Below are 144,179 nucleotides of genomic sequence, written 5' to 3'. Positions count from 1 at the left end.
AATCCATTCACATAGAAAGGCTGGCCATTCACCACAAATTGGTTCCCTCTCTTCTGCACCATCGTCCAATCACCATCTTCCATCTCTCCTCTACATTGAAAAATGCAAATCAAGATTAGAGAAACAAACAATTCTTGCAACATAACAAGAAAATGAGAAATTTTCTTGAATACCCATATTCTGTACTAGAATATGCTAACCGATTCTCAGCTTCATCGAACTGAACACAATTTGCATACTTTATAAGTACTAAAAGTAGAAAACTAGTAGCCACAAAAAGGAACTTAGAGCTAAAATTCTGCTCCTGGTTGACCATATTGGGAAGTGAATGGACAAGTTGGGTTAACTTGAACAACATAGTGTATATATAAAGATGTACAACAGGACGTGTTCGAGGTTTTTCTGCGCAAGCAACAAGCTTATGATAATGGACAGAAGTGTTCTTGAGGAAATGATTAAAGCTACCTTGAAAGCAAAGATTCATTGTCCCTTCTTGTCTCTGCAACTAGTGACGGTATATGCATATTTCCTTTCTTTTCTAAAACAATTAAGATAATTATGGATATGCATTTCTCCTTGGGAGAAAATTGATCAGATAAATAACCTGGATCATAAGGAATAAACCAAAATATTAACTTGTGATAGATGGCTTTCAAATTTGGCTCAAATGTCTTTATCACATAGAAAACTTTGTGAAAAAATAAAATCAGACCCCTCCTTAATGATAACATGCTAACAGTCAGATGAAGAGTGGTCCTTGGCTTCAAAGCAATAGAGAAAGAACAGTAGTATAGAAGTCTACAAACAAAAAATCAAAAATTTTGCACAACTTATTGAGATTTAGACTATATTACCAGTTCCTTTAGAGATTATCAGACCAAGATATAATAAATCAAGTAAGAAGGGGCAAGGTTTTATTAAAACATAAAACGCAAAAAACTACTGCTACCTCTATTTCAATTTATGTGTTTAATTTTTCTTTTTAATCTGTTTCAATAAGAATTCCATTTTATATATTTAGTAAAAAAAAATCAGCCCATTGTACAAAGCATCCTGTATTAGCAGGGTCCGAAAGAGCCATAGTCTTGTGATGTAGACACTCTAACTTTTAAATTTCAAAATCCCACATAGTATGTTTAAGACTATAAGATTCAAAAAGCGTATTGATACATTATACACATCTTTAATTTAAGATCACAAAATTTAAAAGCCTTACTTACTTTACTTTCTTAGACTTTATATCCAATCAAAATAAAAAACATAAAATGGAATAAAGGGAGTATATGACTTGACCGAAATGACCACCGCGCACAAGATTCAAAACTTAAAACTTCTTACTTTTTTGTAGTATCTTGTTTCCTTTATCAGCACTCTTTCATTTGCCACGTACTCCCCCTCCGTCTTAAAAAAATTATCCTTTTTTTTTAATCTGTCCCAAAAAAATTATTTCTTTTTTATATTTAGAAATAATTTAATTTTATGAGATGATTTATAGCCACACAAATATCTTATGCTTATTTTAGATCACACATTTCAAAAATCTTTCTTTATTTTTTAAATTTTATCCTAAGTCAAAATAGAATAATCTTTTTGAGACGGGAAAGTATATAGTAAGAAGTTAAAGTGAAAAGTAAGAATCACTAAAGAAAGCACCAAAGTGGAAATCTACTTCAACAGAAAGCCCTATGTGATGACCTTCCAAGTCATCTTGCTACATAAGCACATATTTTAGACATGTGGATGCTTACATGGCAAAGATGTTAACATTTATGGGAAGATTCTAGAGCCATGGAGAGTTTTCTTGGAGAGTCTCTAGATCCTTATAAAATATTTAGGAAGATTTTCTTGAAAAACCTTAGAATATTCTAGACATGTAGAGAATTCTAGAGAGGGGGCATACTTGTAAATATAGAGGGACTTGTGTAGCAATTATTATTTATCCATTAGTCCCTAGGTGAGTAGTATAAATAGAGAGGCATACATTTGTAAAATCCATCAAGCAAAACAATTCAAGTTCTCTCTAATAAAAAGCTTCCTTCTAGCAAGTTTCTCTTGTCTTTCTCAATTACTATTCCCTTAGCGATCTTGAGTGTAGTAATCTATGCTGACTTGGCATAGCAAGATTGTGAGCAAGTTGTGCAAGAACGTGAGCGAGTTGTCAAGTGCCGCACGTGCGCTTAGTTGAAGACTAAGGACGTGACAACGTGGTATCAGAGCGAAGGTTACGACTGAGGGAATGGCAAACGACGTAGAAATCAACGCTGCTAAAACCCAAGCCAACATCATCCAGGATGCTGCTGGCAAGAAGGGCCATGACAAAAAGAGGAATGACACCAACAAGAGCCAGGAGGTGCTGCCAGAAGTTGCGCCAAATGAAGGGCTTACATCCCAAGAACCATCTACCACTGAGGCGAGCGAGGATGACGTGGAGGTCCTGTCCGAGGACATCTCGCTCGGTAAAGAGTGGGTTATGAAGGTTAATGTGGGGATGGATGCCATCGACATATTTGGCCAACGTTTAGGCAAGGTGGAGGGCACTCTTAGCGTTCTTGAGGGGCATACTCTTGAAGAGATTGAAAGCATCCGAAATGACTTGGAAGGGCACATGCAGGCTGAGATTGAGGTAAAGCAAACCATCACTGCCTTAGAGTGCAGACTCATGGAGGCGTTGAGTACTATAGATGCCATGAAGGCAAAGATAGTGGCACTCGAAGAGCAGGTCAACGTTGGTGTGACCGAGGCAGCCAACAATGTTGTCGCGACGAGGGAGGCTAAGATCGAGGCTCCCAAACCACCAGTGTTCAAAGGGGTTCGTGATGCACAAGAGGTGGAGAACTTTCTTTAGCACTTGGAGAATTATTTCAGGCATGGAAAAGTGAGGGACGATGAGGCCAAGATCAACACCGCTGTGTTGTACCTAACAGAGACGGCCATGTTATGGTGGAGAAGAAAGGTCGCCGATGCTGACAGAGGTCTATGCACAATCAACACGTGGGATCAGTTCAAGCATGAGTTCAAGCGACAGTTCTTCCCAAATAATGTCTTGTATGAGGCAAGACGTAAACTTAGAGAGTTGAAGCAGACAGGGAGCATTCGCGACTATGTCAAGGAGTTCACCACCCTTATGCTTCAAATTCCCAACCTCACTAGTGATGACTTGTTATTTCACTTTATGGACGGGTTACAGAACTGGGCTAAGCAAGAGTTGCAACGCCGACAAGTCAGTGATATAGACCAAGCCATAGTGGAGGCCGAGTCTTTGATGGATTTCAAGCATGACAAACGCGACAAAGGCAAAGGTCATGAGTCAAGGGGTGGCAATACCACAGGTGGGGGAGACCGTGGTAAGAATAAGGAGTCTCAACAATACTACTCCAGGACTCAAAATGCCAACAAGTTCGATGGCAAAAAGTCAAATGGTCGTCAGGGTTATGCTGAGAAGAAGGCGCAGGTCGAGAAAAAGGGATGCTACATATGTGGAGGACCACACGGCTTCAGAAATTACCCCGACTTGAAGAGCCTCAATGCGGTTCGTGATCGAAAGGAGCAGACACAAGGAGAGAGTTCAGACACCGCACAGTTAGGTATGATAGACATATGTGGCGCTGTCAAGGAGCAACCCATCCAACCCGACGAGAATAGAAATCAATACGTGGATCTCACTATAAACAACAAGCTCGCTCGGGCATTGGTGGACACTGGAGCAACTCACAATTTTGTGACCGAGGCTGCAGCGAAGAGACTAGAGTTGAAGCTCGCTCCAATTAACGCCCTCGTTAAGATTGTGAATGCTAAGCCAGAAAATGCTCGTGGTGTAGCTAATGGCGTTGGTGTCAAATTGGACGATTGGAAAGGTACGACAAATTTTACCGCCACTACTATGGATATCTTTGACATTGTTCTGGGACAAGAGTTCTTTAGGCATTTCCACGCGATGATCGACCCCTACCTCAAACGTCTCTTGGTCTTGGAGCGAGAAGGAGCTTGCATGGTGCCTACAGTGACTATACCGCATGCAAAGGGACAAACACAACTTTCAGCTATGCAGCTAATCAAAGGTCTCAAGAAAGGAGAGCCAACATTCATGGCAACCATTGCAAGTTTGGAAGGATACAAGGGTCCCCAGAACACACTGCCTCCTTGCATAGAGAAGTTGCTCGAGGAGAACAAAGACGTCATGCCCGATGAGCTACCTAAGCACCTGCCTCCTAGACGTGAGGTGGATCATAAGATTGAGTTGGAGCCAGGGGCTAAGCCACCCGCATTTGCCCCTTATCGCATGGCACCGCCTGAGTTGGAGGAGCTTAGGAAACAACTAAAGGAGTTACTAGATGCCGGCCACATTCGCCCATCGAAGGCACCCTTTGGTGCACCGGTGTTGTTTCAAAAGAAGAAGGATGGATCGTTGCACCTGTGTATAGACTATCGGGCACTTAATAAGGTCACAGTGAAGAACAAGTACCCGATCCCGCTCATTGCCGACTTATTTGATAGACTTGGACAAGCCAAGTACTTTACCAAGGTGGATCTTCGCAAAGGTTACTACCAGGTTCGGATTGCAGAAGGGGACGAACTAAAGACAACCTGTGTGACAAGGTACAGAGCCTTCGAGTGGTTGGTGATGCCCTTCGGGTTAACCAACGCACCCGCTACATTTTGCACTCTCATGAATGAGATCTTTCATCCCTACCTGGATCAGTTCGTGGTAGTATACTTGGATGATATAGTCATCTATAGCAACACCTTGGGAGAGCACGTGGAACACCTACGAAAGGTTTTCCAAGTTTTGCGAGAGAACGAGCTATACATCAAGAGGGAAAAGTGCGAGTTTGCACAATCAAAGGTGCACTTCTTGGGCCACGTCATTAGCAATGGCGAGCTACGCATGGATGATGCTAAGGTACGAGCTATCCAAGAGTGGGAGGCACCTACAAAGGTAACCGAGTTGAGATCCTTCCTTGGCCTTGCTAATTACTATCGGCGTTTTATCAATGGCTATTCAGGTAAGGCAGCACCCTTGACCGAGTTGTTAAAGAAGAACAAATCATGGGGGTGGACGGAGCACTGCCAAAAGGCGTTTGAAGACCTTAAGGAAGCCGTGACAGAGGAGCCAGTACTAGCGCTGCCCGACTTTAGCAAAATGTTCGAAGTGCATACAGATGCTTCTAAATTTGCCATTGGGGGTGTCCTGATGCAAGATAGGCATCCCATAGCGTTCGAGAGCTGCAAGTTGAACGATACGGAGCGGCGTTACACGGTGCAAGAGAAGGAGATGACTGCCATTGTGCATTGTCTTCGCATATGGAGACATTATTTGTTGGGGTCGAAGTTCGTGGTCAAGACTGATAATGTGGCCACTAGCTACTTCCAAACACAGAAGAAGCTCACACCAAAACAGGCTAGGTGGCAAGATTTCTTGGCTGAGTTCGACTATGTGTTGGAGTATAAGCCGGGCAAGGGTAACGTTGTAGCCGATGCCTTGAGTAGAAAGGCCGAGCTTGCTGCAATTACTTCAGCAAGTTGGGATATACGGGAGGCTATAAAGGAAGGCATGCAACATGATCCTACAGCTAAGAAGCTTATGGAGTTAGCCACCCAGGGGAAGACGAGGCGCTTTTGGGTAGAAGACGGTATATTGCTCACCACAGGTCGGAGAGTCTACGTGCCGAAGTTTGGAGATATTAGGCGGCGTATTATGAAGGAGAGCCACGACACCTTATGGGCTGGTCACCCAGGTCAACGCCGCACTAGAGCCTTAGTTGAGTCGGTCTATTATTGGCCGCGCATGCGTGAGGACATAGAGTGTTATATGCAGACTTGTCTTGTGTGCCAACAAGACAAGGTTGAGCAAAGGCAGCCCGGAGGACTTTTGGAGCCACTACCAATAGCGGAGCGTCCATGGGAGAGCATGACTATGGACTTTATCACCTGTCTACCGAAGTCCGGCGGTTATGGAACTATCCTGGTGGTCGTGGATAGATTTTCGAAGTATGCCACTTTCATGCCCGCTTCACCAGAATGTACAGCTAAGGAAGCCGCCAAACTATTCTTCAAGAATGTGGTGAAATATTGGGGCTTACCAAGGCATATCATCAGTGATCGAGACCCCCTCTTCACTGGGAACTTTTGGAGGGATTTGTTCGACATACTTGGAACGGAGCTACACTTTTCCACTAGTTTCCACCCGCAAACGGATGGACAAACAGAACGGGTCAATGCCTTATTGGAGTGCTATTTGAGGCACTATGTGAGTGCACACCAGAAGGATTGGGCAAGGATCTTAGACCTAGCCCAGTTCTCCTATAACCTGCAACGGAGTGAGTCCACAGGACGAACACCATTTGAGCTAGCCACAGGCCAACAACCACAAACTCCACATTCACTACCGGCAGCGTTCGAGGGGAAGAGTTTGGGGGCTTACCATATGGCCAAGGGGTTCGAGGAGCAGCTTGACACTGCTAAGTCCTACTTGGATAAGGCAGCAAAGAAGATGAAGAAGTTTGCTGACCGCAAGCGTCGTCCCACAGATTATAAGGTTGGGGACATGGTTTTGGTGAAGTTTAATCCGAGGCAGTTTAAGACACTACGGGACGTGCACCAGAACTTGGTACGGAAGTATGAGGGGCCGTTTAGGATCATGGCCAAGGTGGGTAAGATCTCATATAAGTTAGAGTTACCGCCTCATCTTAAGATTCACCCCGTCTTCCACGCTAGCGTGCTTAAGCCATACCATGAAGACAAGGATGATCCCAGCCGAGGTCAGTCGAGTCGGGCGCCGATTATCATCACCGTCTCTCATGATCGGGAAATTGAGGCTATCATTGATTACCAGGCTAGGCGAAAACAAGGGCAGAAAGCCACCGCCATGTTCCTCGTCCATTGGAAGGGGCAACTACCGGAAGAGGCCACATGAGAGCGTTATGAAGACTTGTGGCAATTTAAAGACAAGATTCAAGAGTTTATGTTGCAGCAATGCGCCGCGGTCGTCGCAACATCAGGTGGGGGAGAATGTGATGACCATCCAAGTCATCTTGCTACATAAGCACATATTTTAGACATGTGGATGCTTACATGGCAAAGATGTTAACATTTATGGGAAGATTCTAGAGCCATGGAGAGTTTTCTTGGAGAGTCTCTAGATCCTTATAAAATATTTAGGAAGACTTTCTTGAAAAACCTTAGAATATTCTAGACATGTAGAGAATTCTAGAGAGGGGGCATACTTGTAAATATAGAGGGACTTGTGTAGCAATTATTATTTATCCATTAGTCCCTAGGTGAGTAGTATAAATAGAGAGGCATACATTTGTAAAATCCATCAAGCAAAACAATTTAAGTTCTCTCTAATAAAAAGCTTCCTTCTAGCAAGTTTCTCTTGTCTTTCTCAATTACTATTCCCTTAGCGATCTTGAGTGTAGTAATCTAGGCTGACTTGGCATAGCAAGATTGTGAGCAAGTTGTGCAAGAACGTGAGCGAGTTGTCAAGTGCCGCACGTGCGCTTAGTTGAAGACTAAGGACGTGACACCTCGCTATAATTTCATTGGAATTTGAAATCATCAAACACAGAATAGAGAATAATTCGAGAAGTAGTTAGAATTTTGAGTTTATAGGTTCTAGAATATTTTAAAAAAGAAAGTTAGTGATTTTTGCCAAAATATTTATACATATTAAGTGAATCTTTTAACACAAATATAGAATTTACCCTAAATTTACTGGGTTTTGCCGAACCTGTAATCAAAATGCTAGCTACAACAACTTGTATTCTCATTATGATACTAGATTACTAGAAACGGAAAAGGGCCAAATATACCCCTGAACTATTGAAAAAGGGCTAAATATACCCCTCGTTATACTTTGAGGCCAAATATACCCTTACCGTTATACTTTGGGCACAAATATACCCTTCATTTTAACGGAAGACACGTGTCATCATATTATTGGCCTATTTTAACTATTTTCATATTAATTAAAAATTGAGACAAGCTCCATCAATGACGCCGCCGTAGCCACCTTCTGCTGCCGCCGCCATTGCCGGCGCTAGTAAAAAACATATTCACCACCACCACGCCACCCTCCTCCCCCGCCAACTTCCGCCACCGCAAGAAAAAACACTCAATTTTGTTCAAGAAGTAAAAAAAGACCGATCCTTCTAGTGCTGTTCAGTTATGGTAAGGGACCTTACTAGAACGAACTAAATGGAATATGACAAAAACAAAGAGCACTGTAAAGAGCAATTGAGAATTCTACCAAACATTCCTTGTGGAATATAACCCCCACAGGTAAGGTTGGATAAAGTTATCCAGAAACTAACTGTAAAAAAAAACCCGTGACGGGAATTCCTATATAATAATTTGAGCTGCTTATAAAACATAGAATAAGAAACTTCCAATTGTGCATTCCATTTGCCAATCAATGCATTCCTTCTTGAACAAAATTGAGTTTTTTTTCTTGAGGCGGCGGAAGGTGGCGGCAGAGGAGGGTGGCGTGGTGGTGGTGAATATGTTTTTGACTAGCGCCGGCAATGGCAGCTGCGGCAGAAGGTGGCTACGGCGGCGTCATTGATGGAGCTTGTCTCAATTTTTAATTAATATGAAAATAGTTAAAATAGGCCAATAATACGATGACACGTGTCCTCCGTTAAAATGAAGGGTATATTTGTGCCCAAAGTATAACGGTAAGGGTATATTTGGCCCCAAAGTATAACGAGGGGTATATTTAGCCCTTTTTCAATAATTCAGGAGTATATTTGGCCCTTTTCCGTACTAGAAATCTAGGAAAGTTTATTGTTGTGTTTTATAAACCATCAAGTTACCTAAATAATTACTACACATAATCGTCAATGGAAGTAAGATTAATAGTCTCAAAAATCAACACAGATTATCAGCTACAACACATTAAAATATACTAGTAATATAATTTTTTATGAGAATTGGTCCATATAAGTTACTAAATCTTAAAAAGAAACCAAATGAAAATGAATTTATGTACCTTAAAATTTTACAAAAGAGCACATGTAGTACTTTCTTGCAGAGAAGCAAAAGCCCATCCCACCACCAACAGTTTGTTACTAGTTTTGAATGTCCACTCCGATCCCCACTCATTGTGTATTCTTAAAAGTAGTAAAAATCTCAACTGTCTCAAAATCTTTTGACTATCAACAATTGAATAAGAAGAAATGTAGAACCTTTTAACTCTTCATGTTTCTTCCTATAGAGTACGAGAAACAAAGTGTGCCGACATGCTGCTACTTCCTTATTTGAATTCTTTTTCTCCTCTTAATAGAAACCAACTCACTCTTATTTTTGTCTTTTCTTGGAGTATTTAATTCTCGCAAAATAGTTTTTTTCCTTTTTGGGTTTTATCTTATGAGTGCTGATGATTTCAATTGTATCAAAGTAATTATACACTTGTTACTTGCACGAATCTTATCGAATCATACATAGATTCGCCTAGTAAATCTCGGATAATTATAGTAAGTGATGTTTTGCGAGTGTAAAATGAAGATGAAAGTTTGAAACATAAGGTAAAGCTTTAAAATAACTATAATTCCAGACCCAAAAACAGTAGTAAAAGTTAATGACTAGATGGAACCACTTGTTGTCCGATTAAAAACTTATTTGTACTTGGTGTTTATAAAATTTTAATAGAAATAATGACATATGCCTTCACATACATTCTCTTCACTCAGTTATAATAGTTGATTAATACATCCTTTTTACCTTAAATTATAATTTAATCATGATAAATTAATATCATTTAATATATATATCAATTATGAATATGTTTTTTCTCTTGCATACAAGTGAAGAAACTTCTTCCAAAACTCGATTTCTGGCAGATTATTTCTGATGTGTATCTTGTTTTGTTTCCGTTAATAGGACAATTCGTCACATAATCTATTAAAGTAGTTAGTTCACATTCCCATTTTATTACTCCCACTTCAAAAAAATTAGGAAAAAGGTCAAAACTATTCTTCTACAAGTTTATCCCTTATACTTTCCGTATAAAAATATTTTGCCGTATATACCCCTTCTCCGTTAGAGCTGTCTAAGGTTACGTGACACTAATATTTTAATAAGATGAATGCCACATGACATGTCACCTCATCGCGTAACCCATTTTACCTCCTCCACTTTGTTTCTTCTTACACTTATCTTTATGTTAAAGAGATAGTGTAGGTGACAAGACTAATGACGATTCGAGAATTTTACTCTTCTAATTCACTCACATAAAAAAATATCTAACCACAATATCTATACTCATCTCAGCATGAGCAGTGAGCACCAGTAATAAATTAGGAGTCCTTTTCAAAATCAGGTTATCCCGAGGTTATAACTTTCTATATGGATAGATAATTCCATGATTGTGATATAAAATTTATTCTGAATTTAACTAATATACTTAATCAAATATCAAATAAATTTAATCCCAAATTTTATATCGGAATATCGAATACAACAACAACAAACCAAAAGATAGTACGTGATCCACAAGGCGATGAAAAAACGGTAACTTTCTCTCTCAACCAACTGAGTCAACTGTAGCACACGCGCGGCTCCATGGAGCCTCACGGCGGCCCTATGGCGGCGCGTCCGATGGGGGAAAACGTCTCTAACAAGGAGACGACAACACCCACTGAAACAATTCCACAAAAACCCTCGTATGCAAGCACAATTTTTATTCCTGCTCCTAACCCACCACCGGACAACCGATTTGGATGTCCATCTGTGTCAACAAGGAGGACATGTCACAATGGAGTTCCTGCAGTCATTTTCAAATCCAAAGATTACTATAGAGTTATGGCGAAAGAGTGTAAACACACTTTAATTGGAAAATTTCTAAAAGGGCGACCCAAAATTGATATGGTTCGGTCATTTTTTTTGGAGAAAATCAATTTGAAAGAAGATCCAGTAATAGGGGCATACGACCACAGCTCGGTGTTCATAGATTTCAAGAATGAAGAGGATTGCAAAAGAACTTACTTTCGAAGATCAATTGAAATCAATGGAGAACAAATGTGGCTTCAAATGTGGCACCCAGATTTCAAGCCCGAAGAAGACTCTCCTATGGTTCCTATATGGGTACTCCTCCCTAAACTTCCTTTTCATTGTCATGCATGGCATTATGTAAGGCAAATTCTAGCCCCCATAGGAATCCCTCTTATTTTGGATGCTGCTACTAGCAGAAGGACACGGCCAAGTATGGCCAAGGTTCGAGTTGAGGTTGATCTTACTAAGCCCCTCCCAGATAAGATATGGGTAGGCTTAGAGGATGAATCTCATCCTCTTAAAGGCTTTTACCAAAAGATTGAATATGAGAGTGTTCCTAAGTTCTGCACCTATTGCAAAAAATTAGGACACACTTTAATCCAGTGCAGATTTGCTAAGAAAAAGACTGATGATGACAATAAGGATAGAACCCAGGTAATTATTGACCAAGCTGAATCTAGTAAGAATAATGACAAAGAGGGGAAAGAAATTACAGGAAAAAAAAGGGATAATAGGCAAGTTGAGGAAAAAGCTGTTGAAGTTCATGCTAGTAAGACCAAAGGGGAAAAACAAAGAGAGAAGAGAAAGCAAAGAAGAAGAAGGAATGCCCTGAAAATTGTGAGAAATAAAGGCAAAGAAGGCAATAAAAAGAAGGAAATGAACCAGGGAGAGAAAGGAGAAAAGGAGGATTACAACATGGGCAAGAATGATAATACTGATCCAGGATGCAGGCAACCCCTTGGGAAAGATACTGCCACTGATGAAGAAGTGGAGTACCAAGAAAGTCACAACAATCAGGAGAAAAACTATCTAGGGGAAGAAGTGCATCATGAGGGCCCTAGAGAAAACCAAACTCACAAGACTGTGGTGGTCATCACCACTAGTGACAATGAGGAAAGTAATACACATCAGCTAAGTGTGCCAATCAATCCCCCCATTAAGACTCACAATGTCTTTGAGAAAATAGCTGATGACACTGGACAGCCTGAAGATGAGGAATGTAGCATTGAGAATACCTTATCTGAAGATATTGTCCCTGGAGAAAGCCAAAGGAAGATAATGCAGAAAATGAGCACTGCTACAGCCAACGAATACCAGGAGAAAATAGAAACAGGTTCAAGTGTCAACTTGCACATTTTGGACCTCAAAGGAGATGAAAAAAGACATCAGAATCAGGCTGACAACTTCTCTGATGAAGAAGTTGCAGATAGTCTGATCAATGCTTTTGCCCCAGAACCTGGTATATCAACAGAAGTGAAGGAACAGATCAAGGAAACTGTGGAAAAAGGGAACTTATCCCCCAGAGGAACTGAAATTATCAAAAGAAAAAATAACAAAAAGGCTAGTACCTCAACCCCTGCCATGGTCACCAGAGGCAAGGACAGAGGATCAAAGAAACAATTTTGAAATGTTCCTTATGATTAATACAATCATATGGAACATAAGAGGGATAGGCTCCAAAGGAGCCTTTGATAGACTCAAAAAACTCATTCAAATTCACAAAGCCACCTTTGTGGCCTTACAGGAGCCTTTTGTGCACAATGCTGCTATTAATAGGAACAAAGTCCAAAGATACAGGAGAAAGCTGGGTTTTGACAAGGCTGCTACTAATAGAAATGGTAAAATTTGGTGTTTTTGGGAAGCTGAGTTCACATGCAAGGTGATTAGTGACCACAACCAACAGCTTACTATGGAAGTTCAGCACAGCAGCAGCACTGAAATCTTCTTTGTCACTATAGTCTATGCCAAGACTACTGCCAGAGGAAAAGACTATGGGATAATTTGAGAACCTTGAATAGTCATATTAATAAACCTTGGACTATAATGGGAGATTTCAACAGTATCATGGAAGCTGATGAGAAACAAGGGGGAAGACAGCATAGACTAAGTAGAAGTATAGATTTTGTTGGATGCATGGAGGATTGCAATATGATGGACTCAGGGTTTTCTGGGGACAAATTCACCTGGACTAATGCTAGAAGGCTCAGGGGAAGGATCCTTATGAGGCTTGATAGAGTCATGTATAATGATCTATGGTCTCAGAGCTTCTCTATTGTTAATATCAGACATCTCCCAAGGACTGGGTCTGACCATAGGGTCCTTCTCATGAGGTGTGGTGACAAGGATCCTCCTAAGACAAAGTATTTCAAGTTCCTGAATTTATGGATGGATCAAGATGACTTCATGAATGTAGTAAGTAATTCTTGGCAAACAGAAGTAAGGGGCAACCCCATGTGGATCATGCAGCAGAAATTAAAGAGGCTTAGCAATTGTCTTAGCATGTGGTCTAAGAACCATATTGGCAACATTTTTGATAAGGTGAAGGATCTTGAAGACCAGGTAGTAAAGGGAGAGAATATCTACACCAATCAGAACACTGATCAAAACAGAAGTCTTCTACATTCTAAATATGCTGAGCAGATACAATGGATGAATAAAGAGGCTTCTATGCTTAGACAGAAGGCCAGGATCAAATGGCAAGAAGAAGGGGACAGTAACACTAGGTATTTTCATAGTGTTATAAGGCTTAAGAGGAAGAAAGCCCAGATATACAGGATCAAAAATGAGCTTGATGATTGGATCCAAGGGGATGACAAGATTGCGGATGCTGCCATTAGGCACTTTCATAGTTTGTTCTCTCAACCTGATCAGATTAGGGATTTCAAGATTTTGGAGAATATTGATAATCTAGTGACTAGTGAGGAAAATGAGAACCTAGTTGTTGTTCCAAACATGGAGGAAACCTACCAAGCCATTACTCTCATGGATCCTGATAGTGCCCCTGGGCCAGATGGATTTAATGGTAGATTCTACCAAGCTACCTGGGATATTATCAAGGAGGATGTCCATAATATGGTTAAAGATTTCTTTAGAGGGGGGAAACTGACCAAGTTCTTTACCCACACCTGCCTCATTCTTTTACCTAAGGTAGATTCCCCTAGCAAGTTCTCTCAGATGAAGCCCATTAGTTTGAGTAATTTCTCTAATAAGATTATCTCCAAGATCATCTCCAACAGATTGGCCAACATTCTCCCTAAGTTGATCTCTCAGAATCAGACTGGGTTTATTAAAGGCAGACTGATCACAGAAAATGTCTTGCTAACTCAAGAATTGGTCCAGGACATCAATAAGAATAACAAATATGGAAACATTGTGATGAAACTTGATATGGCTAAGGCCTATGACAAAGTCTCTTGGCTTTTTCTTAAATCTGCTCTCAAACAGATGGGTTTTTCTGAAGTTTTCATAGACATCATTCATAGGCTCAGCTCTGAGGTTTGGTACTCAGTCATGATCAATGGTATGAGGTATGGTTTCTTCCACTCTACCAGGGGTCTTAAACAGGGTGACCCTCTATCCCCTGGTCTCTTTGTATTGGCTGCTGAAACTTTATCTAAGGCCCTAAATCAGCTTCACAACAAACAAAGGTATATAGGATACATTATGCAACAAAAGGGGCCTCTGATAAATCACTTATGTTATGCTGATGACATTGTCATCTTCACATCTGGGAACAAGAGAAGCATCAAAATGATCACCAAGATATTGAAACAATATGAGAAGGAATCCGGTCAAGAAATCAACATAGACAAGAGTGTGTTTTTGACTGCTACTAACTCTCCTGAATCTAGAAGGAGAATGATTGGCAGAACTACTGGTTACAAACATCAATATTTTCCTATGAAATATCTAGGTTGTCCTATCTTCCCTGGGAGGAAAAGACTCTCATACTTTGCGTCAATTGCTAAAACTGTAATGAACAAGGCACAAGGATGGCAAGGTAATATTTTATCACCTGGGGGAAGAGCAATTATCATTAAGCATGTCCTACAGTCTCAAACTCTTCACACACTAGCTGCAATGTCACCCCCTAGAGGAATCATAAAACAGCTTGAAAAATACTTTGCTGATTTTTTCTGGGGGATGACTGACAACAAAAAGAGATACCATTGGAGTTCTTAGGCAAACATGTGTTACCCTCAAGTGGAAGGGGGCCTTGGATTCAAAAGCACTAGTGACATTTGTAATGTTTTTTCCTCCAAAAGATGGTGGAGACTGAGAGTAGAAAACAACATATGGGCTCAGTTTATGATGGCAAAATACTGTCAAAGAGGTCATGTGGTGGCAAGAAATGTACAAGGTTATCAATCTTTCATCTGGAAAGAACTTTTGAGGATTAAGGCTGAGGCTGAACCTCACATCTTATGGAGGATAAATGAAGCTAAAATGTCCTTCTGGTGGGACAATTGGACAGGTCTGGGCCCACTAGCTGTTCATTTATCTAGGAACAATCCTGGTTCTCTCATGGTGGCAGACTGTCTAATAGAAGATAGCTGGGATTTGGAGTTCATTGAAAAACTTGTTCCATCTGATATTTGCTCTATCATTCAGAAGGTGGACATAGGGAAAAGAGATAAAGTTGATCAAGCCATCTGGATCAATAATCCATCAGGAAAATTCACATGTGCCAGTGCCTTTCAGATCCTAAGAAAGAAGCAGCCTGAATCTCCTATATGGAAATGCATATGGCATAAAGGAAACCTCTTTAAAATGGCCTTTATCAGCTGGAGAATTATCAAGAAAAAGTTACCAATGTATGATAGAACCAAGAACTTCACTAATGAATCTGATCCTATGTGTATTTGCTACAATGATCCTAAAGAGGAAACTATGCTACATGTCTTCATGGAAGGGGATTTAGCTAAGCAGGTATGGCAATTTTTTGGAAACTCCCTGGGTATAAATATCCAGAACCAGACTATTCAAGCGAGGTTTTTAACATGGTGGAATCTCCCTGGGTATAAAGGCATCATGAACAAGAAAGGCTACAGCATTTAGTCAAGAGACAACTGGAGTAAAATATGCTGTAGCATGGAAGCTTATAAAGCAGTGTTATCTAGCTTCCCTGTTGTTTGGAGCAAACCACCAGTTAATATCATCAAGATAAACACTGATGGAAGCAGTATGGTACTTCGCAGCAAAGCAGGAATTGGTGGAATTGCTAGGGACTCTAGAGGGGACATTATTATGGCTTTTGCTAAGGCAGTGCATTTCTGTTCTAATAATAGTGCTGAAATCCAGGCTGCAAGTTTTGGTATAAACTGGTTGGACCATAATGATATTAACAATGGTATTATAGAGGTGAATTCAATCCTAGTGGTGAAGTGGCTAGATGGAGAATATAGCTCTCCTTGGGAATTCCTGAAGGAAATAGAAGACATGAGGAGGATTATAGACAAAAGAAGAATCAAAGTGCAGCACTGTTTCAGGGAAGCAAACACAGCAGCTGACTCTTTAGCTAAATTTGGCAGCTACATACAGTTTAATTTCATAGCTAACTTGTTTTATACGATGCAGGAAATCCCAAGACAGGCTAGGGGAGCAGTGAGGATGGATAGAGCTCAACTAGCAAATTTCAGAATCAGAACAAGGAGAAGAACATGAAGTACATACAGAAGTGAAAGAGAAGAAGCAACAATCAGTTCAACATGGAAGATATCAATCCAATACATAGGACTGCAAGTGCTGCTTTTCGAGCTGTAGCTGATGCTGGGCTCAAGTCAATTAGCACCAAGCAAGAGAGGGCTGCAACTGATGTTTCTGGAAGTGCTACCCAAATGAAATCAGCAGTCATCATTCGAGCAGATGACCTACTGGCAAGAATAATGTTTCAGGATATTACCACTCTGATCATAAGGTCTTTAAAGACACTGTGGACATATGTGGTGGTGAAGTAAAGGAATGCTATGTATTGACACCAAGGAGTCGAATTTACGGAATACTGACTCGACCAGATCGACGAACGAGGAATGGGTACTGGAAATTTTTGAAATGTATAGATGACAAGATTCTTGGCTCAGATGGGGTTGGTGGAATGAAGCAGAAGTTTTTGTTCTTTGAAGGAAACCAATGCCTGGTTCATTGTCAGATGTCCAGCTCCACTTTTGTGGAGTACCATTCCCCTTGAATAGGTTGTGGCCAAGAGGATACTGATAACCAATTGTTGAAGCTGGAAGAAGATCAGGAAGATGCAAGGGGGACAAGCAGCAGTGAAGAGGAAATGATTAAAGCAGAAATGGAAAAGATGGGAAGCAAGGTACTGGAGCTGGAGAAGAGCTGATGAGAAGGGAAATTCAGAGAGGAGAAGAAAGAAGAAAAAAGGAAGAAGAGGCTCAAGATATAGTGCTAAAGATTGATATGCACTGTGAAGGCTGTGCTAGAAAAGTTGCTAGAGCCTTGAAAGGCTTTTTGATCTTCCATGAGAAGTGTATAAATTTTGTAAAGTAAGGTACTGGCCAAAATCTCAAATTTTAGGCATTTACCCCATCTCAAATGTAACTAGGTAGAATTAGTCTTTTTTCAGTTAAGTAGGGAATTATGGCTCTATTTCTACCTCAAATCAGATGTAATGGTGTTTTGAAGATGAATAAAAAAAAAAAAAAAGTGTACCCGAAAAAAAACAAAAAAAAAAAACAAACCCCATATGATTCCACAAGTTGGTCTGAAGAGGGTAGGAGGTACGTAGACCTTACTCCTACCTTTGTGGGGTAGGAAGGTTGTTTCCGGTAGATCCTCGGCTCAGAAAAGGTACCTGACACAGTAATGTTAGAAAAAAAAAAGTAAAATATCAGGATACAAAATAAGAAGATACAAACTACTAGTGATAATAGATGGTAATAAACATCAAGGATTAATTTGACATGTTTGTACTCTATACAAGTCCCTAAAATACTATTGTGATGATAAATGAATAAAGTATAAAATAGCTAGATAAACTAAAACTAATTTTCTAGATAAGTTGAAGCAGTAAAATTAGCAGAGAGATTAGCAAGAGGGATTAATTTGGTGGTAAGAGTGGTATTTCAAGAAATTTATTTTTATTTGTGTAAAATCTTTTGATAATTAGAGGGCAGAACCATAGTGATGATCTCGAAATTTAATACATTTGTCTATCTAATTTTCATTATTTTATCACGTAATTATTTTACTCTTATTAGTTGGTACTAGCCCCCAAATAAAGAAAAGGTTATTTTGCTATATCGTGTTATGAAATATTAGCGCACATGGTTAATTTCATAACTCTTAAAGAAGTAATTCCCATTAGTCTTTTCCATGATGTAGATAATTTTTCACTACTCCTTGTCATTGCGATTGTAACCCTCTCTGTATCATTTTTTTGCGCGGATTGCCCTTCTTTTGGGGTGGTCTTTAAATTTTGCCCCTCATATTTGTGGTCTTTAAATTATGTCCCTCATATTGCTGGTCTTTAATTTTTGCCCTTCGCATTGCAACACTGAGCGTTCACGCAGAAATCATGAGGTTCTGAGTTCGAACCCCCGCTCAAGCATAAATTAAAAAAGAAAACTGCAAGGCAAGGTTTGGGTCGCGTGTATGCCGGACCCGGCATAAACTTATGAAGGAATTACCAAAGTTATGCCGGACCCGGCATACTCATGCCTTATGGGCAGACTTGGCATAAGTATGCCGGGTCCGGCATAACTTTGGTAATTCCTTCATAAGTTTATGCCGGGTCCGGCATAACTTTGAGATCTCATGTCAATTTTTTACAGATTTTTAGTGACATCAAAATGCTCTATTAAAATTCAAGTGGTTTTTGTGTCAATGTGGCCTAAAGACTTTCTTTGCTACATTTCCTGTATTGGATATATTATAACTGCTCTTGTTAATATATTATGGGGTAGTGATAGAAAAAAGTAGTTGTCGTGATTTTGTTCCATTATATCTAAGCCTAGTTTTTCATGAGTATTAACACTATGATAATTGTTGACAGCATTTGCATGACGATGAGTGGAAGAGGCCACGCACAAAGTTTTTACCATGAAGCCTTTTAGTTCTGTAATAATATTGGAAGGAGCACAATGAAATTCTTCCTAGGTACACTCATCCGGTGGGGGCATACTTTTAATGGGCAAACTTTTATGCCGGACCAGGCATAAACTTGTGAAGGAATTACCAAAGTTATGCCGGACCCGGTATACTTATGCCAAGTCTGCCCATAAGGCATAAGTATGCCGGGACCGGCATAAGTTTGGTAATTCCTTAACAAGTTTATGCCGTTGGGGGCATACTTTTAATGGGCAAACTTTTATGCCGGATCCGGCATAAACTTGTGAAGGAATTACCAAAGTTATGCCGGACCCAACATACTTATGCCAAGTCTGCCCATAAGGCATAAATATGCCGGGTCCAGCATAACTTTGGTAATTCCTTCACAAGTGTATGCCGATGGGGGCATAGCGAATTTAAACTCTGCCTTGCAATTTTTTTTTAAAATTTTGACTGTGTGGGGGTTCAAACCTGGAACCCATGAGGTTTAGCCGAAGGGCAAAACTTAAAGATTTCAAATATGAGGGGCAAAATTTAAAGACCACCTCTCTGTATCAGTGGAAATGTAAATAAAGATATGAAATGTGATATTGTACATACTTAAAAAAGTATAGAAAATCTTTTTATTTACTTTGTCTAATTCTTGTTTTGCTCTCACCTTATAACATTTTCATTATATATAAGCGGCTTGGGGGACAAACACGGCTCTCCAAGCTTGTACCAACAACTTCATGAATTGTACCCGCATTAAATTCTTGTACCATGAGCTATATAATTTGTACACTTTATCAAACTATTTTATATTTCATGTAGACATGTGTCATAGTACTTAATATTTATTCCATTCTCATGTATAGACGTATGCACTTTAAATTTAATTCTCCGACACATTTATTTCCTCCGTGCGCTTTTACTTGTTCACTTTTGACTTTTCGTGTTCTAGCTGAATATTTATTCTCTTTTCATGTATAGACATATGCAATTCAATTTTAATTATCCTACACAAATTTATTTCCTCCATGCACTTTAATTTGTTCACTTTAGACTTTTCACATTCTTTGAGAATTAATAAATCCCACGTGCATATATGCCATAGTACTGAATATTTATTCTCTTATCATATATACACGTGTGCACTTCTATTTTAATTCTCCGACACATATTTATTTCCTCCGTGCACTTTTACTTGTCCATTTTGACTTTTCACGTTATTTAAGAATTAATAATGAAGTACTCCTCCCGTCCCATATTACTTGGCCACATTACTATACTTGACTTTTCACGTTCTTTAAGAATTAATAAAAATGACGTAGACATGTGTCATAATACTTAATATTTATTCCCTTCTCATGTATAGACGTATGCATTTCAAATTTAATTATTCGACACATTTATTTTCTCCGTGCACTTTTACTTGTTCACTTTTGATTTTTCGTGTTCTAGCTGAATATTTATTCTCTTCTCATGTATAGACATATGCAGTTCAATTTTAATTCTCCTACATAAATTTATTTCCTCCGTGCACTTTAATTTGTTCATTTTTGACTTTTCACATTCTTTGAGAATTAATAAATCCCACGTGGATATATGCCATAGTACTAAATATTTATTCTCTTCTCATGTATACACGTGTGCACTTCTATTTTAATTCTCCGACACATATTTATTTCCTCCATGCACTTTTACTTGTTCACTTTTGACTTTTCACATTATTTAAGAATTAATAAATGAAGTAATCCTTTCGTCTCATATTACTTGGCCACATCACTATACTTGACTTTTCACGTTCTTTAAGAATTAATAAAAATGAAGTACTCCCTTCGTCCATATTACTTGGCCACATTACTAAAAATATATGTCTATTTTTCTATTCTATATTTATCTTCTTTTCTATTTCTATTATCCCCGTTTTCCTTCTTTGTCAATACTTTAAACTTGAAGAGAGGACGAACAATAGCAATGCAAATTTGTACCAAAAGTTATTTTAATGCTCCTACACATAACTTGTTCACTTTTGACTTTGTACGTTCTTTGAAAATTAATAAATAAAGTATATATTTCATCATAATATCCATATTTATTGGTATATAGTCTCAATAGCCTCAGAAAATGATTTGAAAATGAATAATTAATTTGAAGGGTAAAATAAGAAGAAGAATTTTTTTTCTCCTTGATATGTTAACGTCGACAAGTAAAAGTAAAGGGAGGGAGTGACATTTATCCCCGTTTTCCTTCATTGTCACTACTTTAATTATTTACTCTCCTTTGCAGTCTTTGATTATTGTTTCTTTACATTTATAAAATGTATTACTTTGTATTTTCATTTCAGAATTAAAATTTGGTGATTAATGATATAACATATATCTTTCTAATTTTGATTTCTTTGTAACAATTGATATAAAAAATTATACTATATTTTATAATTAATTTAATAAAAATATTTTAATCCAATATATACACCAAAATGGTTCTTATGTTTGGATCTGAACAGTTACTTAATTGAAATGGATATCAACCTGTCGGTATACATTTAAAATATTAAAGAATTTAAAAGAAAGAATTTAGAATCAAAATATTAATTTTCCCTCATATTCTTACTAATTTTCTTTTACATCATTGATCAACTTTCATTGTCATGATAATGATAAAAAAGTCTGACTCTTTCTATCTCAAAGACTTTTAATTACAACTAAAGTGATGGTACATAAAATGCATTTTATATATATATATATATATATATATATATATATATATATATATATATTAGAATGTTTTTAAAAGTTATTTTCAAAATACAAATCTTAAAGACTGGCTAATTAAAGTGAATAGACATGTTCGGCCTGTGCATTGCACGGGCATGTATTGCTAGTATATCCCTTAATAATGTATGTGAGCATTTTCGAGAAGACACTTCACCTAAAGTATAAGAAAGAAAAATGTTTTTTTTTTTGGGGTAGGGAAAGAGAAATGTTTATCACGAAACCCTTTTCATTTGATATTAATAAAAGATAATACATAATACATTAATAATAACCTATTTCTACCTCTTTTAGAATGTGTGTTCGATACTAATGTTTTTTTTTTAAACAATTATCGGGCACACGTTCGCGCAAGTAAAGTGTTGGGGCTGCTCCGCTCTTAACCAAAAGTTTCAAATTCGAGCGGTTCATATCTGATAACGTCCAAATACACTCCTCAAAGAGAAAGTGTACACGGTCGTATGCAATATATTTACCCAACTATGAGTCGGGGTCGATCCCACAGGGAACAATATGCTAGGCGATTAAGAAAGTAAGGAACTTTCACCAACTACGCTAAAGCCAAACGATGGATAATATTTAGGTTTTTGAGAAATATTATAACTAATGCGGAAATGTAAACTAACCTAGAAAGCGAGTAAAATGATCAATGGCCACAAGTTTGGATACAAAGGAAATTACACTCAAGTAACGATCCAATGTATTTCACGATTTTACAACTAAGAACGGGTTTGTGTCAATAGATAATGATATCTAAAATCTCATTGAAAGTCTTCCAACCAAATCAATGAATTTCACTCTAAGCTTTTCCAAGCCTTAGAGTGTGATATTAGGCACAATCAATCTAACCTCAAGTAACTATCCTCTTCCGAGCTCAAGTTATTAGATGAGTTTAATGACCCAAATTCTTGTTAATTAATCTTTCCCAACCTAGATTTCCTTTTCCAAGCTCAATCTAAGTAAATGGGTGAGTCCTAGGGTTAGCTAATCCCTTTGGAAACATTCAAGAACGAGATTAATTAAATCAACAAAGACCCACTTCAATAGCAATAAGAACCATTCAATACATAAGCACAACAAGAGTTTCAAACCAAACTTTAATCAAGAATACTTACATAAACGAGATTCAAGTTATGGAATAGAAAGCTACACACTTAGATATACAATACAAAGCAAGGAATTGAAGAAATGAATTAAAGGCTTAAGAAATACTCAACCAAATCTTCAAATCTTCAACCCCAAAGTGTGGTGTAAATACTAGTCTCCAAACTTGATGAAAAACTGCCAAAGATGAACTGAAAATTTGCCCTAGTTTTCTATTTATATGAACTGGAATGGAAGAAATCGGCGAATCCCAGGTTCTGGTCGAAAACGCTCATAATTCCTTCAGTGCGATCGCGCCACGAGACAGCGCGATCGCGTTCATGACGTCAGCGTCCCCTGTCCCTCAATCGCGATCGCGGTTTGAGTCGACGCGATCGCGTGTCATTTAAATAGCGCGTGGGCGCGGTCGCGTGAAGTCTCGGCGCGGTCGCGTGGAATTAATTTCGTGCTATGGCGCGATCGCGTGAGTACACGGCGCGATCGCGCAGAGTAATTTTCCGCGAAATTTTCCAGAACTTCCAGTTATCCCTAGTTTTGCAACTTTTTTGCTTGTTTTCCACACTTAGGCTCTAGGGACCTCATATAACCTGAAACATGACAAAAACCACGTAAAATAACACAGACTTGCTCAAAAACAAGTAAAACTTATAGTTAAAAAGCATCGATTATGGTGTAAATTCACGCCACATCAACACCCCCAACTTAAAGTATTTGCTTGTCCTCAAGCAAGCCATACAAAACCACGACTCAATCTAATACCTAGATATCATAAAATAACAATGTCTATATTGGTTTTGACTCTGAACTACCGGCATGCATTTTTTTCTTCCAAGGACCACCCCAATTTCTGTTTTAAAGCAACATAAACAACTCAAGAACACTACAACTAACCATGAAGCTTCAATAAATGACATCATATTATCGAACATATTATTGTGCACACAAACGCTACTTTAGGCGGTCACTCTATTTTGTTCAATTTTCATCCTTATGCCCTCACATAGACCAAAAAAATGTCCCAACACACATATATACGACAAGAATGGGACGAAGACGAAAGAGAAGAGAAAAACACTCACACTCACAAAGAAAATTCATATTTACACATGCAAATACCATAGGCTTGCCCTTATTTTCTATGTTCTCATCCTAGGATTGTTCGGTTGTGATCTCATTAGGACTTGTTTCGGCTTGTAATGTAGGTTTAGGGACGGGTCGGATACTTTTTGGATATTAGTGACTCACCCTCCTTGAACACTACAACATCTTGTCACCTTAGTTCGCCTCTTTTCTTTCCACCCCTTTATTTTCTTTCAGTTTTCAACCTCGATGTGGTTTTACTTCTAACCAACCTAGAATTCTTTTTGCGTTACAGTTTTCTGATTTTTTTTTTTTTTTTTTTTTTTTTTTTTTTTTTTGTATATACGCAACTACCACATCGAATCTTCACTAGTAAACTCCACCACCCCCAACTTATGTTTTGAACATGTACTTCACATTTACTTCACCTCCAACTTAGACATTTTGCCTCATCTAATTAATAGCATCAAGGAGGGAACGGGTGTGAAGATGGATTAATTTCACAAAGGGTAAGGTTTCATAATTAGCTAGCCAAGAAAAAGGTCAAAAAGGCTCAAAAAGGGAAACTAGGGGTATTTTCAGCTTTTGGAGAGGCTTATTTAGGCACAGTGACTTATTTACACAAAGAAAGCCTAAGAACATTTCACAACCAAACTCACTTTCGCATTTCAAACAAGACCAACCGGGCAAGTTCTAGATTATACATGCATAAACAGAATCAAACTAACACTTCACACACACATCAGCATAAGGACAATAATTTCCACACTTGTGACCTCCTAAGTAGTAATTCATCACACACAACACCCCAATAATCACAATGTCATATAAAGAATCAATCATGTCAGACAATAACTGTTCTAAGTATGCATTTTTCAAAATTTTTTTTTTTTCGAGGGGTCCAACAATTTGCACAAACACAATACATGCCATTAGTTATCAAGTCGTACCAAATAAAACAAAATTATTCTATTCAACCTAAGTAACATCATAAACATGCCAGTTTCAACAAAATAAACTCCCCTCGGGAAAAGAATTCTGGCAAAGAAAAACCGAGGAGGTTCCTACCCCTAACCAAAAAACTTGCAGTGTCCTCACTGCAGTACATCAACACACAAAAAAAACTTTTTTTTTTTTTTTTTTTATACCTGCTAGCACTGCGTGCTATGATCATCTCTGCTCACTCTCTGAACTGGAGCTGCTGGGCTCTGGCAGGACAAAATCGTCCTCATTTTCCTCCTCATCGTGCTGCGCTCCGCATACACTCCTCAGAATGCTCATCATTATTCCTCAATCGCGATCGCGCGAGGAACAGCCGCGATCGCGGCAATTTTGTTCATTTACTCAGCGCGATCGCGCCAGTACAAGCCGCGATCGCGCTGAATCGTTACAGATTCAGCTAAGCATTTTCACAAACAGGTTATGGGCATCAATTTTGTGCCTTCAATTCAACGATTTCAAGCTTGTGTTTTGCCCAATTTTTTTTTTTTTATATCAGCAACCAACACTCAACTCACATCACTCAACAACAAACAACAATTTATATCACAAGAATTTCAACAATTTCATCACCTTTTCAAGCTTAAATAAATGGAGGAAAAAATTTTAACTCACAATTTCTAACATGGAAAGATGATAAAAACAACCCTAGGAACAAGATAATGGAGGAATCACATACCTTGTGGTTGCAAGTTGATGAAATTTACCGGAATTTTGAAGTTGAGTTTGAGAGAAAAGTAAGATTTTTGGAGGAAAAGTGAAGGAAATGGGTTTTGAGCCGTTTTGCCTTCTTTTATCTGTTTAGTTACCTGGAATCGCGATGAATCGCGATCGCGTGGCCCTACGTCGCGATCGCGATGTGTAAGGTTCTTCTTTTTTTTTTTTTTTTTTTTTTTTACCGCGATCGCGTGACTTTGTGGCGCGATCGCCTAGAGTAAAATTCGGCAAACAACCAGCAGTTCAGAAAATAAGCAGAAACCAGCAACTACTGATTTGTGGCTATTCTGAAAACTCAACCTATTCAAAACAACTCCAAAAATTGTGAAATTTTGCAGATTAGTCACAAATCATAAACTAAACAATTTAAAAAAATCAAATTTCAAAAATGATAAAAAAAAAAAAAAAAAATTTAAAAACGATGGGTTGCCTCCCACCAAGCGCTTAAGTTAACGTCGCGGCACGACGGATACCAACTTTACCGCTTTTCTCGCCATTTGGAGCTTATGAATTGGGCACCTAACTTGGAATCAAGTTTGTGACCACGAGCAGCGGGGGGTGGTAAATTTCTGATCACGCCAAGTAAAATTTTGTTCATTCTATACTTCTTGGCCTTCAAGCGAGGAGTGTCATTTTGCCTTGTTGAATTTTCAAATTGCAGAATATAAGGCTCTTGAACTTTTTGAACTATGACATCCTCTTGTTCCCCCGGATTGGGGTCAACACCAACCATATTGTTTAGAACCATGGTTGACTCCCATTCATTTTTTTCTTTGGCATTCCCAATAAACTCATCTTCATGATTTACCCTTTTATCTTGAGCATTGGGTAGTTCATAATGATTTGCCCGCGGAGGATTTTCTTCGTCTTTCATCAAACCAAGTTGGAGACTAGTTTCCAAGTACTCTTCGAAGGCTTTTTGATTTTCATTACCCTCACCTAGCAAGCATTCCATCATGCGTTTGAACTCACCAATTTGGCCATGCTCACAATAAAAGTCATTACTAAACAAGTTTTCATGAAAAAATGCCATTTTTTTTTTTTTAAAATTTTTTTTTTTTTTATATAAAAATAAAATCAAGCAAAGAAAACAACTACACTAATATTTACGAGTTTGGACCAAAGCAAGCAAGCTTAAATCCCAAACTAACCTAAATACGCCAAATTGTTCCCCGGCAACGGCGCCATTTTTGATAACGTCCAAATACACTCCTCAAAGAGAAAGTGTACACGGTCGTATGCAATATATTTACCCAACTATGAGTCGGGGTCGATCCCACAGGGAACAATATGCTAGGCGATTAAGAAAGTAAGGAACTTTCACCAACTACGCTAAAGCCAAACGATGGATAATATTTAGGTTTTTGAGAAATATTATAACTAATGCGGAAATGTAAACTAACCTAGAAAGCGAGTAAAATGATCAATGGCCACAAGTTTGGATACAAAGGAAATTACACTCAAGTAACGATCCAATGTATTTCACGATTTTACAACTAAGAACGGGTTTGTGTCAATAGATAATGATATCTAAAATCTCATTGAAAGTCTTCCAACCAAATCAATGAATTTCACTCTAAGCTTTTCCAAGCCTTAGAGTGTGATATTAGGCACAATCAATCTAACCTCAAGTAACTATCCTCTTCCGAGCTCAAGTTATTAGATGAGTTTAATGACCCAAATTCTTGTTAATTAATCTTTCCCAACCTAGATTTCCTTTTCCAAGCTCAATCTAAGTAAATGGGTGAGTCCTAGGGTTAGCTAATCCCTTTGGAAACATTCAAGAACGAGATTAATTAAATCAACAAAGACCCACTTCAATAGCAATAAGAACCATTCAATACATAAGCACAACAAGAGTTTCAAACCAAACTTTAATCAAGAATACTTACATAAACGAGATTCAAGTTATGGAATAGAAAGCTACACACTTAGATATACAATACAAAGCAAGGAATTGAAGAAATGAATTAAAGGCTTAAGAAATACTCAACCAAATCTTCAAATCTTCAACCCCAAAGTGTGGTGTAAATACTAGTCTCCAAACTTGATGAAAAACTGCCAAAGATGAACTGAAAATTTGCCCTAGTTTTCTATTTATATGAACTGGAATGGAAGAAATCGGCGAATCCCAGGTTCTGGTCGAAAACGCTCATAATTCCTTCAGTGCGATCGCGCCACGAGACAGCGCGATCGCGTTCATGACGTCAGCGTCCCCTGTCCCTCAATCGCGATCGCGGTTTGAGTCGACGCGATCGCGTGTCATTTAAATAGCGCGTGGGCGCGGTCGCGTGAAGTCTCGGCGCGGTCGCGTGGAATTAATTTCGTGCTATGGCGCGATCGCGTGAGTACACGGCGCGATCGCGCAGAGTAATTTTCCGCGAAATTTTCCAGAACTTCCAGTTATCCCTAGTTTTGCAACTTTTTTGCTTGTTTTCCACACTTAGGCTCTAGGGACCTCATATAACCTGAAACATGACAAAAACCACGTAAAATAACACAGACTTGCTCAAAAACAAGTAAAACTTATAGTTAAAAAGCATCGATTATGGTGTAAATTCACGCCACATCAATATCCTAATGTAATCAAATTCCAATGCGGATACCGGATTGAGCGTGAAAGAAAAAGGTTAATTTTACTACTATTTAGAAGCATGGGTTTGCCCCATGCTTCGTCGTCTGCTTCGTCAACATCAACCAACCAAAAAAAAAAAGTGTGGGCCCCACCTAAACATCAACCAACAAAAAAAAGTGTGGGCCCCACCTAAACATCAACCAATATTAAAGAAAAGTGTGGGCCCCAACTAAATCAAGCAACATTAAAAAAATGAATCCCATATTAAAAAAACAAACAATGTCAAAAAAAAAAAGTGCATCTCATATTAAAAACTCAAACAATATTTATGTAATTTCCAAAGTATCTCATTAAATCAATAATGATGGATTCATTGCCACATGCGTATCAATCCATTAGTGAAAGCAAATGAAATTATTGTACAACAACATACTTAAAATACTTATATATTAAAATAAGATAGAATTAATTACTTTTTCATTTTTATCCTTACTCTAATAAATGTGAAAAGATATTAATATCAAATGGAGATCAAATAATGAATAAAGTAAATTAGTCAAATTATAATTCTAATTCACGTGTCCTTAAAAAATCATGCAAAAGACAACATGACAAGTAAAATGAACTAAACCGAAAATATTTATCAAAAATTAAAAAATAGCAATTCTTCGTTTAAATAGAAAATTAATTTCTACATATACATAGATACACTATAATCTAAAGTGTTGGGCCCGTGCGCAGCACGAGCATAGACCACCCATGCTTCGTCGTCTGTTTCCACTGAAAAAAAAAGTGTGGGCCCCACCTAAACATCAACCAATAGTTTAAAAAAAGTGTGGGCCCCAACTAAATACCAACCAATATTAAAAAAAACAAAATAAAAGAAGAAAAAAAAGTGGAACCGGCATCTCCAAACTCACGGAAAAAAAAGTGGACCTCATATTAACAAAATCAAGCAATATTAAAAAAAATGAATCCCATATTAAAAAAAAAAAAAAAATGTCAAAAAAAAAAAGTTGTCCCATATTAAAAAACCAAACAATATTTATGTAATTTCTAAAGTATCTCATTAAATCAATAATGATGGATTAAAAAAGTGGATCCCATATTAACAAAATCACGCAATATTAAAAAAATGAATCCCATATTTAAAAAACAAACAATTAATTTCTAAAGTATCTCATTAAATCAATAATGATGGATTAAAAAAGTAGACCACATATTAACAAAATCAAGCAATATTAAAAAAATGAATCCCATATTAAAAAAACAAACAATGTCAAAAAAAAAAGTGCACCTCATATTAAAAAATGAGACAATATTTATGTAATTTCCAAAGTATCTCATTAAATCAATAATGATGAATTCATTGCCACATGCGTATCAATCCATTAGTAGGAACAAATGAAATTATTGTACAGCAACATACTTAAAATACTTATATATTAAAATAAGATAGAATTAATTATTTTTTTATTTTTTCCTTATTTTAATAAATGTGAAAAGAGATTAATGTCATAAAAGAAAAAATAATATTAAATGGAGGTCAAATAATTAATAAGGTAAATTAATGAAATTCTAATTCTAATTGACGTTTCCTTAAAAACCGTGCAAAAGAAAACATGACAAGTAAAATGAGTTAAGCCAAAAATATTTACCAAAAATTAAAATATAGTAGTTCTTCATTTAAATTGAAAATCAAATTTCTACTTTGTTTCATTTTAAACATGTAAAATTAATATAATAATTTGAATTAGAATTATTCAAATCAAAATTTGATAAAAAATAATAGGTATTGTTTAGGCCCAATCTACATACATTAACAATAGAATATTTTACACTTTTAAATTAATCGAATTAAAATTCAAAGTATCAACGGTTTCCTTTTGAATAAGTCTATTAGTAAATTTTTGCCAACTTTGTATTCGTAGCAAATACTAATATAATAAAGTTTTGGATACGAAACACAAACTATAATGTTATATTAATCGTGTTTTGAACAATATATATATTACTTTAGTATTATATAGAAGAGCCAGTTTATAAGCAAGATCGTCGTCCGTTCTTTGGTCCCACTTTTTTATTTAAGAGCAAAAAAATCCTTTGTGGTCCCACCCACTTTTTTATTTAAGGGCAAAAAAATGACATTTTATACTTTATATTACCAACTCTTTTAAAAAGTAGATATAAATACTTTATTATATTTCTATTTTTCTACTATATAGAAGCATCAGTTTACCTATGTTTTGTCGTCAGTCACTCTTAAAAAAAATGCTTCTATAAAAAAAGTGCTTCTATATAGTTAAAAATAAAAAATAAAAAAAATAAAAAAAGTGGACCCCACCCTCTCCAAACTCATTAAAAAAAAGATGGGAAAAGGTGCTAATATACCCCTCAACTTTGCGATTTAGAGCAGATATGCCCCTCGTTACAAAAGTGGTGCATATATACCCCTGCCGTTACAAAAATGGTGCAATATACCCCTGCAGTTACAAAATGGTGCAAATATACCCTTTTCACTAACGGATTTTTTTTTTAAAAATCATTTAATTTATTTTTTAATTAAAAAAAAAGTCTACCTATATTTTCTTTAGTAGACATAATTTTCTAAAGCCACATGGTAATTTTTTTTTCTGCTGTGTCGGGTCTGGTAAGTTTCAAAAATTATCTCCGTGACTTTAAAAAAATAAGTCTATCAATTTTTTTAAATATCTGAGAGAAATTAGAATCTTTCTATTAATGGGAAAAAAAACATCAAAAGATTGGCCCTTTATATTGTTTCTGTTAGTAAATGTGTTTAAAGGTTTCAGGATTTGGTAGTAGAAGTCAAATTAGGAAATGATTTTTTGCATTGAATGGACTTGTAGATTGAGAGTGCATATTCAAAATTAAAATGATTTTGGTAATTTGTTGAGCTTTTCTTTTGTACATTATCATAAAAAAAAGTCTACCTATATTTTCTTTAGTAGACATAATTTTTTAAAGTCACATAGTAATTTTTTTTCTGGTGTGTCGGGTCTGGTAAGTTTCAAAAAATATCTCCGTGACTTTAAAAAAATAAGTCTACCCATTTTTTTAAACTTACCAGACCCGACCCACCAGAAAAAAAAAAATTACCATGTGGCTTTAGAAAATTATGTCTACTAAAGAAAATATAGGTAGATTTTTTTTTAATTAAAAAATAAATTAAATGATTTTTTTAAAAAATTCCGTTAGTGAAAAGGGTATATTTGCACCATTTTGTAACTGCAGGAGTATATTTGCACCATTTTTGTAACGGCAGGGGTATATATGCACCACTTTTGTAACGAGAGACATATCTGTTCTAAATCGCAAAGTTGAGGGGTATATTTGCACCTTTTCCCAAAAAGAATTGATCCCACCCTCTCCAAACTCATAAAAAAAGTGAATCCCATATTAAAAAAAAAGCAATGTCAAAAAAAAATACGTGCACCCCATATATTAAAAAATCAAACAATATTCATGTAATTCCCAAAGCATCACCATCAAGTCATTAATAGTGGATTCATTGCTACATGCGTATTAACCCATTAGTGGGAGTAAATGAAATTATTGCACAACAAAAAACATGGACCCCATATTATTGCTTTTCTTTAAAAGGTTTAGTAGGCAAATGCATACAATTTTCTTTCTTTTCTTATATTAGCCTGAGATCTAATCTAGATATTTAATTGTTGTATTTGCTATTCCGCCATGTCATTTATTTGTTATGATCACTAAAATAAATATACTTAAAATATTTATATTTTAAAATAAGATAGAATTTAATTACTTTTTCATTTTTATTCTTACTCTAATAAATGTGAAAAAAGATTAATATCAAATGGAGATCAAATAATGAATAAGGTAAATTAGTCAAATAATAATTCGAATTCACGTTTCCTTAAAAAACCATGCAAAAGACAACATGACAAGTAAAATAAACTAAACCGAGAATATTTACCAAAAATTAAAAAATAACATTTCTTAGTTTAAATAGAAAATCAATTTCTACTTTGTTTCGTTTCAAACATGTACAATTAATTTAATAATTTGAATTAGAATTATCCAAATCAAAATTTGATAAAAAATAATAAGTATTTTACACCTTTAAATTAATCGAATTAAAATTGAAAGTATCAATTAATGCTTAAATATTGCTATTGTTTTATCTCAAAGAGAGGAAAATAGTTTTCTTTTAAACAAGTCTTCTCTTTTAAAAAGTATTAATAAATTTTCGTAGCAAACACAAATATAATAAAGTTTTACATATGGAGCACAAAACCCATGCTTCGTGTATATATATATATAGATATATTATCACTATCCAAATACAACTACATATACATAGATACACTATAATCTAAAGTATTGAGCCGGTGCATAGCATGGGCATAGACCATCTAGTCTAAGGAAGAACTAGAAGCACTAGAAATTTCTTTTGTTTGGCCTTAAGATAATTAGGCCAAAAGGGATGACAAAATACAAATAAAATAAAGCAAAGCATTTATAAAAGCGTGGTAGTTTTGGAACATAAAAGCCCAAAGGAAGCAAACCGTTCATATTATTCAAGAATTATCTTTTACACAAAAATCCATTAAAAGATACTATGCAAATGCAAACTCTTCACTTAGTATCCACTCACTGGTCAGTCTTTCCCAATATCTACACACACTTTTCTATCTTTTTTGTTTTAAATATTTGTTGTTCAAATATAACTTTCATGTTTTCTTTTTGATGTGTTGCAGGTCAAATATTGTTTCTCTTAATTGTTGCTGTTGTCAAGCTTCAAATCAGTTGCCATTTCCCAAGACTAAGTTGGGTTTTGTTAAAGGTAGTTTTCTTTTTTAAGTTATTTAGTTTTATTAGTGAAAATATGATTTTCTTGGCATTTCAAAGCAGTCAACTTTGGTGTAACTTGTTAATTTTGATGTTCCATTTTGTCAATTCTTGATTTGTAAGTTTTTGTCTTTGTGTGAAAAGCTTTAATGGGTGATAGGTGGTTAGTTATGGTTTATGCAAGATTATTGTGAAGCTTCATATTTAGGAAGTTGCTAAATTGTCAAGCCTATTTTGGGTTTTGTAACTTTTGTTAAAGGTAGCTCTTTTTCTAATTTATTTAGGTTCATTTGTGAAATATATGCTTTTCGTGAACATTTCAAAGGAATCAACTTTGGTGCAACTAGTTAATTTTAATGTTCCATTTTGTCTATTCTTGATTTGTAAGTCCCCATTTTTGTAAAAGCTTTAATGGCAAAGATGTGATTAGTGATGGTATATGCAAGATTATTGTGAAACTTCATATTTAGGAAGTTGCTAAATTGTCAAGCCTATTTTGGGTTTTGTGAAAGGTAGCTCTTTTTCTTAATTTTATTTAGTTTCGTTTGTGAAATATATATGCTTTTCTTGACATTTCAAAGCAGCCAACTTTGGTGCAACTAGTTAATTTTAATGTTCCATTTTGTCAATTCTTGATTTGTAAGTCTCCATTTTTATGTGGAACGCTTTGATGGGTAATAAGTGATTAGTTATGGTATATGCAACTTCATATTTAGGAAGTTGCTAAATTGTCAAGCCTAATTTGGGTTTCGTTAACGGTAGCTTTTTTTAGTTTATTTAGTTTCATTTGTGAAAATATGATTTTCTTGGCGGTTCAAAGCAGTCAACTTTGGTGCAACTAGTTAATTTTAATGTTCACTTTTGGAAATAAAGCCTGCTTCTTTTCCACTGTTCTATCATGGTTTTCGATGTTTCTTACTGTTTCCTCTCCAACTTGGTTCCTGAGTCCGAGATTCCGAGTCAAGACTTAATTCATCTCCTTCTGATTCTTCTGTCTAGTTGACATAGTAGGAACCTCATGGTGATTGACTTGCATAAAAATGAAATACAAGGAAACACCAATAACGAGCAGACAGCAAAGCCATAATGGTTATTTTAGTTATTGGATTTCAATAATTTGTCCCCTAATACAAAAGTTACATTTACTCTCACATTTGCAGTTAAGAGACAACCACAGGCTTCTAATTTGAAGGCTGGCTTCTGGGAATCCATCAGATCCGGGTACTTGAAATTGCTTAGCAAGCTTTCCATTTGACAAAAAGTGCACTAAAGCTTATATTTTGGGATGTTTGCTACTAACTTACTAGCTCCTTAAAGTTTATTTCTCGCTTTCCCATCAACCTCGCTAGAAATCATTATTGGAAATCCTGGCCAATGATATGGTTTTATCATTTTATTGTTAAACATCCCTGATGATAGAAAGGTGGAGCAATTTCTTCGATGGATATAAGATGTATATTTAGGAGGTTCTCTTTGTAATAGTTGACAGGTTGATAGGTTCTCTTATACATGAAGTAAATGCAATGTGGTGGGATAGGTTCACTTTCATAAGTACTTTCCAACGTCAAACTATTGATGACAATGCTTATATAGCTGTCTCCAGGATGTTTCATGTGGAGTGTGTATTAGTTTTCTTAATAACATTGAATAGATTGTCTTGGAGTTATAATAGAATATGTAGCTTAGACTTATAAAACTTAAATAAATAGCCTTGTGATGCTCCACGGTGCAGGTTTGTCAAGAATAACACAACACAGGTTATAGAAACACCATCCAGTGAAGAAGAAAAAGAAGAAGAGCCTTTGCCTGAGGAATTTGTTCTTGTTGAAAAGACTCAACCTGATGGAACAGTTGAACAGATTATATTCTCTTCTGGCGGAGATGTTGATGTGTATGATCTCCAAGCTTTATGCGATAAGGTGATTACATTTGTCAAAAACCATTTGCACTGGGGTGAAAATTTGGTGCTTTCTTTTCAGGGGTTTAGACAACATACGTTTCATGTGAAAAGCAGTGATGATTTGGTGCATATAGATATGAAGTTCCAATATGCAACTTGATATAATGCAAAATATTACTATTATGAAGTTCATCGTCTTCTGCTTCTTGTGTAGTCTTCACCCCTTCCAGGGGTTGACTTGAAAATTTTCATGCTGCTAGGAACAATAGCAACCGTGATTTTGTCCTTAGTGGAATGAAAGAAATGTGTGAGTACTTGTTACTTGTCTAGCAGACTGGCCAGAGGCGAGCCTTCAGGGCCTGCAAAAGGCTGATGAGCAGTCCAACAGGTGCAGAAAGAACGTAGGTCTGAAGGTGCTGTACAGAAATGCGCCTTTCACGGCTTTTTAAACTTCACTAGGAGGCGCCTCTTAAATAATGCCCCCTTTTCGATTTTTAAAAAGTTCACTGAAGGCAGTTTTCTTTTTCCTACACGCCTTCCTTTTAAATCGACTTAGCAGACTGGTAGTTCTTAGACGTCAAATAACAGTGAAGGTGTGCGACCCCAACGTGTTTTCACCATTTATGTCTAGTAAAAACTGACAACCCATTTATTGGAATGGCCTATCACAATGCTCCATTTCGAGAAAAAAATTGGATCATCTTAAGGTGATATGGGCACTTTCGGGACTTCAATTAAGAAAGAAGTTGAGTAGCTATGTTAAGGATAACAAAATGCAAATTAAAGTTCAAAAAGAGTAATCCTTCATTGTGGATGTTTAATTTGGTTGAAGCAATTTTTGTTTAGTAGGACCCAGCACTTCTTAAATTCTGAAAAGTTGTGTGTTTTCAAGTTCCTACTAATGCATCTGCAAATAATCTCTTCTTAGATGTTTGTAAAACTAAACTTATGTTGTTATAGTATGTGATGGGTTTGACAGGTTGGTTGGCCTCGAAGGCCACTGTCTAAGCTAGCTGCAGCTCTGAAAAATAGCTATATAGTTGCAACTTTGCATTCCAGGAAATTCTCATCAGGAGAAGGTATGTAGGTGGAACAACTTTATAGTGGGATTTATAATTTTTTCTTCTGTTATTATGCCCAATTATCTTAATATCTTTGCAAATGAGTTTTAAAAGTAAGTGATAAGAACCTTAGTCTACTTGGACAAGTTACTTGGCAGAGGGGAATGGAGAAAAGAAGCTGATAGGAATGGCTCGTGCAACATCAGATCATGCTTTCAATGCAACAATTTGGGATGTTCTTGTTGATCCTTCATATCAGGTATTTGTTCTATGCGCCTTAAATACATTTATTCGTGCTGTTGAGATATTTATGTACAGGCTACTGGTCATTAACGTGTACCAGTCAGGATAGTTACTTTTTTGAAACTTTTCATAGTAGTAACACAATTTTTTATTTTCTTAATGATGTGAGTGATTAGGAGGAGAAACAATTAAGATACATATTTTCGTATGCGCATAGTTACTAATTTCTGATTTTTTCACTGGTCTAAATTGTCAACCTTAAATCTTCATATTCCTACATCTGCAGTTCAACAACTATGCTCAATCCCAATCTTCACTGACCATGTTACTCCATTTAAACTCGTGTCAGTCCAATATTTGAAGATTTAAGTTCTCTAGCAATAGAAGTTCTCTTTAATTTCTACAAGCATACAAATCTCTAACAAGACTAAATGACAACTAGTTAGTATTGCCTATGTGGACATTTTTCTTCCATTGAGCCTTATTTTGCTCAAAGTCTGTATAAATTCCAAGAGATTATACGTCTTTCGAAACAACTTCTTTCTATGTGATTTTAGACCACTTACTTTTAACACCTTCATTACCATGGTTTTACACGTACAAACCGATGCATTTGGAGGTCGATATATGACATGCCAATACCATCTCAAATGACCTCCTCTCGTTTTATCATCTATGAATGCTTCTTGCACTCACTGTTGAACGTAGTCATTTTTACTCTTGTATGGTTTCATATCCATCTTATATTCACATCTGCCATGCTAATCTTGTGAATATGTTGGACCTTAGAGGTCCAAATTTGCTCCTATATAACATGGTTGGTCTTATCATTGTTCTATACGACTTGTTTTTCACTTTGATAAGTTACCTACTATTTCATAACATTCTAGTGGCACTTGTCCATTTCAATCATGCTATTTTGGCTCTATCTGTAAGTCTTTATCTATTATAACCATTTTCTGGAACATCAAGTTTAGGTATCTCAATTGCAATTTGCATGTACTTTGGTACAACACTTAAGTCTGATCTTGTCTTACTTCTCTCTTCTTATTCTGGCTAAGCTTGAGGGGCATATATTCAGTCTTCTACTTATCTTAAAACCCTTACTCTTTAGAATGCTTCTCTATAGTTCAAGCTTTTGATTGGAACCTTCGCTAGTTGCCAATTAACACAATTTGGTTTGCAGATAACATCATGGGACCTAATCATGTATATTGTTTGTTAGCCTAAAATAGCATATGTACTTGTCCCCGCTAAAGCCGGCTCCAACTCTCTTTTTTCTCTCTTAAACACATCAACTTGACAAAATGACAAAACTAATAAGCGCCTCTAATCGTTGGCCATGCTTATGTGGAGACAATATGTTTGATATGGCCAAAATGCGTGCCAATCACGCTCATAAGGTACATAGATATAGTGATTTTGATTTAAAGAGAACTAAAAAAGAAGATTTTGATTTAAAGAGAACTAAAAAAGAATATAACAGCAAAGAAAAAGACAACAACAACGACATACCCAGTGAAATTCCACAATGTGGGGTTTGGGGAGGGTAAATTGTACGCTGACCTTACCCCTACCTTGGAGTGTAGGAAGGCTATTTCCGAAAGATCCTCGACTCAAGAGAAAGCATGGCAAAAAAGGTCAGATAAGGACAAACAATTCAAAGCGCAAAAGCCACGATAAAGCAGTCTGAAAAAAGGAGCTACCACAGATAAATAAGATAATCGAAGTACAAGAAACAACAGATCGCAGCACAAATCAGAGGACAAGAAACTAAAGAGCAAAACTGTGACTACTAGTACAAGAGGATAAGTGGAACTACCTACTAACCTTCTACCCTAGTATGAGTCCTCCATAACCTCTTATCTAAGGTTACGTCCTCAGTAAGCTGGAACTGCGCCATGTACTGTCTGATCACCACTCTCCAATACTTCTTCGGCCTACCTCTACCTCTCTTGAAACCGTTCATAGCCAAACTTTCACACCTCCGCATTTGGGCATCGGTGTCTCTCCTCTTCACATGCCTAAACCATCTCAGTCTCGCTTCCCGCGTCTTGTCCTCCACCGAGGCCACTCCCACCTTGTCCCTGATATCTTCATTCCTAATCCTATCTCGCCTAGTGTGCGCACACATCCATTGCAGCTTCTCATTTCCGCAACTTTCATCTTCTGAACGTGAGAGTTCTTGACTGGCCAACACTCCGCCCCATACAACAAAGTCGGTCAAACCACCACTTTGTAGAACTTGCCTTTAAGTTTTGGTGGCACCTTCTTATCGCACAACACTCCAGAAATGAGCCTCCATTTCATCCACCCTGCACCAAAATAAAAAATATAACAGCAAAGAAAAAGAAAAAAAAAAGAGAAGCCTGGTCCTAATTCCACTAGGTGATAGGGTCCAACTGTTGAAACTGAAGGTATTCCCTCACTATGTCTGAGTTCTTTCCCTAGTTACCTTGGTCCTTTCCACCTTTGTGCAGGCATGTTAATGTTAAATGGTGGTTTCCAGGCTGGTGGGAGGGAAGGGAACGCGAGCAGTCAAAAATTAGGAAGAAGGAAAGGAGATGCATTTGGAATTTTTTTTTTCTAAAGAAAATAATGAAGATAAAAGATGAGAAGGGAATGTGGGCCAGTCAAAAAAATACGAAGAAACAACAATTCATTTACCTGTTACCATTCTCCAAAAAAAATAATAAATAAATAAATAAATGTTGTTGGGTGGGGGGGGGGGGGGGGGGGGGGGGTGGAGAAAGAAGGAAAGGAGATGCATTTGGATTTTTTTTTTTTGGTTTTAAAAGAAAATAGTGAAGATAAAAGATGACGTGTTGCGAGGATACTGAGGTGTTATCTGGCTAAGCGCAATTGAGTTACATTTGCATTTTGAACTAAAAAGGACTTCTCTGGAAATGCTTATATATGTTGAAGAGGAAAGGACTGTAATTCTACTTGATAACCAATATCCTCTTTTGTCTGTATATTAAATGCATCTTATTTCAAATTTATGTGGAACTATTAGTAATGGTTTTCTTGATATTCATCTTATTTTTTGATGATATTGTGAACTAACATAATTCATTTGATGGTTTTGTTGATATTCAAAGGGACAAGGACTTGGAAAAGTTCTTATTGAGAAACTGATAAAGACCCTTCTCCAAAGGGACATTGGAAATATTTCACTGTTTGCAGATAGTAAAGGTACCAAGACTAGACAGGGTCTCAGACCTGTAAAGATTTCTTTGATGTTGAAACATATTGACTAGTACTTGTTGAAAAGCTTGTTATTTCACCTTAAATAGGCTTCTGAAGTTTCACTTTTCTTCTCTTGCAGTTGTGGAATTCTATAGGAATCTAGGTTTTGAACCTGATCCAGAGGGTATTAAGGGAATGTTTTGGTACCCTATGTAGTAGGCATGTATTTTTGGACCATCAGTTTTGGCCTCTTGCTCTGTACAAATTCATCCGAGTGCAAGATTGTGGCTGTTGGATTCTGAAATGACATGTTCTTTTGAAGCTTATGAGCTTTTTGGCCATATTGTGATGTACATTATAATGACATATTTGCTAATATAGCTTGAGATTCATGCTATATTCTTGTTGGAGGATTACGGTATGCACAAGGACTAGGTCTCTGGTAATTTATTAGACATTTCTTCAGATTGAAATGTATCATTAATTTTTTATAAGAATCTTGTTCTCATTATAATTGCCTTCTCAATTATCTTGTAGTCTTCATCTTCAAACTCATTATTAGCCATCTTTTAAATGACCTTGCCAATTTTGGCCTTTTTTTTTTTTTTTTTTTTACAACAATTTCTTCGTCATATAACTGTGACATTCATTATTGTTGTACAGTACAACTTGTACTCAATGAAGTCAAGAGGGGGTGTATCCTTGGGCAACCTTGGCAAATATACATCTATATGCCTTGGCTGACTACTTTCAATAATTTGCTGCTCTCCATGGTTCTAAATTAGTCTTCTTACTTTCCTTCTTTATATCTTCGACTGACATGGTGTTAAATGATGTATGATAAAAAAAAAAAAAAAAAAGGCTCTTTGTCCTCAAATGCGCGCACAAATTCATCTGAAAATAATAAGCTGTATATCAGTATATGGCTTGTCTTTCTGCTTGAGGTGGTTTGCCGTGCATGTTCCATTCTGAGAAATCTTTCTAATTTAACAGTAATTATCATGGTTTTAGATTGAAAAGTTTCTAACAAGTTCTGTTTAAGTGTCCAATCAACAGGCAATGAGCTACCGTCCCCATTTATGTAATATAATTTGACTAGACACGGAGTTTAAGAAAGAAAGGAAGGTTTTTGAAAATTGTGATTTAAAATAAGTCATAAATATTTGTGTGGTAGTAAGTCATTTCATTAAGGATAATAAGAGAAATTTTTGAGTTGGATTATTTATAAATGTAGAAAAATATCATTCTTTTTTAGATAAACTAAAAAGGAAAGTGTATCACATTAATTGGGACATAGGAAGTAATAATTTAGATATCTAGGCTCATTGTTGGGGAGAAAGAAATGATAAATGAAGATGTTACACGTAATTAAAATAAAATGGTAGAAATAAAATCATACTACCGAAGTGTTCTAGAATACAAGAATGTACAGGGAAAGAAGTTTCATTCCCAATGTTGTACCAAGTCCCCTTGCGTAGTCATTCCTAGTCATTGTTTATTGTCTACGAAAGTGGATATTATATATATATATAGCAAATTGCCATACTATATAATCCCTATGCCCAATTACTTTTTTGTCAACGTATACTGACAATGTACCGTTACCAACTGTTAGTTAATTTTCGTTTTCCGATACATATAAAAAGAGGAAAACTTGACGAGTTCAAGTTTGCCATTGTCAAGTGTCAACTCTCAGCTTAGTTTCCTATCTACTACTACATGTTTAAAATGGCACTGCTATTTTCCTAACATTTATGCAGACATTCTCTATACATTGGTTCAGTACTCTTTAACTTCTCAATCTCTTTTGTGGTTTCTGGTAAGTGGTTTAGTAATCCATTTTTGGAAATTAATCTTGTTGTGAACTTATTGTAACTATGATATTAGTATTCAAGTTGATACAAAAAAGAGATAAATTACTGGTGGTTTAGGGATATTTGGAGATATATTATTACTGGTGGTTCAAAGAGGTAATTACGATATTCCTATTATTAACTTCATGATTGATTTACCTTTTCCAAAGAATTAACTTACCTTTTTGGTTTAAAGATATTTGGTGATGGGCAGAGGCAGAAATGAGAAGGCAGTAGTATTACTGATTCTGGCTCTTTCAACATGTTTCTCAGCTTATGGACAACACATGATCACTGATCCAAATGAAGGTATCCTGTTGTCCTGATTATGAATAAAAAAATTAAATATGTTGATGGAAGAAATTAATAGTTTAATATGTTTACATACTAATTAATGTACTTATTTATGAATAAAATATTTTGATGGAAGAAAAACAAAGTTTTGGCCCCAAAAAGAATATTTTGGAGCCAAATGATCATATAATTAGAAAAGAGTTCAGAACTTTCGTATGGGGAACTTGATAGTCTAAACTGACTTAATATGTTTGTTTCTGGAATATATTTTCGTCTGTTCCAAAAAGAACACACAATAATAAAAAATTAAATAATAGTCGTAGTTATAATTATTCAACTTAAAATTAGATTTTACGTGCGAAATTTTTCCATGCATTTACACAAAAGTAGACATACAATCAAAGACTTATTTTCTACATTACAGCATTATTTGATCAACTGTATATGTGTCTCTAAAGAGACCATCTCTTGGATGATAGTCGAATAAATCTTATTTTGTTTTATCTCTTCGAGTTATTTTGATTAAAGCTTCATTTGTTTGCACTTGATGAAAAAAAACTGTAGTGGAGTAATTAATTACTGGTGTGATCCTCAGTGAAGGCACTAGAGGCGATTCATGGAAGACTAGAAGATAGGGTGGGTTATCTGAGGAATTGGGAAAAGGAGAAAGACCCATGCACTTCATGGTCTTTTGTACACTGCATTCAAAACCAAACTGAAGGTTTTCAGCATGTCAAAGAATTGTACGTATCCCTACGAGGTTTCCTAGACTGTGCCTTTCTCTTCGTCGTTGATAGCATGTATGTTTGGCTGGGAAGTTAAAATTGCTTCTTTCAAAGAATTGAGGAGTTTGGCCAAACTTTTAGGAAAAAAATAAGTGTTTTTATTAGTAGCAGAAATTGTTTTTTAAAAGTTGAAAAAAAAAATTCCTCCCTCAGTGTCAATTTGTTTGTTTGGTTTTGACTTGACACGAAGTTTAAGAAAATAAATAAGACTTTTGAATTGTACTGTCTTAAACTAAAGATATATAAGATGTACTAAAGTGTCCTTTAATCTTTTGGTTTTAAATATGACATCTGTAAAGTTGAAATCACATACTGACCAAAAAAGGAAAGAGACATTCTTGTTTAAAACGGACTAAAAGGGAAAGTAGGACAACTAAATTGAAACGGAGGGAGTAATTTTTTGCAAGAAGCACTTTTGGAATCTTGGCCGAGCACAAATATTTGTTCGAATATTGACAAAACTGATTTTCAAATTGATTAGCAAAACACAAACAGTTACGGTCCAAAAGTACTTTTTTCAAAAAGCAATTCTAATAAAAGACACTTTTCAATCCCGAAAGCTTGGCCAAACAGGCCATGAGTAACTGAGTTCATAATCTATGCTGTAGCTTACAATTTGTTTTCTTTGTTTCATGTGGATATGCAGGCGTTTGATGAACTTGTCCCTATCTGGTACACTAGCTCCTGAGCTTGGCCAACTTAAACATATGGAAATTTTGTGAGTCCCTACAATTGTATAGCATCCATTTGATATTAATTCACATTTGTCAAGTGTTAATTAATTAATTAATTAATACCTTTATTCAGATATTTGGTGGTGACGATTTGATTTCCTTATAATTTTCCCCAGGAATTTCATGTGGAATAGCATTAGTGGCAGCATACCTAAGGAGATAGGCAGCATTACTGCTCTGAGGCTACTGTATGTTTCTCTTCAGAGCTCAATTAGGAAAGAAATTACTTCCACAATTTCATTCTTACTAGTTTTCGTTGCATGTGTATCCCATACTAATTAATACAAATATTTACTAAATGTGTGATGAGTTGCATAAAAATTAGAAGTGGAAAATGAAAACTCAAATTGATGAATAGTGAGCCTACTCGACCTATATTTATTGTCATTGCAAAGCATAATCATACTAATCATTGTTATGAAATGAATTTGAAAAATAATGTTCATACGACTTAAATTATGCAATTCTTATAATATATCAACTGTTCAACTTACAGTAATTCTTTTTATATGTTAACGACACATATTTAAATGTGAATTTGAGCGATATCGGGTATGGTTGTAAATGTTTCACAACTTTTTTTTTTTTTTTTTGTCTTACTTTTTAGAAATTGTAGCCTCCTTTTTTACATCCTCATGCTTATCAAGAAATTGTTATTGAATGAAAGTAATGTTTTGTAGAAGTTGTACAAAAATTCTATCAACGTGTGTTTTCCTTAGGTTGGGTAGATCGTTGTCAATTTCACGGTGTATGCCAACAAAAAAGCAATTGGTTGTCATCCTCATGTTATTTGTGATAACGCATAGTAATTGGTTAAATATTTAATTGATGTACAAAACTTAATTACTTGTACATGTAGCCATTGGCTGATTCAAAATTATGAATAATTTCATCTCTGAATTTAGCAAGAAAAAAAATGCAGTTAAATTACATGAAAGACCTTATTAAAAAACGGGGCATGTAGTTTGTTAGTATGAGTAATGTGAAATAGACTGGATTGCCCTAAGACTAGTATGACCAAAAATATTATAGAGGTTTTCAACCAATAATATATGTTTAAGCTTGGCAAGGATTTCGCTCATTATATATTGTTAGAATATGTGATACAGGCTGATCCAACATTTGTTATTCTTTTGTGTTCGTTTATTTTGTATCGGGCTCGGCCCAATTGTAATTATTTCCGGGTCACTACTTAAGAGTGAGCCCAAATCATTTTGTACACAGATTTTAGTTTCCTCTTTTCCAGAATGAATAAAAGACTCTCTCTCTTCCTCTTCTCTCTCACCGACCCTCAATCCTAACTTCTCATTGTCTCGATTCGTGATAGCTTTTGGTGATTTAACATATATAGTGTGTTGGAATTGTTGCTAATTATAACACAAATAAAAGGAGAGAAAATTGAAAAGTCTGCAATTCTTTTCACTTGTCTAACTTATCTAGATGAAATCATGAAATAAATAAGGAAGATTAAAAGTCTTTTAACTCATTGAGTAATAGAAAACTGAGAGGAAAATGTAAGAAAGTAGCTGAAAAGATTACATTGCATTTCTTGTGAGATGTCATATTCAAAGTAGCTATAATTTTCTCTAATTAATGCATACAAATAATGAATGATTTTTAGATAGATCAAAATGAACTGGGAATACCTTCGTTTTGCAACTCTTTAGATTATCCTTAAAGCATAATAAATTGGTTAATAAGTGGTTAACTTCTTAATTAATGTTTCATTTATTGGAAATTAAATTTACTATTTAGTACAAAAATATTATAAAAATAGTGGTTAGATGAGGGGCAATAATGTCATTCAACTTTTAATGTACATTTTGGTAATTCAACTTTGCACTTAGAGTCTCTCACTTTTAGAATAGTATGATTATTAGTAATTGAAAGGTAAAAATACTTTTTAGTCCCAAGAAAGTAGTGTTGAATTGAATGGCAAAATTGTCACTTAACTTTTGAAGGGTAATTATTAGAAATCTGGGAAGTAAACAAGCTGAACACACAATGCTTTTTGGGAGATAAAATACTTATCTTGATAACTGAAATAATAAACCAACCATTTATAAAGGCAATACACATCCTACATAATCTCACCCACTAATCCATAAGGGAAATTAAAACAAACCTACTTAGTCGACTAACTACACGATTCCAGTAGCTTGGAAATAGGCCACATACCCATAAAACTAGGAAAACAAAAACTAACCTAATTAATTAAAATATCTAACAAACCCTCCCTTAAACTGTTATGTCTATGACTTTCAGCTTAATAACACCATTAACAGTAGCTTTCCCTTAAGTGCAAACTCCAAGTAGCTTCCTAACTCTCTGAATGTTGATAGTTTGAGCGACTTAGTAAAGATATCAGCAACTTGATCCTCACTTCTACAGTAGACAAGATCAATAACTTTCTCCTTCGTGAGATCTCTCAGAAAGTGAAATTTGACATCTATGTGTTTGCTCCTCCCGTGCAATACCGAATTCTTTGAAAGCTTAATTGCTGAACCATTATCACAGTAATTCAGAATTGGTTCTTGTTGCTGAAAATGAAGCTCAGCCAATACCTTCTTCAACCAAATTGCTTGAGTAGCGCACACAGTTGAAGCTACAAACTCTACTTATGTGGTGGATAACGTGACAATTGGTTGCTTCTCTGAGCACCATGATACAGCTCCAGATCCAAGCATAAACACATAAACCGAAGTGCTTTTCCTGTCTTCTTTATCTCCAGCAAAATCACTATCCGTAAAGCCAATTGACTCTGACTTACCTTCTTTCTTCTATAAAATACCATAATCACTGGTCCGTTGCAAATACCTGAGAATTCTTTTAGCAGCGAACAAATGAGTCTCTTTTGAGTGCTCCATGTACCTGCTAACAAGACTAACACAATACATTATGTCAGGTCTGGTGACTGTTAGATACATCAAACATCCCACGATTTTCTTGAAAAAGGTGCTGTCAATCTGCTTTCCCGTAGGATTCTTTTCCAACTTCAGTCCCAACTCTGATGGTGTCGTGACAGAATTGCAACCTTGCATTCCAAACCTCTGTAAAGTTTCTTGGACATATTTATTTTGTGAAATAAAAATTTCACTAGCAGATTGCTTAACTTCAATGCCTAAAAAATAATGCATCAAGCCAAGATCGGACATATCAAACTCAGTCATCATAGATTGCTTAAATTTTTCAAGTGATGCAGGATCAGTTCCAGTATAAATCAAATCATCTACATATAAGCATACAATAACTAGCTTCCCATCTTCAATTTTTGAATAAAGTGTATGCTCATATGGACATTTTTTAAAGTTCTCTATATTGAAATAAGCATCAATGCGGCTATACCAAGCTCGGGGAGCTTGTTTTAGCTTATATAATGCCTTTTTCAATCTATAAAATTTACGCTCACTTCCATGCTTCACATAACCAGATGGTTGATCAACATATACCTGCTATTGCAACTCTCCATGTAGGAAGGCCGATTTTACATCCAGTTGATAAATTGGCCAGTTGTTTTGAGCTGCCAATGCCAACACCAATCTGATGGTATCAAGTCTGACTACTGGAGCAAAAACCTCCTTGTAATCAACACCATACTCTTGCTTGTATACTTTTACCACCAAGCACGCCTTGTACTTGTCAACTTCACCAGATTCATTGAGTTTGGTTTTATAAACCCATTTGACTCCAATCGCCTTTTGCCCTTTTGGAAGATCAGTAATCTCCAAGTACTGTTCTTTTCAATTGCTGCAATCTCAACATCCATTGCTTTCTGCCACTTCAAATCTTTAAATGCATCCTTAAATCTTACGGGATCACAACCAGAAAATAAAGCTAAATATATAAGTGAATCTTCATTTCCAGATTGATCATTTCCACTCACCTCATAATCTGCCATCCATGATGGTTGTTTTCGATTTCGTTGAGGTCGGGAACTAATGCCTTCTTGATGCACCAAGGTAGAAGCACCTACATCGGCTACTGGTTGCTCTCGCTCCTTGTATTTGTCATCAAGATCCAAAGGAAGTTGTTGGTTGTTTGGCTGTTCTTCCCATGGCAAAAAATTATCTTCGTCAAACACCACATCACGACTTATAATCACCTTCCTGCTGATGGGATTGTACAACTTGTAGGGTTTTGACTCCTTGCTAACACTAAGAAAAACACACTTGTTGGCTTTGTCATCGAGCTTTGTTCTTTTCTGATCCGGAACATGAGCAAATGCAATGCAACCAAATACTCTAAAGTGTTGAACATCTAGTTGTTGTCCACTCCAAGCTTCTTCTGGTGTCATGTTCTAAATAGCACGAGAAGGACTTCTATTCAAAACATACACGCTCCAGCAAACTACTTCAGGCCAAAAAACTTTTGGCACGTGGATCTTTTGCAAAAGACTCCACACAACATTCATGATTGTGCGATTTTTCCTCACATACTCCGTTTTGTTGAGAAGTATATGCTGATGTAAGTTGCCGACGTATCCCATGAGATTCACAAAAAATTATAAATTCTTGTGAAAGATACTCCCCTCCACGATCAGTACAAAGAATCTTTATGGAGCATCCTGTCTCCTTCTCAATAAGAGCTTTGAAGCTTTTAAAACTTATAAAAGCTTCAGATTTTTCCTGCAAAATATGAACCCATGTCTTTCGGCTAAAATCATCAATAAACATTATAAAATAACATTTTCCTCCGTTAGATATTGGGTTTATTGGTCCACAAATATCTGAGTGCACCAACTCCAGGGGCCTTTTAGCTCTCCATGCTTTACCCTTTGGAAAACTATCGCGGGGTTTCTTTCCAACGACACAATCTTCACAAATATCTGTAGGAATATCAAAATGAAGAAGATTAGAAACCGTCTTCTTTTGCTACAACATTTTTAGTCCTTCAAAATTCAAATGCCCATATCCGTAGTGCCAAAGCCATGCTTGACTATTCAACATTGTTGAAAACAAAAATTGGTAGAGCCAATATTTTTCATATCAAGTGGGAAAAGCTTATTTGCAGTCATCTTAGCTTCAGCAATCAAGCCACGATTAGAATCTTGAATTCTGCAAATTCCATGCTTAACAGACACATCGTAGCCGTTCTCGTGAAGCTGACCCACACTGATAAGATTTGTTTTCAAATCTGGTGCAAAGTAAACATCAGAGATAATTTGCATAGATGAAGACTTTGTTTGGAGTTTCACCTTCCCTTTTCCTTTGACAGTAATGCGGGAATTATCCCCAAACTTGACTGTTGTGCGAAAAGTTTCATCCAATTCAGAAAATGCAGATTTTTCACTAGACAGATGGTTGCTACAGCCCGTGTCTAAATACCATAAATTTGTACTGTATTCTTCTGAGGATTGACTTACCATCAACAAAGAGACCTCCTTCCCAATTACTTCTGCAAAATTAGAGTTTTCTCCCCGTACATTTTTCAGATTTGTCGGACATTCATAGCGATAATGGCCATACCTATGACACCTATAACACTCAATATGAGACTTATCTGCGAACCTCGTTGTTACACCCCGTAGGTTCGTACGTGAAAATTTATAAGTGTTAGACGTTCTAAGTATGGATACTGGAGTACCCTTCACGGATATATGATATTATACGAACTAATCCTATGGTCATGATGGTTTACGTTCCTATAATAAGCTATGGGAAACTCAGGGACCAAGCAAATCGAAGAAAATAAATTTGTCAAAAATTTGAAAAAAAAAAGTTGACAGAATTTTGGAGGGGTATATTTCCTAGTATATTAAGTGTTTTAAGGTGTTTCAAAAGCCTAAAATGAAGTTCGTCGAGTCTAGGTTCCAACGCAACAAACCGCTCGCCGATACGATATCAGACCAGATAATTATGGACGTCACAAGTTCAGCTGACAGAGTAGAAACGCGTACTACAGTAACTGCTACAACAACCGACTTGCTACAGTAACTGCTACAGTGACCCCGACCCGAATTTGAACCAATATAAAAGAGTCTTTCCCCTCTATTTTCAGCCAAAAATTTCTTCCAAACTACTCCAAAATTCTCTAGAAAGTGCCCCAACTCTCAAACCCAAATTTCAAGCATAAATCAACGATAATTCCCGAATTTTGGTTCAGGCAACGTATAGTTGCGAGTATAGAATCGTATAGCGACGCGTGTGGTTCAAGTTTAAGGTGAAAAAAGTGAAAATATAGCGATATTATCAGGAGTAAGGTATGAATCTCCTATTATTAATGTTAATTTTAGTTTATTTACAGAGATAAAACTGTCAAATAGCCGTATAATAGTTTTGTTGGTGGCAATATGGGATAAACCCCATATGGGATGTTTATGGAGTATTTTGGTGTTGAGAATATTATGATTAATGTTGGTATTCATGTTGTTGTTATTGGTTGCTGAATTACTATTTTGGGCTAGGCAGATAAACAGGGGAGATGCTACCAAAATTTTGGCAGATTCTAGAAAGATTTATTTGAAGGACTAAGACAAGCTGAGTAGTTAAAGTTAAAGCGACCAAAAAGTTATGTTAAGGCTAAAACCTTTCTATCTAAAGACATTCTTTTGTTATAAACCTTTGTACCATATCCAAAATATCTTTGCCTCCACAAATGCTAGAAGCCTATGAATCTCATGATCCTTACGATATTATTGAGATTATTCATGATCTTTGAGACTATTCTTTGTGATTGATCTTGCCTCATAATTCTTGTTCTTTCGAGGTGAGATATAGCGATGACGATTCTATTTCTAATGCTATATAAGTTCATGGCTCTCGATACTCTCATGATATTATCTATTTCATCTTACGGTGGTTGATCCTTCAAGGAATGATATAGTGGTAATGATAATGCTAATGATGATGTTGATTTCATTTATGCATTCTTATGTATATGTGTGTATGTATGCATTGCATCCCACTGATCAGTTGGGGATAACACCGAGTCTCGAAAGGGCCGGGTACGGATATGACAAATGTATGTATAGTAAGTGAATGTGAATGCATATGTATGTATGTTGTGTATGGATGTGTATGACGTGTTTTTCCTGTAGACGAGTAGTTTACATGACAGAGATCTTAAGAAGAGTACGAGGTGTAATTACGTACTTTATCTTATGTTATCTTCACTCTGATATCATACCACTATTCATGCCTTACATACTCAGTACATTTTTCGTACCGACGTCCCTTCTTGTGGACGCTGTGTTTATGGCCGTAGGTGCAAGTAGACGAGACAAGGATCTTCCGCAGTAGGCTACTTTCGGGTACTAGTTTTGATTGGTGAGCTTCATTTCTTCCTGGAGCACTGGCGAGTCTAGATATATATATATATATATGTATGATTTTGTCCAAGGTATGTCAGGGGTCCTGTCCCGACTTGTATACTTCAGTCATGTTCATAGAGGCTTTGTAGACAGTTCCTGTGTACAGCTTAGTCATAGTGTGACAATAGTAATATAGGCATCATGGGTTTATTGTACATTTACTTATGCATGATATTGTGTTCATATTTAGCCTCTTGATCTTATTGTTTCCATTTGAGACACGAAGGATGTAAGTTATAAGTTGGTTCTCTCGGTTCCTGTAAGGTGCCGGGTGCCAATCACGCCTTACCAAGGGTGGGGTGTGACAAAGTGGTATCAGAGCAGTTCTGTCCTAGGGTTGTCTGCAAGTCGTGTCTAGCAGAGTTTTATTTTTGGTGTGCAGTGCACCACACTTATAAACAGGAGGCTGTGGGACATTTAGGAATGATTGACCTTATTTCCTCATCTAGATCGTGCGATAGAGCAATGTTATCAGGATTCCCTTTTTCCTAATTGTGTGTTATGATTTCAGCAATTCCTATGAAGAGAAAAGCCAGAGCCGCCCAGAAAGGCAAGTCAGTAGTAGAAAGGAGCGCAGAACGAGATCCGCCTGCAGATATAGAGAAGGGTGAGTCTCAGCATGAGGTTTCGTCTCGGACCTCTTACGCTCCATCCATTTCAAAGGGGCATAAAGGAGCCTCAGCTCCAGCTCCAGCACCCCCAGTTCCTCCACCAGATGCTTTGGGCCAGTAGATGAGAGAGGCTATTAAGTTGTTAACTCAGATAGTTGCCGCTCAGGCCCAGCGGCAGGGTGCGGGCCAAGGTGACAGAGTGGTCAGTGCAAGAGCCCGGGATTTTATTAGTTTAGACCCTCTAGAGTTCTTTGGGTCGAAACCGGATGAGGACCGGCAGAGCTTTATAGATGAGATGTCAAGAACGTTACGACTAATGCATGCTTCTGATACTGAGTCAGTAGAATTGGCTTCTTATAGACTACGGGATGTAGCGGTCCATTGGTATACGGTTTGGATGTCCTCTAGAGGAGTTAATGCCCCTCCCCCAGTATGGCAAGAGTTTGTAGACGCTTTCTTTCGACATTATCTGCCGCCAGAGGTTTGGCGGGCCAGAGCCGATCAGTTTTTAAATCTCAGACAAGGGAATATGAGTGCCCGCGAGTATAGTCTCCGTTTTAATTCGTTGGCCAGGTATGCCCCAACCATGGTAACAGATATGGGAGACCGCGTACATCGATTTGTGGGCCATATTTGCTTAAGGAATGCTTGACGGCCTCACTTCAGGAAAGGATGGTCATTTCTTGTATTCAAGCACACGCTCAGAATTTAGAAGAGCAACGACAACTGCAAGAGGGTGAGCGCGATTATGATAGAGGTGACAGTAAGAGGGCCAGATCTTCAGGAACTATTAGTGAGTTTAGAGGAGGACAGGAGCTGCAGTATTCCAGGCAGCTAGGCCAGCCAACGACTAGTGCGCCTTCCCGATTTGTAAGTAAGAGATTTGATCGCCCTATCCATTTCGAACCGAGCTAGAGTTTCAAAAGCTTGGGTATACAGAATGAATGTGACTTTGGCCGGATGAGGCCACCTGCACCACGATGTACTCAGTGTGGTAGATTACATTGGGGACCATGCCGATTAGGTTTAGATGTTTGTTATGCTTGCGGCCGAACAGGCCATATTATGCGCCAGTGTCCATCCCGAGGTAGTAGGGATATGGCCCGGCCTACCGGATCAGTAATGGGTTCATCATTGTCGGTACACCCTCCGGGACAGGGGTCGCAGGTACCAGTAGGTCGTGGTAGAAGTAGAGGAAGATTGTCCAGTTCAAGCTGCCCTCGGAACCGTGATTATACATTAGCTGAGCAATATGATCATGAGCCTTTCTCTAATGCTGTTACAGGTATAACATCAATGTCTTCCCATGGTATATATATGTAGTGTTCGATTCAGATTCCATTTTGTTATATACATATACATATATATTATTTCTATATTTTCGATTGTATTGGGGTAAAGTGAAGCCTACGTTAAAGGTAGTTATTGATAGCATAAGATAATGGGCTTGGACTAGAGATATGGCTATAAGGAAAGCAAGACGAGTATACGAGGAGTAGACATACATGAGCATACGAGCAAGCTATGGTATTAGGAAGGGAAGTAAGAAATGAATGACAAGATGAACTTTGTAGGTATTTCATGATGAAGACAAGGATTGGCTAGATAAGGTAGTGGAGGAACTATAACACCCGACAATGGGCAATTAAAAGGTAATAGAGAGTTATGAAGAAAGATAATAAGGAAATGCAAGGATTAATTTGACTACTATAGAAAGCAAAGGATGCTACGATATGACTAGTTTGAGGATATCAAAATGGAAGGAATGAGAATAAATTAAACTCTAAGAAGATGAAGTTAGGGGATATGGGTGAGAATAAGAAATTCTAAATGAAAGTATGTATCACATAAAAGTGCAAACGGCAAAGGAAGAAAGATAACTTGCGCAATTCGAATAAGTTTTGTTTTAATTGAGCAAGTGAGCAAAATAATTACCAGTGAGTGCAGGTAAGAACATGGACATTTACCTCAGACCGAACACTACTTTAACATTCGAGGACGAATGTTTTGAAGGGGGGGAGAATGTTACACCCCGTAGGTTCGTACGTGAAAATTTATAAGTGTTGAAAGTTCTAAGTATGGATACTGGAGTACCCTTAAAGGATATATGATATTATACGAACTAATCCTATGGTCATGACGATTTACATTCATATAATAAGCTATGGGAAACTCAGGGACCTAGCAAATCGAAGAAAATAAATTTGTCGAAAATTTGAAAAAAAAAAACAGTTGACAGAATTTTGGAGGGGTATATCTCCTAGTATATTAAGAGTTTTAAGGTGTTTCAAATGCCTAAAATGAAGTTCGTCGAGTCTAGTTTCCAACGCAGTAAACCGCTCGTCGATACGATATCAGACCAGAGAATTATGGTCGTTACAAGTTCAGCTGACAGAGCAGAAACGCGTGCTACAGTAACTGCTACAGTACCCGACTTGCTACAGTACTGCTACAGTGACCCGACCTGAACCAATATAAAAGATGCTTGCCCCTCTATTTTCAACCAAAAATTTCTTCCAAACTACTCCAAAATTCTCTAGAAAGTGCCCCAACTCTCAAACCCAAATTTCAAGCATAAATCAACGATAATTCCTGAATTTCGGTTCAGGCAACGTATAGTTGCGAGTATAGAATCGTATAGCGACGCGTGTGGTTCAAGTTTAAGGTGAAAAAAGTGAAGATATAGCGATATTATCAGGAGTAAGGTATGAATATCCTATTATTAATGTTACTTTTAGTTTATTTACAGAGATAAAACTGTCAAATAGCCGTATAATAGTTTTGTTGGTGGCAATATGGGATAAATCCCATATGGGATGTTTATGGAGTATTTTGGTGTTGAGAATATTATGATTAATGTTGGTATTGATGTTGTTATTGTTGGTTGCTGAATTACTATTTTGGGCTAGGCAGATAAACAGGGGAGACGCTACCGAAATTTCGGCAGATTCTAGAAAGATTTATTTGAAGGACTAAGACAAGCATTGAGTAGTTAAAGTTAAAGCGACCAAAAAGTTATGTTAAGGTTAAACCCTTTCTTTCTAAAGACATCATTCTTTTGTTATAAACCTTTGTACCATATCCATAATATCCTTGCCTCCACAAATGCTAGAAGCCTATGAATCTCATGATCCTTACGATATTATTGAGCTTATTCATGATCTTTGAGACTATTCTTTGTGATTGATCTCGCCTCATAATTCTTGTTCTTTCGAGGTGAGATATAGCGATGACGATTCTATTTCTAATGCTATCTAAGTTCATGGCTCTCGATACTCTCATGATATTATCTATTTCATCTTACGGTGGTTGATCATTCAAGGAATGGTATAATGGTAATGATAATGCTAATGATGATGTTGATTTCATTTATGCATTTTTATGTATATGTGTGTATGTATGCATTGCTTCCCACTGATCAGTTGGGGATAACACCGAGTCCTGAAAGGGCTGGGTACGGATATGACATATATATGTATAGTAATTGAATGTGAATGCATATGTATGTATGTTGTGTATAGATGTGTATGACATGTTTTTCCTGTAGACGAGTAGTTTACATGACAGAGATCTTAAGAAGAGTACGAGGTATATGTCACGACCGAACCCCGTAGGCCGCGACTGCTGCCCGACCTGGACACCTATGCGTACCTATCAGATATAGTCACACTGAAACTACGACAATGCGGAAACTTATAAAGGAACTCCAAAGTTCGTAACGTCGTCATATATATATACTTCCAGATCAACTGTCTCCTGAGGAGTCACAACTAATCATATCATGAAATAACACGCAAGCCGACAAGGCTGCCATCACATATCAATATCATATGCAAGCCGACAAGGCTGCCACTATAAACGAACATCATACCACAACACACCGTATAGACAAAGCCGAATAGAATCCATACACAACCCACACATATGCCTACAGACCTCTAAGAGTACGAATAGCGAAATATGACGGGACAGGGCCCCGTCGTACCCACGGATAAACATACATACATATATATATATATATATATATATATATATATATATATATATATATATATATATATATATATATATATATATATATCATATGATCTGTACCAAAAGTCTAAACTCCGGAACAACGGAGCTCTGCAAGACAGCTGAGTAGAAGTCCTATGCTGAATGGTCACCAACTCGACTATCTGTACCTGCGGGCATGAAACGCAGCCCTCCGAAGAAAGGGGGTCAGTACGGAATATGTACTGAATATGTAAGGCATTACTGAATCATAAAACAAGGAAAAGCGCAACAGTAAGCAAGTTTAGAAAGCAACCCATGAGTAACCTGGAACAGCATTTTGAACCATGTCCTGTGGCCCTTACACAAATATTAGCATACACAATATAAATATAGAATATTCTACTCGTAGCCGCTTCCGGCTAATAACATAATAGTCCCTTCGGACGGCCGATTCCGGCATAATAACACAATAGTCCCTTCGGACGGCCGCTTCCGGCATAATAATGATGGCCCCTTCGGGCAGCCGCTTCCGGCTTAATAATGATGGCCCCTTCGGGCAGCCGCTTCCGGCTTAATATCACAACCATGTCAACACAACTTAATCCACAAATACCCACACAAACAGATGATGCTATGGAATGTAAACATAAATCGTGAATGAAATGAAATAGTAAAATCTCGCACCCCCTTCGGAGTGGTTTTGAAAATCAAACTTTATGTTTCCTTTAGTATAAAACTAATTTCCTCGAAATCATTAGTAAAACCATATACACAACTCAACTGGCACCTTATGGGTGTACCCTTCGGAACATAATAGGAGCTTATATATATCGACTATTATCCATCGTATAGGACACTGAAGAGGGGAGCTCAATCACTTAAGAGTTCTAACATCAAGAAGTGAATAAGAATCATGAAACGCACTCAAGACTTATGAATAGGATTACCCCAAAGCTCATATCATTCATCACTTAAATCTAAGACATGCCAAAAGAAAGAAGGGTTAGCTTTACATACTTTTAGCGCTTATTCGTGAATCCTTTTCGCCTCGTCGCTCTTTTAGCCTATTTATATAAAGTAACGTTGTCGTTAGTAACTACATTTTCTAGTTCACAAATATATAGCCCATTCCTTATAGAACTTATCCTTTAGTTCACATATTTTCGTTTTTGGGTTTTCTATTATCTAAGGACTTAACGAAAATCGGGCAGCACTTCCCCTATATATTCGCATATCTCGAATTTTCCAATTGCTCTCCTGTTGACACAGAAATACCAACAACAACATATGGACACAACCATATCTTCAATTCTTTTAATTCAACAAGAACAACAACAACATCAAAATAAATTTACCATCTTTAAGTTAGAACAACCCAAGAAACCAATATACATTCTAGCATGATTTGAGCTTTCATTTTTACAAATTTCACTTCCACCAAATTGAGCAAGGATCAAGGCATCACTAAACATGCAAGATGGAATTAATCTTTACCTTAATTTAATCGGAGCAAATTCTACACTCGCTTGCACCAATTGTTCCGCCTCTTCTTTCTTCAATTTAATCCTAACTTGCCGCTTCCTTTGGGACGTTTAAATCACCTTGGAGATTTAATCTAATTTTTTTTGACAAGGCTGGCCGTGAACAGTGGCGGCCGTGACCTTCTCTCTCTTTAAGTTTGAGAGCTTCTCTCTCTATCTCTAAGTTTCTCAAGTTTGAAAGATGATAAATGAGTTCCTTAGTCATCAATTTGACTTAAATATGATGCCTACTAGTTGGACACATGTCCCACTCATGGCTTGAGCCAATCAAATTTGGCCACATGTCTTGGTGGGCCCACACGGCCACTAGTGCCTAATTAGTGAATAATTAATTCTTAATCCCCACTTAATAATCTAATCATGGTTAATTAATCCCTAATCTCCATTAATATTTATACACTAAGTAAAATTTATAAACAATTTATGTAATAATTAAACTTGAAAATTAAAGGTTTATATTTCTTGTCCGAAAATAATTCCGCCTTTACCTTGAGTCGGTTTGCTTGCGAATAATCCGACGTATAAATATACGGGGTATAACAGTATAATTACGTACTTTATCTTATGTTATCTTCACTTTGATATCATACTACTATTCATGCCTTACATACTTAGTACATTGTTCGTACCGACGTCCCTTCTTGTGGACGCTGCGTTCATGCCCCAGGTGCAAGTAGACGAGACGAGGATCTTTCGCAGTAGGCTGCTTTTAGGTACCAGTTTTGATTGGTGAGCTCCATTTCTTCCTGGAGCACTGGCGAGTCTAGATATATATATATATATATATATATATATATATATATATATATATATATATATATATATATATATATATATATATATATATATATGTATGATTTTGTCCAAGGTATGTCAGGGGTCCTGTCCCGACTTGTATACTTCAGTCATGTTCATAGAGGCTTTGCAGACAGTTCATGTGTACAACTTAGTCATAGTGTGATAGTAGTAATATAGGCATCATGGGTCTATTGTACATTTACTTATGCATAATATTATGTTCATATTTAGCCTCTTGATCTTATTGTTTCCATTTGAGACACGAAGGATGTAAGTTATAAGTTGGTTCTCTCGGTTCCTGTAAGGTGCCGGGTGCCAATAATGCCTTACCAAGGGTGGGGTGTGACACTCGCCTTCCCATTGGACAAGTGTCGTTGATCACGACCATGCTGACCATTCTTTTTTTGATTTCCCTCTTCAGCTTTGTCTGAGTTTCTTCCCTTCCACTTGCTCTTTCTACGCCCAAAATCTTTGGAGGTAGTTGCTACTTGCAATGCTTGCTCTTCTGCATCCCGCTGAACAAGTTTCTGCTCATGAACCATCAAAGAATTTTTTAGTTCATCAAGTGAAAGAGTATCCAGATCTTTCGACTCTTCAATTGAGCAGATAACAAAATTAAATTTTGGCAACATGGACCGTAAGATCTTCTCAACAATGGTGACGTCTTCCAGCCTCTCTCCATGAATCCGCATCTTGTTCGCAATCGCCATAGTGCGTGAGAAGTACACCGACACCGACTCTCCCGGCTTCATACGCAAGGTCTCAAACTCACCTCATAGAGTTTGAAGTTGTGCTTGCTTTGCCCTTGCATTTCCCCGGTACTTCTTCTTCATGGAGTCCCAAATTTGCTTTGACGTATCCTTGCAAAGAATTGTTTCCAATATTGAACGATCAATGGCTTGGAAAAGATAATTCTTTGCCTTCAAGTCTTTCAACTTCTGTGCTTCAAGCTCTGTCTTTTGAGCATTTGTTAAACAGCATCAGCCGCAAGTTCTTGAAACCCACCACCAACGACTGTCCAAAACTCTTTGGACCTCAAAAAGTTTTCCATCAACATGCTCCAATGGTCATAATGACCATCAAAGCGGGGAATGTTAGGTTGAACAAAATTCTCTGAAGCCATCGCAAACTCACAATTGAAGCACGCTCACTGGCTCTTGATACCACTATTAGAAATCTGGGAAGTAAACAAGATGAACACACAAAGCTTTTTGGGAGGTAAAATACTTATCTTGATAACTGAAATAATAAAGCCAGCAATTTATAAAGGCAATACACATCCTACATAATCTCACCCACTAAGTCATAAGGGAAATTAAAACAAACCTACTTAGTCCACTAACTACACGATTCCAGTAGCTTGGAAATAGACCACATACCCATAAAACTAGGAAAACAAAAACTAACCTAATTAATTAAAATATCTAACAGTAATTTCGTAATCCAACTTTCAACTATGAGGCCTCCCACTTTTAGTATATTATTATTATTATTATTATTATTATAATAATAATAATAATAATAATAATAATAATAATAATAATAATAATAATAATACTTATGATTATGATTATGATTATGATTATGATTAGTGTTAAGAAACCCCCTTTTGTTTGATATAATGACTTGAAAATAAACAATAGTTTGGAAAAACCTTTGGCCTTTTGTAAACTCATTTTCGGTTACTTTCTATTGTATTGAATGTTGCTATGAGGAGGTCGTTGTGCTAGTGAAGATTTGCTTCCAGTGATCGGAAAATTAGAATGCAGAGAACATGAGATGACTGTGTTTGAGTGGACACAACGTTTGAAATGTTAATTTAACTCGTGTATATTATGTGTTTTAATTGAAGAAATATTAAAACAATGGTTAAAAATTTAGTTTGATAGAGAAAACGATGGAATATTATCAAACATTACACAAAGGCCCAGCATTTGAAGAGTGTCATAAATTGAACGAGGGAGTACTCTGCATTTGTGTAAAATAGGAGAGGCACCCCTAATTCTTTGGTAGTGAAAATAGAACTTTCCAATGGCTAGTCAATCTGTAGAAGGCAGACAAGTGATAGTACATTGTATTTGTTTACAAGTAAGGCAGATAGTGATGATACTCAGGCACTTCAGCTCCTGTCTGCATTGTAATCTTGGGAACAAAGTGATGGTTGGGAGTTGATGTTTTATTTACTGTCAGGAGTTTGTAGTGAAATATCTATAGAACTAAGTGTACCAAATACTTGAATTCATCTTTATTGAGAAATGAAGCTCTCTTATGGCCATTTTCCTTGTTAGAAGTCTTATGTTATCATGAGAAGTTACATATACATGTATTGGAATTTCACTTCTCCATATAAACTTCAATTAACATTTCCAAATCCCTGCTTCAGTTGAAGCCCGAATATGCATATGTCTCACAGTTTACAATAAGTACTATTGCTTACAGATATTTTAGCTGAAGATATCTAATAAATAACTTGCATATATGGATTGTGCACATTCATGAGAAGCTCCGCTCCAGCTACCATTCTTCTGTTCTTGCAGGCTTTTGAGTGGAAATCGAATATCAGGTCCTTTACCAGAAGAGCTTGGTTATCTTCCCAACTTAAATAAATTTCAGTTGGACTTAAATGATATATCAGGACCAATACCAAAATCGTTTGCAAACTTGCCAAAAGTTGGGCATTTGTGAGTTCTCCACTAGAACCCAAAGATCCTCTACTGGTTTGTGGTGGTATGGATACGTTTAGTTTCTGTATTAATCATTCTTGTTCTGGATGCAGCCATATGAATAACAATTCAATAAGCGGTCAAATTCCTCCAGAGCTGTCTGCTTTACCTCGGCTTCAACACTTGTAAGAATCACTTAACCTGCAATATATAACTATTAGGAGCAACGAAGTTTTGCTCTATGAGTTTCATGTTAGGATTTACTTGGATGTGCATTATTTCAGCCTTCTGGACAATAACAACTTGTCGGGTTACCTTCCACCAGAGCTTGCACTGATGCCGAGCTTAACGATTCTGTATTACCTGTCTTTGAACTCTTTAAGTTTTTGCTGTTTCAATGTGTCTACTTTCTCAACAATTTAATGTCATCTCTGCATTAATGAACAACCCCACTCCTTCTCCCCCCACAATAACAACTTTTGCAGTCAACTTGACAACAATAACTTTGAAGGCTCTGTGGTTCCGGCTTCTTACAGCAATATGTCCAAACTCTTGAAGTTGTAAGTTACAAATCTCTTGGGTGTTTTTTGTCCCCTTTCCTGTCTGATGATATATGTGCCCATTTGCACGAAGCAAGAATATAGAGTTCTAAAGTATGTTTACCATCACTCAAGGTTAAAGACCGTATTTATCCCAGACTTTGATCAGAAAACAAGTCCCATAGTGAATAATCAGAAATAAATAGTGTCCTCGTGATGTGACCTTTGTCAGGCGGTAGAATAATAAAAGAGGATTAACAAACCGTTTTCTCCATAATCATTTACTCCCAATAGGGGTTTCAGATGCCCCCTCCTTCAGCGGCGGACCCAGGATTTTGAGTTCGGGGTGCTGGACCCAGGAATTTTGAGTTCGGGGGTGCTCTATTAACTATTTATATCTGTTTCCTTTATATTTTCTATACAGCTATACACTCCGTGACTGAGTTTAATGGGTGCTGGAGCACCCAAAATTTGCACATGGGTCCGCCACTGCCCTCCTTATAAGAAATGAGAAAGGCTACAGCAGTATTTTCATTTTATTGATGAAAAAAGGTAAAGCTAGAGCAGTATTATCATTCTTAGGCCTTTTCGGCATAACATGGAGTAATAATCTAAAGAAAGTGGTAAAGATTGTCAGAGGAATTATATTATCATATGAAGCTTACAATGTGGTCATGCTATGATTGTATTCACCATTCTTTAATGAATATTATGTATGTTATTTCATCAAACCTGTAGGAGTCTTAGGAACTGCAACTTGCAAGGAACAGTTCCTGACCTGAGTACAATACCAGGCCTTCTTTACCTGTAAGTATACTTCGTTGAGAAATTCCTGTTTCAGGTTAAACGAGATTTTGAAGCTTATGTTCTTGTTGTTCTAACCTCTTGATAATGTTCATAAATTCTGCTTAATAATTCTTATATACCAGATGAAGTTGAACTCATCTGCCACTCAAATGTGCTGAAATATAAAGAGTTGTATTTACAACCAGTGGCAATTCATCTGATATAATTTCTCATGTCACAGAGACCTTAGCAGAAACCAACTCACGGGAAATATACCTTCCAATAAGCTGTCTGATAATATCACAACCATGTAAGTTTCTGGTTATGTATGAAGTTGCTCAGATCTTTCCTGGTTGATTCATCCATCTTTTAATCCCATTTGCATCCTCTTCTCACCTCCCCCTCCCCCTCCCCCACTCTCTATCGTATCTGTCGGTAGGTGGCGGTAATGGACATTAGTGTGTTACACACACACTTTTATTTTTGATGTTTGAGCAACTCAGTCTTGGTATCAGACTCTCAATAATGAACCTACTACCTTGACGATGATTGCAGCATTCTGTCAGGAAACATGCTTAATGGTTCTATCCCATTGAACTTTTCTGTCCTTCCAAATCTGCAGAGGCTGTAAGGACCTTCATTTGCTCAATCTTTGTTTCTTGATCCTGTTTCTGTTTTAAATTTCATTTCGATACTCTAATAAATGCAGTACTGACACTACCTTTCCTCAAATTATTTTTTTTGTAGGTCACTCAACAATAATAGGTTAAGTGGTTTTGTGCCCACTACCATTTGGGAGAATAAGACATTTTCCCCAGATGCAAAACTTAGATTGTAAGAGTCTCATTTGTTCATATTCCTCTTATCAGAACTTTATTTTTCATGTTTGTGTTGTCTACTGGAAACAACCTCTCTAACTCACAAAGGTATGACGTAAGATCTGCGTACATCCTACCCCTTCTCTGACCCCACTTGTGGGACTACATTGAGTGTGTTGTTATTTGTTGTTTGTGTTGTCTACTGCCCCCACAATCTATTGGCTAGCTAAGGTTATTAACTGTAAGATACAGACAAAAGCTTTTTGTAGAGAATCAAGTCAAATTGTGTGCCTATTTCATTTTGGTAGTTATTCCGTCCACATGTAGTTTGGTCCTTCTGGAAATACGAAGAAGGTATCCTGGAAAATGAAATACAGACAAGGAATTATGCATCCATTGGCAACAAGGGTTTTCTATCTGTATACAGTTAAATATAACAAGGAATATTATGTCTAGTGTTCCGTTTTGTTAGAGGTAATATAGCATGTATTCTTTCCTCTTACTAAACCATGCCATGTCTGACTAGAAAGACCCCCCAAATGTTAATATATTAGGTTGCCAGGCTGATCCAGTTGATCTCCTTTGTGCAGGAACCTTCAACGTAATTTACTCTCAGATATTTCGGGGATTCTTGACCCTCCTCCAAATGTTGATATAATGTAAGACCTTATTTCTGATAGTCTTGTAAATACATATTCCCTCCGGATCAAAAAAAGAGTTCACTTAGCCATTTGCACACCCCTTAAGAAAATACTAACTCTTAGATAAAAATAGGTAATTTGACTAAACTACCCCTAATTAAATAGACATTGGAATTTGATCATAAAACACTTAATAGGGGCAAATATGATAAAATAAGGTTAATTCTTTCTTAATTTTCTAAGTGGACTCTTTTTTAATCAAGAAAAAAAAAAAAAAAACTAAGTGGATTCTTTTTTTGATCCGGAGAGAGTATAACATATTTGTGTACTTACTTTCAGTTTTCAGCTTTTACAATTATATGAGGCAAATCAAGCTCCCCTAATTCAATTTGTATTTAACTATCATGGTCCTGTTTTCTTGAAGCTTTAAATTCTGACGCAATTCTGTGGAATCTATAGTTTCTATTTCTGTGATTAAACAGAGAACTAACGTGAAGAACTCTCAGGCAGACTTGCCGTAGAGTTTCCCCATGACAACATTTGTGTTAATTATAGCTAACTTATAGATATTAGGATTACACTAGCTATAAAATTTCTGTAAGACTACAAGTTTAGAAATGAGCGACGACAGGCTAGGGCTGTCGGTTTATTGTTACAGAAGTTCTCATAAGGAAAACTTCTCCTTACTATATAAGTGATGTGCAAAATCCCTTCTGGACCAAAAGCTAGTCTTATTTTTTATTGGGTTATGATAACCTTCATAACGTTCATCTTATACTTTTAACATTCATCTGAAACATACTCTAAGCTCAGTATGGAATTACCCATTAGGGTGAAACTCCAAAGTTGCAAGGTAGTCAAAGATTGTTATAGTGTGCATAACGGTGCCTTGGTTTGCTTTTTTTCCTGCTAAACTTATTCCATTGGTATAGTGACGTACTTCGAGTATTTAGTTGAAGGAGATAGAGTAGTGAACCAACACAGTTTCAGTTCCTTTTACTTTCTGTAGTTGTTTCAAAACTTTATTTCCGTGCTAGAAAATTGGGTGTTTTTCTGCAGGCAGTCCACTTTAACTAGAAACTCAAAAACAACGTGGTCAAGTTTATGTATCTATAGTAATTTCTATATGCCATTGCAATATGGGTCTGGTTGTGAAACAGTGCAAGGAATTGGAGAGAATAACCTGTGTATTATTCAATAGGTAAACATGTATAAAAACAATAGTGTTAGGAGCTAACTAAGGGAAGAAATAAATTATACATCCTAAATATCTGCTACCTATCTATGACAGTGTACAATACTAGGAAAGAATATATACATTCTGTAGCACACATGTTATTGAAACTGGGAGAATTCCTTTTCATGGGCTAATATGTTAGAGTTTAGTTACTTCTTTTAATCTGAAACCTTCATTATTGAAAGCCTCTCTCGTCGTTGATCCCTGTTAAACATATGTAGTATGCCATACTTAAGGCATGAGTGCTCTCTTTAACAGGTTACATAATGAAGAATTAACAAGTTCTTAATTTTGATGGAGGTCATGCGCCAGCAATACCTTCCAAGCCTAGTATACATTTGCTTTTATAATATAATTCTAAAAACAGTTGCTCAACTTCTATCTCGGTTAAATATGTTCTGGCTTCATGCTAACTTTATGCATGTTTGGGGTAGGGGCGAATCCAAGTATAAAAAATGGTTCACGTGAATACATGGTCACCCAACTAAACTCGATAAATTATGTATATAATCCGTAAAATATATCAAATATTAACTGAAGGAACACATGCTTTAACTAGACTGAATGGAGCACTGGCTAAGTGCTACCTTTATTCCCTTAAGGTTGTGGGATCGACCCCTACTAAATGCACTTTTGCGTCTTTTTAAAAAAAAAAAAAAAATTCTAAGGTGAACTCATCCTCTTGAAATCCTGGATTCGCCTCTGGTTTGGGTGCAACTGTGTGTGTACCATATTTACTGAATGCACAAATATAATAATGAGTTGGGGTTAACCCATTTACTGATATTTTAACGTGCAGATATTTTCGATGGCAATGCACTTAATTTCTTAGCACTCCTTGATAATTCTGATTAAGCATTCATCAAATATGACGCTTTATAACAACTTTCAGGCTATACAGGAATCCTGTCTGTGGAAATGCAAATGAGCGTCAGATCATCAAATTTTGTAAATCAAAAGATGGGGATGAAGAGTACGGAGGCTTGAACAATTCCAGACCAAGTTGTGCAGCCCAGCAGCCTTGCAACAATAATTTCGAACATGTCCCAGCATTAACGGATGGCTGCTTTTGTGCAGCACCTTTTGGAGTTGGTTTGCGTTTAAGAAGCCCTAGCATTTCAGACTTTCCACCACATTATAGTGACTTTGAACAGTGGATAATAAAAAGTGTTGAATTGGATCATCATCAAATACACATTGATTCGGTTGCATGGCAACGCGGTCCTAGGCTTAGGTTGTTTTTAAAATTCTTCCCTCCACGTACAAATGATTCTAGAACCAATGATTTTGACAAATTTAATGACAGTGAGATAGTACGGATCGCAAACAAATTTGCCATCTTTAATCTTACTGGAAGTGACATATTTGGCCCATATGACCTGCTCAATTTCACTGCCATGGGATATAGTTCTGGTATGTCTCAAAACCCATTGCGTTTTTGCATCAGTAGGACATAATATGTAATGTTACTGACATATCAGATTCATTAAATTGTGGACAGCCTCAGTTGTAGTTGTGTAATGATTTCTTGAGGAATTTAGAGTAAACCAATGTGAATCTCGTTTGTTTGTTTTACAACTGAGGTCATGAATGGAGAGAGACAAACACAATTTTTTTAGTTCAAGTTTCTCTACAACTGCTGATTCTTGAATATAATTATTATGATCGTTATCAAATTTTACAAAGATGATTCTTGAATATAATTGTTATGATTCTTGTTAATTTCTTTTATCTTTTTCTGGTCACGCTCTGGTAAAAACTATCTTTCCCATTGCGCTCCTTTTCGTTTCTGAAAATGTCTGTTTATATCAGCTATCTTGTGATATAGAGCATAGTTTCTTCTTGTTGTCATTGAGTATGCAAGTATGCAGATTCAATGGAATGGTTTAGGGACCATACAAGTTTTGACACTTAACATCCTCACAGACATGCTAACCTGATACAGATGCTAGTGATCTCTTAGATATTCAATAGGATCAAGGGACTGAATTGACTACATTACTATAAGTGCTTAATTAATTAAAATCTTAGGTAAACCATATGGTACGTTCAAAATATGTTAACAGCCCCATTCATAAACTCAACATGATTGCCTACTTTTCTTTTGGTTTTGGTGTAAAGAAGAATTTGTTAATGACTCATAATCTATGTTAGGCATTGTAGAATCTTTGTAAGAAGAACAAGAATTTACTAGTTTTTTTTGTTTTTTGTTTTTTTGGTAAACTGTAAAGATGGGTCATAGTACAGCCTTTGTGCTGAATATTATAACATTGTTACCTTTCTCAAAAATAAAAATAAAATGTTACTATCATATAAGAGAGCCAATAACTTGCTCTGTTCATGTCCTTCTTCCTTCTTTCTCAAGATTAACTTACGAATGCTTTTCTTCTTGCAGTCCTTTTTCCCCCATTAGGGGGAGGGAAAAGCAGAATAAGCAGCGGCGCCTTGGTTGGAATTGTCTTTGGGTCCATATGTGCTGCAGCTGTGCTACTTATGGCCATAATATTTGTGTTGCGTAAATTGCATCGGAGGCCCAATGTTTCCAAAGATCAACCATGTGAGTTAATCATCTTTCCTCAGCTGTGGGGAGTTTCTTCTCCATTTCTTTCACTCGCCCCATTAGGACCTGCTGGTTATGTAGTCTATAGGTTTACTTTTCTTGGATATTCTGATGAATCACCAAAAAAGAACGTGAAACCACATTCTTTGAGTGCTTCATACATATATGGCAAGCTTCACACCTGATAAGTTCCAATGCTCAGCTCCTGAAGAACAAAAAGATGACAAAAAGCATAGAATCTCATCTTCCTTACTGTAATTTTCTTGTTTGGATTCTCTATTTAACCACGAAATAACACAGAATTGCCAGTATTGAGTAGTGACCATCTTTTTCTATGTGGAAAATTAACTTTCTTAGTACATTTATTTGTAATTTAGCTAGTATGGTGCTTTGCTTCCTTACAGAGTTTTACGGTTTTATGGAAAATTGTACATATTTAGAGTAAGCTCTCCACCATTGCTCCATCACCCCTAAAACAAAAGTACAAAAGAAAGAAATAGAAAGTGTGTGCTTGGCATGTACATCTAAGTAATACCGTTGTTGTATTGCTTCTGTTATTAGTACATTAAATAGACTATTACTTTTGTTCTTTTCTTAGTCATGGTTCATTGATATTCTTAAAGTGAACAAAGTTATCTAAAGCCAACTACTGTATTAAGGGTTCATTTGCAGATTTTAAGTCTTCATTCTTTTTATGTCATGCTAAAGTTTTTAATGAATATCTAAAGTAATTAAATCTTCTGTGGCATTGATGTCTTTCTTGCTTAAACAAACCTACCCAAGACCACATGGAACTCATAGCGATATTCCTTTCATTTCTTTTGTAGTACCAAAATTTCCAATGAGAATAGAAGGTGTTAAGGCATTGGGTTTTAAGGAATTAGAGGCAGCAACTAACAGTTTTAGCAGTACTGCTGAAATTGGCCAAGGAGGCTATGGAAAGGTCTACAAAGGGATGTTGGCAGAGGGCACAATAGTGGCAATAAAACGTGCAAAGCAAGGCTCATTACAGGGGGAAAAGGAGTTCTATACTGAGATAGAATTTCTGTCACGTTTGCATCATCGAAATCTGGTTTCTTTGCTGGGATACTGTAATGAAGGAAGTGAACAAGTAAGAATCTCCAAACTGGAAAAATAATACACTATGTACGTATGTAAAAATAATACTTTGTGTGTGTGTGTATATATATATATATATATATATGTGCAGTGATCGTCTCAGCCACTTGTTGAATTCTGATTGCCCAGTTCTGGTTGAACACCTAGGTCAAAATTGAAAACTTTTGTTCACATCCTTGATCAATTCGGATCTCACTCCCGATGTGCAGAAGCAATCAAGCATAATGTCTATCACCTTCTGCAACTTAGAGAAATCCATTTGGTATCAATCCAGATAAATGAAATGATAAGTATCACACAAATGATAGTTAAATTGCAGCATAGACTTAGCTGATTCTTCTCTTAAATTAAAGTAAACTCAAGCACAAGTCATTTGAGATATTATTTTCGTCATACATCTTTTCTTTGTCACCAATTTTTATCACAAGTGATTCAATTTGTGAGAAAATCCAGTCTACAATACTTAGAATACTAAATATTAAGTTCAACCAACATTCCCATCTATGAGCAGCTCATCATTTGCAATTACATCCCTCTTATACTTGCATAGTCTGGTCGCACTAGTGAAATGCACGTGTTCTGAAAAAGTGATCAAATCAAAAAACAGATGGAGCGATAAGAATGGATATTATGCTTTGTGATTTTTTATTCTATTTTAGTAATAGTTGGTTACTTGTGCATGCAGATGTTGGTGTATGAGTTCATGCCAAATGGTTCCTTACATGATCTTCTCTCTGGTATGTGATGTATCCTTCCCTTGCCTATGGTGTCATTTGACTTCCATCGTTAGAATCAAGCTCATCTATTCCCCTCTTTTCACTCTTTTTTTCCTGGTGTTTTATTTCTTTTCTGGAAAAAGGGGGTGAGAGATATGTTCCTCTAGTAAAAAATGCTTGCATAGATGAAAGTAAATGTAATCGCTCAGATAGAGCGTTTTTCTGAAGTTGTTACTTCATTTAAACTCTGATGGTCACTGTTATTTTCTACTTTCTTCACACGTGTGGAAATCTACAAGTTTATCATGTGAAAATTTATATTCTTAGTTTTAATCATGTGCCAATTCCAATATGAATAATTAGAACAGGTATCTCGAAAATACGATTTATTAAATATTTTACTTACTGTTACAGCTAGATATGGGGAACCACTGAGTCTTGGAGCTAGGCTATACATTGCTTTAGGTGCTGCCAGGGGCATCCTCTACCTCCATACTGAAGCGGATCCTCCAATAATTCATCGTGATATCAAGGCAAATAACATACTGTTAGACTCTAAGTTCACCGCAAAAGTCTCTGATTTTGGAATCTCCAGGCTTGCACCATTACCTGATGCTGAAACGAGTGGTGGTGTAACCACTGGTGTGAAAGGAACTCCTGTAAGGCTTTACTCTTCTTATATGTTGAAGCCCGCAATAGAAAAGCTAGATGTTCTTTAAAATCAATGATAAAATGGCCGTGAAGATACTACTAGAGACATAAGTTTTCCTCGCCGACATTCAGTGGGAAATTTGTGCTATGAAACATGATTTTCCCATTTTTCCGTGTGAAAACACTACTTTTTAGATATTTCCCACCGTCATTCTATGGGAATAGCCACTGAACATTTTTCAGTGGGGAAATAGTGATTATTTAGTAGTGAGACATTTTTCTAATTAAATGGTATAAATCTCCTATCAATAAATTATTAACAGTGTAATAAACTCATCTTTGTAAGCACTTCAATAATGGATGCCTGACATGATTCCTCCTTAGAAAATTACTGTGCTGTATGTCAACATCTGATTCCATGTTTCCTAAAATCTGGCGATTAAATCTTAGTGGTTCCTAATACAAATATTTGTCATGGTTAAGACTTGCTGTATACATATATATATACACACACACTCCGGAGGATAGCAACTTTGAATCTTGACTCCAGTTGAATGCTTTATGGAATGAAAGCCATGGGTTTGAGAGGGAAAATATTGAAATTGTGAAACCATTTGCGGACTCAGAATGTCATGCCTCCTTAATTTTAGAGTAAAAAATCAGTCACTGTTATTTTGGGATTAACAATGAGAAAATTATGATTTTCAGATATCTACCTGTTTACGCCTAACTAATCAAGTTTGATTCCATTGTCGAGTTACTCTAATGAATCTAATATATAGAAAAAAGTATATGCTGGAGTGAATCTTGTCCGAAATCTCTCTCTCGCTCACTTGCTTGGTTGCTCTTGCCTTCTCGCCTTCCTCCTTTTCTCGACTTCATTGTCTGAAGTTTGATCATGAATACACATACTATGATCGTCTAGTATTTCAATATTGTTTTTTACCTTATCAATTATTTTTCTCTCTGATTTTCAAGATTGCTGACAGTTGCCAAATTTTCACACTCATCTAGGGCTACCTTGATCCTGAGTATGTCTTTAATCACAAGTTGACAGAGAAAAGTGATGTATATAGCCTCGGTGTCGTATTTCTGGAGCTTTTAACAGGGATGCGACCTATATCTCATGGAAGGAACATCGTCCGAGAGGTACTTGATGTCCCCACTCAATTTATCTTAGCATTTCACTTTGTTCGTGAAGATGGAAATCTTTAATGGTACATTAGGTAGCTCTTCTATCTTCAGTGTCTGATAATGGATCTAAACTAAAGCAATAGAGATCATTTGCCTTTGTGAGTTCCAACCAATTCTTTATTGCTTTAATAAGAACCTCAATAAATTCAGATGTGATCTGTTTTATAAAATTGAGATACAGCATCTGAATCAGTATAACTGCTGGCGCCCTTACCCTAGTTAATGACCATTTGAGTGTGAACTTTCTCGTACTTTGTTTAGCATGAAAGTATTTTACCATATCCAGGGGTCTCAGTAATGAAGTAGACAGCTGTTATGCCCCAAACTAATCTCGTGCTGTCGAATGTTTAGGATGAGTTCCCAAAGTTGGATGCTTTGACATAAAATGTTATGATAGCTAGAAATTGAGATCAGCATTAATAACATGCCTTGAGTCTTAATTTTATACTGTAAGGTTTGACCTAGATGAATATGTGAGGTCCTCAATGTTTAAGCTGATCCATAACTAGTACTTGCCATCCTAGAAGACGAGAATGGTAGAGGACCAGAGTGCAAGATCAACACATCTATTTTTCGATGTGAATCAGACATTGATTTCTTATCTCGTGGAGTTAAAGCTCAAGTCTATAGAAGTTCAGGAAAAACTATATTAAAAAAGAAAACTTTAGGACTCCAAAATAGTTAAAAGTGTCATTCTATTTGGAAGAGAGTAAGAAAAGTTACTTTTGTACTAATGACAGGTGAATGCAGCATGCCAATCAGGGATGATGTCTTCTATAATTGACAGGAGTATAGGTCCATATTCCTTAGATTGTGTCAAGAAATTCGTGGATTTGGCCCTCAGGTGTTCACAGGAGGAACAAAAGGATAGACCTTTAGTGCTGGAAGTGGTGAGAGAGTTAGAGAACATAACTTACATGCTTCCAGCTGCGTTCGACAATAATATTGCACCCGATTTAGATGTTTCCACATCTGGAATGTCATCCTCATCACCAACTTCAGCTTATTCCAGACACACCACCTACACGACTATGGAAGGAATTGAGCTTGTGAGCGGTGTCATTCCCTCCATCAGGCCTCGTTGATGCATTTAAGGACTTGATATATACCCTTCATTTACCAACATGTTAATAGTAAGATTCTGAAGTATTGAAAGTTCAGTATTAAGTCTGAGGTATGTAACTATATAAGCACGTTGAATCAACTCTGAAAGCATAAAAGACTTGTATATAATCATGATGTTGTTGTTGTTCCATTAGATATGCACTCTGGTTTATAACCATAATAAGTGATTGAGTTTAAGTAACATACACCGTCAGTGTAAACAATTTTTACATTATCAGGTCATCTTTACCTATTGTCAACTGGTTATGTTATTACTACTTCCTTTATCTTGAGTTTATGTTACTACTTTCTGTTTGTATTATTCACTTTTGTTTTTGCTTCATAATCCGTATATTGGCCGTTTGTGCTATTATAGTCTCCTATTAAGGTTAGTTTTGTGTCTAGTACTATACAATAAAATGACCTTTTTCTAAAATGCGAAAGAAAAAGCTTCCTATAGCTTTTGAAATTAAATTAATCACATTCCTTTTTATTATTATCTGTGGTGTTTTCTTCATTATATTAAGGATCTGAAAGCCAATAAAAACAGTACTACTAATTGGCACAACTTACTATTTCGATATATCGATAACTCGACGTACTTTTAAATATTCTTTTGGTAATCTTTATCCGTTTTATCGTGGTAGGAGAATGAGAAAATGTATTTAACTAATATCTCATCTACTTATCATTTTTCTTAGTACTATATGAGTATCAACTGATAAGTATCTCATATGTGTTGTGCAAGGGCTTCTGAGAGAGTTGATAAAGGTTAGGAGGGGTCATCTACCTATATTACCTTAAGATTTTAAAGTTAATTAAATACTCAGATTCCTTCAAACACAAATATAACCAGACTAAGAATTCATAATGTTACAAGATCTGAAGATCATACTTTTTTATTTATTTAGTTATATCTTCTTCTTCTTCTTTTTTTTTTTGTTAGTTATATCTTCACGTGCCTCTTCTCACATTTGTTTTATGGGCTAATTAAACACCTAAATATTGTAATAATTTCAGCTAAAACTAATCGAAAATACTGAATTTTTATTTATGTCACGACCCAACCCCGTAGGCCGTGACTAGTGCCCTACTTGGGCACCCTGACATACCTGTACATATCGAATCACATCCAAATAGTATATGCGGCAAAAATGCTATATGCCGTCTCAAACTATCTCAAACTGTATCAGACACAAATATATACATATACATATATCGAAGAGCCGGCAAGGCTATCAAATACGTCAAAAGCCGACAAGGCTGTCAAATATATCAAAAGCCGACAAGGCTATCAAATGGCACAACGGCCCAAAAACATATATAAAATGCACGCCGACAAGGCTGCCATAACGAAAGGGATCATATGGACACAACTGTACAGAAGTAGGCACACACACCCACAAATAAGTCTACAGACCTCTAAACAGACCAAACGAATCATATGGCGGGACAGGGCCCTGCCGAACCCCGAAACAAATGTATACATACATAGCGAACAAAAGTATATACCAAAAGTGTATGCTCTGAAATGAGAAGAGCACTCCGAACAGCTGAAGGGGATATCCTAAACTGGGGGATCACCGAACTGTGCGTCTGTACCTGCGGGCATGAAACGCAGCCCCCGAAGAAAGGGGGTCAGTACGAAATATGTACTGAGTATGCAAAGCAGAATGTACAGAAAGCAAATTTGAGACATAAACGAAATGGAAGTATCAAACATAAGTGCAAATCCAACATATCAAAATTTGTTTACTATCAAAAATATGCAAGTCATGCATAGGGTACAGAAGAATATGGTCGCCCGCCCGTCGATGGCGCCATAACACAGCATAACACCAGAAAGTCTTAAATCTCCGTACCCCCGTCACATATCACATCACAACATAACGCCATATACAACACATCACCAAACATAAGTGGAACCCGACCCTCATTAGCGAGTAGCTCGGAGAACCATAACACAGCATAACTCCGGAGTATATCAAAATGCGCACGATAACAGAACCGGCCCGGGACTCGGCGATGGGAATAACAAAATGCACGAATGGAGTCGTGATTAGTCATATGCATAACATTATTATCATAAATTCAAACATAAGTAAGATAATCATACTTGCAAATCGAAATAGTAGTCATATCAAATTCTTTCAAAAGTTCTCCGAATTACATAAAGGAAAGTCGCGGGACCCACGGAAGGGTATTGACCCGAGTCGGGCCCGCCTATAGGAAATATATTCATCATATGCCATATAAGCTCTTACAAAAATATTAAAGCAATCCGAACCTTTCGGAGGAAGATATGGCGTTTATAGTTCGGAATTCTTTAAATCAACTCATTGTGCAAAGTTTGGAAATCAATTTCTTCAAAGGCATAATAGTTCATATTTCATCATATCATACATAGGAGTGCCAAAGAATATATGTAAAGATCATAGCGAACTCGGATTTCGAATTTAGGATTTCCTTAAGACTAGTAGTCTAGCCTATTCGTAACTAAGGCATGCCAAATGAAAGAAGGGTGCTTTACATACCTCGAACGCACTTCCAAGCTAGCCAATCTAAAGCTACTCCAAATCTACGCCTCGGGCTCCCCAAGGTCTACAAAATGTGCCAATGAATATCCAATATTAACCATAGGCACTTAAGCAATTATTCATTCCAACTAACTCTAAATTTTACAGAAAATTCGGCAGCACTTCCCCTGTAAATAGGCCATCCCGAGAATTTAACTCGGCCAAATCAATCAACAACAACAACCAATCTATCAACATTAATATCTCTCTTTTCCATCATTCTATAATTTTCATGATTTCAATTCGACGACTTGCCTTTAAGCCAACATCGATGCTTATTTATTCAAATACTAACCCGAATCCATACCAACAATATTTAATGACATTCTAAGCGATTCATACAACATTTCCGACAATCCAAAATTTTTCCACATTAGCCGAGAACCTCACTTTAACCCACTCCTCATTTTCAAATCATGATTTGCATCCACAATTCACATTCTAACAATGCTATTCTCATCAACATACAAATTACATTTAATATACTATAACCTCCAAATCAGGCCGCATCAATTACAACATCAATTTGAGTCATTAAGCATTCATTTCCAACATCGAATTCATAACGACGACGACTAAAACATTAAGCGACATTAATTTATTCATTGCCATATAAGGTGACCCATTTTCGGCTAGCACACCAACATACACATATGGATAATTCTCAATCATTCCTTCACCCTACAATGATCATAATATACTAACTAGGCATTAATTCATAGTTTCAACACAACACAACACAACACACACATACTTACACGGCTCAAGCACCACACACACAACTCACTTCCAACATTCCATATTTCATGATTTTCCTCCATTTTAGCATACTACCATGGGCATACAAGATTCACAATACCTAAACAAGATGAAATCTTACCTTTGTTCTTCACTTCCTTCAATAGCTAGGGTTTGCAATTGGGCACAACTAGTGGTTGGATGACCCAAACAACTCTTCCACGCTACTTAGGGACTTCAATATAGTGGGTTTGTATCAAGGAAATATTTTTAGGGAGGCTTGAAATGATCTTGGTTTTCTCTTGGTCTTGGCCGAAAACAGTGGGTGAAATGGGGCTCCCAATTTGTCTTGTTTTATGCTAAGTGTTGAAGTGAGAATGAGGAGAGAAGACTTAGTTTTTCATCCTTTAAGTGTTCACAAAATATCCACATTTCCTTTGGCCCACACAATGTGTGGGGCCCCTTTCAATTCACACGGCCACCATGGCCTTTTTGCACCACATTTTTAATTCCAAATTTTTATGAATTGTGGTCCTAATTTTTCCTAAGTGTTCAATGCCATCAATTTCATATATAACTTATGTCTCAAAATAAAATCAAATGGTCAAAAGTCCCGACTTCAAATCCCGGGATAGTCTTGGCCTTAAATTATCATAGTTAATCCGGGTTGTCCCAATGTATAAAAATACGGGACGTAACATCCTCCCCCCCTTAAGAACATTCGTCCTCGAATGTTGGATTAGTTCTACGGATCTTACTCAAATTCGGGGGAGTTTCTTTTATAGCCAACATGTCCAAATCATTCACAGATCAACATAAGCAAACAAAGAATTTGGATTACCTGAAGGTGCCGGAAATAGGTGAGGATACTTTTTCTTCATCTGCTCCTCAGCCTCCCAAGTCATTTCTTCTCGGTTATTATTCCGCCACAACACTTTAACTGAAGATACATCTTTATTCCGTAACTTTCTTACCTGACGATCCAAAATGGCTATAGGCTGCTCTTCATAAGATAGCTCCTCTGTGACCTGCATATCATCTGAAGGAAAGATTCTGGAAGGGTCACCAATACATTTACGAAGCATAGAAACATGGAATACCGGGTGAACCGCACCCAAGTCAGCTGGCAAATCCAATTCGTAGGCCACTTTGCCTATTTTTCGAATAATCAGATAAGGCCCAATGTATCTCGGACTGAGCTTTCCTTTCTTGCCAAATCGCATAACACCTTTCATCGGTGACACTTTCAGGAACACCCAATCGCCAATCTGAAACTCTAACGGTCGACGTCGCTTATCAGCATAAGATTTCTGTCGACTCTAGGCCGCTAATAGTCGCTCTCGGATCAGTTTCACTTTATCGACCGCCTGCTGGACTACATCTGGACCAATTAATTGAGTATCACCCACGTCAAACCAACCGATCAGAGATCTGCATTTCCTGCCATACAAAGCCTCATATGGTGCCATCTGAATACTAGAGTGGTAGCTGTTATTATAAGCAAACTCAACAAGCGGCAAATGGTCGTCCCAGCTACCCCTGAAATCAATAACACAGGCACGCAACATATCTTCCAATGTCTGAATGGTGCGCTCTGCCTGTCCGTCGGACTGAGGGTGGAATGTTGTACTCAGACTCACCTGGGTCCCCAATCCCTCCTGAAATGATTTCCAGAATTTAGCTGTAAACTGGGCACCTCTATCAGAAATAACAGACACAAGAACTCCGTGCAGTCTCACAATCTCCTTAATATACAGCCTGACATAATCTTCAGCTGAGTATGTAGTCCTAACTGGAAGAAAATGGGCTGATTTTGTCAGCCGATCAACGATAACCCAAATGGAGTCGTACCTCCGTGGAGTGCGAGGCAAGCCTACAATGAAATCCATATTAATTGTCTCCCACTTCCACGTCGGAATCTCCATCTCCTGCAATAGCCCACCGGGCTTCTGATGCTCAATCTTCACCTGCTGACAATTAGGGCACTGGGCAACGAACTCTGCTATGTCCTTTTTCATACCGTCCCACCAATACAGACATCGAAGATCATGATACATTTTCGTCGACCCTGGGTGAACAGAATACCTGGCATGATGTGCCTCACCCATAACCTGTCGTCGCAGTCCCGCAACGTCAGGTACACATAATCTGCCCCTGAATAACAGTACTCCATCAGATGTAATCTCAAACGGGGTCTGCTCTTTTTGACGGATTGCATCTCTATACTGAATCAGAACAGGATCCTCATACTGACACCGCTTTATCTCACCCAGAATAGAGGAGTCGGCCACTCCTCGAACAGAAATCCCAGTATCTCCAGAATCGGCTAAGCGGACTCCCAAACTGGCTAGCTGATGAATATCACGAACCATTCCTTCCTTACCAGACTGTACACCAATCAGACTGCCCATGGACTTGCGGCTAAGCGCATCTGCTACGACATTGGCTTTCCCTGGATGGTATAGAATATCGACATCATAATCCTTCAGCAACTCTAACCACCGCCTCTGTCGCAAATTCAATTCTTTCTGTTTAAAAATGTATTGGAGGCTCTTATGGTCCGTATAAATATCAACGTGGACCCCATATAAGTAATGCCGCCAAATCTTCAAAGCATGAATAACCGCGGCTAACTCCAAATCATGTGTGGGATAATTCTTCTGGTGCGGTCTGAGCTGCCGGGAAGCATAGGCTATGACTCGACCGTGCTGCATCAACACACAACCCAAACCCGTACGAGAGGCATCACAATAAACCACATACCCGTCTGGTCCTTCTGGAAGAGCTAAAACTGGAGCTGTAATTAATTTTTCCTTCAACATCCGGAAGCCGCGCTCACAGGCATCAGTCCACTGAAATTTCGCTGCCTTCTGAATTAACTTTGTTAATGGCTCCGCAATAGAAGAAAAATTCTCTACGAACCTTCTGTAATAACCGGCCAACCCCAGAAAACTGCGTACCTCTGTAGGTGTAGTAGGCCTGGGCCAATTCTGTACAACTTCAATTTTCTGCGTATCAACCCGAATACCATCTGCTCCGACAATATGCCCCAAGAATGCCACAGAAGTTAACCAGAATTTACATTTATCAAATTTAGCATATAATTCCTGCTGCCGAAGAGTGCCAAGCACTGTTCTCAGATGATCAGAATGCTCCTCTGCTGATCGTGAATAAACCAATATATCATCAATAAACACAATCACGAACATATCGAGGAAAGGCCGAAATACCCGATTCATCAAATCCATGAATACCGCCGGAGCATTAGTCAGCCCAAAAGACATAACTCTGAATTCATAATGCCCATACCGGGTCCTGAAAGCAGTCTTCGGAATATCAGACTCTCGTACCCGTACCTGGTGATAACCCGAACGCAGATCTATCTTCGAGAAATATTTGGCACTCTGCAACTGATCAAATAAATCATCGATCCGGGGGAGGGGATATTTATTCTTGATGGTCACCTTATTCAATTGCCTGTAGTCAATACACATCCGCAGTAACCTATTTTTCTTTCTCACAAATAATACCGGCGCTCCCCAGGGCGATGTACTGGGTCTAATGAAACCTTTTTCTAATAAATCTTTCAATTGTTCCTTCAATTCTTTTAATTCTGCCGGTGCCATCCTGTACGGAGGAATAGATATGGGCTGCGTATCTGGCAACAAATCAATAGCAAAATCTATCTCTCGCTCAGGCGGAAGATCCGGAAGCTCATCTGGGAATACATCTGAAAATTCATTGACAACCGGAACTGACTGCAAAGTAGGTGCCTCGGCTGTAGTATCGTGAACACGGACCAAATGATAAATATAACCCTTCTGAATCATCTTCTTAGCCTTGAGGTATGAAATAAACTTACCCCTCGGCGATGCTGTACACCCGGACCACTCTATAACTGGTTCCCCTGGGAACTGGAAATGAACTACCTTCTGCTGGCAGTCAACATTAGCATAACAGGACGCTAACCAGTCCATGCCCATAATAACATCAAATTCAAGCATATCTAACTCTATCAAATCGGCTTTAGTACGATGATCAGATATGATAACAGAACAATCTCGATAAACCTGTCTGGCTATAATAGAATCCCCTACAGGTGTAGCTACCTCAAAAGGCTCTATTGGCTCAGATTCTATCCCAATCTCATTAGCAACAAGTGGAGCAATATATGATAAAGTCGAACCAGGATCAATCAATGCATACACAGATCGGGAGAAAACCAGTAAAGTACCTGTAACAACATTTGGCGAAGCCTCCCGATCCTGGCGGCTAGCCAATGCATATATGCGGTTCGAAGGACCGCTAGAACCTGAAGCACCGCCACGGCCTCGACCGCGACCTGCCTGTACCGGCATACCTCGCCCCGCAGGGCGCACAGCTGAGGGAGTAGAAGATGAACCTGCGGCTGATCCCGTCGGCTGAACTGTACTGCCAGAACCACTCGCCATCGGACAGTCACGCATAATATGGCCCTGACGGCCGCAAGAAAAACAGGCTCCAGTAGCCCGATAGCACTCCCCTGGGTGCGATTTCCCGCAATAAGAACAACGGGGCCTGGGTGGTCTGGACTGGCTGGAACCTCTGGCTGTCTGGGAACCTGATGCTCTAGAACTTTGACCGGCCCCAGATGGTCTTGCACTGTCAAATCGTCTGCCGGCTGACTGTGTACCCCGGCCTGGCGGAGGAAAATATCTACCCGACGACTGCTGCTGAGGCTGTCCGCCTCGAGAATCTCCAGAATACCCCGCGGACCTGGCCCTCTTGGGCGGTCTCCTGTCTCGATCCCTACCAGCATAATCGGCCCTATGTCGGTCCTCCATACCCTGGGCATGGGCCTGTAACCGGGCGATATCCATATCTGTCTGTGACGCCATCGCCATGCAACTGTGAATCAAGTAGCGGTCCAATCCTATCACATACCGGTGCATACGGTCAGCCATATCCGCTACTATAGCAGGTGCATATCGAGCCAAAGAATCAAACTCCAGGTTATATTCGCGAACACTCTGGCCGTTCTGCCACAACTGTAAAAATTTATCAACCCGTGCCCGCCGTAACTCCGGGGGCAGAAAGTGACGGGTAAAAGCAGCCACGAACTCATCCCATGTAGCTGGGGAAGCACCCTCACCCCTGGATAGCTCCCAAGACTCAACATCTCGTAATCTGTGCGAGGCCAACTCAATAGACTCGGTCTCTGAAGCCCTGACCAAATCTAATGAACGCCGAATCCCCCGAATAAAGTCGTGGGGGTCTTCCTCGGGCCTAGACCCGTAAAACTCTGGGGGACGGCATGTCAGAAAGTCACGAACCCTCAGGCTATCACGCCTGTCATCATCATCATCGTCTCTCTGCCCGCGTCTGCGAACCTGTCCCGCTACCAAAGTAGTCAATAACTGTACAACTTCCCTCAATGTCCTATCCTCCGCCCCTGGCTGAGGAGCTGGAGGCGCGGCCGCTGGAGCCTCAGGAGCTGATAATGAAGCCGCCCCCTGATCCATAGTGGCAGCGGCTGGTGCCCCAGACTCCTCCGATGATGAAGACGTAGTAGAGCCTGTTGGCCGGGGCGCAATGTCACGCATCATCTGAGCAAGGGTCCGAGTACCCTTCCGAGCCCTGCTAGTCCCTCCTACCACGCCCTTTTTCTTCTGGGCGGCCGTCGCCTTTTTCGGAGGCATCACTGAAATAAAAACAACAACGGATCAGAACAGAATCATCCTAATAGCACAACTTTATCGCACGATCTAAGATTCAAAGAAAGGAGACTCCCTAAATGTCCTGTAGCCTCCTGTTTATCGATGTGGTGCACAACACACCGATAAACAAGACTCTACTAGACACGGTCTGTAGACATCCCAAGGACAAACCGCTCTGATACCACTTCTGTCACGATCCAACCCCGTAGGCCGTGACTAGTGCCCTACTTGGGTACCCTGACATACCTGTACATATCGAATCACATCCAAATAGTATATGCGGCAAAAATGCTATATGCCGTCTCAAACTATCTCAAACTGTATCAGACACAAATATATACATATACATATATCGAAGAGCCGGCAAGGCTATCAAATACGTCAAAAGCCGACAAGGCTGTCAAATATATCAAAAGCCGACAAGGCTATCAAATGGCACAACGGCCCAAAAACATATATAAAATGCACGCCGACAAGGCTGCCATAACGAAAGGGATCATATGGACACAACTGTACAGAAGTAGGCACACACACCCACAAATAAGTCTACAGACCTCTAAACAGACCAAACGAATCATATGGCGGGACAGGGCCCTGCCGAACCCCGAAACAAATGTATACATACATAGCGAACAAAAGTATATACCAAAAGTGTATGCTCTGAAATGAGAAGAGCACTCCGAACAGCTGAAGGGGATATCCTAAACTGGGGGATCACCGAACTGTGCGTCTGTACCTGCGGGCATGAAACGCAGCCCCCGAAGAAAGGGGGTCAGTACGAAATATGTACTGAGTATGCAAAGCAGAATGTACAGAAAGCAAATTTGAGACATAAACGAAATGGAAGTATCAAACATAAGTGCAAATCCAACATATCAAAATTTGTTTACTGTCAAAAATATGCAAGTCATGCATAGGGTACAGAAGAATATGGTCGCCCGCCCGTCGATGGCGCCATAACACAGCATAACACCAGAAAGTCTTAAATCTCCGTACCCCCGTCACATATCACATCACAACATAACGCCATATACAACACATCACCAAACATAAGTGGAACCCGACCCTCATTAGCGAGTAGCTCGGGGAACCATAACACAGCATAACTCCGGAGTATATCAAAATGCGCACGATAACAGAACCGGCCCGGGACTCGGCGAAGGGATTAACAAAATGCACGAATGGAGTCGTGATTAGTCATATGCATAACATTATTATCATAAATTCAAACATAAGTAAGATAATCATACTTGCAAATCGAAATAGTAGTCATATCAAATTCTTTCAAAAGTTCTCCGAATTACATAAAGGAAAGTCGCGGGACCCACGGAAGGGTATTGACCCGAGTCGGGCCCGCCTATAGGAAATATATTCATCATATGCCATATAAGCTCTTACAAAAATATTAAAGCAATCCGAACCTTTCGGAGGAAGATATGGCGTTTATAGTTCGGAATTCTTTAAATCAACTCATTGTGCAAAGTTTGGAAATCAATTTCTTCAAAGGCATAATAGTTCATATTTCATCATATCATACATAGGAGTGCCAAAGAATATATGTAAAGATCATAGCGAACTCGGATTTCGAATTTAGGATTTCCTTAAGACTAGTAGTCTAGCCTATTCGTAACTAAGGCATGCCAAATGAAAGAAGGGTGCTTTACATACCTCGAACGCACTTCCAAGCTAGCCAATCTAAAGCTACTCCAAATCTACGCCTCGGGCTCCCCAAGGTCTACAAAATGTGCCAATGAATATCCAATATTAACCATAGGCACTTAAGCAATTATTCATTCCAACTAACTCTAAATTTTACAGAAAATTCGGCAGCACTTCCCCTGTAAATAGGCCATCCCGAGAATTTAACTCGACAAATCAATCAACAACAACAACCAATCTATCAACATTAATATCTCTCTTTTCCATCATTCTATAATTTTCATGATTTCAATTCGACGACTTGCCTTTAAGCCAACATCGATGCTTATTTATTCAAATACTAACCCGAATCCATACCAACAATATTTAATGACATTCTAAGCGATTCATACAACATTTCCGACAATCCAAAATTTTTCCACATTAGCCGAGAACCTCACTTTAACCCACTCCTCATTTTCAAATCATGATTTGCATCCACAATTCACATTCTAATAATGCTATTCTCATCAACATACAAATTACATTTAATATACTATAACCTCCAAATCAGGCCGCATCAATTACAACATCAATTTGAGTCATTAAGCATTCATTTCCAACATCGAATTCATAACGACGACGACTAAAACATTAAGCGACATTAATTTATTCATTGCCATATAAGGTGACCCATTTTCGGCTAGCACACCAACATACACATATGGATAATTCTCAATCATTCCTTCACCCTACAATGATCATAATATACTAACTAGGCATTAATTCATAGTTTCAACACAACACAACACAACACACACATACTTACACGGCTCAAGCACCACACACACAACTCACTTCCAACATTCCATATTTCATGATTTTCCTCCATTTTAGCATACTACCATGGGCATACAAGATTCACAATACCTAAACAAGATGAAATCTTACCTTTGTTCTTCACTTCCTTCAATAGCTAGGGTTTGCAATTGGGCACAACTAGTGGTTGGATGACCCAAACAACTCTTCCACGCTACTTAGGGACTTCAATATAGTGGGTTTGTATCAAGGAAATATTTTTAGGGAGGCTTGAAATGATCTTGGTTTTCTCTTGGTCTTGGCCGAAAACAGTGGGTGAAATGGGGCTCCCAATTTGTTTTGTTTTATGCTAAGTGTTGAAGTGAGAATGAGGAGAGAAGACTTAGTTTTTCCCTTTAAGTGTTCACAAAATATCCACATTGCCTTTGGCCCACACAATGTGTGGGGCCCCTTTCAATTCACACGGCCACCATGGCCTTTTTGCACCACATTTTTAATTCCAAATTTTTATGAATTGTGGTCCTAATTTTTTCTAAGTGTTCAATGCCATCAATTTCATATATAACTTATGTCTCAAAATAAAATCAAATGGACAAAAGTCCCGACTTCAAATCCCGGGATAGTCTTGGCCTTAAATTATCATAGTTAATCCGGGTTGTCCCAATGTATAAAAATACGGGACGTAACAATTTATCTAAGGAATAATTTCGGAGGCCTTCCCTCACGTTTCGCTCTATCACACTGACCTCCCTTGTGGTTTATGATATTACGCTTACCTCCCTTATTTAAATTTTTTTGTAACGATTCTTTTTTTACCTATTTTCATTACGGAAAAGGGCCAAAATTATCCCTGAACTTTGGGAAATAGTTCATCCATACCCTTCGTTATACTTTAGGGCCAATTATACTCTTACCGTTATACTATGGGGTCAATTATACTCTTATGTCTAACAGCTACCACGTGACATCCAGGGGCGGATCCACATGTTGTGGAGGGTGTTCACCCGAATACCCTCGGTAAAAAATTACAGTGTATATATAGGATAGATTTTTTGTGTTTATGTGCATATATTAACTTTTGAACACCCTTAATAAATTATATTTAGCTTCTTCTTTTTTCCGAACACCCTGAATGAAAATCCTGGATCCGCCACTGGTGGCATCATCCCAGCCCTTAAAAATTATTTTCCCCTCAAATAATTTTTTATCCACTAAAATAACCCAACCCGACCCGATTTTTTTTTCTAGCCAAAGTGATACAGACCCAACCCATTACCCCTTGGCTGGAAAAAAAAATTCGGGTCGGGTTGGGTTATTTTAATGGGTAAAAAGTTATTTGAGGGGAAAATAATTTTGAAGGGCTGGGATGATGCCACGTGGCAGCTGTTAGATAGAAGGGTATAATTGACCCCATAGTATAACGGTAAAGGTATAATTGGCCCTAAAGTATAACGAAGGGTATGGATGAACTATTTTTCAAAGTTCAGGCGTTTATTTTGGTCCTTTTCCGTTTTCATTAATATAAAAGAAGTCTAACTTGACTAATCTATCCTTAGTAATATACTCTTATGTTTAATAAATTTAATTTATGAAACTTCAATTAATTTTACTACATTTTAGTCTTGGAAAACTTAACTGCATTCACCTAGGGTTTGATTGTCCAGCTATAAACATCTTTATAATAGAACACTGCTTTGCTTCAAATTAAGAATTTAAAATCCTATTGTTGTTTAATTCCCTTAGTGGCCTATTTGTTATTGAAGTGCTCAATAATTGATGAGAAGACGAAGTAGTGCCTTCAAAAGAAATTCTAAGAGTAAGATCTCTTCCGTTTTGTACAAGCTTCCACCTAAAATGTCCTATTTGAACAAGTACCCTCCTGAGAGTTTATGATAATAAAATAGATCTGTTCAGTTTTTACACATTTTTATTTACGTTCTTGTTCCTTTTATTGTTTGCGGGTTACGTTTCGTAAAATTGTGTCATTTGTTTCTTTTAAGTTAGCTTGTTTAGACTTTGCTTCTATTGGTTTGTGAGATTAATTTCCTTACGGAAGATTTAGAGATTTATGTTCATGTTGGTTCCAAACAGTTTCAGTACTGTTAGTTCTTCAATTGGTATCAAGAACTTCACCAAGGGATTTAAAGAATGTGTTAAATATGATAGTTAGATAAGGAAATCTAATATTAGAGAAGGGCAGATGTGTCCGTATTTTATTTACATTAATGAAAATAGGTAAAAAGAATAGTTACAAAAGAATCAAAATAAGGGAGTTAAGTGTAATATTGTAAACCACGGGGAGGTCATTGTGATAGAGCGAAACCTAAAGGGAGGTCTATGAAATTATCCCTTTTTTTTATGACATGGGAACCTGCAGCCGCTACCCTTCGGGTGCGCACAGGGTAAACTCAACTCCTGTGCAATAGCTCGCAAACCACACGGGAGAAATAACCCGCACTAGGCAAGCCTTATGCGACGAGCTCGATCCAAAATTATCCCTTTATCTAATTATATCTTCAAAGATGTCTTTAACAATAACTTTCAGAAATACATACGAATCAAGATATATCTTTTAAAATCGTTAGACTGACAGAGACCATATGCTATTAAGACATATCATTCAAGATGCTTGACCACATTAGCAATTAACTACAAACCGATAATATCAACAAAATTATATATATATCGTTCAAAATGCTTGATCATATTAGAATTTAACCGGAGACCAATAATATCTGACGCCATATGAATTCAGATTAGTCGGTCAATAAATTTCGAACACAAAAAAAAAAAATATCTAAACAATATACTCATGAGTCATGGTACGATTTAGTGATTTCTTCTTGGGTTGTTGCAACTTTGTTATTTTGGGACTTGCATACTTTAAAAGGTCGTTAAAAGGCCTTCATTACCAAGCATTAACTACCCCCTTTGTGTGAGGCTGTATATAACAACAACAAAGCAGTCATCGTCCCCTTTGATTATTGCTTACTAAATCTGGATACATATTTCAACCAATTATATCTTCAGATTTTCTTCATCAATCTCTGTTGCATTTCCATTTTAAACTAAATGTCTAGTCGCTATTGCCTTTTTTTTTTTCACTCGGTGTCCGATATCCATATTTGGCCCGGTTAATTTGAATTCGCACCGCGTAAGACCCATTTAAAGGAATAGCTACCTAATAGAATTTTTTTTATACTCAAGGCTTGACCGAGACCTAATTAAGGATAAATAAATCTTATCCATTCTACCGCAACCTTTATCAGTGATGTCTAGTCTCCAGTGTCGGCCAGCAGCAGCCAACAGCCAACCGCTCAAAAAGACATTAATTTATTGCTTCTCCATATAATCCAAACACCAGTAAGTCATCCTTTTTTTCAAATATATCAACTCTCTGATGACCCATTCTTTTTCTCTCTTTTCCTGTATATCTCTAGCTATCACAATGTTTGGTTTATGTATTTAATGTTGAAGGTATCAGACAACGACAATGCCGTCTCTTTCTCACCTAAACTCATGTGTTTTTGACAACATGATCTAGAAAAAGTCTGACATTTGATTACAGGATGTAACATATTTTTGTGGATGACCTTTATAATAAAAATAATTAATAATAATAATAATAATAAGAAGAAGAAGACTGCGGTTTGATGAGATTTTTAAGTATTAAAAATTGATAATAATATTTAAGTGCTTTTAAATTAAAGTACTGATATATATGGGTACACGAAGGTAGTGCGTTAACAATGTATTCATTTTCTCTTTACCCAAAATACCCTCACATTTATTTGTTTTATTCATTAATAGTGAGACATTTTTGTCTTTTCAACAAAAACCCCCAATCCCCTAACCCTCTCTCTGTTGATTTCTCTTGCTTTTCCGTCCTCTTCCTTAGTGAAGAAGGTTTACTCAGTAGCGGAGCTAAAAAAAAATTACTCTCAATATGCTAAGTGTAAATTATATATATATATATATATATATATAGAGAGAGTAGACGTTGAACTCTTGGCTTCTTAGTTGTCAATTTCTTTATATTTTTGAATTCTTTTATTTAAATCATTGTTCCACGACTGGTTCTACTGCTTCTCTATCTTGACATAAACTAGTGTAGTTCATATCTCAAGCATTGTCAATATGCTAACTTTATCTTAAATCTTTCCAAAGAAATTCATTATACTAATAATACTTTCTTCCAGTTTTTAATAAGTAACAAATAAGAGAAAAAAATTACTACCTCAAAACTCAAAGAGTTGTTGGTGCATTTGTTTGAAAGCAAATAATGACCCAGATGAGATATTGCACCAAAAAGCTTGATTAATCAACCCATTTCAAAGCAGCCAATATATATATATATATATATATATTTATAGTGTATTTGTTTGTTCCTCTCGTTCCTTCATAATCAAATGAGTTCGATAGTTTGCATATTCGAATCCTTACTGAGTAATTTTACTAAGCATTTTGAAATGGGTCACTTTAATCCATTCTATTAGATGCCTAGAGCTAATTATCAAACTACAATCATTAAATCCTCAAAAAAATGGAGAATTATTTTTTGTTTTGGATTTTCGTCATCCATGGAAAACCAACGAGAAGGAAGAGGAAGGTGGAGAGAAGAGGGGAATAAGATGGGCTTTGATTAAAAAGACGAAAGTGCCAATGAATGAAACTAATAAATGTGAGGGTATTTTGGGTAAAAATAATAGTACGTGAAGTGCATAATTTACCAATATATTCATATTAATTGGTGTATATTTTTATTGAATTTTAAAAATAATTTAAAGTGAGTAATTAGTACTATGAGTAAAATATGAAAAAATAAATTGTCTTATTTTAATATGCTAAAAGTGAAAATTTATTTTTAAAATACTGAACAAGTAAAAGTGAGCGGAGGGAGATCTTGATCCAAACTAAACTACGGGGTGGGCGTTCGGTTCTTCGGTTCGGTTTTAGCAAAATTCGATTTGGCTATTTCGGTTTTGGTTTTTTGAAGATGGACACCGAACACCGAACCAAACTAGTTCGGTTCGGTTCTTTCGATTTTGGTTTTTTAAAGTTTGGTTCGGTTCGGTTTCGATTTTTTGATATGATATTAGAAGCGATTCCATTTACACTAATTCATATTCTCAAAAGTAACAAAACATAAAACTAATAAATTAAAATCAAAATCAAACAAACAGGATACACAAGAACAGAAAATCATAATCATAATATAGGATTATTAGGTGTTATATACATACAGTAAGAATAATTAAGAAAACACATAAAGGACATACATTAATCCTAAAAACACATCCTAGTCACCTTTCTTTGTTAAGGATATTTGATTTTCTCAACTGAAGTGGAAAATTAGGAATATAAAAGCAAAAGAGAGCTTATTACAATTGGATTTTTTTGGGCTTAAACTTAATGGGTCTGGACTATTTTAATTTTTTTAGGTAATGTATAAATTTCGGTTCTTCGGTTCGGTTATATCAAAGTTCGATTCGGCTATTTTGGTTTCGGTTTTTTGAAGGTGAACACCGAATACCGAACCAAACTAGTTCGGTTAGGTTCTTTCGGTTTCAGTTTCTTGAAGTTCGGTTCAATTCGGTCCGATTTTTCAGTTTTCGGTATTTATGTCCACTAATCCAAACTTGAGAAAAATATCAGCCTTCTGCTTTTGGTGAATCATTAAGAAAGTACCTTCTGGGAACCAAATACAGAAAGTGACATAATTTCTGAAAAATATTTAAGTCCTACCAAAACACATGCATTAGCATTATTATATTTTCGTCTGGTGAAGTCCTCCATCAATTCATCATCTCCCACAAGATATCTCAGTTGACCATTTTCATAATTATCCTTTGGACTTGTTCAAAATCTTTTTACAATATTACTTCAGCAACACCAAGACTTCTTCAAAATCTTTTTACACTATTACTTCAGCAAAACCAAGACCAAAGTTTGCCTTAATTTCTTCCTCTTTTTGGGTATATAGTATTATGTGTGTGAGCATTTGACCCCACGTTTGGATTCTTGGATGAAAAGAAGAACAGGTGAATTTCTCTCTCACCATTTTTTCTTCTGCATGTTCATGTCTTTGAGTTCTTCTTTCCAGCAACAAATAGATTACTCTAATTAAGTTAAATGAAGACTTTACAAGTTTTATTCTGTATTCTCTTTTTCAAACTGCTTTACATATATAAGCTGATGGTCTATTGAAAACAATCTCTCTATTTCAAATTTGGAATTTTAACTTATATACATATTATCCACTAAAAAATAGAGTATTTATACTATCAAGTCATTCAAAAAATATTTATAGCTAACTGGCCCCCACAAAAATGGGATTCATTAGTCCTGCAAAATAAGATAGGTTATGTGCTATTGCAAGCCAAGCTAGTGGATATTAGTTAAACTCTGTAATATATATGTCATGTTGTAGGGTACTATTTTATATCACACTGGGACTTCAATACATGTCTAGGTATTTCTTAGAGAATCAGGACTACCTTTAAGCCACTATTGTTTATATCTTGTCTGGCTTTATAAGAATTTGAAAAGACTAATTATCTTTGACCAAATAAAATACTTTTGTAGGGGTTGAAGATGGAGGGAGTAAGATATTCTGGATGTGTTTTTACAACAGCAATTTATTGTTTTATGCTGCTTACAGTTGCTCAAGTTACTGATCCTTCTGAAGGTACGCAATTCTTCTCTCATTCTTAAAGCTTATATTATCGTTCTTACTGTATTCTTGAGCACAATTGAGTTATGGTTCGCCAATATAGTTCATAAAATAGAAGTGCTTTCAGGTGTAATTAAATAACAGAGACATCTGTCCTTTAATAGATGCTAGTGGTAAAATGTTTGCGACAAACTTTGAGCTATCTTTCACACATCACAATGGCATGTTCTCAGTTGGTTAGCTACCCAAACTTTTACCTTATTTTTGGAGAGGGTTCGATTCCCCACCTTAAAATCCCCTTCCCCATAAAAAAATAAAAAAAATTAAAAACACAATGGCCTGTTCTCTAGTTGCCACAATTCATGTGGTATCTCAAAAGACAGGTTCTTTGCAATTTTTCAGCCCTACCATTTTTTGATATGTACTTTAATTTTTTATTCCTTTTGCGATCTTAATTTTTCCCCTAATGTTGTTTTTTGTTTGTAATCTTGTGAAATTTTTAGTCTTAAATATGTCATAATATTTGTGTGATTATAAACTTATGGTAGTAAACATGCCGTAATAATTGTTTTTGTAATTCAAGTTAAATGATTTCGAATTTAAACAGACTAACAAATAAATATTGTCACTCTTTTTTTGAACTGAGGGAGTAATCCATGTTAAAAGCTGGTCTCATGTTGTCTTTGATAGAGCTGATGCTTTGATTTTCTGCCGTAAAGATTGATGCATGGGTACTTCAATTTAATTTCCATATAGTGAGGTCCATTATGAATATTCTTAACTATTAATTCTTACTGCCATTTGCAGTGTCAGCTTTGGCATCTATAAAGAATGGTTTGATTGATAATATGGGGTACCTGAAAGATTGGGAGAAGGGTGATCCCTGTACATCAAACTGGACTGGTGTTTTTTGTTTTCACAAAGTTGGAGCTGAGGGCTACTTGCATGTCAGGGAACTGTATGTTATTCTTTTCTATTTTATCACATCAAAGAGAAATTAGGTAGATTCAAAGCCTCATTATATGTATTTTCTATAGCGAAATGGTCCAAATTTACTCCTCTACTATACGAAATTTATTTATTTTACCATTGTTACACTTTGGGCCATCACATATCCTTGCTGTTAGCAAAGCCTCTTGTATCTTTAATGGAGTTCCAGTGCGGACCAGGTGGATTCCAGGTGTAAGAATAATTCGGAAAAAGGTCTAAATTTACTCCTCTACTTTCGGACATGGTTAAAAATTATACTTCGTTATGCTTCAAGTTGGTGTTCCGCTAGCATTATTAGCAAATACGAGACGATTTGCTAACGACAAGGGTATGAATAACTCAGTTATCTCGTAAAGTAAAAGGGTATTTTTCACCCTTTTCCCTAGCTCGATTTTATAATTAGCTGTAAACTCTAGCAAAAGATGTTTCTTTACTGCTGTGATTATCTTGTATTTTTGTGTGAGTGAATGCATGAAATGCATTAAGCATATTCCTCCTTTGTGCAGCCGTATGATGGCTATGAATCTTTCTGGAAATTTAACACCTGAGCTTGGACAACTATCTCATCTTCATTTTTTGTGAGTTGTTACACATACTACATTATGCAGATATTTTGATAATAAGATATAGAGTTTTACTTATTTTGCTATATGTGCTAGTACTTACTACTATCTTTGTAACTCTCTTTCTAAAAGGAATTTCATGTGGAATGATTTGACTGGGAGTGTACCGGAAGAAATTGGAAACATCAAGACTTTGAAACTTCTGTAAGTTGAATGAAATTTAATTCCTTTTTTTGTTTTGTTGCCATCTTCTTGATTTTTCACTCACCTTACATGTTTCCCCTAATGCTTTGAACCCTGAACTATCTCATTGAGGAGATCTAGATAGTCATTCAGCTTTAATGGAGATATACTTTATATTGGATAGAGTAAGAGGCATAGGCGGAACTAGGATTTTGAGTTTATGGGTTTTAGATTTAAAAAGAGCAGCTTACTGGGTTCTTGATAGATTATTTATACATATTAAGTGGATTTTTAAACACAGATACAGGATTCAAGCCGATGTTACTAGGATCTACCAAACCCATAGATGAAGCTCTAGCTCCGCCCCTGGTCAGAGGTGGATCAATAATTTGAGATTCATGGTTTCTATCTTTACGTTCTTGCCACTGAATCCGTTACATTTTCGAAATTATGGATTCAGATGTTAGTGATTTTTGCTCATATTTATCTATGCTTCCTGTCGAATATGTTGAGTTCAGTTGAACCTTTTAATTATATCTCCCGGTCATGCCCGTTCCTATTTGTCTTAGTGATGGATGAATTGACACGACATATTCAAGGGGAGGTGCCGTGGTGTATGCTATTCGCAGATGACATAGTACTGATTGACGAGTCACGCGATGGAGTTAACGATAGGTTGGAAGTTTGGCAACAGACCCTGGAGTCTAAAGGTTTCAGGCTAAGCAGGACTAAGATATAGTATCTAGAGTGCAAGTTCAGTGGCGTGACGCAAGAGGCGAAGGTGGAAGTAAAGCTCGATGCATTAGTCCTACCTAAGAAAGATAGTTTCAAGTATCTTGGATCCATAATCCAAGGAGACAGAGAGATTGATGATGATGTTTCTCATCTTATTGGAATGGGATGGGTGAAATGGAGGCTCGCATCGGGGGTATTGTGCGATAAGAATGTGTCACCAAGGCTTAAAGGTAAATTCTACAGAGTGGTGGTTAGACCGACTTTGTTGTATGGTGCAGAATGTTGGCCAGTCAAGAACGCCCACGTCCAGAGGATGAGTGTAGCGGAGGTGAGGATGCTCAGGTGGATGTGGGTATACTGGGATGGATATGGTTAGGAATGAAGTTATACGGGACAAGGTGGAAGTGGCTCATGTGGCGGACAAGACGAAGGAAGCGAGATTGAGATGGATCGGGCATGTGAAGAGGAGGTGTGTGGATGTGCCAGTAAGGAGGTGTGAGGGTTGGCTATAACAGAAGTTAGGAGAGGTAGACCGAAGAATAACTGGGGGGAGGTGGTTAAACAAGACATGACACAGCTTCAGCTTACTGAGGACATGACCCTAAATAGGAAAGCGGGGAGGTTGAGGATTAGGAAAGTAGGTTAGTAGGTAGCCGAGTATTCTCCTTATTAGTAGTATTAGTTAGTAATAGTGTAGATTCTTTTTCGAGGTGTACTACTATATGTCTCTTCTTTTGCTTTTACTTGCTACTTTGTCATATTCTTCATGATATCATATGCTTCTTTTGCCTTGTATCTTGCTTTGTTCTTTCGAGCCGAGGGTCTACCAAAAACAGCCTCCCTGCCCCACAAAGGTAGGTCTGCGTACATCCTACCCTCCCTAGACCCCAAATGTGGAAATACACTAAGTATGTTGTTGTTGTTGCTCCATCCGCCTTTAGATAGAGTAGAGGAAGATTTTTTTTTCTTCTTGAATTTCTCCAGAAAAGTGTGCTTGATGTAAGATTATTTCAGGAAGAAGTAAAGCCTAATGCTTGGGAAGATCATGATCTCAAACCTGATTTGTCGATTGGTTTAATCCCTTAGCAATTATGTTCATGCAGGCTGTTGACTGGAAACCGGCTTTCAGGATCTTTATCTGATCGGCTTGGGTATCTCCCCAACCTGAGAATATTCCAGATAGACGAGAACCAGTTATCCGGAAGAATTCCTAAATCCTTTTCCAATTTAAACAGTGTCCAACATATGTGAGTACAACTCATTTGATTGTTATAGAAATTATAAGAAGTCTAAGGTTCTGTCTTTGTAATCTTATGTGACATATTATGTGTTTGCAGCCACCTGAACAACAACTCACTGAGTGGTCAAATCCCCCCCGAGCTTTCCAATTTGTCCACTCTGCTTCACTTGTAAGATAACGGAAGAGATTCTTTTTAGCTTCTCTTTCTCATAGAGACGAAACACATCTGTGTAACTCTAAAATGACCTTTATCTGTTGATGCCTGTAAACTAATGTATAAATTTTTTCATGATGGTACTTTTTCTTGTCAACAGGCTTGTGGACAACAATAATCTTTCAGGATACCTTCCTCCTGAGCTTTCAGCACTTCCGCGTCTTCGAATAATGTAAGTGTCTATACACACACACACATATAATATGATATTGAACCTCATATGCTACTTTCATCATCTGTATTTTGCTCAAGAGGTATCACTATATCTTGACAAGCTACTCTAATTCCTTAGCAGTGATATGGAATATACGGGCAACTTTAAACTGAACTTTCGGAAGTAACTAGTTATAAATTTCAAGGATGCTGATACCTTGTTGCCTATGACCGGATAACTGAAGATGAAGAACATTTCGTTACAGATCTGTCCTTAGAACCCTCTGATTATCATCTTTAGATCTTTCTGTTAATTTAAAAATTCATCGATGGTCATTCCTTGTAATATGCAATACTAAAATGTTGATCTTACATAAGACAAATATAATAATCCTTGTTTTTGGATTGAATTAAGAACCTCTCCTGTCATACAACAACTGCTAATGCCATTAGAAATTCCACTGAGAAGTGCATGGGGGTGAAAACTATGCTAAAGTTCTGAATTTTCTTATGCACAGCCAACTTGATAACAACAATTTCAGCCGTCCTGAGGTTCCAGCTTCTTATGGAAACATGTCATCATTAGTGAAACTGTAAGTGCTCCTTGAACAAATTCCTCCGCTTTGTTCTTTCCTAATCCTCTTTTCCTTCCTTTTAGTTTCTTGCTTGACCAGACAAAGTTAATTTATCTCTATGACAGCATTATTAGTTTTACATTTGAAGGACAGCATAGTTAAGATTGAGCTACTAGATCAATAAGGGAAGTGACTCTATGATGAATAAATTTGAGCTATGCACCTTTGACATTTTAAATGCTTCCTCCTCCTGTGTAATATTACGTGCAATTTAGAAATTGGTTTACAAATCTTTATCAATTTTTGAAGTTGTTATGTCCCCCCCAAGTAGACTTATTGTACATGCAATAAAATATACACTACCACACAAGAACTTCTTTCCTTTTTTTTTTTCCATCAAATCATGTGTTTAGAGCCTGATAATGCCCAAACCTTCTGATAATATTGCAGAAGTCTCAGGAATTGCAAGTTACAAGGATCCATTCCTGATCTTAGCAGAGTACAGAGCCTACGCTATCTGTAAGTTCAAGTTTGCAATTGTTTATACTTCATGCTTCATGATTATTTGACTGATAGGCCTTCTAAATTGTTTAACTTCCTGCTTACTGTTTGTACAGTGATCTCAGCTGGAATCAACTTTCTGGATCTATACCACAGAATAAGCTTTCCAACAATATGACAACTATGTATACTTGCTGATTTCATGCTACATGATTTTTCCATACAATTAGTGTCTCAGTTCAGCCATATTTTGTGTTAGTTCATTATTTCAAGTTTATCATGATTACCTATTTCTCGGTGTTTTGCCCTGTCTAATATGTTGTCATACATTGTCATCATGCAGTATTCTGTCACACAATCGTCTTGATGGACCTATTCCGAAGAGTTTTTCATCTCTTCCTTTGTTGCAGAAACTGTGAGGATCTTTCACTGTGTCTTGTAATAATTTCTCTTTAGTACTGTTTCTTTAAGGCAATATACCATTTTTGTAACTCAATTTTATGTATAACAAATCGATTGGATGGCTTTGTCACAGGTCAGTGGAGAACAACCTTTTGAATGGTTCCTTTTATACCGACATTTGGCAAAATAAGTCTACTTCAACTTCGGCACTTATGATGTAAGATCTGATCTCAAATTGTGACATCAAATTTCTGATATTAAATAGCATTCCCGTCATCCCATTTTATGTGAAGGTGTTTGGCTGAGCACAGAGTTTATGAATGAAAGGTAGACTTTTGAAACTTGTGGTCTAGAATAAACCACAGATATTTCTGTAGCTATAAATATCTCATTACGGATAAAATGAGAAGTTTAAAGTTAAATTGTTACTAAATATAGAAAGGTGTCATTCTATTCGGGACTGACTAAAAAGGAACGGATGTCACATAAATTGGGACAGAGGGAGTACTATCATTTACTTCAAAAATGAACCTTTACACATAAGACTGAATTTTTATGAGGGAGTCTTTCTAACCCTTCTATCTTCTTTTCAAACCTAGTGATCTTCGGAATAATTCACTTTCGGACATTTCGGGTACTCTTCAACCTCCTGTGAATGTCACTCTAAGGTATGGTTTTTCTTTCCATATTCAATGACAAAACCTAAGAAATTCCATTGATTACTATTTGTATAATGTGACTGTCACTTTATGTCCACATTTCAATAATAAGTGATTTGTGCTAACTTTTGGCATATCTTGTGCTCCTAACATTATCAGACAATTTTTAGATTGCAGGGCAATCCTGTCTGCCGCAACGAGAATGTAAGAAATATCATCAAGTTCTGTGACTCTGAAGCCAGAGCAGAAAAGACGAGTAACTTGACTTATGTCAATGGTGCTTGTCCTATTAATGCATGCCCTAAGGATAACTATTACGAATATGTCCCAAGGTCACCTGTTCCTTGCTTGTGTGCCTCGCCTCTCAGAGTTGGATGGCGGCTGAAAAGTCCTAGTTTTTCTTACTTCAATCCATATGTGCATCAATTTGAGCAGTATATGACTAATGATCTTCATTTGGACCGTTACCAAATGTTGATCGAGTCAAGTTCTTGGGAAGAAGGACCTCGTCTCCGGATGCAATTGAAGCTTTTCCCAGCAGTTGGGGTCAGTACATTTAATAAAAGTGAGGTCATTCGTATCAGCGACATTCTGCAATTCTGGGAAATCTCAGTAGTTGACCTTTTTGGACCTTATGAGCTTCTTAACTTCACTCTGCTGGGACCTTATTCCTATTGTAAGTTCTCATCTCTTCAATGTGTCTCTAGTCCAAATTTAAATCATTTAGTCTGTGTTTTTAAAATTGCGATATTCCCTTGATTGAGTTAAATCATGTGGATAAGATTGTAACTGTCATCGCCATTTCTAGTCAATCAGAGAAAAAGAATCTCACATCATAACAATACAAGGATTGAATATGACATTAAAAAAGAAGTTTTAAATATTCAGTGCCATAAAGACTGGGGCATGGTTGATCTTTGTTGACATGATTAGTACCTCCTTTCTCCAAATGTTGGTTTTATCATATGATCCATATTTTGCTGCAGTGAATCCTGATATTCAACCTAAACATAAAAGCAGAGGTGCTTTGGTAGCTGGTGCAGTAGCAGTTTCTTTTGCTTCAATTTTTGCAATAATTGTCGCCATATTAATCAAAAGACGACATGTCAAATACCGAAGCATCCTATCAAGGAAACGTTTATGTAAGTTCTCTCATTTGATGAGCTTTACCTTTTCTTTATATGAACTATATGTTTCTTTTAACTCTTCCTCTGCAAAGTTGACGAGCATATATTTCTTAATGCAGCGTCGAATCTCTTTATAAAAATGGATGGCATTAGAAGCTTCACTTTCAGAGAAATGAGCTTGGCTACTAACAACTTTGATAGCTCAAATCAAGTTGGGGAAGGAGGATATGGGACTGTCTTTAAGGGAATTTTAGCTGACAAAACAATTGTTGCTGTCAAACGAGCAAAAGAAGGATCACTACAAGGGCAAAACGAATTCTTGACGGAGATATCCTTGTTATCAAGGTTACATCACCGGAATCTAGTTTCATTGCTAGGATACTGTGATGAAGAAGGAGATCAGGTATGATAAACCTGAAAACTTCAAAACTCCAATCTTTTTGAATCTACTCATTAACATGCAATTCATCATGTTGATCCTTTCCCCAGTCATACAATCATATGCGATCAGGCTCACATTGTATTTTATAGCTTCTATATTGCTACGGAGCAATCTTTCATCATTCATTCTCACATTTCTTTAGTATATATACCGTGAAATCATCCGCGTGAAGCAATTAGTTGTATTCCTGTTTATGCATTTGCAGATGCTGGTTTATGAATTCATGTGCAATGGAACTTTGCGAGACTGGCTTTCTGGTAAGGAAATAGTTCCTAGATGCTTTTCCTGGTTGATTTTGATCCATCATCTTCATGTTCTTATTTTTAGTTAGGGCGTCTATAGAGCCAGGCGAGGGACTTGGGGGGTGTTTGGTATGGAGGAAAATATTTTCTGTAGAAAACATTTTCCTCCCTACCAAATACACCTGTGATATTTATCTTTTTTTTAAAATAATTGTGGTTGTTTGGGCTAGCTTGCTCACGATCTATCGAACACCTACTACCTTTGACTAGAAAAAAAGAAAAAGGAAAAGAAGAAAGATGATAAATATTACCTTTATGTCTGTAAACGGAAAATTAGATGTCAAGAAGCTGACTTTGATCTATAGCTGTATGGCTACATAGATATCACCTAAACAAGCCAATAACCAGATCTAGCAAATTAAAAATTAAGCTTCATGTTTTGCCTATACAAAATAACATTTGATATCTTTACTAGGCTCTTAATCCCATTTTTTTGACAGTTAAATGTAAAGAAAGTTTGAAGTTTGGAGCAAGATTGCAGATTGCACTAGGTGCAGCAAAGGGCATACTTTACCTGCATACAGAAGCTAATCCACCTATATTCCATAGGGACATCAAAGCCAGCAATATTCTTTTAGACTCAAAAATGACAGCTAAAGTTGCTGATTTTGGATTGTCTAGGCTTGCACCTGTCCAGGATGATGAAGGTGTACTACCTAATCATGTTTCAACTATTGTGAAGGGAACACCTGTAAGTCTAGTCATTCAACTGCATTTTCTTATTGCTTGTGTAGAAAGAAACTGCAATAAAATTTTGGATGTGTTTAATACAACGGAAGTCATTTCCGGAAATAGACTTATTTTCAAGAATATATTTTCCGATGTTGGTTGTAGAGTGGAAAATACTTTCCGTAAAACACATTTAGTAAAGATTGATAATAAAATTAGGAACCCAGATGGTCTTTTATGAATTTTTGAGTGTTAATGATTGATAATAATTTGGGTAAAGTACTGATATAAAGTTAAGCCTTGAGATTTTTCGGAAGATATATGACTTCCGACAAAAAGTGTGGGAAGTCATTTTTTCCTCCTTTTGGCGAGAATATTTTCTAAGGACCAACACCAGAAAATGACTTATCCTGGAGATATTGTTCGGAAAGCTTTTTCTTTCATACCAAGGTATTAGATCAAGAAATTGCAGTAAAAAGTCCATGTTTTCTTTACACAAGCACGCAAAAAAAGGTCTCCAATTAATAAGAAGAATGTGGCATTGAGATTAGATTTGTAAAGTTTCAGCATCATCAAGCTGGATTTTGTTTTAGTACTGTGGGGTTAAAGTTTCTGATTTACACACTCTTTATCATCTTTCTTCTTTTCCTTTTTTTTTTTTTTCTAATTGCACCTACCTTTCTATAAGCAAGTAATTTATATTTCTTTTTCATTCTAGTACTTAAAAGTTTAAGTTTCATTGTTGATAAATAAGACAGACAAATCAGGACTTGAATCTGTTCCCTCATAGTGGCCTGGGTTCTACCAACTCCTAATGGCTATTTTATACTTTGGCAATGCTACATGACTACATCACCTCTGTTCTAGCTTAAAAACTTACAGTACTCACATTAGAAGTTGAGCCATTACAGTATCAAAAAGGACAGTATACCATTCCCTGGATACCTTTTTTCCCAAAAAAAAAAAATATATATATATATATATATATACACACATTCCCTAAATGCATTACTTTTTCCTTCTATTTTATTGGAGTCTTTGCCTTCTTAAAATTCTCCACAAAGTTATATTTAAAATCCTTTTGTTTCAAGTCCCTATCTGAAAGCTAATTATCATGGCTACCTTTTTTAGCTGTATTGAATCTCTACTTATATATGCAGGGTTACCTTGATCCCGAATATTTCTTGACCCGTAAATTGACAGATAAAAGTGATGTCTATAGCCTGGGAGTTGTATTTCTTGAAATCTTAACCGGAATGCGTCCAATCTCACACGGGAAAAACATAGTTCGCGAGGTATTTCTCTCATAGACAACTTACCATTCCCATTTCTTATTGCTTTCATGTGTTCAATAGGTGGTTTATCCGTGTAACACGAAGTGAATAATCCTGAGTCCTACTAAAACGAGGGTTAGAATAAACACATAGTTAGGAGTGGCGAATGGGTGGTTTTGTTGGATTTGGTTTGGTTGAAAATGGTTTGAACAAAAATGGGTTGGGTTTCAAGCCGCCCATATTTTATGTGGGTAAATATGGGCTGGGTGATAAATGGTTGGGTTGGTTATGGGTTAACCCATATTATACAAGCGTAATATTATTTCAAGTTTATTTTTATAATTTTTTTCTTTTGTCAAGTTAAATTAATTTTTTCATATAAATTTTAGGGGTGAGTGGTGGGGGTGGGGGTGGTGGAGGGGGTAAGAATTTTTTTTTTCATTTTTTATAATTTTTTAATAAAAGTAAAATATATGAAATTAATTTTTTTGGGGCAAGGGGGGGTGTGGAGGTAGGGAGGGGGTGGGATGGGGGACCAGATGTCACGACTCAACCCCGTAGGCCGTGACTAGTGCCCTACTTGGGCACCCTGACATACCTATACATATCGAATCACATCCAAATAGTATATGCGGCAAAAATGCTATATGTCGTCTCAACACGAATATATACATATACATATATCGAAGAGCCGGCAAGGTTATCAAATACGTCAAAAGCCGACAAGGCTGTCAATTATATCAAAAGCCGACAAGGCTATCAAAGGGCACAACGGCCCAAAAACATATACAAAATGCACGCCGACAAGGCTGCCATAACGAAAGAGATCATATGGACACAGCTGTACAGAAGTAGGCACACACACCCACAAATAAGTCTACAGACCTCTAAACAGACCAAACGAATCATATGGCGGGACAGGGCCCCGCCGTACCCCTGAACGAATATAGACAAACATAGCGAACAAAAGATATACCAAAAGGTATGCTCTGAAAGGAGAAGAGCACTCCAACAGCAAAAGGGGTGTCCTAAAGCGGTGGATCACCAACTGTGCGTCGGTACCTGCGGGCATGAAACGCAGCCCCCGAAGAAAGGGGGGTCAGTACGAAATATGTACTGAGTATGCAAAGCAGAATGTACAGAAAGCAAATCTGAGACATAAACAAAAAGGAAGTATCAAACATAAGTGCAAATCCAACATATCAAAATTTGTTTACTGTCAAAAATATGCAAGTCATGCATAGGGTACAGAAGAATATGGTCGCCCGCCCGTCGATGGCGCCATAACACAGCATAACACCAGAAAGTCTTAAATCTCCGTACCCCCGTCACATATCACATCACAACATAACGCCCTATACAACACATCACCAAACATAAGTGGAACCCGACCCTCATTAGCGAGTAGCTCGGAGAACCATAACACAGCATAACTCCGGAGTATATCAAAGCGCGCACGATAACAGAACCGGCCCGGGACTCGGCGAAGGGATTAACAAAATGCACGAATAGAGTCATGAGTAGTCATATGCATAAAATCAATATCATAAATTCAAACATAAGCAAAACGATCATATTTGAAAATTGTATAATAGTCTTAAAAAAATCTTTCAAAATCTCCGAATTTCATAAAAGGAAGTCGCGGGACCCACGGATGGGAATTTACCCAAGTCGGGCCCGCTTATGGAAAACATACTCGTTATACGTAATGCAAACTTTTATAAAAATATATTGGAGCAATCCGAGCATTTATGTGAAAGATATGGAATTCGGATATTTCGAAGTTCCTTAAAGGGAAACCTTTTTGCGCAAAGTTCGAAAAGCGATTTTTCAAATACATAAAGGTTCATATTTCATCAGATCATACATAAGAGTGCCAAAGAACATATACGATTAATAACATGCTCGGAGTTCGGATTTGAAAGTTTCCTTGAGGCTCTAATTTAGCCTATAAAAACTAAGACATGCCAAAAAGAAAGGAAGTTGCATTACATACATCGAACGCACTTCCAAGATAGCCAATCTAAAGCTAACCCGAATCTACGCCTCGGGCTCCCCAAGGTCTACAATTACGCCACGAATACCAAACATTAGCTAAGGGCACTAAAGTCATTCATTCCAAACTAATCATTAAATTCTACAGAAAATTCGGCAGCACTTCCCCTGTAAATAGGCCATCCCGAGAATTTATCTCGCTCAAAATAACAACAACAACCACCACAATAACCAACCTAGCAACATCAATAATCAATTTGAAAGGCAAAACAACATTAATAGCTCTCTTTTACATCTTTCAATCAACTTTCCAAATATTCGTTTCAACGGTTTACATTCAAGCCACATTATCGCTCGTACATTCGATTACTAACCCGAATCCTTTCCCACAATATTAGAGGACTTCTAAACCATTTACATAATTTTTCCAACGATCCAACATTTTTTTCTCCAAGCTGGCCGAAACCAGCCCCCTAACCGAGAGCAGCCCTCTTTTCATTTTTCCTCAATTTCAAGTCATGTTTTGTCTCAACAATTCACAATATAACGATGTTATTCTCATATAATATACCAATTACATCAACGCACGATAAGCCTCAAAACAGCCCGCACAATCTCACATCAATCATAAGTCATTAAATGTTCATTTCAAGACTAGAATTCATGACGACGACAACTAAAATACTAAGCGGTAGTAATGCGAGCTTTGACACATTATAAAACTCACATTCGTCCACACCACACATATACATATGTTAATGATTCTTATATATACGAATTTCATTCAATACACAAAGTTCCCCAAATCAGTCCGCAACGCTTACTATGTCAATTTGGGACATTAAATTCTCATTTCCAACCTCCAAGTCATCACAATAACCATTACGACGCTAAGAGATATAAATTCATTCTTTGCCAAACATTTAAGGCTACACACGGCTACATTACATCCATGTATACATATATTGACGATTTGTGTTCTCTTTTCCACTCTACAACAAATAACAAGCTACAAGGAATCAATTTATCAACTCAATCCCACAACACACACATACACCCCACACGGCCCACATACCAAACACAAGACCCAACTTCAACATTCTATATTTCATGATTTTCTTCCATATTAGCATACTACAACATGAAATAAACGTTCACAACACAAAAACAAGAGCAAGACATACCTCTCTTCTTCAATCCACCAAATAGCTAGGGTTTGCAAATGGGTACAACTAATGGTTGGATGACTCAAACAACTCTTCCACGCTACTTAGGGACCTCAATATAGTGGGTTAACACCAAGGAAATAATTTTTAGGGAAGTTAAAAATGGGGTTGGTTTTCCCTTGGTTCAGCCGAGAGCCTCCATGGCTTGGTGCTCTCTCTCTCTTTTATTTTCTAAGTGTTAAAATAAGCCAAATGATAAAAGAAGACTTGGTCTTCATCTTTTAAAAGTATACCAAAATATCTCTTAGTGACTTTGTCCCACACAATGTGTTGGGCCAATTAAAATTGGCCACACAATGTGTGGGACCCCTTTTTAATTCACACGGCCACCAAGGCATTTGCACCACATTTTAAATTCCAATTTTATGAATTGTGGTCCCAATTTCTCCTAAGTGTTCAAATACCAACAATTTCATATATAACTTATGTTTCCGAATAAAATCAAATGGTTAAAAGTCCCGACTTCAAATCCCGGAATAACCTTGGCCTTAAATTATCATAGTTAATCCGAGTTGTCCCAATGTATAAAAATACGGGACGTAACATCCTCCCCCCCCCCCCTTAAGAACATTCGTCCTCGAATGTTGGATTAGTTCTACGGATCTTACTCAAATTCGGGGGAGTTTCTTTTATAGCCAACATGTCCAAATCATTCACAGATCAACATAAGCAAACAAAGAATTTGGATTACCTGAAGGTGCCGGAAATAGGTGAGGATACTTTTTCTTCATCTGCTCCTCAGCCTCCCAAGTCATTTCCTCGCGGTTATTATTCCGCCACAGCACTTTAACAGAAGCCACATCCTTATTCCGCAACTTTCTCACCTGACGATCCAATATGGCTATAGGCCGCTCTTCATAAGATAGCTCCTCTGTGACCTGCATATCATCTGAAGGAAAGATTCTGGAAGGGTCACCAATACACTTACGAAGCATAGAAACATGGAATACCGGGTGAACCGCTCCCAAGTCAGCTGGCAAATCCAATTCGTAGGCCACTTTGCCTATTTTGCGAATTATCAGATAAGGCCCTATATATCTCGGACTGAGCTTTCCTTTCTTGCCAAATCGCATAACACCTTTCATAGGTGATACTTTCAGGAACACCCAATCTCCAACTTGGAATTCTAACGGTCGACGTCGCTTATCAGCATAAGATTTCTGTCGACTCTGGGCCGCTAATAGTCGCTCTCGGATCAGTTTCACTTTATCGACCGCCTGCTGGACTACATCTGGACCAATTAATTGAGTATCACCCACGTCAAACCAACCGATCGGAGATCTGCATTTCCTGCCATACAAAGCCTCATATGGTGCCATCTGAATACTGGAGTGGTAGTTGTTGTTATAAGCAAACTCAACAAGTGGCAAATGATCATCCCAGCTACCCCTGAAATCAATAACACAGGCCCGCAATATATCTTCCAATGTCTGAATAGTGTGCTCGGCCTGTCCGTCGGACTGAGGATGAAATGCTGTACTCAGGCTCACCTGGATCCCCAATCCCTCCTGAAATGATCTCCAGAACTTAGCTGTAAACTGGGCACCTCTATCGGAAATAACAGACACAGGAACTCCGTGCAGTCTCACAATCTCCTTAATATATAGCCTGGCATAATCTTCAGCTGTGTAGGTAGTCCGAACTGGAAGAAAATGGGCTGATTTTGTCAGCCGATCAACGATAACCCAAATGGAGTCGTACCTCTGTGGAGTGCGAGGCAAGCCTACAATGAAATCCATATTAATTATCTCCCACTTCCACGTCGTAATCTCCATCTCCTGCAATAGCCCACCGGGCTTCTGATGCTCAATCTTCACCCAGAATAGAGGAGTCGGCCACTCCTCGAACAGAAATCCCAGCATCTCCAGAATCGGCTAAGCGGACTCCAAGACTGGCTAACTGATGAATATCACGAACTATTTCTTTCTTATCAGACTGCACACCAATCAAACTGCCCATGGACTTGCGGCTAAGCGCGTCTGCTACAACATTATCTTTCCCTGGATGGTAGAGAATATCGATATCATAATCCTTCAGCAACTCTAACCACCGCCTTTGTCGCAAATTCAATTCTTTCTGTTTAAAAATGTACTGGAGGCTCTTATGGTCCGTATAAATATCAACGTGGACCCCATATAAGTAATGCCGCCAAATCTTCAAAGCATGAATAACCGCGGCTAACTCCAAATCATGTGTGGGATAATTCTGCTCGTGCGGTCTGAGCTGCCGGGAAACATAGGCTATGACTCGACCGTGCTGCATCAACACACAACCCAAGCCCGTACCAGAGGCATCACAATAAACCACATACCCGTCTGGTCCTTCTGGAAGGGCTAAAACTGGAGCTGTAATTAATTTTTGCTTCAACATCTGAAAGTCGCGCTCACAGGCATCAGTCCACTGAAATTTCGCTGCCTTCTGAGTTAACTTTGTCAATGGTGCCGCAATAGAAGAAAACTTCTCTACAAACCTTCTGTAATAACCGGCCAACCCCGGAAACCTGCGTACCTCTGTAGGTGTAGTAGGCCTAGGCCAATTCTGTACAGCTTCAATTTTCTGCGTATCAACCTGAATACCATCTGCTCCGACAATATGCCCCAAGAATGCCACAGAAGTTAACCAGAATTCACATTTATCAAATTTAGCATATAATTGCTACTGCCGAAGAGTACCAAGCACTGTCCTCAGATGATCAGAATGCTCCTCTGCTGATCGTGAATAAACCAATATATCGTCGATAAACACAATCACGAACATATCAAGGAAAGGTCGAAATACCCGATTCATCAAATCCATGAATACCGCTGGAGCATTAGTCAGCCCAAAAGACATAACTCTGAATTCATAGTGCCCGTACCGGGTCCTGAAAGCAGTCTTCGGAATATCAGACTCCCGCACCCGTACCTGGTGATAACCCGAACGCAGATCTATCTTCGAGAAATATTTGGCACCCTGCAACTGATCAAATAAATCATCAATCCGGGGGAGGGGATATCTATTCTTGATAGTCACCTTATTTAATTGCCTGTAGTCAATACACATCCGCAGTGACCCATACTTCTTTCTCACAAATAATACCGGTGCTCCCCAGGGCGATGTACTGGATCTGATGAAACCTTTTTCTAATAAATCTTTCAATTGTTCCTTCAATTCTTTTAATTCTGCCGGTGCCATCCTGTACGGAGGAGTAGATATGGGTTGCGTATCTGGCAACAAATCAATAACAAAGTCTATCTCTCGCTCAGGCGGAAGACCCGGAAGCTCATCTGGGAATACATCTGAAAATTCATTGACAACCGGAACTGACTGCAAAGTAGGTGCCTCGGCTGTAGTATCGTGAACACGGACCAAATGATAAATATAACCCTTCTGAATCATCTTCTTAGCCTTGAGGTATGAAATAAACTTACCCCTCGGCGATGCTGTGCTACCTGACCACTCTATGACTGGTTCCCCTGGGAACTGGAAACGAACTACCTTCTGCTGGCAGTCAACATTAGCATAACAGGACGCTAACCAGTCCATGCCCATAATAACATCAAACTCAAGCATATCTAACTCTATCAAGTCAGCCTTAGTGCAACGATCAGATATAATAACAGAACAATCTCGATAAACCTGTCTGGCTATAACAGAATCCCCTACATGTGTAGCTACCTCAAAAGGCTCTATTGGCTCAGATTCTATCCCAATCTCATTAGCAACAAGTGGAGCAATATATGATAAAGTCGAACCAGGATCAATCAATGCATACACAGATCGGGAGAAAACCAGTAAAGTACCTGTAACAACATTTGGCGAAGCCTCCTGATCATGGCGGCTAGCCAATGCATATATGCGGTTCGAAGGACCGCTGGAACCTGAAACACCGCCACGGCCCCGACCGCGACCTGCCTGTACCGGCATACCTCGCCCCGCAGGGCGCACAGCTGAGAGAGTAGAAGATGAACCTGCGGCTGATCCCGTCGGCTGAACTGTACTGCCAGAACCACTCGCCATCGGACAGTCACGCATAATATGGCCCTGACGGCAGCAGAAAAATAGGCTTCCGTGGCTCGGTAGCACTCCCCTGGGTGCGATTTACCGCAATAAGGACAACGGGGCCTGGGTGGTCTGGACTGGCCGGAACCCCTGACTGTCTGGGAACCCGATGCTCTGGAGCTCTGACCGGCCCCAGATGGTCCTGCACTGTCAAATCGTCTGCCGGCTGACTGTGTACCCCGGCCTGGCGGAGGAAAATATCTGCCCGACGACTGCTGTTGAGGCTGCCCGCCTCGAGAATCTCCAGAATACCCCGCGGACCTAGCCCTCTTGGGCGGCCTCCTGTCTCGATCCCTACCAGCATAATCGGCCCTATGTCGGTCCTCCATACCCTGGGCATGGGCCTGTAACCGGGCGATATCCATATCTGTCTATGACGCCATCGTCATGCAACTGTCAATCAAGTAGCGGTCCAATCCTATCACATACCGGTGCATACGGTCAGCCATATCCGCTACTATAGCAGGGGCATATCGAGCCAAAGAATCAAACTCCAGGTTATACTTGCTAACACTCCGGCCGTTCTGCCGCAACTGTAAAAATCTATCAACCCTTGCCCGCCGTAGCTCCGGGGGCAGAAAGTGGCGGAGAAAAGCAGTCACAAACTCATCCCAAGTAGCTGGGGAAACCCCCTCACCTCTGGACAGCTCCCAAGACTCGTACCAATTGGCAGCAACGTCTCGTAATCTATGCGAGGCTAACTCAACAGACTCGGTCTCTGAAGCCCTAACCAGATCTAATCAACGCCGAATCCCCCGAATGAAGTCGTGGGGGTCCTCCTCGGGCCTAGACCCGTAAAACTCTGGGGGACGGCATGTCAGAAAGTCACGAACCCTCAGGCTATCACGCCTGTCATCATCATCATCATCTCTCTGCCCGCGTCTGCGAACCTGTCCCGCTACCAAAGTAGTCAATAACTGTACGACCTCCCTCAATGTCCTATCCTCCGCCCCTGGCTGAGGAGCTGGAGGCGCGGGAGCTGGAGCCTCTGGAGCTAATGGTGGAGCTGCTCCAGACTCCTCTGATGATGAAGACGTGGCAGAGTCTGCTGGCCGGGACGCAATATCACGCATCATCTGAGCAAGGGTCCGAGTACCCTTCTGAGCCCGGCTGGTCTCTCCTACCACGCCTTTTTTCTTCTGGGCGGCTGTCGCCTTTTTCGGAGGCATCACTGAAAGAAAAACAACAACGGATCAGAACAGAATCATCCTAATAGCACAGCTCTATCGCACGATCTAAGATTCAAAGAAAGGAGACTCCCTAAATGTCCTGTAGCCTCCTGTTTATCGATGTGGTGCACAACACACCGATAAACAAGACTCTACTAGACACGGTCTATAGACATCCCAAGGACAAACCGCTCTGATACCACTTCTGTCACGACCCAACCCCGTAGGCCGTGACTAGTGCCCTACTTAGGCACCCTGACATACCTATACATATCGAATCACATCCAAATAGTATATGCGGCAAAAATGCTATATGCCGTCTCAACACGAATATATATATATATATACATATATCGAAGAGCCGGCAAGGCTATCAAATACGTCAAAAGCCGACAAGGCTATCAAAGGGCACAACGGCACAAAAACATATACAAAATGCACGCCGACAAGGCTGCCATAACGAAAGAGATCATATGGACACAGTTGTACAGAAGTAGGCACACACACCCACAAATAAGTCTACAGACCTCTAAACAGACCAAACGAATCATATGGCGGGACAGGGCCCCGCCGTACCCCTGAACGAATATAGACAAACATAGCGAACAAAAGATATACCAAAAGGTATGCTCTGAAAGGAGAAGAGCACTCCAACAGCAAAAGGGGTGTCCTAAAGCGGTGGATCAACAAACTGTGCGTCGGTACCTGCGGGCATGAAACGCAGCCCCCGAAGAAAGGGGGGTCAGTACGAAATATGTACTGAGTATGCAAAGCAGAATGTACAGAAAGCAAATCTGAGACATAAACAAAAAGGAAGTATCAAACATAAGTGCAAATCCAACATATCAAAATTTGTTTACTGTCAAAAATATGCAAGTCATGCATAGGGTACAGAAGAATATGGTCGCCCGCCCGTCGATGGCGCCATAACACAGCATAACACCAGAAAGTCTTAAATCTTCGTACCCCCGTCACATATCACATCACAACATAACGCCCTATACAACACATCACCAAACATAAGTGGAACCCGACCCTCATTAGCGAGTAGCTCGGAGAACCATAACACAGCATAACTCCGGAGTATATCAAAGCGCGCACGATAACAGAACCGGCCCGGGACTCAGCGAAGGGAATAACAAAATGCACGAATAGAGTCGTGAGTAGTCATATGCATAAAATCAATATCATAAATTCAAGCATAAGCAAAATGATCATATTTGAAAATTGAATAATAGTCTTAACAAATTCTTTCAAAATCTCCCGAATTTCATAAAAGGAAGTCGCGGGACCCACGGATGGGAATTTACCCAAGTCGGGCCCGCTTATGGAAAACATACTCGTTATACGTAATGCAAACTTTTATAAAAATATATTGGAGCAATCGGAGCATTTATGTGAAAGATATGGCATTCGGATATTTCGAAGTTCCTTAAAGGGAAACCTTTTTGCGCAAAGTTCGAAAAGCGATTTTTCAAATACATAAAGGTTCATATTTCATCAGATCATACATAAGAGTGCCAAAGAACATATACGGATCATAACATGCTCGGAGTTCGGATTTGAAAGTTTCCTTGAGGCTCTAATTTAGCCTATAAAAACTAAGACATGTCAAAAAGATAGGAAGTTGCCTTACATACCTCGAACGCACTTCCAAAATAGCCAATCTAAAGCTAACCCGAATCTACGCCTCGGGCTCCCCAAGGTCTACAATTACGCCACGAATACCAAACATTAGCTAAGGGCACTAAAGCCATTCATTCCAAACTAATCATTAAATTCTACAAAAAATTCGACAGCATTTCCCCTGTAAATAGGCCATCCCGAGAATTTATCTCGCTCAAAATAACAACAACAACAACCACAATAACCAACCTAGCAACATCAATAATCAATTTGAAAGGCAAAACAACATTAATAGCTCTCTTTTACATATTTCAATCAACTTTCCAAATATTCGTTTCAACGGTTTACATTCAAGCCACATTATCGCTCGTACATTCGATTACTAACCCGAATCCTTTCCCACAATATTAGAGGACTTCTAAACCATTTACATAATTTTTCCAACGATCCAACATTTTTTTCTCCAAGCTGGCTGAAACCAGCCCCCTAACCGAGAGCAGCCCTCTTTTCATTTTTCCTCAATTTCAAGTCATGTTTTGTCTCAACAATTCACAATATAACGATGTTATTCTCATATAATATACCAATTACATCAACGCACGATAAGCCTCAAAACAGCCCGCACAATCTCACATCAATCATAAGTCATTAAATGTTCATTTCAAGACTAGAATTCATGACGACGACAACTAAAATACTAAGCGGTAGTAATGCGATCTTCGACACATTATAAAACTCACATTCGTCCACACCACACATACACATATGTTAATGATTCTTATATATACGAATTTCTTTCAATACACAAAGTTCCCCAAATCAGTCCGCAACGCTTACTATGTCAATTTGGGACATTAAATTCTCATTTCCAACCTCCAAGTCATCACAATAACCATTACGACGCTAAGCGATATAAATTCATTCTTTGCCAAACATTTAAGGCTACACACGGCTACATTACATCCATGTATACATATATTGATGATTTGTGTTCTCTTCTCCACTCTACAACAAATAACAAGCTACAAGGAATCAATTTATCAACTCAATCCCACAACACACACATACACCCCACACAGCCCACATACCAAACACAAGACCCAACTTCAACATTCTATATTTCATGATTTTCTTCCATATTAGCATACTACAACATGAAATAAACGTTCACAACACAAAAACAAGAGCAAGACATACCTCTCTTCTTCAATCCACCAAATAGCTAGGGTTTGCAAATGGGTACAACTAATGGTTGGATGACCCAAACAACTCTTCCACGCTACTTAGGGACCTCAATATAGTGGGTTAACACCAAGGAAATAATTTTTAGGGAAGTTAAAAATGGGGTTGGTTTTCCCTTGGTTTAGCCGAGAGCCTCCATGGCTTGGTGCTCTCTCTCTCTCTTTTATTTTCTAAGTGTTAAAATAAGCCAAATGATAAAAGAAGACTTGGTCTTCATCTTTTAAAAGTATACCAAAATATCTCTTAGTGACTTTGGCCCACACAATGTGTTGGACCAATTAAAATTGGCCACACAATGTGTGGGACCCCTTTTTAATTCACACGGCCACCAAGGCATTTGCACCACATTTTAAATTCCAATTTTATGAATTGTGGTCCCAATTTCTCCTAAGTGTTCAAATACCAACAATTTCATATATAACTTATGTCTCCGAATAAAATCAAATGGTCAAAAGTCCCGACTTCAAATCCCGGAATAACCATGGCCTTAAATTATCATAGTTAATCCGGGTTGTCCCAATATATAAAAATACGGGACGTAACACCAGAAATTCTTTTTCATTATTTATAAATTTTTCATAGAAGTAATATATATGAAAATTGAAATTGGGGGGGGGGGTCGTGGAGGGGTGGGGCGGGAGTAAGATTTTTTTTTTTTCATTTTTTATAAAACTTTTATAAAAGTAAAATATTTGAAATTGATTTTCGAGGGGGGGGTCGGAGAGAGGTGGGGTGGGGGTAAGAAATTTTTTTCATTTTTTATAAATTTTTTGTTAAAGTAAATATTTGAAATTGAAATTTGTGGGGTGGGGTGGGGTAAGATTTTTTTTTTTCCATTTTTTATAAAATTTTATAAAGGTAAAATATATGAAATTGAATTTTTTTTTTTTTTGGGGGGGGGGGGGGGGGGGGGATCGGAGTGAGAGGTAAGAAAAAAATTTCTCCTTTTTTATAAGCTTTTTATAAAAGAAAAATAAAGTATATGAAATTACAAAAAAAAAAAGTGTGTGGGCGTGCGGGGGTGGGTGGTGGGGTAAGGGTTGGGGTGGAAGGTAAGAAAAAAATTTCTCATTTTCAAAATGAGTTGTTATTGGGTGTAGTGTGTTCTTATGTGGATACCCATATTTTTATGGGTTAAAGAGAGATTTGAAGCTCATATTTACTCACGTGAAATATGAGTGACCCAATTCACTAACATGTGGGTAAAATGGGCTAATTTTTTAAATATGGATTCAAATTGACACCTCTACACATAGAGCCCGTTTGGATTGGCTTACAGCTTAAAGCTGTTTGCAGCTTATAAGCTGAAAAAAATAAGTTGGGGTAGTCCAACTTATTTTTTTTGGCTTATAAGCTGTTTTCAGCTTATAAGCTGCTTTAGATAAACTAAGTCAAATGGGTCCAATTATTTTTTTGAGCTTATTTTAAGCATAAAATGACTTTAAGCTGGCCAGCCAAACACTCAAAAAAGCTGAAAACAGCTTATAAGCCAACTTATAAGCCAATCCAAACGGGCTCATAGTCAAGATTTAAACTTGATGAGTGTGTTCAGTTCTTACAACTGCACACATTTCATTTTTGAAACGATGTTTTAACAATTTAATATTTCTTAGAATTGTAGTGATTTTCATATGTATGTTATACTTCTGTGTTTGAACCCATCATTTGTACTGTGCATCCGCCTCTAGGACTCGTATGGAAGAAATAGGGGAAGCATGAACATTTATTTCACACAATCTTTACTTGCAATTCTGTAATGAGGCTTAACGCCTCGAACCTGTGACATAAGTCGCCAAAAGAGCACCTCTGTCGTGTTTAATAGTCCCTTTCGGAAATATTGAATTACAACATTGAACCATGACTGGCAGGTAAATTTTGCTCGTAACTCCGAGAAGATGCACTCTGTCATGGACGGTACAATGGGACCTTACCCTTCCGAATGCATAGAAAAGTTTGCCGCTTTGGCCCTCAATTGTTGCGAGGACAAACCAGAAGACAGACCTTCAATGTCCGATGTGGTGAGGGAGCTGCAAACTATTGAGTCTATTCTCAACATGATGGCAGATACTGACGCGGATTCAGTAGATTCTAAAGCCACATTCAACAAACCAAAGTCATCGTCTTCATTTTCCGATAGCACTAGCAGAGACGCATTTCTATCGTCCAATGTGTCGGGATGTTACAGTCTCAGTTCTCTCAGCCTTTCTATGCCTCGCTAATGGATTAGCTGCTTATCTTTTGTATAATTGAAAAATTAGTATGTATAATAGATAATTACCTTAATAGGTTCTCTAAGAGAGTAGTTGCTTATCTTTTGTACTCGAAAAAATAGTATGTAGAATAGGGAATGGACAATTTGCACGATTGCCCTTCTTCGGGGTGGTCTTTAATTTTTGGCCCTCAAATTACTAGTCTTTAATTTTTGCTCTTCACCTAAAATATCCAAAGTTCTGGATTCGAACCCAGGCTCAGTCAAACAAAAAAAAAAAAAAAACGCAAGGCAGAATTTGGAGCAAAAGTTAGGCCTTTAACTTTTGTAGAATTTCAGCAGAGTAAATTTTGCAAAGGTAGAATTTTCGCGAAACCTTGCCTTGCAAAATTATTTTTTGACTGAGTGGGGTTCGAACTCAGAACATCGGGATATTTTCTGCCACTTTTTTAAACGAAGGACAAAAATTAAAGACCAACAACTTAAGGGACAATAATTAAAGACCAGCGCCTTTGAAGGGTAATCCGTGCAAAAACATGATAGGGAATTACCTTAATATCTTCTGTTTATCTGTATTCCAAGGATTTGTTAACGAGAACCTCTTATCGTACTTCCTAGATTTCTATATGTTCTGGGTATGTTGTTGTAGTACCAGTACAATAGGGACAGACATCTACTGGGACAGACATCTCTATGATAATTATTCTCTATAATATTTCACTATGACTGCCAAGATATTTTTGGAACCGATTATTCATGTTATGTTATATTAAATTATATGTACTCTATGAGAGAATTTCTTTACGGCAGTCAAAGACTATCCAAATAAACGACGTCATTGCGAAGAGGTTGGACTGTATATGTTTTCACCGTCCAAAACTTGGCTACACGCAGGAGGTTGTTAACAGGGTATTATAACAACTTACAAAATGAACTGATATAGGTACTGCTATTAGTTGGCAAGACATTTATACCACCAATTCCTCAAAAGAACATTCCAACCAGGAGATGCAATGTAATGTTAAGAAAAGTACGTAAAATAATCACTCAACTATAAGCTTCTTGTTGTACCTTGGAAAATTATTTAGATAATTACCAAAAAGAGAGATACCATCTATAGCTACATTGGCAGTCTATGTTAACTCGGATTCATGTTAACTCGGATTCTCAAAAAAATGTCGATGCACCTACGTCTGATCCTCCACAAGTGCACTACTTTTGGAGGATCCGAAAAGCGAAGCGTCCAAGCGACATAATTGACAGTACCATACACAACAAAACAGGGAAAAGCCTTTGATTGCCTTTAGTCATTAGTTACCATTCCATACAATAATAAAGCAACAATGTCATCTTCAGATGTTTTTATCATAACATCTCATCTTCAAGCACACAAAGGAACAGAAAACAATCCTCAAGTCGATATCAGTAAACTCCTGTTCTGTTCTAGGGAAACAAAGTTAGACGTGGTTGACACGCTCCAAGCTCCCCACAAGAGAGACTATTCCGTGGACTAAAAAGACAACAAAATTCATTTTTATTTATAGATCATACTAAGAAAAAACGGAAAAAATGGCTCGATCACTTTGAAGCAGAATCAGCAGTATGCATACTGTCATTCTGGTCCAACAACCTCTCTTTCTCTCCAGCTAGTGCGTCGTCAACGGCAACAACCTTTCCTTCATCCGCTTTTTGTGATCCAGTCAATTTTGCCAACATGACGAATGTCATTCCCCCAAGAATATTATTCGCGCATCTCAAAGCAATAACCGAGGTCTTAAACACCAAAGGAGGAAGACCTTTAGCTAGCACAAACTCAACACCATTTAGTGTTTGATATCTCAAATTACTACTAACACCCATATGTATAGCCCAAGTTGCAGCATTTAAAAGTGTTGGAGGTGGCTTATTCGGGGTCTCAAAATTCGGATCCATCTTCTTCCTCATCTTGATCAAACCGTTCGACAACGCGGTCCCAACAAGCCCTGCAGCAAATCCAACTGCAGCAAACTGAGTTCCTTTATACACAAATGTACCAAGCCTACTTAACACCCCATAAGAACCAGACTGAAACATGTGGCTCGGCGGACAATTCGCAAAAATGGACGGGAGAGTTTGGATCGAAGCGGAAGCCGTTGGTGCCAATAAATACATCAACACGAAATTCATAATCGAACCAACCACGAGCGTGGAAAACACGAAATCGAGCTCGTTAAGCCCGAAATTAGGCCTTGATGCCATATCACCAAGAACATTAGCACTAACACCAACTATTTCCTCCATAAGAACCTTAAAAGGAAACTGTGGATCTGCAGCAACTCTTGATCTCCAACCATTAACAAAAGCACCTATTGGTCCAATACTATCCCAAGAGGATCTTGATTCATCTGAATCACCACCCCCTCCACCCCCACCACCCCTTCCAATCCCAATACTTCCTCCATCACCACCACCAGCACAAGGAATAACTTGATATTTCAAACCTTGATCCAATTGTTTAGAAACAATATTATGGCTAGTTTTTAAAGGGTTAAAAGAGAGGCTATTATTAGAAAATCTGGAAGAAACACCAGAAAGGTAACAACTTTGAGTATGATTCTGATAGTAGCCAGTAAGTGGGGAATAACGAAGTTGAGACATTGCCACCATTTTGTACCACCACCCTAAAATGGAAAAATACAAGAAATGGGCATTATTTATACATCAATAAAATGATCTTGACTGCTCAAAAATTGAATCATGTGAAAACAAAGTAAACAAAATATCTTTCATGGAAGAAGAACAAGATTCATTAAAAGACCAAAACGTTTTTTTAGTTTTCCAACAAAAATATACTAAAATGGGAAAAAAGAAAGTAATGGTATTATTTATACATCATAAAGATCTCCAACAAATGGGATCAAGAGGAAACAAAGAAAGCAAAAACATCTTTCATGGAAGAACAAGATTCACTGAAAGATCAAAAAAGGGGTTCTGTATTTAGCAAAAAAAAAATACTACTTACATATTTATACATTAATAAAATGATCTTTACTACTCAAAATATAGAATCATGAGAAAACAGAGGGAAAAAAAAAGATCTTCAGTGGAAGAAGAAAGATTCACTAAAAGATCAAAAAATGAGTTTTATTTTAGCTACAACTATACAACAAAAACAAAAAAAAAAATGAGGGATTTAACAATAATAAATCAAGAAAAGGAAAAGGGGTTACCTTTTTGTGATTTCTGAGCGTTACTTTGAAGCAAAATATTAACAGTTCTTTCAGTTGCTGCAGATCATGTAATATAATGTACTACTCACTACTTATTCTTTGCTCTCAGATCAGCAGTGCAAAAAATGACAGTGGGACTAAAATGGGGAACTGCATGGAAATAAAGAGATTAAATAAGGGAATCTTTTATTATGACCTAAATGCAACTAGACGGCAAGGTTTTAAAAAAAGGAACAAGGGCATATGACAAATGGACGGTGTCTGAAGCAGTATGTTTGGAAGTTACACGTAGCAAATAAACTAATGAAGAAAACCTTGTAATTAGAGTGGGAAGTAGTTGGTGAAAATGGCCCACTGGGCCTGAAAATGTAAATGATGGCAAATGGGAAAAATGGTTGTTGAGTTAACCTTTTAAAGTCATCGATCAGCACCAACTCCACATTGAGGTTGGTGGCTTTGAACTTAAAAGTAATCAGTGTTACTAGGACAAGATTTATTGGGAAATTTTTCATAAATACAAGATTTGTAAGAGTTAATTATAGATATTACAATTAATTTAGATGTTACAAATTGGATAATTTAAAGTTAGGAGATTGTTACTATGAATAAAAAGCTAAAACAAGGAGATTTCCACAATTAAATGCATCCCTATCAAAACACAATAATTGCTCAACACAATCAGCTAGCTGGGAAGCTTGGGACTGGATTGAATCTTTTGATTTTTTTATCAGCAAGCTAGACCCCTAAAATACTCGGTGTTTTAAGGTGGGAAACCAATCCTCTTGCTCGTTCAGAGGTCTTTTTTTTTTTTTTTTTTTTTCTGCCTTATTTCATTCAAATTCTAATTTATGAACAAATATACTATTGTATCTATTTATATATCACAGATCTCATCAACCTAAATAATATCATAAACTGTTTTAGTTTTCTTTTTTCCCCTTAATCCTTGATATCATATTATATTAGTGACACGTAAGTTTTTTTGGTAAAAAAATCTCAAAATATTTTTATTTTAACACGTAAAGATCTCAAAATAATAGACGAAATCTCATTTTCTTCCGTTTAAACTGTAAAAAGTATAAAATGTCATAAAAAGTCCTTTCTTAAAATTGTGCATAATTAAATATCATCGTACAAAATGAAACGAAGAAAGAATTACTTCAACCCTTCTCAATTTTCTGTATAAAAAAAATACTGTAATAAAAACGAAAAACTGAAAACAACATGTATCAGTACAACCAGCACACGCTGCCTTATAGTCACATCCCAACTTTGACTGATACATTTTCGGAGTTTGGTGCTAGGCTGCTACTTATACGTTAAAAGTCAAATCTGAGGTTCTTTTTGGTTCTTTCTTGATTTTTTCATATGGTGTCAACTGTCACCTTTTCATATCCCTTACGCCACATTGAAACCAAATGAAGTATAGTAGCAGAATGGTACATATGAACCCACAACATCAACATCGCAACTCAGAAAGAGATTTGTCTAAACCACCAAACTCCAAAGCTATTCTTTTGGGATATTTTAGGCAATTCTCAAGATGAAACAAATGGACTAGGAAATAGTAAAGTTGAAAAAAGAACCAACATTATTCTCCATAGGGAAAAGGTATAAATATACCCCTCAATTTTGCGATTTAAAGCAGATATATCCCCATTATAAAAGTGGTGCAAATACACCTCTACCGTCAACCTGTCAAGAACCACATATACAAGTTAAAATACTTCCTAGGAGTTGAGGTGGCTCATTCTAAACTGGTCATATTTCCCAGGGAGCAAAATATGTCTTTGATTTGCTTATAGGAGACCGGAAAATTGGGATCGCTCGACTTATTCTTTAACATTTAGAGCTAAGGACTGGAAATTTAAGGATTACACTGAGGTATGTTAAGCTTGACACTATCTTTTGAGTTTTTAGATTAGTTCATGCCTTCTAAACAACGACTTAAATGATATTTCATGTATGTGCAGGACAAGCTTGCTTCAACTTATGAAGTGTTGAAATTATAAAATGTGTGATGAATCCAACTGTAGTAAAAGCACCTACATTGGTGCATCTTTGATAATAATTGTTCGATTTAACTTGACACGATGGCCAAGTCGAATAAATACCTATAGGCTTACAAACCATTAGCACTATAATGAGACAGTAACAGAATAATTCATACAACAATTTTTTGGGGAAAAAAGGCAGCCCATGCCCTAAGCTCCCGCTATGCGCGGGGTTCGGGAAAGGGCTGGACCACAAAAGGTCTATAATACGCAGTTACCTGCATTTTTATAAGAGGTTATTTCCACGGCTCGAACCTGTAACCTTCCTGGTCACATGGTAGCAACTTTACCAGTTACTCCAAGGCCTTTCATACAACAATTACTAACACATAAATAAATCCAATGGAAGAAGTTTACTAGAACTGGTAGGACCAAAATTAATCCAAAGAGCCAACTGTAACCCACAAGATATACTCTTCCTATATACTCCCTTCCTTTTTTTGTTTCTTCTATTGAAAAATAAATAAAATCCACAAGCCAACCACAACGTCACCTGCACAAGGGACCTCTTTCTCTATTCATATCTTGGGTTTAGGTAGCTACGCGGATATGAGATGAAGAACTTGAATGTCTGAACTTCTCAACGACCGGTCTTGGGACGTTTCAATCCACCAGTATTGAAAGGAGAGACACTGCCACTTGGTCCGGGACTCTCTTCCCTGAAATTTGAATTTAGCATCGCAAGTTCATGCAATTGTTGTCTCTTTATATAATCCTGTGATTCGTCCTGTAAATAGTAGCATCGAACAAAGTATAAGGCGGTGAAGATTACGTGAAAATGCAAACTGGTTTATCTTGGTTTTTCTTGAAATGTGCCTAATTAAAGAAAAGTTTTATGCTTCAAAAAAGAGGTACAAATTATAAGAAAAGGTGAAAGAAATAGATAGGACGGACTATAATCCACCATATGATTTCTGAATATGCAGAAAACATAGAGACGAAGCTTAAGTTTCCGATACTTTTTCTTTAAATTACTTTTCTCTACTATATGATAAGTTGTTGTGGTGCCAGATACTTAAACCGTTCCGCTCCATCATAGAGCACCTATACAGTCAACTAATATTTTTTTGTTGACAGGTAGTCAACCTGTTAATAATTTGAGAATTTTGTCCTCTTTGTAAGGAACAGGATGATATCAAAGATATAAAAAGAATCATATGTAGTTCAAATAGTAGCATAAACTCTTGAATAATCCCCAAAGGAGCAAATTAGCGGTACGTACCACTGGCTTGAGCAACTCCTCTATTATTTCTTGTGCCCGTCTCAATCTAATATCCACAATATTGGCTGGTAATTCTGCCTCGATTAAAATATGGAGTCGTTCATTCAGGTGCTCATATCCTGGTATTCCACGTAGGTTTTCCTCCTTGAGATTATCAAGCATAAAAATATGTTAGAACTCCAAAGATCAGCTCGCACAAATGGCCCATTGAAGTTTTGAAAGAACTTCACAAATAAGTATCTAATTCTGATGAAGTCGAAGGAACAAGCTGATTTTGACAAAGCCATAGCTTTACAGTCAACTACAGAGGAATGAATTCCAGTTGGTACTAATTGATCTGTATAGATAAAATTATCAGTACCAATTTTGGTCCATGACTCAAATCAAAGGAACCATTCAAAAATTTCTAGCATCAATGATGAAACTTCTTTTAACAAAAACCCTAAGAGTATAAGCGTCAGACAGAAAAAATTGAATGTTAATGTTCCAATGCCATTCCCTTTTTGTACATAAACTGAACATTGTAGCAAAGCTTTAATATGTGCAAATGTGCAATACAAATCTATTACTCAATCAGTTTCAGTTAAATTGGCTGAAACTTGATTTGCACCAACTTTAGCTCTACCTAAACTTAACAGTGCTTCTAATGGTCATGACAATTTCTTTATTTAGACTAACAAGTAGGACTTTTACTCCTACAGGCCCCGTCAGTCCGGCCCTTCCTCCTAACATAGGGGTATCTTTTTTGCCCAGTTAATACTGGAATATCTCAAAATAGTCTTCTCTATTGCTCAAATATTACTAGGTGACCTATGCAAAAATGACAACTAATAAGTGAATAGATATATAAATATACAACCTAGGTGATGACAAGAAAACAGCTATACACTAAAGAGTAACAAAGAGGAGATATAATCAAGATTTTCCCATTCCTTCACTTAATTTATTTGTTTTAATAGGTATCTTGACTCCACTCAATAATCAAAAAGGATACGTACCCTTAATGACCTACTGACCTAGGTTACAAGTTCAATATAACCCTTCTTATATGATGATACTGAAAGAAACAAGGTCAGAGAACTATACAGATATTAATAGAAAAGAAGAAACAACAGGACATGCATTAACTTAAAATCATCTTATCTTATTGGGATGGTCAAATATATGAGATGAACTACTTATGTTCTAGTCAATCAAAATTTCAACAGGACTAAGAAAGAATAGAATACTAGCACTACCTGTTCTGGGTCCTTGATTGACCCTCTTCCTCTAATATATACACGACACCCTGTAGTAGCTTCCACCTGTTTCAAGGAATTTCCCCTGGGACCCAGAAGTCGCCCAACGAAATTGAACTGAAATCCACCAAGAAGTTAGTTCAAACAAGGGTTTGTTTGCCCAACCAATATTATAGCACTGCTAGCCAGTGTGTGAAAACAATAAATAAATCCCTTACGTTTGGATAAGTGTCTAATGGAATTTCTAAACGCAATATCCGTTTCACAATGTATGAACTAGGACCTGGTGCCCCATGCCAGTCCATTGACATTCCAGGAGCTCCACTTAATCTCTGCCACAAATAGAGAAATTGGATTTAGAATATAAAACAAAAAAAAAAAAAAAAAAAAAACAGTTAACACACGACATGAAGTGCTTGACACTTAAAGGGGCAAAAAGACAACAAGAAAATCCATTGATATACTCTTATGCATCAGAAATCAATTATCAAATGAATCACCAGCATGGGCAAACTAAAGATGCACACAGTTATAGAGATTAACTAGTGACAGATTGGATTTCCTTGCGTCTCACATGCCAGATGATTCGCTCACTTAATATAACAGCTCAAACAGTTCCAAAATCATTTGCATCTTCTTCACTCATTCACCAATAAATTTCAAATTCTGATCTTCACGCCGCTATGCCTAAAGAACTAATCAAATCAAAATTTTGAGTGGGCCAATTCTGTTGTGTAAGGGCCCATCCATATTCTTTTAGGTCGTCAACATTCTAACATTTACTTTGAACGTTGATATCACCACTGAAAGAAACATAATTGTTCCAAGGCTGTAGGGGGGAACAGCCAAATTAGACATTCATGTCAGCCTTGTTGCCTAATAATTTTATGTCAATCCCAAATTGTATGTCCATAATCGATCATATTCACATCCTTGTGGATTCAGTATTACATGGAATGCAAGTCAAAAACTTCAGAACCCCTTATATTCTTGTTTCTAGATCAAACAGGTCCATCTTCTGATGCTATTAGATAAAAAATGTCATGGGAAGTAATCACAAGAACCAATATAAATGTCAGAAGAATATCCTCTCTTTCACGAATATAAATGTCACAACTAGTTGCAACAATCATCATCTCAACATATAAACCTTTATTCTCCAACTTCTACAGGCAAAGACCAGGCAAGCTCATCTCGCTTTGGTAATTGTCAATGTTGGTTCCGGCTAACCTTATCCGGACCTTGATTATGGACTCTTGGACATTACCATGCAATTGAAAAGGAGGAATGCCAGGATTCATTATTTTGTTCATTCTCATACAAAGCAAAGAACTAGCCTATTGTCAAGCTGCAAGTAGAACAAGATCATGACCACCATTAGGCAATAAAGATACTAACGATCGTTGTTTTGTTCGCCCAGTTATTGATCTTGCTAACTTCCACTAACTTATGCACTCGCCTGTGTACTTACAACGGTTTTCTATTAGGTTTGAACAAATATTTGTGAACCTTGCTTAGTGATTGCTCTAAATATCTAAGACTTCTCATCACGCTGAATTCAAATAAACGCAAACTAGTTCTAATAGTAAATACTAACAGAGAAAACAAGAAACAGTGACGATTAAAAGTAATAACATATGGTTTGTGCACATAATGTAACATCCCAAGAGGCTAACAGAACCTAGAATCTGAAATATTTTCATCTAAGATATTTATCCAAGTTTATTACAAAGCCAGACTGCCAGAGTACTTGAATAATTCATTAAAGTCAGTGATGACATTATTAAAAGTTCTTAAATGTGAAAGAATCAAGTTCGTCAGAAATTATATGAGTAAATACAAATTCTAATTGAAATCTAAATCAAGGCTATTTGTCATATACTCACCATCTGCATACACTAAGGTAACTCTGCTTGGTGATCTGAGTATTAGCTACACGTGTTAACCATTTTGGTCCAGAGTAATTTCCATTGTGTTCAATACCAATTCACCTGTTCTGTTCAAATTCTCACTGCTGGTCCCACCAAAAGTATCCATAAAAGTTAAATATATCTGTATTATATCGAGCAGCATTATGCATTTCAGGAAACCATTTAGAGCTCGCTAGCTGCTTCACTTGAAATTATTTGACATGCAGTGCGGCTGCATTCCCTACTATCTAGATGGTAATGCACTCTGCCTTAAAATAGAATGCCCTTCAGCTTGCTAAAGATAGTTTATCATTTACAGTCTATCAAATGTTAGGTGGCAGCAGCATTCCAATAATAAGAATCCTCAAGGATAATATAAATCAGTTAGGTTACTTCATCTAGACCATCATTTATTGCAAGACAATATACATTTTACAATAACGGTCTAAAAGAATCTTGAAATTTGAGGTTCAAATCCTAGCTACAACACTCAGTGTGAATCCACCTACTCCAACTTTAGTGGCGAATTTTCCCAATATCGTTACTTGTAGGCTTTAATGGTATGTATGGTAAGTTAAGAAGCTAAGTTCTTGAAGGATTGGAGCTTAGTGCTTATCTGTTTAATAAAGCAACTTACGACAAAGTTATACTACCGTTGAGAAAATCATAGAAATGCTACCAGCTACTAAACATTTTGCTGAATCATTAGATCTAGATTTGGGATTTCACTGGGCTGTTGTTGTTGTTGTATTAGATCTAGATTTGTATAGCTCTGATCTTACAGTTTTTTTCCTCTTGTATATGTGACACAGAGAGAGTAAAGAGACGGTCCTGTTAATAGAAGAAATCCAACAGCATAGGGCAGATTTCAACATGTCAGATAAAAGATGACAAAGGCAATTACCTCCTGCGCAAGTCCACTCCAACCACCCAATCCTGTTCCACCAACATTTGACATAAGGTTTGGTGAAGTCATAGGGCTGGGACTTCTATGCCGAAACCGATCTAGCTCACCAAAACCTTGGTTTGGCATCATTCCTGATATCTTCATGATCTCTGAAAATCAGAATGTAGTCAAAGTAATCAATCACTAAATCAAAATTGTAATAATAGCATGATGACTATGACAAAAAATAGTTAATTACATGTAAAATCCTGAAAACCAGAATCTAGTTATGGTGATCAAGCATCAATTAAGTAGCACTTTGACTACAATGCACAGAATAGTTTAACAACAAAATTGATAACATAATCATCAAAACCTTGAGAAATAAAGCCAATAGAGTACCGCGAGGTTAAGAGAAATAAACATCTTATGCTATCTGTATCTGGATAATGAATGATTAAAATTTGAATTAACCTCACGAATTCTGAATTCTTGATAACTGAAGAGGCATATCCACCAAAAGTAACCCAGATCAAGGATGTTAGCATGAAGAACATACATTTAATTTGCATCTGAACAAGTCTGGAACTTTCCAAGCTGGCCTAGATATTCTTTCAAACAAAGATCAGCTTAGAATGTCCACTCTCAAGCATGTTATTCCATGGATGACTGTGTGATCAACTAAGCCATATTTTTCTTATTTTAATTATTCGAGATTTCCCAAATGTATTAACAAGAGAACTAAACTGTCAAAGTTACAATTTCCCCCGTAACTCTTTTTCATACGTCCTTGCAAATCCTCTGAAGATAAATAATAGCAGAAAATTTCATGGATATTGGTTAGCCATGTATAACATTTGAAAAGATGCAACTTCCCGAAGAAGAATTAATTTTTTGTATGTCCTTATCATTTCCTCCTGCCATTTGCATAATTTTACAAATAGAGTCTTGTTTATGAACATGAAGGTGCAAATGAGCCTTCTTCAGCAGGAGTAAAAATGTCTCCCCAATGCCTTAAGGATTAAATTTCTTTCTATTAGCTAATCAAATCTGTTCCAACAACAGAATCATACATGATGATCACTTACATATACACAGAATCCAAAAAGAGTTTCCTTAATTGGGCCACATTCACAATCAGTCAACAGTGAGAAGTAGGCAAGAACAGATAAAGTAAAACAAATGGTGGTCTATGAAGGTACAAACCAATCAAGCTAGATCTAACTTGTCATCTATTAACCACAAGAAATCAGAACTAAAGCAGCTAAACCTCTAAACCCCCAAGTCCCAACCCCCCAGCCCCTAGAAAATGCAGATTTAACTCAACTGAATCAAGAAATAGGCAACTGGACATAAAAATGAAGTTACCTTGATTCAAGAGTGTGCTACATATGGGAAGAACTTGCATGAAAGGACCAATCTTTTGATGCTCAGCCAACAATTCTGACAAGTACTGATTACTGAAAAAGAAACACATAGCAATCACAAGTTCACAACCCACATCCCAACATTCAAGAAAATGTAGAATTCAGCAAGATTATAAGAAACAGAAAAAAGAAAAAAAGAAAAAAACATACCTGTCAACATCTGGATTAGTTCTAATCTGTGGAGACGCAGCTCTAGAAGGCGAGTAGCTGTGATTATATAAACCTGACATACCTTTTTTAGGCCAACTATATACTTAGTAAGAGTCAAATGGGTTCACTGTAGTTATGTATACAGCGGCAGAAGACAGAAAAAGAGAAGACAGGAAACAAGTAGACAGATAGAACCCTTGAAAAGTGTTTGGGTACATGAAAGAGAGAGAAGTGTCAACAGGTCTCTGAATTTGCCAGAAAGGCAGCAAAATCTTCTCCTTTTTCTTTTTTGTCTGTCACTTGGATTGCCATCACGACTTGGTGGCTGCTTAAATTTGCAATAAATGTATATCACAATACATTAATAACCCCTTAAATTTTCCACTCAAATTTTAAAAAGTATGTGTATTTCTGTAAACATCATTAGATAAATAAATTAACCACTTAAAATATGTCACTTCCTTTAAAGTGTAAACTTTTAAGCTTGTTCCAATAAGGTTGATTTGCATAATTATGACATATTTTAATTGCTTAACTTTTATACGTAATAGACGTTTTAAAATACCCGCAAAAGCTTTCCAAAACTCAAGCCTAAAATGTCTAATATGAACATTTTATTATGTGTTTATGTGCTCAATGTAAATAAGCTATAATTTGAGTGTCTTAAGTTATACTAGTAACAACTTTAAACAGTTGTCCACATATTCTGTTAAATATATCTAGAGTATGTAGCAGTGATTAATGTGATTTGGGTATTTTATTAGTAATAACTGTTTAAGGTCTATGAATTAGAATAGTCAGCCAAGAATCCGCTGTCACCTTTCTGTGGTGTGAATGAAAGAAAATGAATAAGAAAATAAAATCAGAAAATGTGGAAAAGTAGACTCAATTATTGTGCTCAGTAGGTACGCCGTAAGCACATGCAAAGCAAAGATTTTTTTACTGCTTTCTGATACGAGGTTGATAAAATCCAGGTGGGGTTTGCTTTTTGTATTGGGTGAAAGTATGAGTATCTTAGCTGGACGGTGGACAGAATGGCCGACACTTTTATTCGACGCTCTACGTTGTATCATTCCATCTCAAAATACACCCTTTCGGTATAGGATAATAATTTTTTTTATAAACAAATATTATACATACATTATAAATAAATAAATAAATGTATATTTTCAAATCTTTGGTCCTAGTAATCCCCTTATATTTAGCTATTTGGTAGCTTTTGCCCCTGCCTACTCACATGGCAAAGAGTAGTCATTCTTTTTTGGACACGTGAGATTGATAATTTTCAAATAAAGTATTTTTACCATTGATTGTCACATAGTCATATACAGATTTATTTTTTCTAGTTATGTATCTATATTTACTTCTTCATAATACACCACTCATATTTTACCTCAACTTTGTAATGACTAGATAAATCGAATGAATAAATTAGTAAGGAATTATAAAGCGATAATGAATTAAATAAGTCTGGGCTGTTAATCCTTGAAGAGAATACTTTGATAGGTTTTCCTCTGGTGGAACAGTTATTCGCTTTGGCTTTGCAGATTTAATGTTAACCCGGTACGAAAGAATGATAAAGTAAGCTTAATTGCTAAGGATTGAATAGTATGAATGTGTATAAGTAGTTGTTATTCGATGATGCTTCTTGAGGCCTTTAGGCTCCTTTTATAGTGCAAATACATCAACACTTTAAGTCGTGATTAAATTCTAATAATGAGTAATAATAGATAATAAATGTTGTTTTAATTCTAAATCGTAACGTCTACTTCGAACCCGTACCGGTCACACAACGTTCAACCTTCATTAATGACCCGGGACAATTGCCCTAGTTGGTTTGCTCTGGGTGTATCCGAGGTCCTTCATTCCAATTAAGTTAAACGACTAAGCAGCATTTCACCTTTAACTACCATGTGTTTTTTTCTCGTTATGCTATGTGTCAAGCTATATTTTGTCATGTATACACATAGTCCCCCCCCCCCCCCCACACACACACACTCTCCGGTGGAGAGAAATGACACCGGGGTGTGGATTTGAAACGTCACCGGACTAATCTCCACTTAATGGCGGGAAAATGAATCATCTAGATGATTCATTCAAAATACAACCGTCGAACTTGAATTCAATGCTCTTACTCCGAAACGCTGGCAACCTTTCAATCATGATGACTGACATAAAGTTGTCGTTTTTGGAAAGTTGTGCCTCTTTGAATACCAAACGCTTCGTCTTCCTCAATTAAGTGTATATAAGGCAAGAGATCAACCCCAAATTCAACCAAATCTTTTCCTTTCCTTAAACAAGAGAAACTTCTCTTGAAATCTTCCTTATCTTTATCTTTATCTTTTCCTTTCTCGCAAAGATTCTAACTATTCTTCATCCCCCAACCGTTCTTCTCAAAATAACACTCTATCTCCTGGACGTCGTTCTGGGAAAGCTCCAATCTCACCAACAAGCCAAGAAGTTGACCTTAATTCCTTTGTCGTCGATATCCTTCTTACTGGGTTTAAGTATCATAAAGATTTTAGCATCATCGACCACTATCAATCTGTCGAGGAAATCGAATCCTTCATAACTACTGATACTATCCCCAAATTTCAAGAGGACTGCAACTTCACTCCCGAAGTTGAAATTTCTGTTGTTAACTCTGAAGCCAGGATGAAGCATCACTTTAAAGTTTTTTTCATGGTTTATACCTATCCTTTTGCGATAGGTTTCAACCTCCCAATTCCCCAAATCATTGAAGACTTTTTCCGTCAATATCGAGTTTTTATCGGTCGAGTTACTCCTAAATTTGGCGCCTGGTCTACGGTATTAATATTTTGGCAGACCAGGCCCGTGTTGCATTCACCCTAGACTACTTGATGCACTTGTATGCTCCTCGGGTGTTCCGTGGAGGGTTGATTCATCTATATCCTCGTGGAAGACGCTGTTTGGTTAACCCGGAGAATGATTTTGACCGAGGATGACTTCATAGGTGCGCGATGATCCGGACCTGTCACCTTCACCGTTCCATACCCGAGTCATTTCCGGAGGCATGGAATAATACTCGTACAACTGAAGTTGTGTTAAGTCCTAGGAGTGTTAAGTTTCTGTTCGTTTGTTCTTAAACTTGTAAACCTACTCTTCTCAAAAGGAAGTTGTTCTAGGTACTCTGAATTCTCAGTAGTTTTGTATAGGTAGTTTACCTTTATTCTATTGAGTGGTACCATTGGCTAAAGTTAGTCAAGGTGTATTAGTGTGTTTGGCTAGAGGTAGTCAAACAGTGTTGAACTCTCAAAGGCTGCTTGTAGGAAGTGAATCTTCACAGGCGTTTGAATGGTACACTAGGCTAGGGTTAGTCTAGGTGTATTAGTGGCTTGGCTAGAGGTAGTCAAAAGTTCATTGCAGTAGAGGTACTGTAAGAGTGGAAGGATTATGTAGTTAATTCCTAGATTGCAAGAGTTGTAATCTGAAGCTGCTCGGTGTAATGGAGTTGAAATCCTACGTGGTAGGTCATGGTTTTTAATCCCTTGAGCAGTTTTTCACGGTAATATCCTGTGTTATTTACTTACTGCACTAATCAGGGAACTGGTAAACAACCAGGTCCCTCAGATATTGTTTAGTGGACGCACAACCTCTATCAATTGGTATCAGAGTAGGTTCTTTCTGAAAGGTTAACACCTAGAAAGGATCGTTCACATGGCTGCTCTACCAAACAAAGAAGAGAAGAGAAAGAATTTGAATGCTGAAAGAAGAAGTAAGTCAAGTGATGACGATGAATTAAAAATCGCATATCTCACTCATAGATTTCAGAAAATCATTCAGAAAGGTGTTGAATCCCTCAAGAAAAGGAGTCATAGTGAAAACCTCAAGGACAACCTCAACATAACAGCTACAAAAAATATGGAGCTCGACAAAAGGCTCAAAAGAAAGGAGGCATCTGAAAACTCAATGAGGCGGGCCTTAGATGCATGGAAGGACTTTATGAGGGAATTTGAAGAGGAAACCGACTCAAATGATGAAACCAAATAAAATGAGGTAGATCCTCTTGACAATCAAGCAAGACTCGAAGGTCACTCTCACAAAAGGTTAGTCTCTCTAGTAAAAAAATTGATAAATGAGCTTCATGGACTCATTAAATAGAAGAATGAGATAGCTGAGAAACTTGATAGTACAGAATAAGAGAGGGACGATATGGTCGTATGACTCGTAGATCTACCAGAACAAGTTGAGGAAGTTACTAGAGAAAACCTTATTCTAAATAGCAACATCAAAGAACTGATGAACATGTCATCTGAGGTATCATACAAAGCTCAGGGTGAGCACGAGAGCAAACTTGGGCAAGTCAAAATAAGCCCTGAAGCTGAGAAGCATAAGCATAAGGAGCCTCAGGAGAACCTGTGTGAAGTGAACATCAAGCTGAAAAAATCTCCGCAGAAGACCTGGTCCTCAACTCTATCCATAGATATGACTAATATAAAGGACAGACAAGAATATGGAACTCAAAAGACCACTGCCTCCTATCATTCCCTTGGCAAAAACATTCTTAAAACAGAAGGATCAGAGTACTCTCATTGGAAACAAGCTAGTTCCCTGGAAGAGAATCATCCTATCAACATAAATTCACCAAGGAGAAATGAAGACACTGCTAAGCAGAAGACAAAAAGGGAGGAACCTGATCACCACTAGAAAAGAGAAGATCTGCCTAAATGGAGAAAAGAAAAGCGTGTGCTTAAGGAAGGACACCTTCCCACGACTTTATAAATGGATATTTCCGAAGGAAATATAGCAAAGGTGCAGAAGGCTCGGAATCAAAGATGTCGTGTCAGAGCAAACATGAAGATACTTGATCCCTCCTATTTCTCACAGTCTACATGCATGGATGTATCATAACAATGCAAGCTTGAAGAGACATAGCATAAGCCAGAATGATTGCCCATTTTTTTATGTCATCAACAAAAGGAGTCAAGAAACCTGGTCTCTGCAACTCAAGTTAGTAGTCACTTCAGCACCTGCATAAAATTGAAACTGCCATTTAAGTGCCATGTCATCAAAACTGCTTCGCTGAAATACTTAAAAAACTTCCTCCGAACGTTACACCTTTTCTAACTTGACCCAATCGTCACTTTACCCTTTTCAAGTAGCCATAATAGCTTCTCTATTCTCTTACTTGAAATCAGAAATTCAAATCACTCTCTCACTTCTCCTCGTCGTCGCACAAACCTGATCTCTCTCTCTCTCTCTCTCTCTCTCTCTCTCTCTCAGAACCTTTTTCATCCTTCTCTAAGTTAAAAATCTCATAATGTCCAACAAATAATTCACCTCTCAAGCCCCTTCTGAGACAAACCTCACCTTTTCTCCACCTAAATCCAAAAATTCACCCAAATTGAATCAACCTCTGTCTTCCCTAAAACCCCAAACTTGCTCAGATCAGAATCCCTTTGTGTCACGCCCCAAAACCCACCCTAGACGTGACTGGCATCCGACGTCATGAACAACATCGGAAGAACCTAAACGATACAATAATAACACTTGAACCCGCCAGGTTCAACATTCGTCTCCAACAGTTTATAAAGTAAATGTAACAAATCATGAATATATAAATTAAATCAGCGGAAGTCTTTATTCACCAAATACTTAGTCAAACGTAATAACGTGCCTGAGAGTTAATCAATAACTCAACAACTACCCACAAGAACGTATACTATGGAGCTTCTAAGATAATGATGAATGTCTAAATCATCGGGACGCAGCCCGAAACTAAAAGACGAAGAGTAAAGATAGAATGGTGCCCCACGGACAATCATGTGGGCTCACCGAATAGTCTCGAAGCAGCAAGTTCTCTTAAGTCGTAGGCGTATCACGAACCTGCTCCTCAATGATACCTAACATACCATAAAAAATAACAATGGTATGCCTGAGTACTGGGTACTCAGTGAGTGTCTCGGGGACAACAAATATTATAAAAATAAAATATAATAATATATAAAGAAATCAGTTCTAAGAAGATGGCATAAAAACAGTCATTCCACTTTTTGATTCTTAATATCATTTGTTAAACAGTTTACAAAACCATTAACCAATATAAAACAAGTATTCAGCATGTGTATCTCAATAAGAATTATCAAAACCGATTATAAAGTCTTTTGTCAAGTTATAACTTTCAATTATGCCTTTCAAATTGAACATGATTGTCAACAACAGTTCCATGAGAGATTACGAATATCACGCATGGCGATACAGGCCCAAGAATCAATCACATCGAGGGGATCACCATAGGGTTCCCTTGTCACAGCGCACCACACCGAATTATAAAATCCTCGGTGACCACTCATCCTCCCGAATGGCTAGGCATAAACACACCAGAATATGAAATCCTCGGTGACCACTCATCCTCCCGAATGGCTAGGCGTAAGCACACCGGAATATGAGATCCTCGGTGACCACTCATACTCCCGAATGGCTAGGCATAAGCACACCGGAATATGAGACCCTCGGTGACCACTCATCCTCCCGAATGGCTAGGCGTAAGCACACCGGAATATGAGATCCTCGGTGACCATTCATCCTCCCGAATGGCTAGGCATAAGCACACCAACAGAGTTCATAGCATAAAAGTCGAATTACAATTCATCTCAAGGTAGTCACATCACCATTTACCATTAAGGTTCGTTATGCCATATCGTAAAGATAAATCGTTTCAAAGAATGTCCTGAAAACGTTTCACTTCTTTAAACAAGTTTCAATTTCCACAATTCGTAATAACATACTTTTATGAGTCAACAACCTTTCAAGTAACTAGTTAAATCATCCATCAAGAGAATTCCAATATCATTACCAATCGTTATCCTTCATTATTAAGCATCTCTTATAGAGGAAGACATTCATAATATCATATACATATATAGGGTTTGTTACAATCTAGGTTTAATGTGGGTTTGTCCCCTCACACACATTAACCACCATTTAGACATGAATTGGAGTTCAAGAACCATGAAAAGAATTACTTTTCCTTTCATTCATTAAAAAATATTCAATAAAATTAATACTTCCAACAATAGTTTCAAAAGTTATTTTAAAAGAGACATACAAATCACAACCAAAGAGTTCGTAAAAACTGATAGAAACAGTATGTTCAAAAGAGACATACAAATTACCTTTATATTCAAAAAGGATTTTATTTTTAAAGAGACATACATCCAAAATAAGGTTTTTAAAAGGGAGACATACCTTAATTTGTTAAACAAGGTTTAACAAATCACTTTTCTAATGAAGAACACCCAAACCCTAGCTTGAATCACTTTGGGAAGAATTATGTTGCAAACCCTAGGTTTTGGTCATAAAATCATGTTAGAAAGGGATTAGGAATTTGAATTCAACCTAGAATCATGATAACACTTACCTTGTATGGTTCTTGAGGCTTGGGACTTGTTCTTATTGACTTTAGGGTAATTTTTCGTGAATGGGGTGCTGGGGAAATAAACCCCAAACCTTAAATATAACTTAAAACGCGTAAACCCGAATTTTTGACCCGAATCTGACCCGATTCGCGATTGGTCCGCGATGCGGGACCATCGCGCAATGTTCTGCAGCTCAATACTCAGACTTGCGCGATCGGCCCGCGATGCGGGGCCATCGCTCGCGCCGAAAAGGCGGCGTGTCGGTTCTGCACAGTGTTCGGTAAAATGGACATAACTTCTTGTACGTAGCTCCGTTCGGGCTGGGCGACCTACCGTTGGAAAGATATTTCAAAGGGCTACAACTTTCATGAAGGAAGTTTTTCCAAATTCTCAACACATGTTCACGAAAATCGTCCAGAAGACAGACCTACCAAAACTTAGGCGAATTTAAGAGGCCTTAAGAACTTCACTAATTGGTTTGACTTCAAAACAACCATCTTCCATCCAAATTCATCAAGAATGGATTCATATAGATATGATATCATCTTAATACAAGATTTTTACACATTTACACCTAGTTCAAGTTTACGGGGTGTTACACTTTGTCACTTCACCAAAATCTCCTGTCAATAGTCACTCCCCTGAAGAGTCAGCACCTCCTCCAAAAGCGTCAAACTAAGTTGAGAGACCCGACTCTATAGCATCCCCCTTTTTAGGAGGATGCCACTTTCGAAACAAAAACAAATTTCATACCTCAACGTTCAGAAGAAATTTATTTGATAAGATATTCACAATAATTTAGTAGTGGAAAGAAGCCCATGTAAACAAGTTTCAAAAATGCATACCTAAGTGTGTCACGTACAAGTCCCCAAAGGTATGCAAAATGAACATGCTCAAGCAAATGTGATCTTCATCTAAGCTTCCAAATAGTCTACCTCAATTGGTCATCCTTAAGTCTCCCTCGGAACATCACCTATGATAGTAACAAACTATTGCTAAGCATAAAGCTTAGTGGCACATAAACTTAACTAAAATTTCATATAAAAAGTATGCTATGTAAAGAGTACAAAAATAAATTCTAGAAATAAGCATATCAAAATCATCATCAAGCATTTAACGGAGGTACCATGGTTTCAAGAGAATGAAATATCAAACAAGAACTAAATGAAGGTACAATCCTTTCAAGAGAATAAATATCATCTATTATAATAGTTCTAGATATCAAGAAGCTTTCCCAAGCAAATCCCAGAATTTCGCCATTTGGTTAATTTAATCGTGAGCTATGAATCAAAATATAAGTGCAAGAAGTGAGTTCAAGACATAAGCTTATCCGCTTTGCAACCAAGTACTTAATCAGAGAATCACCAAACCATAAAATAGTTCAAGATACTAATATTCCAAATACGAAGTGTCAAGAAAGCTTTCGAAGCTAATTCATGATGTTACATCCGGCATTTTTGCATATTCGAAAAAATTGAGATAACTTGACTTGTAATGAATAAGGCCATAATTGGACTTTACATGGTATGAATGTGTTGGCTATGAATACATTGGTGTGGAATTACGAAAGGAGGCCAAGGGCAAAGTTGGAATTTTGGAAACTTGTGCCATGAATTACAATTATTTAGCCAACAATTGGGCTCAAAAAAAAAAAAAACAAGGCCCAACTAGGGAGCCCAACCGGCCATGGCATGTACAAGTGGCCCAAGTCCATGTCTTGAATTAATTCCATGTGATGAATTATATTATATAAGTGGATAACTCTCAAGAAGTTTCAAGAAAACACAAAGCAAGAACAAGAAAAAGAAAGAGAGGCATTTCGGGTAAGTGAGAGAGAAAGAAAGAAAGAAAAGAAAAAAAAAATTCTAGCCTTCAATCTTGAGCCAAAAAAATTGTAGTTGTGGTGTATTACTACTAAGCCCAAGATTCTCTTCAAGGTGATACAATTATTTTGGCAAGAAACTACCATTTGTGGCAAGTGGAAAAGTTGAGAAAAGGTAAGAATTTTACCATGGGATATATGTATATATGTTGTAGTGTGTGGAATGAATGAAAAGCATGAAAATCTTGTGAGTTGTGAATGTGTGTGTATGGCCGTATGTATGTATATGTTGAATGTCTATGGTGACTTGAAATTATGTTGAAATCTAGTTGTAGTTAATGTGGGAATTGTATTAGAAATGAAAGTTGAATGAATTAATGGAAGTTGGAGAATATAGTATGTGGTCGTGTGGTGTGTGTTGATGTTGGAAGGTGAACTAAATTTTGTTAGTATGTTAATTGTGTTAATTGTGAAGTGAATGAAAGAGTAATGGTTTTTGTTGTTATGGAAAAATGATTATTAAGTTGTTGTAGGAAAACATGCAAGTTTATTATAATTATGTAAATGCGGAAGTGAAAGTAGGAAGATGCAAATTATGGTTATCATTGATGGAGTTGGAAGGTAAGAATATGTTATGGATGTTTATGCTAAAAGATTGGAAGTTGTGGGCGAAATCTGCCCCTAGTAGGAAACTTGTATATTGCGTATATCTTGTGTATATCTTGTGAAAATGGTATGATATGCCCCTGAAATATGTTGTAATGATCTTGATAAGTGTTAAATATGAAAATGGTAGGATTGGTTTGGAAGTGTAAGGTTGAAATGACAGATGTTTCGTTATGCCGGAAAGACGGCTAGTAAAGCCATATCGTGTATTATGTTATGCTTGTTGTTGTTATTGATGTTGTTTCTGGGTTGCTGTGTTGATGAACCAAGCCGAGCTAAGTCTCGGGGATGTTATATATATAGGGGAAATGCTGCCGAAATTTCGGTAGGCAAGTATGTATTAAGTTTGGAGTCTTAAAGTTTGAAATTAACAATTGGTAAACTTGACCATTTCTAGATTTTGGACGAAATTGGAATTGAAGCCAAGCGAGCGTAAGGCGCAATCGAGGTATGTAAAGCCTTCCCCTTTATTCCTAGGCATGTTTTGGATGTAATAGGCTCGGCCGCGAGCCTTAAGTACGACTCCGTTTCTCGGAATTCGAGATGGAAATCCGTTCCAATTCCTTCAGTACAATTGAAACCATTTCCTTATAAAATGCCTTCAAAGTGAACTTTTGCACATAGCCTTCCGAAACGGAGTCGGAACACTTCCAAATGATTATGGATGACCTCATAAGGTCTATTATCAGTAATTTACATATGTCGCCTCGAGTTGGTCCGAGGCGGGCCCGCAAGGCCCGGTGCCTTCTGTATAACCTTAATTACTTTGGTTCTATCCGATTTTTCTCAGAAAACATCTGGACTATTATTTTGATTATGAAATGACTATTTTTATGCAAATCTTACAAATTGACTTCTGGACATCTGAGAATCTGATCCTGATAATAATCTGTCGTGCCTTCCCAAGTAGGACATAGGCGCGTATTATGCATACTATCCGGATACTCTGACTTGACTCGCCGTTTGGCACCCTTCAGTTTGATTGAGTCTGTATGTTGAGTCTGTATGTATGTGGTTTCTCATTAATCTGTTTGTGGTTGTCTCAATGCATTCCTTCACTGCGTCTCGGGCCAGGTTCTGTTATCGTGCATGTTCCTCTGCATCGTTCACCGCGTCCCTCGGCGTGCGGGCCGGGATCTGTTATATCTGTATGATTATGATATTATGATCTGTGTATGGGGATGGCGGCCAGGATGGCATATGATCTGATCTGATTCTGTCTGTCCACCGCGTCCCGTACTAAGAGGGCCGGGTTCTGTTACCGCGCCCCCAGACAGGGCCGGGATCTGTATGTATGTATGCATGTGCCACCAGCATTTATATAAGCACATGCCTCTGTATGATTCTGTATGATTCTGTATGACTCTGTATGACTCTGCATGCATAATTCTGTCCGGCATACTTCTGTCCGTCCGTCTGGATTACGATTTTGTCTGTATGTCCGTATGGATTCTGATTCTGTATGTCCGTATGGTTACGGTTCTATCTGTCTGTCTGAACCATGATTCTGTCCGTCTGTCGGGATTATGATTCCGTCCGTCCGTTCGATTTATGGTTCTGTCCGCTATATATATATATATGCTTCCGGTTCAGACTATGATTATGTTTGTTATGTTTCTGCTTTGCATACTCGGTACATTTTTCGTACTGACCCCCGCTTCTTCGGGGGCTGCGTTACATGCCCGCAGGTACAGATGCACCTGGAGATATGCCGCCAGTTTAGGGTATCGATTCTGCTGTTTTGGAAGAGCTCCTTTAATCCGGAGCAAATACTTTTGGTATATATCTTCTGTCATCTGTAGACTCTGTATGTATGGTATTTTGGGGTACGGCGGGGCCCTGTCCCGTCATCTGATTCTGTATGTCTGTAGAGGCCTGTAGATAGATATGTGGGTTACGGGTTTCATCTGTTTGGGTAAGTACGAACGATTTTGTGACTCCATCTGTATGTTAGCTTCATCGGCTTGTCTGTAAATTTTCGTATGTTCAGGTATGTATATGTTCGCGTGCGCCGCATCTGTATCGGCCTGATTCTGTACACATCTGTTTGAGAAAAAAAATCTGTATGGTACGAAATTCTGTTAAGTAGGTACGTATGGGTATCCAGTTAGGATACCAGTCGCGGCCCACGGGGTTGGGTCGTGACACATGAAACGTCATTCAGTTAGTTAATTTCGCCCAACACATACGTCATGCCATGACATCAAGCACTATCAAATATCAAGAAGTACCAAAGTCCCTATCAAGAAAGACGGAAGCCCCTATCAAGAAGGGTCGTCACCCAATAATCAAGAGAATCAAGAGCCATGTTGAAAATGGCTTTCCACTCAGACTCGAGAATGGACAAAAGTCCATTATCAAGACGAAATGCAAATACAAAGTCAAGATGGACAAGATCCGAAATCAAGAAGGGTCGTCACCCCATAATGAAGAATGTAATAATGCTCAAGCAATCTGTATATGTGGGCAAATTACGTCATCTTACAAAAATGCTTCACATAACACCAATGTGATCTTAGCATACTCATAACTCAATTTACAAAATCATACTCTCAATGATAAAGTTATCATATTGAAGGGTCGCAATATATTCTTTCTCAACCCTCCAAGCAAGTAAACTATCAAAGTAGCAACAGAATCAATATGACAACAATTTAAAGTAGATATTATTTCACCAAGATTCAAGCTTCTCACAATATCTCAAACCAAATAAACTGAAAACAAAGTTCAAGTTTAGGTCCAAACCTTGGAGCTTTAGAGCTTCTAAAGCTTAAACAACCATCAAGAAGTTATAAGTCCCCAAAGCAACGATCAAGTAAATATGTCAACTTCCTTAGCCAATTTTCCCTTAGCTTGTACAAGGGTATATATATATATATACACACTCAAATACACCTTTAAATATCTAATTAAGTTCAATGGTTTCAGCCCGTCAAAACTAAACACGATATCAGTGGAAATCACCCTGAACTAGCAAAACAGAAATTCTGGACAGTGCTACTGTCTTGTATTGTGACTCAGTTTCAAAGGGGTAAACAACAAAAATGGTCTTTGTGGTCTTAATGAATGTTGTAGATATATGTCTTGGCATTCTATAGAAATTTAAATCACCCCAATATCAACTTTGTACAAAAATATATGCCCAAAATACCAACAGTAGCACATGGGGGTTTGTAAAACAGAATCTGGGCAGCACCTTCCCTGTACTTCATCACCTTTTTTTTGAGTAAATACAAGCAAAACTAGGTTTTGGAGCCTGAACAAAAGTTATAGATCTATGAAATAGCTTTCCAGATCATCTTGGCTCACTTAAAACTAAATTTTATACAAGGAGCTAAGCTCAAAATACCAACAGTTGATCAGTTCAAAAACGGGATTTAGCAACTTACCTCAATCGTGTGGAGTTATTTGTGGCTCAACCAAAACAAGTCTTGATGATTGATTTAGAGGATAAATATTATGAGAGGAGAGACGCTTTGGGGTTTTATTTTGGTGGAGGAAACGAAATTGGGGGTGGAGAGGATAAGAGCCCAAAAAGATATTTTATATATATATATATATATATATATATATATATATATTACTTTCTTTAGGATGAAGGGAAAAAAAGGTGGTTGACCAAAATATCAAATATCCATTCAATTTCTTAATTTACTAAGATAATAATAGTTGGAGTAGTTTACATAACTACACTATAACACTTCAAACAAGTTCCAAATATCCTCAAATTCACGTTCAAGAAGCGCGAAATAAAATATATCCCTACTATCAAGATATGGTCAACCGAAAATTCAAGTGTTAGTTTAAAAATTTCGAGGTGTTACAGACTCCGTCAATAGCAAGCACCCCATGTCTGTCTCAAAATATTTTCGAGATACTGATGAAATTGAGAGACAAGAAAATGAATCAGAATTTACTAGTCAATCCATCGAGAGAACAGAGAAGGAAGAAATCAACAATGGAATTGAGGAAGATAGAGGAATCGCCTATAAAAGTAGACGGGACCATCTATGGGATTGGTCAAAATCGATCCAGTAAGATAGATAGTGATGTTGTTCTTATAGCAGGTTTTGTAAATCCTTAAGTGAAATGGGAAATCTTAGACCTTCAGAAGAAGAAGAGGAGAGACATGTTCCTTCAATGCAAGAAATGTCTGAATATGAACACAAGACAATTCCTGTGCGGGATGAGACACCAGGTTCTCCTAACTTGAATCGAGACTTGATGTTAAATCCTGAACCCGTATCCCATAATATTGTACCCTTGGCTGAGATTGCACCTGAGAAAGATGATGGTCAAAATTATCATGAAAATGAATCTGATGACGAGGACATACCACTTGTCTTCAAGTTAAGAAAAGGATCTGGGAGTAAACCTGCATCCAGAGTGAGAACTACTTTTGCTCGAACAACGCAATCAACTCCTAAGGCAAACAAGTACTAAGAAGACCAGAAGCACTCCGGTGAAGAGTCGATTGATTGATGAAATTGAAGTAGTGGATGTGGAAACTGCAACCTCAAATGATGATGATAAAGAAATTTCTTAGAAAAGAAAGGAAGGAAAGAAAAGGAGCAAAAAACAAAGAGTCACACTAGTGGGGGGTGACAAAGCTAAATCCTTAAAAAAAAAAAATTAAGCAATGAGAAATATGGTTCCTCAAAGAAACAGAGAGTGGAAAAATATGTTGCTCAGAGTGAAAATGAAAGAAGGGAAAATCTAAAGAAGCAAATAGTATTACTTGGTAGGGTGGTCGACCCAGAAATTGCTGACAAATTTAGTAGAGGGAATTGCTTGAATTTATTGATTTTTAGAAATGGAGCTATCTGTTTGCTCCACCAATTCCAAATATTTACGAGGCACATATAGTTGAGTTCTTTGCAAACCTCTACTACTCTGACGACCATGGCGCCCTTATTACATCTGTCAGTGGAACAAATATTGAGTTAACCGAAGAGGTATTAGGAACGATTCTAAAGGTTCCCACTAAAGGAATAAGGACTATCATTGGGACTGCTTCAAGCAACTTCAAGGTCATGATTGCCCAAAACATGGTTGAAAATGCAGGTGCGAGGGCAAGACTTCTGAAGAAGGAAATGAAAGCAGAGTATCAACTCATGTTCAAGTTGGTCAACAAATCGCTGCTCCTAAGAGTTGAGGGTCGCACCATTGCCTCTATCGTAGACCAGTGCTTAAAAAAGCATTAGCCAATTTTCAACCCATCAACCTTCCTGCAATCATGTTTGAGCACATAATCAAGGTGTTGAATGCACCAGAAGGAAAATATGGACTTCCCTATGGTTTCTTTCTGATCAAAGTATTTGAGCATTTTAAGGTTAGAACTGACAGAGCTACCAAGGGATCCAAGAAACACATGTTCTCCATGAAAACTCTAGAAGAGTTTGATTGTATACCCAGGAAAAGCGACGTTGGAAGCGCCTCCACAATCTCAACTCTGCTGGAAGCACAGAAAAGGGTGACTGCTGAACTGCAAAGGGTCAAGGCTGAAAATGTGCTTCTTCAGGCTCGATTAACCGAAAGAGAGAAAGAAGTTGGGTCCCAAGATGTCTTGAAGGCTGCAAGAACTAAAATCAAAAGGCTCAAAATAGAAAATGAGAAATTAACTCTGAAAGTGGATGAGCTTAAGGACCGGATGCTTCAGGACCAACGTGTCAATAGTGAACGCATGGACAAACTTCTAAATGCTCTGACCTCCCAAACTCCTTAATCCTCCCATAATTAATTTCCTTCCTTTTATGCTCTCCCGTTCTGATCTCACATGTTTGATTGATATTTGGCACCTATGACTTTTTTTGTTATGCACTTTCTGATTTGACTACTACGTTTTTATAATACATTGTTTGACTTGGGCATTCAATGTTTGAAAAATTTCTTGTCTAACTTCTCTTATGTTGTGTTGCCTTATGGCTCTGAGTTAGCAATGTTGAACTTAGTTTACTTTTCGATGATGCCAAAAGGGGGAATAATGGGTACAATGGGATTGGATATAAGTGGTAATGAGGGATTGGATTGATTCATTGTGCTGTTGATATGGGATTGATTGTTTTAATCTGTGGTTGCTCTGGTCCTCAGGGGGAATAAGTGGGGATCTGGTCCTCAGGGGGAATACGACTTATGTGTTTGTCATCATCAAAAAGGGGGAAATTGATAAGCCATGCTACCTTGTATTTTGGCGTTTTGATGACTTGACAAACCTACTCGAGAAACCGGTTATGATGATAAAAATACCAGGTCTCCTGAAGTGTCGTACAGTCAACTCTACAACTGTAAAGTTGTTGCCACTGTAGCAGTAAAACAGAGCAACATACAATAGCAGAGTTTCTTTACGGGTTTCTACCTTCACTCTTTCTCTACATATTCAAACATCATGCTAAAATGAAGATTTGATTCTTGCAAAATCCAAAAATTGTTCAGATCCAGAAGTACAAGTCTCCACACATCAAGGTGTGCTCAAGAACAAAGCTTCAACAAATCCAAGAACCTGTTCTTTTACAACTGAAGTTGTGTTAAGTCCTAGGAGTGTTAAGTTTCTATTCGTTTGTTCTTAAACTTATAAACCTACTCTTTTCAAAATGAAGTTGTTGTAAGTACTCTGAATTCTCAGTAGTTTTGTATAGGTAGTTTACCTTCATTCTATTGAGTGGTACCCTTGGCTAGAGTTAGTCAAAGTGTATTAGTGTGTTTGGCTGGAGGTAGTCAAATAGTGTTGAACGCTCAAAGGATGCTTGTAGGAAGTGAATCTTCATAAGCGTTTGAGTGGTACCCTAGGCTAGGGTTAGTCTAAGTGTATTAGTGTCTTGGCTAGAGGTAGCCAAGAGTTCCTTACAATACCCCTATTGTAGGGGCTGAGGGATTATGGGAGTTAATTCCTAGATTGCAAGAGTTGTATTCTGAAGTTGCTCGGTGTAGTGCAGTTGAAATCCTACGTGGTAGGTCATGATTTTTAATCCGTTGAGCAAAGATTTTTCCATGGTAATACCCTGTGTTATTTACTTACTGCACTGCATCAGGGAACTGGTAAACAATCGGGTCCCTCATATATTGTTTGGTGGACGCACAACCTCTATCACTTAGTTTTATTAACTGTGTATGACTTCACACCTCTTTTTTCTCCCTCCTCCCCCTCCCTCTCCCCCTTTTTCCTTATATATTCATCATCTCCTTGCAGGCCATTCTGTGAGACAAACCACTTCTCGGAAAGTCCCCACTCGAAAAATTATCGAACATTGTCCATGTTGCTTCTTCTATCCGAAAGCGTAAGCCAAATGATGCGTCAACCTCCCCGAAGGGAATTGGCTTAAGAGTTCGGACCCAACACCGGCTCATGGAAGTGTGGTGCAAAGCACAATGGGATGCTCAACCCAAGGGGTCTTTATTGACGATGATGATGACAAGCACCCTGCTGTCCCCAGGACCCTTTACCTGATGGTTCCAGCAAAGCATATGTCTCCTACTGAATTGTGTCCAGGGAGCAGAGCCCTGACGTCCAAAACCTCCGGTTGTCCGTTTGGAATGCTCACTGTCTCACTTAGCTAATCTCTTCCTGCAGGTACTTATTCTATCTTCTTTGTAAACTCTCTTGCAAGTCCCCTATATTATTGGTTGAACCCCATTATCTTTCTTCCATCAGGGTCATGTGGCTGCCACCTCTATTGCCAAACTTGCATGATCGATTTCTCCTTCCCGTGGAGAAATCAAGCTCGAGGAAGATAACGATCGTTTAAGGGTTGAAGTTGATAGACTGCAAGCTGAAATTCGAGATTCTGATTCACTCCAAGCCTCCTTGAGAATGCGCTTATAAGATGTGGCTAATTCACTAAGGGACCGGGAGAGTTCTCTTCAAATTCTGACTTCCTCATGTGTACGTCTTCAGAATAAAGCTACCGGGTTTGAGGATGATTTGAACAACATCTGGGGCCAAATTTTCAGTGTTGAGGTTTCCCGAGACCGCCTTCGAGCCTGATGCAAAAATTATGACTTCATTGTGATTTAGCCATTCTAAAAACTCGGAGGGATACGCTCGAAGAGGCAAGCGCTCCTGATTTGATCTTCCTACGTCGCTGCTTGAAGCAAAAATTGACTTGGAGGCTGTATAGATGGCTCTCGAGGAAATCTAGGATCTTGAAGTGGACAGACCGGGGAGTGAAGATTCCGGGTCACCACCTGCTGCTGGAGTTGCTCCGGACACTTAGCCCTCGTACTTGCCCTCAATGGAATATGAAGGCGAAGTTGCTGGGCAGCAACCAAAAAAGAGAACGTTTAATTAAGATGCTTAGTTTTCTTGATGCTCTTCTTGACATGTCTATTGATGGACTTGCCAAGTTGTTCCCTACTTATCCTCACATATGGTTCCAGAGGGGTTTGAAGAGGAAACTCGTAGGCTAACTCTATCGTAACCATATAGGCATTGCTTTTACTAGAAAGAGTTTTTGCTGCAATTTGATGAGAATAATAGATGCTTTGAATGACGAATGGTTTGAGACTAGTGACCTGCTATACATTGTAACCCTTTCGGTGTTTGCACTTTCTTTAGGTTTTTGTCGTACCTCTCTAATTTCTCAATGTGTACTCTTTGATTTCGAATTTAATAAATGTGATTCTTCATCCCACTTTATCATTATGATTCCAAAAACAATTCCTTATTCTAATGTAAAAATAAAGATTCGCAAATAATCAAAGCTTACTCGGATGCATTGTACCCGAACTTAGCTTTTAATCTTCTGTTCACCCGGACTCCTTTTCTTTTCAAGGCAAATGGACTCTTCCATTTTACTTTTAAAATGACATACATGTGCGAATTATGCACACCTTTAGTGCATTTGGAGAAATAACTTCCACGTTTGTTTTCTTTCTTTTTCTTTTTACTCTGGTTATCTTATTATCATCTGGATTAAACACCTTCAAATGGATAATAACCACCTGTTATGGTTCACTTTTACGCGGGCGCATAAAAGCTACAAAGAGGTTGTTGGTGCTCTAATTGGATTTTAGATAGAGTCGCCACCTGATTTATTAAAGAAAAGCTAGGAAAATGGGGTTTAAAGATTTATCAAACAAGAGAAAAATCTTTTTTAGTGATCCCCTAGGGAAGGTTTTACGCACCCTAGTATTAAAGATCCGTAGAATACGGTTGACCTACGAACTTCAATGTGTGGTTATTGTAATTATTTGCTTAAAAATGTTTAAGTTTCCGCAAAATATCATTTAATCATATCATAACTTTCAAGGAAAATTTTGGCAAAAAGTCCCTTTAGAAAAGGCGGTTTTGG

General features: G+C 37.6%; 8 protein-coding genes and 1 long non-coding RNA gene across 16 annotated transcripts in view; 4 read left to right on the top strand and 5 right to left on the bottom strand.

Annotated features, from left to right (window-relative positions):
• LOC132606720 (mannan endo-1,4-beta-mannosidase 6) overlaps positions 1-9,206 on the bottom strand; it is an 11,297-nt gene extending 2,091 nt beyond the window's left edge. Inside the window, exons 1-2 of one of the 4 annotated variants that reach the window (XM_060320335.1) lie at positions 8,990-9,206; positions 1-90 (exon numbers count right to left, since the gene is read on the bottom strand). The exon at positions 1-90 is cut by the window's left edge and continues 178 nt beyond it. In XM_060320335.1, the coding sequence (XP_060176318.1) occupies positions 1-90; positions 8,990-9,102 (203 nt within the window). In that variant the 5' untranslated portion in view covers positions 9,103-9,206. Of the gene's footprint in view, positions 91-173; positions 355-854; positions 976-8,989 lie in introns of those variants that run through there. The other 3 variants (XM_060320336.1, XM_060320333.1, XM_060320334.1) reach the window with 3 other exon arrangements.
• Positions 9,207-14,958: 5,752 nt separating this feature from the next.
• Positions 14,959-15,828, top strand: LOC132608126 (uncharacterized). Its single transcript, XM_060322201.1, has one exon. It carries the CDS (start codon positions 14,959-14,961, stop codon positions 15,826-15,828), a length of 870 nt encoding a protein of 289 aa, XP_060178184.1.
• Positions 15,829-32,566: 16,738 nt separating this feature from the next.
• LOC132606719 (histone acetyltransferase TAP1) lies at positions 32,567-39,817 on the top strand. Its single transcript, XM_060320332.1, has 8 exons — positions 32,567-32,718; positions 32,820-32,905; positions 34,071-34,131; positions 34,643-34,829; positions 35,790-35,889; positions 36,030-36,130; positions 39,216-39,309; positions 39,443-39,817. The coding sequence occupies exons 1-8, from the start codon at positions 32,681-32,683 to the stop codon at positions 39,517-39,519; spliced, it is 744 nt and encodes a 247-aa protein (XP_060176315.1). The 5' UTR covers positions 32,567-32,680; the 3' UTR covers positions 39,520-39,817.
• A 17,664-nt stretch (positions 39,818-57,481) lies between these two features.
• LOC132605275 (uncharacterized) lies at positions 57,482-58,433 on the bottom strand. The gene has a single exon (XM_060318475.1). The coding sequence runs from the start codon at positions 57,974-57,976 to the stop codon at positions 57,551-57,553; it is 426 nt and encodes a 141-aa protein (XP_060174458.1). The 5' UTR covers positions 57,977-58,433; the 3' UTR covers positions 57,482-57,550.
• Positions 58,434-59,281: 848 nt separating this feature from the next.
• LOC132606717 (probable LRR receptor-like serine/threonine-protein kinase At1g06840) lies at positions 59,282-71,258 on the top strand. The gene is made up of 16 exons (XM_060320330.1): positions 59,282-59,905; positions 60,001-60,072; positions 60,172-60,243; positions 60,373-60,447; positions 61,165-61,233; positions 61,454-61,522; positions 61,768-61,839; positions 61,960-62,046; positions 62,621-62,689; positions 64,801-65,321; positions 66,304-66,465; positions 67,296-67,579; positions 68,273-68,324; positions 68,718-68,962; positions 69,969-70,103; positions 70,889-71,258. The coding sequence occupies exons 2-16, from the start codon at positions 60,005-60,007 to the stop codon at positions 71,231-71,233; spliced, it is 2,325 nt and encodes a 774-aa protein (XP_060176313.1). The 5' UTR covers positions 59,282-59,905; positions 60,001-60,004; the 3' UTR covers positions 71,234-71,258.
• On the bottom strand, positions 67,644-74,932 carry LOC132606718 (uncharacterized). 4 transcript variants are annotated; one of them, XR_009570030.1, is made up of 5 exons: positions 73,787-74,645; positions 72,765-72,854; positions 71,066-71,258; positions 68,710-68,942; positions 67,644-67,825 (listed from the first exon to the last, which is right to left on the bottom strand). It is a non-coding gene; the product is annotated as an uncharacterized LOC132606718 (long non-coding RNA). The 4 variants fall into 4 exon arrangements; XR_009570031.1 differs by having other exon boundaries at positions 67,644-67,831; positions 68,710-71,258; positions 73,787-74,656; XR_009570029.1 differs by having other exon boundaries at positions 68,710-71,258; positions 73,787-74,656.
• Positions 74,933-88,480: 13,548 nt separating this feature from the next.
• LOC132606715 (probable LRR receptor-like serine/threonine-protein kinase At1g06840) lies at positions 88,481-113,679 on the top strand. 2 transcript variants are annotated; one of them, XM_060320328.1, is made up of 21 exons: positions 88,481-88,760; positions 89,305-89,407; positions 90,200-90,350; positions 90,889-90,960; positions 91,078-91,149; positions 92,967-93,110; positions 93,201-93,272; positions 93,418-93,489; positions 93,989-94,063; positions 94,496-94,564; positions 94,663-94,731; positions 94,890-94,961; positions 95,082-95,165; positions 95,548-95,616; positions 95,778-96,283; positions 96,594-96,749; positions 96,854-97,137; positions 97,382-97,433; positions 97,919-98,169; positions 99,308-99,442; positions 112,589-113,679. In XM_060320328.1, the coding sequence occupies exons 2-21, from the start codon at positions 89,314-89,316 to the stop codon at positions 112,937-112,939; spliced, it is 2,850 nt and encodes a 949-aa protein (XP_060176311.1). In that variant the 5' UTR covers positions 88,481-88,760; positions 89,305-89,313; the 3' UTR covers positions 112,940-113,679. The 2 variants fall into 2 exon arrangements, with proteins under 2 accessions (XP_060176311.1, XP_060176312.1); XM_060320329.1 differs by lacking the exon at positions 88,481-88,760 and adding an exon at positions 89,169-89,191.
• A 520-nt stretch (positions 113,680-114,199) lies between these two features.
• On the bottom strand, positions 114,200-116,448 carry LOC132606714 (protein RETICULATA-RELATED 3, chloroplastic-like). Its single transcript, XM_060320327.1, has 2 exons — positions 116,139-116,448; positions 114,200-115,589 (listed from the first exon to the last, which is right to left on the bottom strand). Exon 2 carries the CDS (start codon positions 115,573-115,575, stop codon positions 114,508-114,510), a length of 1,068 nt encoding a protein of 355 aa, XP_060176310.1. The 5' UTR covers positions 115,576-115,589; positions 116,139-116,448; the 3' UTR covers positions 114,200-114,507.
• Positions 116,449-118,171: 1,723 nt separating this feature from the next.
• LOC132606713 (KH domain-containing protein At2g38610-like) lies at positions 118,172-125,357 on the bottom strand. Its single transcript, XM_060320326.1, has 7 exons — positions 125,026-125,357; positions 124,817-124,908; positions 123,467-123,618; positions 120,871-120,984; positions 120,653-120,769; positions 119,415-119,558; positions 118,172-118,919 (listed from the first exon to the last, which is right to left on the bottom strand). Exons 1-7 carry the CDS (start codon positions 125,103-125,105, stop codon positions 118,773-118,775), a joined length of 846 nt encoding a protein of 281 aa, XP_060176309.1. The 5' UTR covers positions 125,106-125,357; the 3' UTR covers positions 118,172-118,772.
• Between the last annotated feature and the right edge of the window lie 18,822 nt (positions 125,358-144,179).

Source organism: Lycium barbarum, chromosome 8 (assembly GCF_019175385.1).
Source record: "Lycium barbarum isolate Lr01 chromosome 8, ASM1917538v2, whole genome shotgun sequence".
In the NCBI taxonomy this organism is placed as follows: Eukaryota; Viridiplantae; Streptophyta; class Magnoliopsida; order Solanales; family Solanaceae; genus Lycium; species Lycium barbarum.
This window is presented reverse-complemented; position numbering and strand designations above follow the sequence as displayed.

Excerpts from the sequence above, each read along its gene's own strand:
- LOC132606719 (XM_060320332.1), top strand. The coding sequence starts at position 32,681 with ATGCAAATGCAAACTCTTCACTTAGTATCCACTCACTG. Across the intron at positions 32,719-32,819 it reads CACTTAGTATCCACTCACTG|GTCAAATATTGTTTCTCTTA; the intron begins GTCAGTCTTTCC and ends GATGTGTTGCAG. Across the intron at positions 34,132-34,642 it reads TGGGAATCCATCAGATCCGG|GTTTGTCAAGAATAACACAA; the intron begins GTACTTGAAATT and ends TCCACGGTGCAG.
- LOC132606714 (XM_060320327.1), bottom strand. The coding sequence starts at position 115,575 with ATGGTGGCAATGTCTCAACTTCGTTATTCCCCACTTACTGGCTACTAT.
- LOC132608126 (XM_060322201.1), top strand. The coding sequence starts at position 14,959 with ATGTGTTACCCTCAAGTGGAAGGGGGCCTTGGATTCAAAAGCACTAGT.
- LOC132606717 (XM_060320330.1), top strand. The coding sequence starts at position 60,005 with ATGAATAACAATTCAATAAGCGGTCAAATTCCTCCAGAGCTGTCTGCT. Across the intron at positions 61,523-61,767 it reads TCTGATAATATCACAACCAT|CATTCTGTCAGGAAACATGC; the intron begins GTAAGTTTCTGG and ends CGATGATTGCAG. Across the intron at positions 68,325-68,717 it reads CTTACATGATCTTCTCTCTG|CTAGATATGGGGAACCACTG; the intron begins GTATGTGATGTA and ends TTACTGTTACAG.
- LOC132606715 (XM_060320328.1), top strand. The coding sequence starts at position 89,314 with ATGGAGGGAGTAAGATATTCTGGATGTGTTTTTACAACAGCAATTTAT. Across the intron at positions 94,565-94,662 it reads GTACAGAGCCTACGCTATCT|TGATCTCAGCTGGAATCAAC; the intron begins GTAAGTTCAAGT and ends CTGTTTGTACAG. Across the intron at positions 97,138-97,381 it reads GTGATGAAGAAGGAGATCAG|ATGCTGGTTTATGAATTCAT; the intron begins GTATGATAAACC and ends ATGCATTTGCAG.
- LOC132606713 (XM_060320326.1), bottom strand. The coding sequence starts at position 125,105 with ATGTCAGGTTTATATAATCACAGCTACTCGCCTTCTAGAGCTGCGTCT. Across the intron at positions 123,619-124,816 it reads TAGCACACTCTTGAATCAAG|AGATCATGAAGATATCAGGA; the intron begins GTAACTTCATTT and ends TCTGATTTTCAG. Across the intron at positions 120,770-120,870 it reads CATTAGACACTTATCCAAAC|TTCAATTTCGTTGGGCGACT; the intron begins GTAAGGGATTTA and ends GGTGGATTTCAG.
- LOC132605275 (XM_060318475.1), bottom strand. The coding sequence starts at position 57,976 with ATGAAGCCGGGAGAGTCGGTGTCGGTGTACTTCTCACGCACTATGGCG.